The sequence below is a fragment of the Phaseolus vulgaris genome, chromosome 11 (assembly GCF_051622355.1).
Source record: "Phaseolus vulgaris cultivar YP4 chromosome 11, ASM5162235v1, whole genome shotgun sequence".
NCBI lineage: Eukaryota > Viridiplantae > Streptophyta > Magnoliopsida > Fabales > Fabaceae > Phaseolus > Phaseolus vulgaris.
Genome location: NC_143508.1, coordinates 5,415,374 through 5,528,783, shown reverse-complemented (window position 1 = coordinate 5,528,783; position 113,410 = coordinate 5,415,374). Strand labels below are relative to the sequence as shown.

The window sequence follows — 113,410 nt, the reverse complement described above, 5'->3', positions numbered from 1 at the left end:
TAGATCACTTAGTATTTGTCATTTCCTTGGTTTTATCTCCTCAATTTTAATAATGTCTCTCATTCGTTGTTAACTAACATTTATCGGTGAATCATAAATCTCTTCTGTTGTAGAAGTAATCCTAGACATGTAATCTCAAATATTCTAAACTTCTATTGGTGTATAAGACCAAATACCACATTGGTATTCCATACTGGAGGGTTAATAATCTAATGGAACAGATATTCTAAACTTCTCTTGGTGTGTAGGACAAAATACCACATTGGTATTAATGCTACCATAATGGATGGTTTATAATCTAAAAGAACACAAACCCCTCGGATTAAGCATAAGTGATGAACCTATCATAGTTCACTTATGTTAAGAGTATTGAATGTTCACCATTTTCTTGGTTTTGTCTCTTCTATTTATTGTTGTTGTCTTTAGATTGCAATTAAGTTTTCTTAATTAAGGGTCTGCAATCTTTGATTGATTCTTTTAATTATTATATTATATAGTTATACCTAAAAGTAGGAACTACTGTAGTCTTGCTAATAGCTTTGATTCATCCTTAATTAGCTTAATTAGTATAATAATTCTATTTTTCTTGTAGTATATAAGGTGTAGATGTTATATGATTAGTATCATGTTAGTATTAAAATTATTATACAAGTCAAACAATTCAATACTACATAACCTCAAGCTAGAATATACAAACATAAATAGTCTAACAAAAAGTTTGTACTCTCGAGTAAGAAGTGAAATTACTATTATAAAAATTATAAATAACCTAACAATATATAGTTTTTCATTAACCTTGAGTACAAGCGAAATAATAATATTAAAATGTTACGAGGTTGACTTGTTTTTCATGTAACATTTCAAAGGTCATTTTATGTAATTTTAAAAGTTTAAGGTATTTTTATCGTAATTTCAATATTTAATGATATCAACTTGGAGAATAAATATAAATAGTTCAATAAAAAACTTGTATTCTAGAGTAACATTGAACTTTCTCATTCTCATCAACGGCTGAAAATAAGAAATAAGGAATAATGAAAGAAAAGAAAAAAAGAAATTAAAAAAAATGTTGTAGAAGAGTCTCGACTTCAAATGAAAAAAAATTCAAACTTGACAATAATCTTGAGTACAAACGAAAAGACTATCATACAAGTCAATCAATAATCTGACAATAATATTAAAATGTTATGAGATCGACTTGTACTCTTTCAAAGGTCATTTTATGTATTTTTTAAATTTTAAAATATTTTTATCACAACTTTATTATTTAATGACACTCTTATTTTTCTTTTCATTTTTTCAAAAAGTTACTTTACCATGATTCTTATTTTTTAACTTATTAGTTAATTAGTGTGAATAATTTATCTCATACTTTATTGATAAATTATTGTGATTAATTAGTATTAAGAAGTGAGTTTAAGCTTAGTTTATTCTCACAACACCGACTTGTAAGATGAGTGTCCTCACTTATATATTGTAAATTGGGTGACATGATAGATCTATTAAATTTTGTTAGGATAAATTTTGATATCATATTAAGAAGTAAGTTTAAGTCTAACTCATCCTTACAAAATTGGCTTGTAAGATGACGATTATTCTCACTTATATATTATAAATTGATCTTATTTTCATCTCTGAAATGCTCCATTTTATTTATTCAATTCTTTGTTGATAAAAAAAGATAATTGTTTAATGATATTTTTAAAATTTTAATGTTAAATTAATATATGAAAAAAATGTTTGAGATTGAGTGATTATAATGTGTTAGGATGCGAGTTTGCTACCACAACTTCAAATTAAAAAGCTACTAATAGGTGTTATTGTGAAGTAAAACATATAAATAATGAATATTGAATATGAGATCTTCAAAGAGGTAATCCTATCACATTAAAAAAATTCTACTATTAAAGTTAGCAAATGAAGAAACCATTAAGTTAGGAATGATTATCTATGTATTATTCTTGTATCATCTCAAATCTTAATAGACTACAAAATTTCATATTAAAAAGGTGTTAAAGATTCATAAATATTTCTATAACACAGGACATGAATAACGAGAATAATATCTCTTAACAAATTTCAAATGATACTATATAATGATTATACAATGTTATAAAAAAAAATTAAAAAATTTGTAATTATCTACGTACTATATTATCCTTCATAAAAAATATTTTTAGGGAAAAAATGTTAGTTTAATTGTTGTCTTTTAGGAGAAAAATGTTAAAAGGGATTAATTGTTGTGTAACACGCCATCTAGTTGAATATACTTATGGTGATAAATTTTATCTTATTAAGATAAATTTTAATAAAATATTAAATATATAATCTATTATGTTTAACCTAATGGACCAGTTTAACTTTCTCTTCAAATCTTCTCAATTTTGTAGTTTGATGAGAATATTTTTTCATTTTAAGTATATATATTTTCTTTTTCTTAAGTATAATTATTTTTTGTCTTTTGGAGTAAATATTCAATTTAATATAATATAATGGTTTTAACAAAAATCAATTTGATCTTTGGAGTTAAGTTTTCACCAAGAATGTTAAGATTGATGCTCGTGACGCTGATATTGGTTTGCACTCGTGCCATGTGTCTCCATTAATTCTTCACCCAACTTCTTCTTGCTGGGAAGGTCCTCAACCTCCTGATGGGCCTTTTGGCTCTTGGTATGGAAGCTACAAGGAGTCGGTGACGGTGGAGGATCCGGCGACGAAGGAATCGGTCACAGTTGCCACAACTCATTTTCCTCAACAAGTCTCCCTTCTGAAGTCCTTGGTTGTACTGATTTTAAATCGTTTGCCATACTCATTTCAAAGACGGAAGCAATTGACAATTTCCCATCAACATCCCTAACCTTACCTTTATCCTCACCATTTAGCTTTGGAGCCGCTGCACATCCTTTCACCTCATTCTTAACACCAGAAATTGTTGATTCCAAAGAGCTGTTCTCACATGGTTCCATGGATTCCAAAGGAACCAAATGTACACTAAAATGACCATCACCACTAGTCCGAAGATCTACCCATGGCAACGACAACAGAAAGCAGGAAAACTTTTTATGTCAATACAAATTCCTATCCAAACGGACATCACTTTTCACCAACTCAGCGCAAAGATTGGTAATGCATATCCCTTTTGAATGCAAACTCAAAATATTCCAAACCTTCCTCACAACTGACTTAGGAACCGAGCTCAAGGAAGGCCCATAGACCTCCACATTGGGTAACGAAGTAGCCTGCGGAGCTGCAACTGTGACTGGTTCCTTCATCGCCGGATCCTCCACCGTCACCGGCTCGTTGTAGCTTCCATATCAAGAGCCAAAAGACACATCAAGAAGGTGGTTGAGGACCTTTACAGCAAGAAGAGGGTGAAGATCTAATGGAGACCCAAGACTATAGTCACAGCGCCCCTATGTATGCAGACCAATACCGTTCTTGGGTCACCTCATCAACAATTTGGTGAAAACTTAACATAAAGCATTAAATAGAATATTTTTAAATTTTTTTAAACCAAATTAATTTTTTCCAAAAAAAATATTATATTAAATTGAATATTAACCTGTAAGAAAAAAAAATAATTATACTAAATAATACATTCACTCCTTTCTATTTCAGGAAACAAACACAAAGTTTGTGGAAAGAACATATATAATTAGTTATATACATTCTTAAAATGTCATTCTTCATATGGACTTAGAAGAGGGAAAAAATGTTAAAGGGCTTGATTATAATTAACTGGATGATAAATTTTCTTTCTTTATAATATATACACACACACACACACACACACATATATATATATATATGAAATTAAATTAATTCATATATCATTCGTGATAAAATTATATAATAAAAGAAAAGACTACTATTTTGTTTTAAAATTAAGAAAATTATTATTATCTCAATGTTTTAAGAGGTACAAAAAAATAGAACATTTATGTAAAAAACATATTGTCTTCTCAATAATAACAAAGATAAAAAATAATATTATGTATTTTATCAAAAAATAAAATTTAAATACCATTGTTTAATTTTCAAATTCAATTCAAATCTTTAATATTAGTATTTTTTTTATCAGGCTTAATATTAGTATGTTATATAATATTCTATATATGAAAAAATGAAAGAGATTACCCCCAACTCCCACTATAATTTTGTCTGTAAGACATTAGATGATATTTTCTTTATCAGCCATTACACGAGACCGTAACAGATTGCCAACTTCATAGTAGAAAGGTGTTAAGGATTCATATGTATTGTTGTGAAGTGAAACACGTGAATGATGATGATCGATCTTCAACAAAACTCAACCAATGATCATCTCATATTACAATACCTATAAAAACTCCAAAGTAAAAATGTCTGCATTTGATGAAAAAAAATAGAAAATAAGTACTTTTCTATATACTTGAGATGTGAGTCCTTCGTACAAATGCTATTTGAAAGACTTTTGTTGTGAATTTTTTTTTATCAACAATAAAGATTATATACATATGAATCACTTCAGGGTGATTCAATCCTTATACAAAAAGAAGGAATGACCTGACCACTTAACACCTTCCAAAGAATTATTAAAAATACTAATCCTGACAAAAATGAACTCCATCACAAAACTAAAGCGAGTAAAGACATACTAGAGGGTCGAAACACCAATCAGAGAAAGAAAAGCAAGCTGAAAGAAACTTATATGTGATCCAAGACCAAACCTCCAATTGGGTCAGAACAAATATCTCAGAAAAGTCCAAAACTCCTCATTTAAAAATAATCTTATTCTTATGACGCCAAAACTCACTAATCACCGTTATCCAAATATTCTTCAACCCTAAATTTACCAACTCCGAAGCATTGCACAACCTAAACTGCATTGCACTTGTAGGATATCATCTAGTTGAATAGGTTTACATGAATTCCCTTTCTTTTTTTATCAACAATTAATCAATTTCCTCTCTTTATCATATATTGGCTTCTATTTAGTGTAATCAAGTTAATAATCATATATGTTGATGTGAGGAGAAAAGCTAATTGCGTTTAAGTAGTATTTGAGGTGCTTATATAGTAATTAAAAGCTGGAAGTTGAGGTAAAGTTATTTGGGATGTCCCTAAAATAAGAACAAGGTTGATGTCTCTAAAATAATTGTCTCAAGTGATCACTAGGTAAACTATTTCTTTTTGCAGGTCTAAAATAATATTCTCAAACAAAATGTGCTCACTAAGACAGATCCTACTATTACGCAAATCACAAAGAAAAGTGATGACAATTGTTGGCTATATGCAGAGAACGAGAAGTTTAGCACTTCTGGAATCATAAAGATAATGGAGAAACTTGTTAAACTGAATGTTACAAAAGATTACTTATGTTTTACTATGTTAACAAGCTTAAAATGAGTTATTGGAAAAATTGAAACCAATAGAGACTATGGATGAAGAAAAATTAAAATGGTAGATTAACTAAGCATGATTGAAATGTCAATGGAGAGAATTTAAAATATATATATATATATATATATATATATATATAAATAAATATATAAGACACTGTACAGTAGAGCAAGTAAATTGCCTTGTTCTTATCGATTCACTATGTGGTTGATGAGAACAAGGCTAGTTCATCACTTGGTTCTAATCGAGAATAAAATCTTGTATGTAAACAAAATACACATTTAATTTGTTCTGTGGTTAGCGATGATATGCATGTTTTAACTCCTTAATTACCAACATCATATTAATTAGAAAACCATAATTTTCATGCATCAGGCAAAGGCAAAGGGATATCAATTTCTGCTTATCTGTGTGGACTGAGTCGAATATGAATAGAATAGATGTATATAGGGTTTGAGGCAATATTTGGAATGTGGTGCAATGAATTTAGTTCAAGACTCAAAAAATTGTACCCAGAACAAAACTAATCAAAAGCAGTTCACATATATTTTTTTTTTGCAGAGAAAGCAGAAAATGTTGTATAAAACTAGTAAATTTTACAACCATGTATAAATTACAAGAAATGCTCAAAATCAATTCAAAGAGTAAACTTGCGAGAACAAAATCACACAGTTTATGAACTCTTTTCACCAAGAAAAAAAAGGGGTTCGTGGAAATCTACAAACAATAACGTGACGAGGATCGAACTCAAAAAAAATTTCTTGTACCCGTTTCTGCTGATGAATCCTGTGGTTCAGGTCCCAGTCTGAGTTCAAGGTCTAACTCCAATGATGAATCTCGGGTAGATAACAAAGCTCCTTCAGTGGTATTTTGACCTTGTGGGTTTAGTGTTTCACTGCTAGTTGGTGATTCTTCAAAGAGTGGAAGCTGCCTTGTGTGAGTGGCTCCAGAAGAGAGTACATGTTCTTCTTGAGACACATTCCAATTCCATTTTGGTGCGTTGCGTTCTTCACCAGACTTGGTCTGATCCTGTGGAGGGACAACCTTGTCCAAAGATGGTTGAACTTGAGTTTGATTTGAAGATTGTTGTTGCTTGAGCTTGGCTTTGTCTTTCCTGTGGATGTTCATGTGTCCCCCCAGTGCTTGTGCATTGGAGAAGCCCCTCTTGCAGAAGTTGCACTCGTAGGACCTGGATGTCACGTGAGTTGCACCTTGGTCCTCCCCATCAGAGGGATTTTCAGATATTGCTGCTTGGTGATCATGATCAGATTCCATTTGATTATTTTCAACTCTGAAGAAATATGTAAGAATATGAATATGAAGTATAGTGTGTAGATAGGAAAAGAGATGGTCAACAAAAGCAGATGGGTGGTTTTATATATGTTGAAGTTGAATGTGGCACATAGAAAGGCCTGCTTTCATCTTATTATTATTTAATGAAAGTGGCATGTAATGAGAATGTAACTTCCTGAATATGTTTTACAGCTTGAGTTGTTGCAAAGGACAAAATAGCTTAAGGCTTCAAAAACTACTGGGTCAAGTATATATATATTCAACACAACTTGCATTTTGGCTTCTGGCTTTCGGCCTACGTTAGATTCAAATCTTGTCTCACAAACTTGCAATGCATGTTACTATCAAACAACTTCATTATAAATTTATAAACTTGTACCATGTTTTTTCTCCAAGTGAAAAGAAACAATGATTTTAGTCTCAAAACAGAAGTTTTTTTTTTTTTATTGAAATGTAAGAAAAAAAAGTTATTCTGCCAAAGGAACTTCTCAGAATGTAGCTTTTACATGTAGAATTTGGAAACGTCCTTTGTAGTCTAGATAGATTAGTTTCTGACAGTGAAACTGACAGAAAACAATATTTTGTAGCAGTTTTAAATATTCTGAGAGTTTAATTGGTAAGAAAAGTACACAATTAAGGACTCAACTATTATTATTTTAGTTTAAGAATCTCTTTAACAATTCTTAAATAGTTTAGAAGCTACTAATTAATAATTTAAAAACTAATAATTGTTCTAGCTTAGAAAGATCCAAATGAAGAAAGTTAAGAGGAGATGACAAATGTTTTCTGAGAACAGTAGATATTGTGAGCTGTGGAGAAAGACTAAAATAATATTTGTTTCAAGTCAGATTGGTTTCTCTCCAAAAGATGAAAAGGCCACCTTAGAAATCACGCAATTGTCTACAATATATGACCATTTGATTTAGAAAATAGTCAGAAATTTTGATTATTTTATTCACCCGTCCATATTAAAACTAGTTAGTTTCATCAAAACTAGTAATACAATTTAGTTTGCACACATATTTGTCGTAAGCCCTTGAACCACTTAAGTAAACTAGAAATTAAGAATATTGATCGTGTGGATTGTTGACACCAATGAACTAGAAACAGTGATTTTGAATCCCGGTTAAAAATGAAGAATATAATTATTTTGATAATAGTAATAATAGTTAATTAATTTAAAATTTGATACTGGTGTTTCCGAAGTCTTTAGTCAAACAGAGTCTTGTATGTTTTCGTGTTTAGCCGTCCTGAACATTGAATTTGAAGCTGACTTGGTAATTGTTGTTTGTGTTGCCAATATATAAGCAAAAAGAAAAGAAGCAGAGGATTATTATTCATAGCTGGAAAACCATCCATAGCCAGCCATGAACGTCTTCCACTTGGAAATTGCTACCTCATCAATCAGTTTCAAATTTTACTTTTAATAAGAAGTATTAAAAGTGTACTTAACCCTAACTCAATATTATAAAACCGACTAATGAGATGAGGTTTTGTACTCATTTATATATAATGAATTGTCTCAATTTTTAGTCGACGTGGAGTTTCCAATAACTTCATATATATATATATATATTTAGGATTTAGGGTTTATATAGAAATGTGTTAATGTTTTTGAGACCATCAAACTTCAAAATACAAAAGTGTTAATATTTTATAGGTAATTAAGGTTAGAAGGTGAAACAAACATGTGAAACAATCATTTATCTACTTCAGTTATGTCTCTTTCATGTTTTTAAGAGTAAAAATGATTCAAAAAAAGTTGAAGAATGAATATTTATTAAGTTAAAAAAAAAGATAAAAAATTAACTATTTCAATTTCATTTCATAAAAAGTAATGTATGGTATAAATGATATATGAAAATTGTTGAAAATAATGATTATATTGTTTAGTATATATGACGCTCTAAACATTTTGTAATCCATCATGCTTGTTCTAGAGAATGAAATTCAACACTAGACAATGAAATTTAATACAAGTTAGTAAAGTTAAAGAGAAAGTGTGAACAAATATGTTTATATCCTTATTATTTTTACCTTTTTTATCTAAAAAATTAAATGAAAAGAAAAAATACAAATTCTTTTTATATGTCATTTTAACATAATGATATATATATTTTAATAGAGTGATATTGGACTATTGAAATTTATTAATCCTATATATAATAGATAACTATATATAAAGCTTGGAGGATAAAAGTCTAAACTTTATAAAATGATGTTTATATGTTTATGTGATCGTATGATCTATTTATAGTCAAAGGTTTAAGGATGGAGATTCAATTTTGCCATGAATTATAGGATGGCAAGTTGTGAGTATAGTCTCATTTAAATTTAATGATATGCAACAAGACGTGAAGAAAAACAAAATAAAAATAAAAATCTTAATAGGAACTTCTTCCACAACAATTTTGTAATAAGAAATCTAGGTAAAATTTTCATTATGTACACTTCTTCAGTAGTGAGAATGTTCCAAATTTTACACTTATTTAAAATAATATTAATATAGACATTTTGATGTGTGATATGTAAGAAGTCTCAAATATATGATGTTTTTTTAGAAAAAATCAAATTAAGATAAGTTAACAAGTGAACTTTTAAATCTAATTCAATCTTATAAAATTGACTTTATAATAAGGTTAAATTAGGTTTAAAGTCCAGTTCTTAATATAATACCAAAATCATTTAGAATCAATTCTAGTGAAAAAAAAGGTGTCTTGAAAATCCTACATCGACTAAAGATAAAAATATTTCATATAAGTGAGCATAAACTTAACCTTATAAGTCAATTTTATAAGATTGAGTTAAATTTAAAGTCTAATACTTAATAACATAAAAAAATAAATAAAAACTCTAATAAATTTTCAATCACTTTGTATATTGCAATGCAAATACACAATCCTTAGTTTGTTATATTTCAAAAGGATTTAGGGTTTTCATTTAACCAGAAAAGTTTGTAAAAAAATGTCTACAGTTTCATATCCTTGCCATCATATACCTCTTTATTGAAACCTATTTTCCTCACCAAAAACACAATTAATGTAACTAACTATTTGATGGGCTTGATCTACAAGAAGCATTATTTACATTTATATTTTTTTTAAATTTGAAAGAATAAAAGAATAAAATGTGACATAAATATTTGTTTACTCTTGTAACAAATTATTTTATATTTAATTGAGTTAAAATAACAATTAATTTATTTTCATAATTTTCTTCTCCATTTTCTAAGTAAATTGTTGGCTGTCATAGATAGAAACTTTTATAGTAGGATTCACACACAAATTTCTTCTTTTCTCTCCTTGCATCCGAAAAGCATCTGGTCAAGAATTCATTTATGACTTTTTAAGATATTTTTAAATGGATCCAGAGTTTCTTACACTATTGAAAAATAAAATGAAAAAAAGAAGCAAAAGCAACTACAACTATCCCACAATAAGAGGGTGCAAAGGTAGGAAGAAGGAATTTTTTTAGAAAGTCCTATCAATTTTCATTGCAATAATAAAATTCTCAAGAACTTCATGTGAATTCTACTATATATTTTTTATCTTTATATTTGTAAGTTTATTATGACAATGAAAAAAATATTTTAGTTATTTTTATTTTTACTTTTTTAATTTAGAAACTAAATTTTAAAACGGCTTCATTCTACTTAGCAATTAATTTCTCATCTAATAATATTATTAAAATTTGAAATTATTTAGAAAAATTTTAAAAAATAATTTAAGTATGATTAAGATTCAGATCTTATCTTAGTTTCATAGTCAATTTATATGATTAAAACTTAAAGACATTTCAAAATCCCACGAGAAAACATACATCATAACATAATTGTGATTATTAAAGAAACAAATAATGAAGAGATTTTTTTCAATCTTATTCAACCTATCTCTATCTATTTCACACGCTACTTTGAAGCTACTATCTCCACCAACACAAATCTTATTTAATTGCATTTTGAAAAGTAATTTTAAAATAAAATAAATTTCAAATACAACCTTATTTAAAAAAAGCTAACTCTATAAGATTTTATTTTGCACTTAATTTCCACATCAAGAAACTCTAACGACAAAAGTGCTTTTTTACAAAACGACGGAAAATACTTAAAAACAGATTTCATTCTTTAAGAATTCCAATAAAAATCATCGTTAGATACGACCTAAGTATTTTTTTTTTTCGTTTTCCATCAAAAGAAATACTAATATTTAGTGTGTGTTTGAATTGATAATTTCTCTTGAAAACTATATAGAATAATTAATTATTTATGTTAAACAAAGTATTTTTAACCTACGTAAGTGGATAATGTATAATTGATTATACAGGTCATTATACTTTAGTTGTTACACGTTAATTACAGTTTATTTATGAGCCAATTCGTTATTTATGAAGGGTCTTATACAAGTGTAAGAGCTTGTGCAAGAAAAAAAATAAATAAATTGGTATTTAAAAACGAGTAAGTTTTTTTTTATCAAAATTTTATATAAATGACTTCTTAAAAAACTCTATATATATTTGTATATAAGTCTTTTTATAAATATGTAATATTTCATAAATAAGCATAATTCTTTTATATTTGATAAAAAAAATACTTTTATGCAAATAAATGGATTTCTAAAGACTATTTACTTAAATTTTTTTAATCAAAACTTATTATATAACATTCTTATATTTCAAATACCAATTTTGAACTTTGACTAAAAAAATACTTATTGATACAATCCTATTAAATTCATAAAATCATGTCAATTTTTTAGAAGTCAAAATAAAATCATTACTATTTGAATTCCTAAACTTAGAATTTTTTATAATATAGTACCTCAAGAGTCAAAATAATTTTCGAATAAATATTCAAAAGAGTACTTAAAAGATTATTATGCTGACTAATAGTTTCTTAAAATTCTTATGTTTAGATTCTTATTATTAATTCTATTTAGAATTGGCGTCCTATATTATTACGATATTTAGTAAAATTAAAATATAAATATTTATCAATTAAGTTGAATAAGAGATTTAGACAAACTTATTATTTAGTTTGTTGGAGATCCCACGTCGACGAGAGATTAAAGTATTTCATGGTATATAAGTGGGTGCAAACCTCAATCCTATGAGCCGGTATCAGAGCCATTTCGAACTTATCCTAGCGAATATTTGTTGGACCTATCGGGCCGCTATCGAACCACCCATAATATATAGTCCCACGCCTTTCATTGTATATAAGTGGTGCAAACCTCAATCCTATGAACCGGTTTTATGGGGTTGAGTTAGACTTAAAGTCCATTTCGTAATATAGTTTATTGAAAAAAATTCCGATCTTATTGTTTTATGGACAAATTAACAAAACTTGTTTTTGCTTCATTCTTCTTTAACAATTTGATATGAAAGAAGACAAAATAAAAAATGTTAGTTGAACAATCGAAAATTGGGTGTGTTAGAATACTACCGTGCATGTGGCAAAAAATAATAATATTTTAATTGGTTTGCGGGACTTACGATATGTGTTGGAAAATGGAGAAAATTTTGGTGCTTTGGATTTTAGGTTTAAACATTTTGGGGGTGTAAATTTTGTTGCTCCACTTTTGTACCATCGTTTTCTCATCATCATTTGTTCACTCTCCTCCTCAAGCTTCTTTTCAAGGCTCATCAGGTGTTTTGATTGGGAAGTGGATGTGTGAGGAGTTGAGGGAGTGAATGTGTGAGGATGTGAGAAGAAAATGAGATTGTTTGGATTGGGGTATGTTAAAATGTATTTCTGAGGAAAGTTTATGGAAGTTTGTGATTGATGGAATGGTTGTTAGAAAATTTTTATTTTTTTTAAAAGTGTAAAATGTAAGTTTATAAATTTATCCTTGTTTTTAAAAATATTTAAATAATGAAATATGAAATATTTTTATGTGAATTTAAGTTAATTAAAATTTTGTAAATTATTTTCAATACCGATGAATAATTATTTAAAAAAAACATTAGTTTCTTATCATTATTTGAACATGAAATTTTTTTATAAATATAATAAGTTTGTAAATTATGTGACGAGTGTGATTAAAATTTTAATTTTTTTAATTAATAAAATATTAAGATTATAAATTTATTCTTATATTTAAAAAAAATAATTAATTAATTAATATATTTATTTAAAATTAAATAATAATAATATAAATATAAAAAAATATTAAAATAATAATAATATTTAAAAAAATAATTTATAGAAATTATATATTTTTCATAATTGATTATATAATTTTATTTTTATTATAAATATACTTAATATTTTTGTTTTGTAATATGATTTTATCTTTATGTTCCGTTTATTTTTCCTTTGTCTTCAGCATGTCAAAACAAAATCTGAGGTAAATTGAAAAAATTATCAATGCTGACGTGTCTTTCTACAACAATTTTTGCATATAAGAGGAATATGATTGTCACTGTTCATGTGGATATCCTTCTTCACACTTCCGCACACACCACTTGATCCAAATAGGGGATAGCTGTTGATTTTGGCTTAATCCCAAGTCCCACATCGGTGGGTTCATTGTTTGGGAAGGAGGTTTGAGGGTTATAAATTAAACTCTCCTCCTTCACTGTTATATATCCCAATTTGTAATATCTTCTCTCATAATAATAAAAGGGAGTTGTTTTTTGCTGTGCTCGGAGATTAGGCTAAACAGGCCGAACTCCGTTAACAATTTTCGGGTGTGTTTTTTTCCTCTTTATCTCTTTTATTATTCCGCTTTATTTATTCAATATTATTTGTCGGGTAGCTCTGTTAGGGTTTTGTTTTAGTGGGAAAATTACCCGTTTTTCCCAACAAGTGGTATCAAGAGCCGAAGGTTCGCCTTGGGTTGTTTGAAATTATTTGTAATATTGAATATTATATTGTGAGTCTGTAATGGCAAATAAAGATCAAGAAGGGAAGGCTCTGCAAGATGCAAATGTTGCAGAAAGCAAAAGTGATGTGTTGATTGTCTCGCTTTCAGCATCATTGCATCCAGACGAGTGGATATTGGATTCAGGTTGTACCTATCATATGTGTCCCATTCGGGAATGGTTCTTTGATTTTCAAGAACTCGATGGCGGAGTTGTTTACATGGGTAATGATAATCCATGTAAGACAATCGGGATAGGTTCAATCAAGTTGCGGAATCATGATGGATCCACCAGAATTTTGCGGGATGTACGGTACGTGCCAAAGTTGAAGAAGAATCTCATCTCAATGGGGGCTTTAGAATCTAAAGGCCTAGTTGTGACGATGCGAGATGGAATTCTTAAAGCAACTTCAGGAGCACTGGTGATGATGAAAGGTGTGAGGAAGAACAATTTGTATTACTACCAAGGTAGTACAGTGGTGGGGACAGTAGCGGCAACAACTTCTAGCACTAAGAAGGATGCTGAGGCAACGAAGTTGTGGCATATGAGGTTGGGACATGCTGGAGAGAAATCCTTGCAAATTCTTACCAAGCAGGGACTGTTGAAAGGTACGAAGGCTTGCAAACTTGAATTTTGTGAGCATTGTGTTCTGGGAAAACAACGAAGAGTGAAGTTTGGCACTGCAATTCACAATACCAAGGGTATTCTGGATTATGTGCATTCAGATGTGTGGGGACCTGCCAAGACTCCGTCAATCGGAGGTAGGCATTATTTTGTCACTTTTGTTGATGATTTTTCCAGAAGAGTTTGGGTGTTTACTATGAAGAACAAAAATGATGTGCTTGAAATTTTCCTTAAGTGGAAAGCTCAAGTTGAAAACCAGACAGGAAGGAAGATTAAGGTTCTCCGAACAGACAATGGAGGAGAATACAAGAGTGATCCGTTCCTGAAGGTATGCCAAGATTGTGGCATAGTTCGGCACTTCACTGTTAGAAAAACACCACAGCAGAATGGGGTTTCGGAGCGTATGAACAAGACACTTGTGGAGAAAGTTCGTTGTATGTTGTCTAATGCTGAGTTAGGCAGAGAGTTTTGGGCTGAGGCTGTGACATACGCTCAACATCTCGTCAATCGTTTGCCATCATCTGCTATAGATGGCAAAACCCCGTTAGAGGTATGGTCTGGAAAACCTGCAACTGATTATGATTCTTTGCATGTTTTTGGTTCTATTGCATATTATCATGTGATTGAATCAAAGTTGGATCCACGGGCAAAGAAAGCTCTTTTCATGGGCTTTAGTCCTGGAGTGAAGGGATACCGTTTGTGGTGTCTAGAGGCAAAGAAGACGATTATCAGCAGGGATGTTACCTTTGATGAATCTGCCATGTTAAAGAAGGTAAATCCAGAAGGAGCTGATAGTACTCCGCAACAGGTGGAGTGTGCCCGGAAGCAGGTGGAGTTTGAGCCGACAGTGGTGATCCTGATAAGTGTCTAATTTCAGTAATATTTCATATTAAAATATAGGCACTTATGAGGATTTATTGCTAATTTACATATAAAATAATCCCTAATTTATGAATTTATACCTTTTTACATTTTTTATGATCTTTATTTGAATAAGAGTATTTTATTCCCAAATTTGGTGTTAATTGCAGATTTCTAAGGAAGATTGGAGATTTGGATTAAAGATGAATGATTTGAGCTAAAAAGATAAAGATAAAAGGTCCCAGAATGGAAAAGATGCAAAGAAAGATTGGGCCTTTTTTATGTTTTATCATTTAGCCCATTAGCGCGACATAGGAAACAACCTAACCCTAGAAAACTAGGATAAATAGAGGGCTAGAGGCTCAACCTTAGGGTGGCAGATTGAGAGGAAAACACCATAGAGTGAATTGTAACCCAATTGGGAGAATGGAAGGTGATAGAAGTATGCGTGGCTAATTCTACCCTTTGGGATTGGGAGTAATCTGCTCAAACTCTTATGTATTGAGGTGATATTTTATATATTAATATTCAGTTCTTGATTGATTATTGGTATTGTTGTTTTACTTTTAATTTTCCGTGACAAATTGAGAATCTTAAATCTGACCGGGAGGTATTTTTAGGGTTCGGACCTAAACAACAATACTTAACATATTTGAGTGCTAGGAATAGACTTGAAATGTTAATTGCTATTAAACGTCCGAGCTTCGTTCTAAGTTGTTCTTATAATTATGCGAGAGATCGATAGTTAGGGAACATTCTTAAGGATTTTATATGCGAGGAATCGATATAAATGATTTTTATACGGGCATCAATTTCAATTAAAAAACTTAATATTGACATGTTAATCAAAATACATGAGAGTGAGAGAGATGAAACCTAATCCCTATTTTTCCAATTGAAACAATTAATTCTTTGTCTGTTTTCTTATTGATCATCGCCAACACAACCACTCTCAATACACTTTTAATTGTTTTGTTCTATATTTAGCGATTATTGTACTTGATAATTCACTGTTCCTTGTGGGATCGATATCCGTCCTTAGGGACAATTATTACTTCTGACAAACGCGGTGCACTTGCCGTAAAAAGTCATCAGATCCCAACACGAAATACCACAAGTGACTCTCCTATGGTAGAAGAAGAGTCAGATGAGGAAGAGGTTCCTACCCAAGAATCTCAACAGCAATCAGCGCCAATTGCAGTTAGAAGACAAAGACGAGATATTCAGAAGCCTGCTCGTTTCATGGATATGGTTGCCTATGCACTTCCAGTTGTTGATGACATTCCATCCACTTACCCAGAAGCCATTCTGAGTTCAGAGAGTGGTAATTGGGCAGGTGCGATGGAAGAGGAGATGCAGTCTTTGAAGAAGAACAAGACGTGGAAGCTGGCACAATTACCAAAAGGTAAGAAGGCAATTGGGTGCAAATGGGTATTTGCAAAGAAAGAAGGATTTCCTAATAAAGAAGATGTTCGCTACAAGGCAAGGTTGGTTGCTAAAGGCTTTGCTCAGAGGGAGGGAATTGATTATAATGAGGTATTTTCTCCAGTTGTTAAACATTCCTCCATTCGAATTTTGTTGGCCTTGGTAACACAATTGAATTTGGAGCTTGCTCAACTTGATGTAAAGACCGCGTTCCTACACGGTGATTTGGAGGAGGAAATCTATATGACTCAACCAGAAGGATACAAGGTTGATGGTAAAGAAGATTGGGTTTGTAAACTTAGCAAATCGTTGTACGGACTGAAACAATCTCCGAGACAGTGGTACAAACGATTTGATAAGTTCATGAAGGATCAGAAGTACAAGAGAAGCAAATATGATCACTGTGTGTATTTGCGCAGACTTGAAGATGGTTCCTACAGTTACTTACTCCTATATGATATGCTGATTGCAGCAAAGAGCCAAGTTGAGATTGACAGGTTAAAGGCTCAGTTGAGTAAAGAGTTCGAGATGAAGGATTTGGGGGAAGCCAAGAAGATTCTCGGCATGGAGATAAACAGGGACAGAGAGAGGGGAAAACTTTGGCTGTCACAAAAGCAGTATTTGCAGAAGGTACTACAACGTTTTGGTATACACGAAGATACAAAACCTGTAAGTACCCCACTTGCTCCTCATTTGAAATTGAGTAGTCGTTTATCTCCGACGACTGATGAAGAACGAGAATACATGGCGAAAGTCCCATATGCAAATGCAGTTGGAAGCTTGATGTATGCAATGGTGTGTACAAGACCGGATATTTCACAGGCTGTGAGTGTTGTTAGCAGGTACATGCATAATCCGGGCAAGGGTCATTAACAAGCTGTGAGATGGATTCTACGGTACCTCCAAAGTACCTTAGATGTTGGATTGGCATTTGAGCAAGATGAATCACTTGGTCAATGCATAGTTGGATATTGTGATTCTGATTATGCAGGTGATTTGGATAAGCGACGGTCAACAACTGGCTATTTGTTCACTTTAGCAAAAGCGCCAGTCAGTTGGAAGTCTACCTTGCAGTCTACGGTGGCTTTGTCTACGACAGAGGCAGAGTATATGGCGATTACAGAGGCTGTGAAGGAAGCAATTTGGCTTCATGGGTTGCTTAAAGACTTGGGAGTTGGTCAGAAACAACTTGAGTTATATTCTGACAGTCAGAGTGCTATTCATTTAGCAAAGAATCAAGTCTTTCATGCACGGACGAAGCACATTGATGTTCGCTATCACTTTGTGCGTGAGATTCTCGAAGAAGAGGAGATTGTTCTCCAGAAGATTCACACTACGGAGAATCCTGCAGATATGCTCACCAAGGTGGTTACAATGACCAAGTTTGAACACTGTTTAGACTTGGTTAATATCTTGCACATTTGAAGTTGGCGTCCGGAGGCGCAAATTTGAAGCACTGTAAAGTTTGTTTTTGTTATGGTTTGAGAAGATTTGTTTTAGGTGGGACTTGAAATTAAGCCAAGGTGAAGATTTGTTGATTTTGGCTTAATCCCAAGTCCCACATCGGTGGGTTCATTGTTTGGGAAGGAGGTTTGAGGGTTATAAATTAAACTCTCCTCCTTCACTGTTATATATCCCAATTTGTAATATCTTCTCTCATAATAATAAAAGGGAGTTGTTTTTTGCTGTGCTCGGAGATTAGGCTAAACAGGCCGAACTCCGTTATTTATTCAATATTATTTGTCGGGTAGCTCTGTTAGGGTTTTGTTTTAGTGGGAAAATTACCCGTTTTTCCCAACAATATCACTACATTTTCATCCTCGTGAACCGTACTTCCCTTGAAGCAAACATGCCCTTATAGTCTTTCTCTTCCATCCTTTCTCGTTCGTAGTCATCGGGGTTGTGCAAGTAGGAACTATGCATCCCTTTTCATGGTGATTGGATGGTGCTATTAGTGGCCTTACATTGGAAGTGTTATATTTAGTTTCACCAAAGGTAATACATTTTATATTCTTTGGTTTATTAGGTGAAAGATTGATCTTGTTTGATTTTTGTTGGGGGATGAATATGTTTAGTTTCACCAAAGATAATACGTTTTCTTGAAATTTGAAGTTAGTTTTCGTGAAGTGTTTGGAGGGCATAAGGGTATGAGAGTGTCAACTTAGAGAATGACCGTATGTGATGACCCTAATAAAAATATGTGATGATTCACATTTTTTAAAATTTGAAGTTAGTGTTCTTGTTGATTGGGGTGAGACATAAGGTGGAGAGAAATAAGAGGAACATACCCTTTATATTATTCATCACCTAACAAAAATCAAACAAGATGAATCTTTTACTTAATAAACCAATAAATAAAAAATTTATTACCTTTAAATATCACCACCCAACCAATATGAAAAGGGATGTAAAGGTTATCGCTTGCAAACACCAACGAAGACGAGAACGAACGAGAAAGACGGGAAGAGAAGGTGAATGAGAGAAAAACACTGAAACAGATGTTGGAAGTGAGGCACATCCAATTTGAAGTTGTCAGAAATATCGGGACTCAAAAATAGGAAAAAAATGAGAGTTGAGAAACAGAAGTTGAGAGAGATTACCGAATGGAGAATGAGTGTAAGTTTGAGAAAGAAAATTTATATTAATTGCAAACTACATTATTTATTTTATATTAATAACTTTAAAATTTATATTTAAAAGTTATTAATACAAAATTTCTAACAAACTCATGAGTGAAATTGGTTAAACCATGAACCAATTTGTATTTCAAGAATTTTCCACCTGACTTTCCACAAAGAAAAAAAAAAAACTCAGCCATGTAAACCCACGGAATCCTCTGAATCAAGTTGTCCCAGTCGTAGATAATACTGTAATGGAAAACCAAATTACCTTAAAAAGAACAATCCTGGTCGCATTAGTAATTAGAACAAAATGCATCAGCTTTCCCTCATAAATCCAACTTCGTATCTTCCATTGCCGTCAAACCGCACTACCACCACCACCTCTCTCATTTTCAATCATGTAAGAAAAATATCAAAGTCCAATTGCATTCGGAGCCAGTCCACGCAGCAAAGGTGGACTCTTCAGGGCATGACAGCTCTCGTCACTGGTGGAACTCGCGGAATAGGGTATCGACATTCCAACTTTCACACCCATGTTTCATTTTTTGTTCTGACCCTTTTAATCTCGTCATAATTTTACTTGTGAATTCTTGTGGGACATGTAAAAGGCGCGCCATTGTGGAGGAATTGACGGGGTTTGGAGCCAGAGTTCATACCTGTGCCAGGAACGAACACGATCTCACTGAATGCTTGAAGAAATGGAATGATTCGGGCTTTGAGGTCACTGGCTCAGTTTGTGATGTATCAGTTCCAAAGCAGAGGGAGGCGCTCATGGAGTCTGTTTCCTCTCTTTTTCACGGGAAACTCAACATCCTTGTAAGTTTTTGTTAAAAATAACCTATTGGATAATGGTATATGAGTAAAGTGGTGCATAAAAGTGGAGACTAATCTTGTATTATGAACTAACTTTTGGGGATCAAGGCTCGACCAAATCATTAGATAGTATTGGAGTTTGTTCTAGTAACTGTTAGGCCTATCGGTTACACCACACTGATAATTTATTTTACCACCCCTCGATGTTTAGTCCTGTTACAACAGTGGTTCTCGATTACTTTGAGGTCTACTTTGGATTAGTAAGCCTTATTAATGTAGATGTCCCTGGTAACCTGATAAATTTGATGTATAGATAAACAATGTAGGGACAAACATTCGGAAACCGGTGACAGACTTCACAAGTGCAGAGTTTTCCACTCTTATTGATACCAATTTGGGATCTGTCTTTCACATATGTCAACTTGCATATCCACTTTTGAAAGCATCGGGAATGGGAAGTGTTGTGTTTGTCTCTTCTGTTTCTGGTTTTGTCTCACTGAAATCAATGTCTGTTCAAGGAGCAACAAAAGGTAATTTCCCTGCCCGATGGTGTATTGCAGATTGTTTAACAAATGCTGTGATGTTGATGAGTTTATCAAATTTTGAAGGTTAGTTTGTTTTCTGATTTATAGGGGCAATTAATCAACTCACAAGAAATCTAGCTTGTGAGTGGGCAAAAGACAATATAAGGAGTAATGCAGTGGCACCTTGGTACATCAGAACTTCAATGGTAGAGCAGGTTGTTCTTCTGCTTTATTCTGTATCCATTGGTTAGAATAAGCTGCCTATGACACTCATTAGTGTCATTTTAATGATGGTATAGTAATACCATCACTTTTTACTTTCTTTTTCTTTAAAAAATTGGTTGGGTGCATGAAAATATTATTTCCAAACTGAACAGCTTTGAAATTACAAGGTACATACCACTTCTGATTTTTAAGTCTTCCATCCCTTGTAAGTTTTTGTTAGACTATACCATTAGGTAAGTAGTTATACATCGTTAGTCCATAAGTCAGACTACTTGTAATTCATTTACATCTTTTAATCAGTACTAGATATCTCCTGAGAATTATTCCTTTCTATTTGTCTTATGTCTATGATCTCTATTCCCCTCCTTATGATTAACAACATATTTCAAAAGCACAGAATTGGTTCTACATCTTCGTACTTGTAGATATACGTAATCAATCTCTTTCCTCTATCCTATCATAGGTAGATTGTAATGAATTTATTGTCTAGTGAATTGCTATCCTAGCTACTTAACTTGAATCCAGTCGTCTGGAGCAGTAACTCTTTCACAAGCGTGTATGACATGCCAATGATAATGCGAATCTAAATGCACAACCACTGTACCAAACAAATTTAGACAATATGGCAGAAACAGAGACACAATAGATACTTTCAAATATCCAACAAAAGTATTTTTAAGACGTTTTTTCTGGTCCCATAGTTGGGCCGTCCTGGGATTTGACTGAGAGTCTAAATCAGTAAATCTCTCTAAACCCTTCCTTTAAACATACTGCTAGCACTCTTGCACTACAAATTACATTTTCAAGCATAGAGATCAAAGAAAAAATGTGTCTTGGACATTGTCTTTGGCTTTGTTACTGCATGAAGAGAGTGTTTGTGATTGTCCTTACCCATAATTCATGCTGCACATTAGCTTTGTAAAAAATTCTAATAGTGGTCAGTAGTGTTCCATTCCCTATGTAACAACATTGCATTTGGGTCAGGAACTTTCTGGATGCTCTAATACACAGAATTCTAATGTAGTGACCTGATATGAACGATATCTAAGTTTACCCTCTTGTTTTAGGTGCTGAGCAAGAAAGAGTATCTGGAAGAAGTGTACTCTAGAACTCCTCTTAGGCGGCTTGGAGATCCAGCAGATGTCTCTTCTCTTGTTGCGTTTCTTTGCCTACCAGCATCGTCATACATCACTGGCCAGATTATTTGTATTGATGGAGGAATGTCCGTGAATGGTTTCTACCCAACAACGCAGTTCTAAGAGTTGCTGCTTACATCATGCACCCTCCTTACTGATATTCCTCTCAATCGCCATTCATGTGGAGCATTTGGCATGGTTCTCTACTTCTCTGTCAAGCTTGCAAGAGTTAGTCCTATTATGGAAGGTTTTCAATGATTTTGTTTCACTCGTTGAAGCATTTAAAATAATTTGAGTTAAAAGTCAGTTAAAAAAACTTATTAGTATGTACATCAATTTTCTCAAGAGAAAAAGTTATGGTAACAAATTTAAAGAAAATTAACTCAAGAAATATTATAAAGAATTTAAAGAGTTTCTGATAAGAAAAATATATTTAAATTTATAATTAACAAATAGTTACCAATTCATTAACCATGTGCTGATTTTAACTATAACCTATGTAGCACAAATACGGATACGGACACTAACACGATACGGATACGGACATGGAGATACGTATAATTTCTAAAATGTAGGACACGGGGACACAGATCTATATATTATATAATTTTGAATTATATAAACTAGTATGTTGACCCGTCAACGCATGAGAATATTTTAAATATTTAATATTTAAATAATAATATTATAATAATAAATCTATACATCAAAATTAAGAATGATGGTAGAGTCAATTACAATTATAAATCAAAATTATATGAATTATTAGTAAACAATTTAAGAATATATCAAATGGACAAAAGTAAAAATATTATGACTCAAATTAAAAATAAGTGTTTGACCTTAGCTTTTGTTTATTGTCATAGCAAAACACAAAGATATTGTGAATTGTCTTCTTTGAAACTTAAAAGGCAGGAGGTAGGCCTGATTCATAAAAAGTCAAGTTCATTATAGGAATAAATATGTTATCACCAATATTTTTTCCAGTAATAACTTTGACACCAATAACATTCTTCCCCAAGTGAATTACTTGTAATCTTGTTCCATTGCAGAATTCATTGGCTTGATCAATATTCCTTAGAAGCATTATTGGAACTCCAACTTTTAATTTAACACAATGATTAGTAATTCCCGAGCATTTGATATCATTAAAAAATTCAGTTGTAAACCACTCAGCTTGAGCATTTTCTTGTTCATCAGATTGGCAAGGGGTGTTTGAACTTAAATAACTAACTTCTTCTCCGGGATTAAAGATAAAATGAACTCATTCACTTCATCCACACATTCTATAGTAGGACATAAAATTGCACCATCATCAAAAAATCCATCAGAGGTAAGATTCTGCATGTAGCCTGGATAAACAAATTTAACCAAGTGTAATAAAGGTTGTTCAACATGTAGAATTAAAGTGTTTTCTAGTATTTCAATAGTTGCTTATCCCAACTCATTTAAGTCCATATCTCCATCTCCAATATGAAGTATCCAATCAATAAAGTCTTTTATTTCTATTGTAGTTTGCATTGATTTTTCACTGCTTAATTTCATATTCTCTGTAAGTTTCAAGACTTTGTAATGTTTTCATAATTCCACGTAGTTTACTATTGTCTTCACAATGTCATATCTTGATCCATTTTTTTACAACAGGCAATATTGTCTAAAATCTTCTCAACAGTGTAACAAACAATCTTCTTAACTGAATTCCTGAAGTAAGGTTGATGGCCTCTATAATGGCATCAGTAAATTTTGTATCATCTGCCAATAGCCCCATCGCATAGCAAGCCTCTTTATATGTTTTGTAAATTACCCCATTAACAATGTTGATGTTATCATAATTACAACACCCTTTTTATAATTCAACAATATCCTAAGATAATATAATTCTCTTGAACCAGGAGGAATATATGTAAGCCTTCCAATTCTAACATTCATCTTCCTTGGCTTTCATTCTCTTCGTTCTGCCATCCAAACAAATTGGCAAGGATATTCATAATAGGTCAAATGTTGTCCCTCTAGATAAATTTTATTAGTCTCAAACCAAGCTAAAAACATTGTTCGTTTATGTTCATTTGTGTTCAATATTTCATCAATTTCTTTGTTGTCTTTAAATAGAATGGGTTCCTCGTATAACAGATGAAAAGTCAACCTTTGAACTGGAGTCCATCTAGTTGACAATCTAATTGACAAAGCATGCCAAGCAACAAACAATGGGAATTGAATAACATAATTTTCTTACTTTAGCTGACATAAATTGAGTGTTGAGCAATATTGAGTTATAATATCAACACATTTCAATCACCGTTGCAAATAACTTAAATGTAGAACTGATGGAAGGAAATATATGAAAGATAAGAAACTAATTTTCTACGTGTCATACTTACTATTAAGTCTTTGAAAAAAACAGGAAGTAGAAGTATTATTTTGTCCAAATGCAAATATAGGAATAAAATATTTTGATAAGACATTATATTTATTACAATTTTGTAGCAGAAGCATAAGTATGATCAAAACAACAATATTACTCTGCAAATTCAAATAAGAAACTGTTATTAAAAAACAAATGATCTACTGACTGTTGCTTATGTGACCAAGAAAAAAAAGTAGACATTTGGAAAGTGTTTAACCTTGGCTTTTATTTATAGTCATTGCAAAGCACAAAGATGTTGGAAATTATCTTCTTTGAAACTTGAAAGGCAATCCTGAATATGAAGTAATAAAGTCCTTCTAGGAATGAATGTTTTATGACCAATGTTTTTGCATGTAATAATTGTATCACCAATAACATTCTTCCCCAACTCATTAACTTGTAATCTTGTGTCATTACATAGTCCATTAGCTTGATCAATATTTTTAAAAGGATTCTTGGGACACCAGTTTTGAGTTTTAGGCAATGATTAGGAATCCTGAGCATCTAATATCGTTTCAAAAATCCGATGTAAACCACTCAGCTTAAATGTCTTCATGTTCATCGGATTGGCAAGGTATGTCTGAACTTAAGTAAGTAACTTATTCTCTAGGCATTAAACATATGATAAATTCATTGACTTGATCTACACATTCAGTTGTCGGACAAAGTATTGCACCGTCATAAATAAAGTTAGCATTGCTCATATTATCCAAGAATTTAGGATACACAAATTCAACTAAGCTAAGTAAAGGTGAATCGTTGTGTTCGACTAAGAGATGTTTGGGTATTTCAATTATGCGTTCACCCATTTCATTTAAATTCATATTTCCATCACCAATCTTTAAAATCCAATCAACAAATTATTGGATATCTCTAGCACTTTCAACTGATTCCTAACTTATTAATCTCACATTCTCTAGAAGTTCCAAAACTTTGCAGTATTTTCATAATTGATAAAAGTTTATTGTTGTCTTTACAATGTTGTATCTTGAATCTCTCGTGTCAACAGATAGAATTTGCCTAAAAACACCTCATAATACAACAACTTTACCATCAAAAGGCTTGTTATTGTTCTCTTCATCTACAACCTTCATAATAATAATATCATAAAATAATTATAATAAAAATACTATAAAATTGTATATATTAATTTTAATTATCATTTTTTAGAATGATTTGATATAATGTAATGTGTAGATTTTGGAACGTATTAAATAAATTTCACGTGTAAACAAATCATTACATATTAGTTATAATAAATAATTCAATAATTTTCAAATATAAATAAATCAAATTTTCAAATAAGTAAATTCTTAATGTAGTAAGTGAAAGTCATTATTAACAATGTTTACTGCTGCAACCATCTTTATTCTAAAAGTAATGAGTTTTTATGTTTTTTATGTAGAGTTTGTAAAAGTAGCATTGATTTTAATTTGTGGGTTTATTTGTACATTTGTTAACATATTTTAAGAAATACTTTGTTAAATTAGACATAGTTGTAATATTTTGTATTAATGTGAACTTGATTATTGAAATAAATAAAAAGATAATGACAAAATTATTTTGTTCCAAATAATATCAGATACTAAAAATAAGTACCTGAAATTTTCAATTTATTGAAATTGATTATGGTTAAAGAAGAATGATAATTATTTGCAATAGATAGACAAAAGTATTTGCAATATTTATTTGAAGAAATTTTGTTTTAAAAAAATGGATTTAAATGATAAACAGGAAACAATGCCAAATAAAATATTCTATAAGCCACACAGATTTATTTTTTTTCGTTTTTATTACTAATTAACTTTTTAAAAAAATCAGAAAAAATATTTATGGCTATATGCATATCTGTTTGGATTTGTGCAATACACAATATTTGGAATTTTTTTCCCATTTTTACTCTAATAGTTATTGTCTATTGAGTTTCTTCCTATCAAGCTCAGAGACTCATCTTAAATGGCGTGTCGGTGTCCGATACGCTGACACTCATATAACACCTGTAGGACACGTATCCGTGAAATGTCAAATTTAAAAAGTATTTGTTAGATTTCTGACAATTTTAGTACAGTTCTAACACAATTTTAAAAAGGAAAAATACATTAATTTTCTAAAAATTCAAACTTTATTGTATAAATTGTTATTATGATTATAAAAATAAGAAACAAATCCTTGTAAATCAGTCATGAAAAACATCTTTCTGCTTCAAAAAGTAATTGGAACATACTTGTGCACATAAATCTTTATTATCAATTTATATAATTCATAATTATATAATATATAGATTTGTGTCCACGTGTCCTACATTTTAGAGATTTTACGTATCTTCGTGTTCGTGTCTGTGTCGTATCAGTGTCTGTGTAACATAGGTTTCTTCTCTATTTTTATACCATTTTTCTTCGTTATATTTTCCAAGTTGTTTCTCTTAGTGGACTTGAGAGAAGAGAATGAAATTAAATAAAAAAAATAATATTAAATAAGAAAATAACATTAAATTACATTAAATAAAATTGTAGAAAAAAACACACAAAAAGAACATATAAGGCCATAAATCAATGACATGACAATAAGTTTAAATTCAATTTATTTTTTAAAAATTAATAAAAGAGTAGTGATTATAATAATGAAAATGTGACACTTATAATGAAAAAGGACACTTATCAATTTTTTGCTGAAATTTATTAACCCTTCTCAAGTAGTAATGATTTAGTGCAATACAATTACGAAATTTAAAGTTCAGTTATTCATTTATAATTACAATTTTATTCCATTTTATTAAATGTTCATAAATGAAAAAAAATTGTATTTTTGTTCTCATTTAACTCTAATGTTATTCCCCTTTAATATGTAATTTGTATTTTCATTTTTTGAATTTATTAACCCAAATTTATAAAGAAAAATCTATCATAGTACCGGTGGCTGTAACAGAATAGCATAGCTCAAATGAAATGAGAGATGGTCAAATGTGAGAGACAAAGGGCATACAACGTTAGAGTAAATGAAAGAGAGAGAAACGAAAAAAGGTAATGAAATGTAAAATATGAAAACACAGTGTCAGAATAAATGAAAGAGAAAGAAACGAAAACAGTAATAAAAAGAGGGAAAGATGGTGAAGGGTTTTAAAATGAGAGTTTTGCCATGTGTAAGCAATGGAGCGTGCTACTTGTCACTTCCTGAATGCATTAAAGATTCCTATTTTTAGTTAAATTTGCATTGTTTTTATTTTGAACTGTTTTTTCTTGTGTTGCCATGTGTCAAAAGTTTCTACGAGAGTCTCCTCTACTTGATATTTCTGCTGCGCAATTTAGACGGTATATTTTTTCTTTTTCTTCTATCACATTTTGCATCATCAGGATCCAAAACTAAAACAAAAGTAATTAGAGAAAAAATTATAGATAAAACCATTGCTTGTCTCAAATAAAGATGTTGTGTTCGGATTTTGATGTTCTGGAAAAATAACACCCATGAAAAAAAAGTCATTTTATAAAATAACATAAATAATACACGCGAATAAATAAATTATTTTAAGTATAACCAAAATCATTTCATTTCGCTCCAAATTTATTTATTTATTTCTTATTTTATTTAAGTAGGACATTAAATATTTAAAATTTGTATTTATTTAAGATTTTGAATAATTTAATAATTTTATTTACGTATGACATTAAATATTTAGATATTATTTTTTTTAGAAATTTTGAATAATTTAAAATTTTAATTTATTTCGGATTTTTATTTAAGTATGTTAAAAAATTATAGATTTATATTTATTTAGGATTTTGAAAAATGTATAAATTTATTTATTTAATATTTTTATTTAAATAAGAAATAAAATAATTTAAGATTTTGTATTTATTTAGGTTATTTTGAAAAATTTAGAAATTTTATTTATTTGAGATTTTTATTTAAGTAAGATATAAAATAAGTTAGGATTTGTGTTTATTTAGGATTTTAAATAATTTAGAAATTTTATTATGTGCAGATTATGAAAATAACTTTATCTGAATTATACTAATTAAGTAAAATTGGGATTTCACATTTATGTATTGCAGAATTTCAAAATGCATTTAACAATGATGCTTTTCAGATTCAACTTTTCATATGTCTATTGAACTATATAAAATTTACAGAGATACAACATTGCATCAGGGGTGGAAATTGATCACACTATACAAAATGTGTATTTACACAATTACATGTTTGTTTCATCCGGTATCAATCATACAAATATAAAATTTAATATCAATCCTACAAATATAATATTTAATAAGCAGCGGCTACAAAGTGTTCTTCATATGCAACCTACACATAACGAAGTAGTTTTAGTTAGAATAATCTAAAATCCATATGAAATCTAAACACCATGAACATCCATATGAAATACAGTGCAAAATACATGTGACAGAACTATTATCAATTTGAAAACCATATTAAGCACATAATCTAAAGTGCATAATCCAATATAAGCAAAACAATTAGGAAGAAAAAAGATATGAAATGCAGTGCATAGATACAATTGATGAGGTTCTATTGTTTCTATCTTTAAATAGATTCTGCACCGGACATATATTTTGCAAAACTAACAACTATCTCCAGGTTGTGAAAAAATTACAATAAAATTCCTTGTCATTGTGAACTAAAAGATGAAGTTACAATAGATATACAAAGTCACTAACTGCAGTATGTCAAATTTTCCTCTTCCTTCAAAAGAAAGAAAGAACTATAATTATTGTAATGATCAAACCAATTTACACTGCTACAATCTTGTATAGGTTAGTCATACAGACCCTCTTGTTGTCACCCAATAAACTTTCATATGTTGCATTCCAACTACAGCACCATAGAGATTTTCATAATTGGTATTTTCTCCAATTTGTTTTTGGATAAAATTTCCCATAAGAACTTATAAATGAGTGAGATCTTACAAAAGTTAAAGTACATGAGTTGATTTTAACTTGCTCATGAAACCTAATACATTGTATTACATAAATCAATCAAAGAAGAAAGTAGTAGTATAGGAAAATGAACTTGCATCCTACTTCCTCACATTTATCCTCTTAGAAACATGGATTCTCAACAAGGTTGTAACAAACAATGTAGTTTACCTCACTTTTGATTCTTGTGATTGTTCGGTTCGATTCTCAAACAAACATTTTACTTCTGATTCAACCTTACCAGTTCTGATTCCACAGGGTAATACCTGACATAGAAAATCTCATGGTCAACAAATTTTTTTCCCTTCCTTTCTTTGCCAATTTTTGTAAGTACCAACCAAGTAGAACAAAAAATGATTGCACCAGTATGATCTCTTCCAAAATCTCATACACTACACTTTAATATAGGTAGTGATTCACGGTCAATAACATATAAATGGGGAGACAAAATAAAAATCTGACTAAAAATTTCCACAAAGTCTATTCAGTAATAAAACAACTGATAGCCTATCCACATCAGAATAGAACACAAAAGATTGGATAAAAGAATATATCAGAGTAAAAATAAAAAGAGGAAAAAGCATATGAATGTCACATGACCAAAATAATGTACATGAGCTGTGATTTTTTAGTTTTTATATTTGACAAATATGATGAAAAAAACAAAATAGCATAAATGTTTTGCATAAGAAAAATTCTGCACATGACCAAAAGAAACTTTTAAACCGGATGAAAATCCATATGAAATGCAATGTGCAGAATACAATAGAACAAAGATGTTTCAGTTGGAATAATCTCAAACAACAGAGAATTAATACATGGGATAGAAATAGTATCTATAATAAGATGCATATCTGTAATCAAATGCCTTTGAAGAAATGAGGTTCAAATGAATATGAAATAAATCGACGAATGCAATTAGAAGAGGACGAAAAGAGAATGAACATCAATATGAAATGCACCGAATAATGGATGAAAATAGTGCACTTCAAACAATTAAACCGGATGAACATCAATATCAAAGAAATCTAAGAATCGAATGAGAAGCAGAAAAAAAAAGATATTCAATGCAGTGCAAAATCAATCCAGAAGATGAGGTATATGTAGTCCGAAATAGACGTCACAATTCATCCGAAATCAAATTTGAATTTGAAAAAACATTACCTTGTTTGTGATTTATGATTCTTCTACAAATTGTTCTGCAAACACATTTGCAAAAAAGACCCCAATTTAAGCTTTGTTGATAGAAGAACGAAACCCTAATCCTCCTATGAAGACATTGCTTTTGGGTCAAATGTGAATCACTGAGCCCTTTAGAAGTTCTGTAAGAGTGACACAGTTGCCAAAATGGTGAAAATGAGTAAAGGAAAAGGATAGAAGCGAGGGTGGAAGGGCTGCCATTAGGGTTTCAGATAAAAGAGAGTTTCAGAGAGAAAGAGAATAGAGAAAACGGAATGAGAGAGCGAAGGAAAACAAAACGGAATGAGAAAGAGAAAAAAGTGAGTTTTAAAAAGTGCTACGTGTCACGTTTTGATTAGTCCAGGTGTGTTGTTTTCATTGGTGGAATTTTTTCTACTTTTGGTATTAAATGTTATTTATTTATTTTTTTGTGAAAATTTCTGGAGAGGACACGTGTTTAAACTTATCATGAGAGTCCTCTCCATATTTCCATCACCAATCTTTAGAATCCAATCAACAAATTATTTGATATCTCCAGCACTTTCAACTGATTCCTGACTTGTTAATCTCACATTCTCTAGAAGTTCCAAAACTTTGCAGTATTTTCATAATTGAGAAAAGTTTATTATTGCCTTTACAATGTCGTATCTTGAACCCTTCGTGTCAACAAATAGAATTTGCTTAAAAATACCTCATAATACAACAATTTTACCATCAAAAGGCTTGTTACTGTTCTCTTCATCTACAACCTTCATAATAATAATATTATAAAATAATTATAATAAAAATTGTATAAAATTGTATATATTAATTTTAATTAACATTTTTTAGAATGATTTGATATAATGTAATGTGTAGATTTTGAAACGTATTAAATAAATTGTACGTGTGAACAAATCATTACATATTAGTTATTATAAATAATTCAATAATTTTTAAATATAAATAATTCAAATTTTCAAATAAATAAATTCTTAATGTAGTAAGTGGAAGTTATTATTAACAATGTTTACTGCTGCAACCATCTTTATTTTAAAAGTAATGAGTATTCATGTTTTTTTTTTATGTAGAGTTTGTAAAAGTAACATTGATTTTAATTTGTGACTTTATTTGTACATTTGTTAACATATTATAAAAAATATTTTTTTAAATTAGAAAGAATGAACTATTTGTGGAGCTGAAAAAATGACAATACATGAACCACTGCAAGAGCTGAACAAGACAATGAATAAACTATTCGAGGAGTTAAAAAAGTAAAATGAATTGGCAAACTAATGTTGTATTTCATGCTTTCAGAAAAGTTCATCTGTCAAATCAAATTTAATGTGACCATGTTATTATTCTTATTTTATGTTAAATAACATTAAAATATTTTATATTTCAATTCATTTTCAAGAACACTTCTTAGTTCTTATATAAATAGTGATAGTAATATTATTATATTATTATACTTGACATTTTTTCATTTAAAAAAATAACACACATTTTATGTCTTTTTTGAAAGTTACATTTATTTAATGGTATTTGATATTTATAAATTTTGAATTAACTTTTATTAAATTAAAATAAGTATGATAGTCCATACAGTGGAAAAATTATAAAATTAAAAATTAAAATAAAGAATACAAAATAATATTCCATAATAACATTTAACATAAAAATTACATAAGTTTAACATGTATGTAAACGAAACTTCATAACTAAACTAAAATATAGGTAAACAAAACTTCATAAATAAACTAAAGTAAAAAGGATTATATATCTCCACAGAGTTAGATTTATCCACTGAACATTACAACAACTTCAAAATGGGACAATGTTTCCAAAAAATAATTGAATTATATTTATCTCCTAGAGAGCATGTACGTCTAGTACATCACATGAAGATTTAATATATAGTGTAATACTTCCTTAAATATAATTTTATAATATCAATGTAAAATCAATAATATTAACTTAAAAGTAAAATTAAATACATTAAATTGAATAAATAAAAATGCATGTTTCTTTTCAGAAACGTGATTTCGGTGAATGACACATTAAATTAGACCACCACCTTTCTCATCAAAAGTAAACAAAAAAATATAATGTCTAATAATATAAAAATATTATTATGAATTTTTTTTCTAAATTAAAATAAAACTCATAAATATAAAAAAACAATACGAATCAACCGTTCTCAACAAATGTTACATTATAAAAAACAATCAAAACAAATATAAAAAATTACAGTAAATATCAGTTAAAAATAAAACAAATAAAATATAAATTGTTATGATTTATAGAAAGACAAAACATTACCCTCAAGGCTAACCAACATAATTCTTTTATATTTCAATTCATTTTCAAAGCTAACAAACATTTATTTCAATTCTTATATAAATAGTGTTAATAATATTATTAGATTATTATACTTGACCTTTCCTGTTTAAAAAAATAACACACATTTTATGTCTTTTTCAAAGTTCTTACATATTTATTTTATGGTATTTTACATTTATAAATTTTAAATTATTTTTTATTAAATTAAACAAATTATAATAGTTCATACAGTGTAAAAATTATAAAGTAACAAATTGAAATAAAAAAAATACAAAATAACATGTCATAATAACATTTAACATGAAATTACATAACTTTAGGTAAACAAAACTTCAAAACTAAACTAAACATAATTAATTTTCTCCTGTAGAGATTACAACAATTACAACATGTTGCCAAAAAACAATAGATTAAAGATAACCCATCATTTTAAAGATCTACTGTGTATCTTTCTCATTATGTGTTGTATACTCAGGTTAAATATTTATGTTATAATTAAATTAGACCATATGTTACCTGATGTGTAAGTCTAGCTGAGATGTCAAGTAGCATAGTGATGTTTAACATGAAATTTTTTATAAAAAAAATAAAAAAATTAAATTAGACAATATTCCAATGTTAGAGATGAATTTAAATTTCTATATTGTTAATATGCTTAAATTAAATAAACTTCAAAAATAAAATAAAATTAAACACATAACATGTAAGGAAATGAAACAAAACTTGTAATATTAAAATAAGCAGAACATTGTCCTTAACAAATATATTAAAATTTGAATTATTTAAGAATTTTATTGATTTTCGATTTTTATTTAAGAATGATATTATAAATTTTTAGATTTTTTTATTTCAGATTTTGAATAATTTAAAAATTTAATTTATTTTATATTTTCATTTAAGTTGAACATTAAATTATTTAGATTTGGTATTTATTTTAGATTATTATTTAAGTAGGAATGTTAAAAAATTATGGATTTATATTTATTTAATATTTTTTAAATTAAAATAAAAGTAATTTAAGATTTTTATTTATTTAAAATGTTGAAAAACTTATAAATTTTATTTATCTAAAATTTTATTTATTATACAATTATGCCAATATGGATTAACAGATTATTATTTTATTATTACTATTATTAATATATATTTATTATTATTATTATTGTTATTTTTTATTTTACACTGCACTGTAATTAACCTATCCTATACTTATAGCTTTATTTACAATTTTTTTGAATACCAATACACATATATACTCATATACATAAACATTACACATACCAATACACGTCATAACCATAACAATAACAATGGTCATTTCAATCAATTTCAATTCAAATGTCCATTCATACCCTGCTTATTTAATATTTCATATTTAATTTAATATTTAATCTAATTGATTTTAATTATTTAATTTATTTAATTCTTTAATATTTATATTTAAATTTATCTTTATATCTTGATATTTATTTATTTCTTTTATATCTTTATCTTTATATTTAATATTTATTTAATTTAAAATTTATTTGTTTCTTTTATTTATTATTATATGATTGTGCAAAATTCTTTTATTTATTATACGATTGTGTAGGATAGTATGTAGTAAGAGATTATTATTTTTATTATTACTATTATTAATATTTTACTACTATTATTATTATTTTTATATAAAAAGATTTTATGTTAGACATCACTATTCTACTTGACATCTCAGCTAGACTAACACCTCAAGTAAAAATATTACTATAGTTGACATATTAATAATATTACTATTATACTTCATAACTAAACCAAAGTAAACGGAAGTAATTTTCTTTAGTGAAGATTGCAATAATTTTCAAATGTCCCATGTACTATTTAATTAAATGTTCCTAAAAAATAATAAAATTATATTCGTCTTTCAGCAACCAAGTACGTCCAGTACATTTATATGAGGGCTTAATATATCTTGTAGTACTTCCTGCAATATAATCTTATAATGTTAGTGTAAAATAAATAATATTAATTTAAAAGTAATATTAAATACATTAAATTTAATTGAATGAATAAAAATGTAGGTTTCTTTTTTATGAACTTTATTTCAGATTTTTATTTAAGTAAAACATTAAATCATTTAGATTTTATATTTATTTTACATTTTTATTTAAGTAGGGAATAAAATAAATTAGGATTTTTATTTATTTAAAAATTTGAAAAACTTAGAAATTTAATTAATTTAGATTTTTTAATTAATTTAGATTTTTAGTTAATAATGACATTAAATAATTTAGGATATGTATTTAGTTAAAATTAGAATAATTTAGAAATTTTATTGATTTTTGATTTTTATTTAAGAATTACATTATAAATTTTTAGATTTTTTTTATTTCAGATTTTGAATAATTTAGAAATTTTTTTTTTCCATATTCTTATTTAAGTAAAATTTAGATTTTGTATTTATTTTAGATTATTATTTCAGCAGGAATGTTAAAAAATTATGGATTTATATTTATTTAAGATTTTGAAAATTTTATAAATTTTACTCATTTAATATTTTTAAATTAAAAATAAAGTAATTTAAGATTTTGTATTTATTTAAAATTTTGAAAAACTTAAATTTTTTATTTATTTAAAATTTTATTTATTATACATGGTCTAAGATAGTATGTGCTAAGAGATTATTATTTTTATTATGATCATTATTAATATTGTTAATAATTTATTTTTATTTTATTATTACTATTGTTATTTTTTATTTTACACTGCACTGTAATTATTTTATCTATACCTATTGCTATAGCTTTATTTTACAATTTTTTCTAAATACCAATACACACTTATACACATAATACACATAAATATTACCCATACCAAGTCATTTCAATCAATTCTAATTCAAATATCCATTCATACCCTGCTTATTTAATATTTCATATTTAATTTAATATTTAATCTAATTGATTTTAATAATTTAATATTTATATTTAAATTTATTTTTATATCTTGATATTTAATATTTATTTATTTCTTTTAAATATTTATCTTTATATTTAATATTCATTTAATTTAAAATTTATTTGTTTCTTTTATTTATTATTATACGATTGTCCAAAAAATCTTAGAAAATCCTCCGCTATCAAAAATAAAAGGAAGCAAATGTTGACTATTGTAATTAAATTTGTTTCAATGGACAAAATCCTAAACGCATACATAAAAGGTTATACTATCAGTACTTTCAGAAATAGAAGAAAAATGAAGAAGTAATTACCTTAAACAACTATTAGAATCAAAAATTAATTATTACATTATTTTAACGTAAACATTAAATTATAATTTCATATTATTATAAGTATAATTTATGTACATGTATTTTAAAAATATAGATTATTAACATGTGTATTTCTATATTTTTTTATCACTATTTTATATCTCTATTTTTTTTACTACTATCATATATGTGTATTTTTATTTTTATTTTTTAAAGCCTAAATCCTAAACTAAAATAAATAATACACGAATTAATTTTATTATTTTTTTAATTCTATTCAAAAATTGATTTTTTAATGTGTTTATTTAATGAAATAATTACTTAATATTTAATGAAAAATGAATGCGACCCTAATATTTCTATAATTAGAACGAACTTCTATTTTATTATTATTGTATTGTACATATTAAAAATAATTACAATAATTTTTTTTATACATAAGTATAGATATAAATGTTATAAAATTATTATTAAATTATATACTTCGATAAAATTAATATTATGAGTATAAATAGTATAAGAATCAGAAAATAATTATTACATTATATTTTATTGTAAACCTTAAATTATAATTTCATATTATAATTTTATTTCCAAATTAAAACCAAACACACAACTTCAAACCAAAACAGAACGAAACTTAAAATAATAAAAGAAGACATTGTCTTAGCAAAAATATATTGCCAAATTACATTTAAAAAAAAAAAACTAAAATTCTTGAGTATTACAACACTAACAATACCCTAATATTATTAGGGATTACCCCAGCGTCAAAGATCAACTTATCACCTTTGTGAAATGCATGAATTTGACAGAACTCTCTCCATCCATATCTGAATTTTACCGAAGACTTCGGAGGTGCTCTTATGAGAACTTTGTAATTTACTTCACTTTTATGAAGACATGATGTGTGGTTGTAGTTTGACATAGTAGAAGAACACACCAAAATAAGAGAATGGTTAGAATGTAAAAGACCAGAGAAAAAAAATAAAAGAATGGTATTAATAATGATATTGGAATTGCGAATGAAGTCTGCACAGTCAAGTCAAAATCTACTTCAGACAGTCAAATCTACTTCAGACGTCATGAGAATATATGAATTAGAAAGGTAATTAATGATCTTGGAATTGTAAATTTCGAAAATCTGAAAAATTAAATATTTGAAGAGTAATGATAATAATATTGGAATTGGAAATAAGTGTGCGGTAGAAGTAAAAAAAGAATATATGAATCAGAAAGATAATTAATGATCTTGGAATTGTAAATTTTGCAAAAAATGAAAGAATAAATAATAATAAATAATAATAATAATAAAAATAATAATAAAATGAAAGCTAATAATACAAAAACACAATTACCTCTTAAACCTTTTCAAACTTGAATCAAAAGCACAAAACTGGATTGGAAACCTGCAAATGAAATGGTTGAAAAAAGTATGACATGAACAGAAGAACAAATGAGATGAAGAATTTAAAATATCAAAAGCAAGAAATAAATAGAAATAAAAAAATAAAATAAAAGCAAGAAACTTTGATAAAAGAGATGTCTAGAATGAGCAAGAATCTTGAACAAAAATACAAAAACAAAAAAACTGCAATAGAAAACACAAAAAACACTTAAGAAAAAAGAGATGTACAAAATGAAAGAATCTTGATCAGAAAATAAATAAAAAAACAGCATCAGAAAACACTTGAGAAAAAAAAAACAAGAAACTTTGATAAGAAAACCCTAGAAAAAGCGAAAATGTAACAAACAAAGAACAAAAAAATGATAAACACAGAAGAAATAATGGTAAAAGAGATGGAGAAAATCGGAAAAAAGAAGAAGATAAAAGCAAGAAACTTTGATCAGCAAAATCTATAAACTGCATCAGTTACGAAAACATGTAAGAAACCGAGAACAAAAAATGTAAAAAACAAACCATAAAATAGATCAAGAGAATCAGTCGAAAAGATAAAAGCAAGAAACTTTAATAGTACAAAAAAGTATAAAAACATAGTAGAAATGTGAGAATGAGATGAAGAAACGGTATAAAAGATCACCTCGTTCATGGAGTGCAAAATCAATCCATAAGAGGAGCTATATGTAGTCCAAAAAAGGTGTCACAATTCATCTGAAATCAAATTTGAATTTGAAGAAACATTACCCTTTTTGTGATTTATGATTCTTCTGCAAATTGTTCTGCAAACACATTTGCGGAAAAAGACCCCAATTTAAGCTTTGTTGAGAGAAGAACGAAACCCTAATCCTCGATTATGAAGATATTGCTTTTGGGCCAACTGTGAAGCAGTGAACCCTTCAGAAGTTCCGTATGAGTGACATAGTTGTCAAAATGGTGAAAATGAGTAAAGGAAAAGGAGAGAAGCAGAAGGGTTGTCATTAGGGTTTTAGAGAAAAGAGAGTTTCAGAGAGAGAATGGAGAAAACGAAATATGATAGAGAGAAGAGAATTGAATCAGAATGAGAGAGAAAAAAGTTACTTTTAAAAAGTGCTACGTGGCACGTTTTGGTTAGTCCAGGTATATTGTGTTGATAGGTGGAATTTTTTCTACTTTTGGTATTAAATGTTTTTTTTTTCTGAAATTTTGTGGAGAGGACACATGTTTAAACTTACCCTGAGAGTTCTCTCCATTTGTATTATGTATAGATTGAAAATAAATATTTATGTGCTAAAGTATGTTTGAGATTCTTTCGGGAGCATGAAGATATTTTTCATGACGGGTTCAAAAGAATTTGTTCCTTATTTTTATAGTCATAATAAAAATTTATACAATAAATTTGAGTTTTTAGAAAATTATTGTATTTATACCTTTTAAAACTGTGTTAGAATCGTGCTAAAATTTTCAAAAATTCAACAAATATTTTTTGAATTAAACACTTCACTAATAAGTGTCCTACGAGTGTCGACACTGATACGTGTGTCCGACATGGATACGTCATTTAAGAGAAGTGTTTCAGCCTCATAGACTATAACAGTGTTTTCTTTTCTTAAAATTTTGTATTTAGGAAATATATAAGATTCACTAATAAAGAGACTCACTCCTTTAATTAACAAGTTTATTCTTGTTTTGTGTGAAAATATAATTTAAATATTAAATAAAATTATAAGCTGTTTTTATTAGATTGGTATTGTTTTACAATTTTCAACCTAGGTTATTTTTTTTTAGATTTTATAAATTTACAGCACAATAATCAATGTAAGTATTACTATAAGAATTAAGTTTATATTTATGATGATCATAATTTCTGCACATTGATTAAAAAATGTAAGTAAAACTTAACTATTTTTTTTTTTTTACTTTTAGGATAAAAACTTTCAGAATTCAAAGAAAATATGTTTAAACTAAAAGAAGATGGGAAAAAAATAGTAAAAATTAATTAAAATAACTTTATTGAAAGAGACGGGGTTTTGTATGATTTTGGTATCTGCATTTTTAGTTGACATACATACAAGTGGGTTGAATGTTATGAGGCTTTCAACATGTTTGATAACCATTTTGCCATGATTTATTATGCGCGTTAGAAAAATCTGTTTTTCATGTGAGATGGATAAAAAGTGTAACGATTTAATGACAAGAGTTGGAATATTTTAAATGTTTATTTTTAGTTTTATTTTATTTTTTATTAATAAAAAAATTATAAAAGTTGAAACATTCTTTAAATATTTATTTTTAATGTTATTTCATTTTTTGGATATAAAAAATTTGGATGAGAAAGCAACATAGACAGGGTTTTACAAATGGCATGTTTTGGTTTTTTAGGTTTAGTGCTGTCGGTTCATTTCAGTTCTTAAATTGTTGTCACGGACGTGGGTGATCTTTTCTTCACTAATCAAGAATCTTTCTCATAGAAATTAGAATTCATTAATTTCATGTGGAAAATTATTTAGTAAGTAGTAAATTAATTATGACATAATAGGGCATCATTTTAAAAAAATATTTATTAATTAAGTGATAAAACCGGATATCTCTTAAGTGATTAATTTGTGTCCATAATTTTCACAAAATGAAATTATAAAGATTATAACGCGAAAAAATACACTAAAATATAAAATTTCTAAATATGAAAGCTAAAATGTAAAGTATAAACAAGTGTTTGAAGCTAATAATTAATTAAACTGATAAATTTTTATCCTTCCACTGTAAAAACACTAAAGTGATTTCCTCATGTTTTTGTTAAGTAATAACACTATGTTAAACATACACTTAACAATTTGGTTTAGATTAACAACTCTATGAATACTTATACAGATAAAGAAAAGTGAAATAAATTTAAATTAATTTTATACATAAACTAATTTGAATAGATAAACTTCTTTACAAATATTTTTTTAAAGAAACGAAAAAGAAAATGAATGTTATCTATAATTACAATTAACTTGTAAATGAGTTAAAAGTTATCATTTTACAAAAGCCAAGGATTTTTTCTATAAATTTATTTATGCAAAATTAATGTAGTTTATGGAAAAATATATTTAGTTTTTCCTCTTATTTTTTTTATTTTCTAAAAATATCCTCGAAAAATCTCAACCATTGATTATATTTTCTCTATCCTTTAGCTAGTGTGAAAATAATAAATCAAGACCTTTGCTGCTCAAAAAATTAGGCAGGGGAGGGCACATTTTTAGAATAGTTTCATTAGTCATCTTCTCATAAAGAGAAAAATATTTTAGTTTAAAAACTTTTGGAATTGTATATAATTTTTTATATAATGAATTTAAATATATATATATATATAAATAATAAACAATAAATTTATAATTAAATAATATTAAAATATTAAAATAATAATACTGAAAGTTATAATATAATTATATAAAAAATTATAGTTCTCAATGTATCATTATTTTTTATTTTTTTAAAAGAGAGAAAATTTGGGATAAAGACCACATGTTTAGACAGTAGAAAATGTTTGAAAAAGTTTGTGAGTGTGTGAAAGAGACAGAGGAAGAGGAAGAAGAAGGGAATTTTGAGAGTGCAGGTATGAGGAGAATCACATGTTACGCATAGAAGGTGGTTGTGCCACGTCGGTAACAGAGGAAGCACTGTCATTATAAATATTAATATTTTATTATGGGTTTAAGGTGTAGCAGTGTCAAAATATATCACTTTTTTTTTAATAGTTTTTTGACATATTTTGTTTTGTATTTTTGTTTTAATTTTCTTTGTATTCTCGGCTTACATTTTAACTCTTAACTTTCTGCATGGAGAGAATGATAATGACTATAAATACAAGCCCTTTAGAAGGTAGCAATAACAATTATTACATATTTCAAAGCTTCATCCATCGTATCATCTCCTTCATCTAAAAGAAAACAATGGGTGAGACAAACAGTGGTAGCAAAAGTAGCAGGTGGTGTCTGCAGGGGATGACAGCTCTGGTCACTGGTGGATCCAAAGGAATCGGGTTACTATCATATGTTCTTCTTTCTCCACAGTTTTCATTTCACTTTTTGTTTCTGAATATTTGAAACTTGCTACTGAAAAATACCTATTAATTTGTTAACTATCAATGAACAACAAAAGCTAGTGGAAAAAGTGCTTCATTTTTTGTGTTGATCTGTAATAATGTTTGTATCCATAAGCGTTAGTAAGAAGAAGAAGTACAAAATAAGTGGATATTGCATGAGAATTGTTTCTTGTTGTTAATTTCTCTGATGTATATTATCTGTTCTTCATCCTAGATATGCTATCGTGGAGGAGTTGGCTCAGCTGGGTGCAACGGTACACACTTGTGCTCGAAACGAAGCTGAACTCAATGATTCCTTAAACCAATGGACCACAAAAGGATACAGAGTAACTGGTTCGGTCTGTGACGTGGCCTCTCGTGTAAACAGACAAGAGCTCATAGCTAGAATCTCCTCTCAGTTCAATGGAAAACTCAATATCCTTGTAATGCCATCTTTTTTTTCACCATTTCTTACTTGAACTTGGCTAACTATGACAACAATGAGAACTAATTTGGGATCCAACTCGAAGGACTATAACATTCTCTTTCGTTAATTTTTGTGTATGAGTTTAGGTAAACAATGTGGGAACAAACATAAAGAAACAGACCCTGGATTTTACGGAGGAAGATTTCTCATTTCTGATCAACACAAATCTTGAATCTGCTTATCACATAAGCCAACTTGCACATCCTCTCCTAAAGGCTTCAGAGGCTGCAAGCATAGTTTTTATATCCTCCGTTGCTGGTGAGGTATCAGTAAATATAGGATCCATTTATGGTGCAACAAAAGGTAATTAACTGTTTCATCATTACATTTGAAGGGGAAGAGTTATAGAAGGAGTAGATGCTAATTCCATTGATGTAATTGGCATGCAGGAGCAATTAACCAACTGACTAGAAACCTGGCATGCGAGTGGGCCAAAGACAATATAAGGACTAACTGCGTTGGACCAGGACCAATCAAAACCCCTCTCGGAGACACGGTAATTTTCTACATTAGTGACTGGCATTATTCTGTGAAAAGAAGCAGGAACACACTTTTTATCATATCAGAAACTTTGACATGTGATTTTGACTAAATTTCATACGACACAACATATTCAGAAAGGAAAATGAACAACATTGGTTTCGCCAATGTAATTTCAAAATTCTCCATTTTTTTAAGTCATTTTTATAACTCCTTTCCTAGATATCTTATCATTGTTTTCTTGCAGGTCTTCAAAGATGCAAAAGTTCTGAATAGTTTCATTTCAAGAACCGCTCTTGGACGCCTTGGAGAGGCAGAGGAGGTGTCTTCGTTGGTGGCATTTTTGTGCTTGCCTGCAGCTTCTTACATTACAGGACAAACCATTTATGTTGATGGTGGCTTCATTGTGAACGCCCTTGTGTAAACCTTCCTTAGAAGCAAGCACTCGTATTAGTAGTTTTATATTATTGTTACTAAGAATAAATAGAGGGAAGTCCCTTTAGTTTTATTTTATTGTTACTAAGAATAAATAGGGGGAAGTCCCTTGGTTCAATCTATATGTCTTCTGGTTGCGTGAAACTATCAAATAGGAAACGTTGGTACATGAAGTCCACACCGATCCAAAATTCATAAAATTTATGAGACACGAATTTATATATTATATAATTATGAATTATATAAATTGACAATAAAAATTTATGTGATAAATATGTTTCAAATTATTTTTTAAACAGAAAAATGTTTTTCATGATTGGTTCACAATAATTTGTTTCTTATTTTTATAATTAGAATAACAATTAATACAATAAAATTTAATTTTTTTAAAAATTAATATATTTTTTATTTTTAAAATTGTGTTCCAATCGAAGCCAACACCATTTAAAAGAAGTGTTGAGCTTCATAGTTTGATACACTAAGTATTAAAACTAAAATTTTCTTACAATTATAAAATATTGTTATACTTTATAAAAATATCAGTTCAAAATAAAATATATCATCTTAAAATTCAAGATACGGAAGTAAAGCACTTTTTTTTTTCCTAAAACAGATTTTTTTTTATATTATAAGAAACGAGAAATCCAAATTATTGATTAGCTTTAAATTGGTAAATAAATAAAAGTAAATAGCATTTTCTGGGCGAAGCAATTAAATTAAAAACGTAGAAATTATTTTAGAAAATAAAAGAAGTTATCGAATGGTAGTGGTATAGTTTGGTCCTAATTTTGTGCGGGAGGAAATCTACATAAGAAATATGCCTGCTTGGTTTTGCAATTGGTTGTTGCCGGCTATTGCAAACCTAAGCCCTCGATTCCTGAGACCATTCTCAATTTCAAATCAATTTCCTCGGTTCCACCACCGCTTCACTTCTACTGGTAGGTTTTCCCTCCTCTTCTTTTCTGCAAAATCACATTTTCTTAGCTTCCATGTCTCAGAGTGTTGTCTTCTAAGGTAATTCAAGTTTCAGATTAACGCAAATTTTTCAGGTGTCAAAATACTCATTCCTCTCATTATGTAATTGGCGTTTGTGGATTTATGCCATCTGTGTTTATTTTATTTTGGTTGCACACTTGAAATTGAAGTAGTCTAATTCATCGTTGACCCGCAAATATGTCATTTTTATCTTATTGCTTCAGTTTGAAATGGTATAAAAATGTACAATTTATCTAATTGTGGCTGTTTCTACATAGGAATGTAATTTTGAATGCTCCTCCTGATGTTGTTGTTGGCAATCTAACAATAGACTGAGCCTTGGGGATGACTTTTTCTAAATGGTTTTCTTGTTTTGTTTAGGGTTTATAAGTACCCAGATTGCTGGAGCAAATGGAAAACGGGAAAGCCCCTATTGTGGGGGAAGAGAGGATAATGCAGGAAATTGATAGTCCCATTGCCTCTGAAACACTTGATGTTCTTCGTATGAAGGCAGAGTTATCTTGCAGTTCTGGCTGTACTTTTTCTGGACATGAAAATAGTGTTGTGACATCAAACGAGTCTTCAAAGTCGGCAAAGAAGCTTTCTGGACTTATTGTTTTCTATGCTATTGTCATGGTTGTGGAACTTGTTGGTGGAATAAAAGCTCACAGCCTAGCTGTCATCAGTGATGCAGCACACTTGCTTTCTGATATTACAGGATTCTCTATCTCTCTTTTTGCAGTGTGGGCTTCAGGTTGGGAGGCAACACCACATCAATCTTTCGGATACAGTCGTCTCGAGGTTTTGGGGGCTCTTATATCTGTGCAGTTAATTTGGTTGATAGCTGGTTATTTGATATATGAAACAATTGGTAGAATTCTTGTACAAAATACCAGTGTGAATGGAAAGCTCATGCTTGCAATTGCAACACTTGGGTTTGTTCTTAACTTTATCATGGTTGCATGGATTGGTCATGATCATGGTCATGGTCATCATGGTCATGGTCATAGTCATCATGATCATCATAGTCATGGTCATGGTCATCATCAATGCCAGACAGATCATGATGATGGGGATAAGGAGCTATCTATAATAAGTGATGAGGAGAATGTTACCCTGGTTTCAACTAGTCACAGAAATACTAATGTCTTGAACATAAATCTTCAGGGGGCGTATTTGCATGTCATGGCTGATATGATTCAATCTGTTGGAGTGATGATTGCTGGAGCCATAATATGGGCTGAACCTAAGTGGTTTATAGTTGACCTTGTGTGCACTCTTATATTCTCTGTTTTATCTTTAAGTACTACTCTGCCCATGCTTAGGAATATTTATGGCATTCTCATGGAAAGGACACCAAGTGAGATAGATATTAGCAAGTTGGGAAGTGGCATTAGAAATATCAAGGGAGTACGGGATGTTCATGACTTGCACGTTTGGGCTATAACTGTTGGAAAACTTGTTCTTTCTTGCCATGTAGTGGCTGAGCCTGGCATAAGTTCCATTGATTTACTAGGCGCTATTAAACATTACTGTGAAAAAACATATCAAATACAGCATGTAACCATACAAATTGAATAATGCTAAATTGTTTTCCTTTCCTTTACTAATGAATAATTGGCTGATGCATCGTCATAAAAATTCAAAAAATGGGATTTATTCTTTTATATCTTGACTTAAGAGTGAATTTGATATGCTAAAAGATTAAGACAGCACAAAAAATGTTTCATGTTTGATTTAAAATTGCTAAGCATAGGACAAGTTCAAATTTTGTTAATCAAAAGACTATTAAGCTCAACATCATCCAAAATTAAATAATTGTCAATTATTTTTTCCTCTCATTAATATCCCTCTTCTTTATACCAGTTGTGAAGAGTGGATGAACTCATCAATCTGTTCCTCAAATCTCTCATTCTACCCTTTCTTTCCCTATTCTCTTTACAGCAAAAACAAACACCATAACACTGATGTGGATGAATATGAAGAAATCACCATCATGCATTTAAAGCTGCACCACCGAGAGATGAGGATTTGCTTGCCTGATGTCAAGTTGGGGCCAGACTAGCCTTCCTCGGGTGGATTGGTCAACTTAGTGAAAGGTTCAAACACTAGTTGGGTAAGCATGAGAATGGTTTTGAGCATGGAATATCAATAGGAGGGAGATGTACTAGTCATTGGTAATCAAGTATGTTGTGAAAAGTGTAATGGTTACAAGTTTAACATAAACAATGATCAAAACAATCTTACGGAAATGATGAATTTCTTACAATGGAACATGAGCTATTAGGACAATAGCAAGCATAGAGAAATTGAAAAATTGTCATAAAAGGAAATCTGTAACAGAACAATCAAGGGAGAGAATTCAAAATCATTCCATTCATGTCTTCTCTCTTCTTAACCGATAGAATATATATTAGATCCTAGGCCAATCAAAATCCTCTATTGTAGAGTTAGTTATGTGGATTCTCATGTCTTTCCTCACATCCTTATCATTGGGATTAAATGCCATGTGTCCTTCCTTGCCTGCAATTGCTTCTTTATTCCTCTTGTTTCCTCATTCTTTAAATTGTTTAAGTTGCTTTTGTTAAAATTCCTCCTCCATTAATATCAACCTTGTCTTTGAAGTTGAGATTTCGATAAGCCTCTTGTAAATCTAAGTGATCTTCCCAAGTTGCATTATATGCATCTAAACCTTCCATTGAACCACATCTGTTGGAATTTGTTGTTATCCTCTCAATATGACTCGAGATTGCAATATAGAAACATGTTGAGTGATAGGTTGCAAATAAGTTAAAGGTTTTAGTGATAGGTAATGGAACATATGGTTGAGAGTGACCCCTTTACAAGACTTCAAATAAGAACAATGAAATACTTCATGAAATCTACTAGTTTCTGCTAAAACAAATTTATAAGCAACATGTCCAATCCTTTCAATTACGAGAAAGGGACCAAAATAGCTCAAATTAAGTTTTGTATTCTTCCTAAGAGCAACTAACGTTGTTTGTAGGTTTTCAATTTCACCAAAACCATGACATTGGTCTTCAACTCCAATATTTTCCTTTTCTTTTCAACATTTGTTAAGTTTCTTTTCTTTTCATTGCATGCGTAAACGGTGCATGATAGTTGTGGTTTGGCGTTGCATGTGTGAAAAATCAAATGAATAAAATGAATGGTAGCATGGTAACTTCTCATGTATGATGTGTTTTCCCTTCAATACTCTCTCATTTCTCTTCATTCCTCACATGAACCACTAGCCCCTTCACTTTCTTACAATCTCCTCCCTCACCTATATGCAACTATGGAACCAAACAGAGGTAGCACTCAACATCCGTCGTCGACAAGAGTACCACCCCAGATCCAAACACTGTGTAAGTATTCTTGAACTGAAGTAAGATCACTACGATTAAAAGTTTACTTGACCAGAATAGATGGTCTTTGTCCCATAGACAATCTTAATTGGAGTCATCTCAATGCTATGATGATAAGAAGTGTTAACCCAATACTTTGTCCAAGGCAACAACTTTGTCTTTGACCAGAATAGAATGGTCTTTGTCCCATAGACAATCTTAATTGGAGTCATGTCACTGCTATGATGATAAGAAGTGTTAACCCAATACTTTGTCCAAGGCAACAACTTTGTCCAGCCTTTTGGAGAATTATAAGTAAAACATCTTACGTACATTTATAAACACGTATTCAAGGCTTTATATGCGATCTTGGTTGCATGCAGTGCTCATGTTCAAAGAAGTGTCACTTAATTTGAACAGTTAAAATTGGCTAGTATACACCCTATCCCTATCATATATGATAATGTTAAGTATCCCATGTAGTCTCACCACAATTTTCATGAAAACCTTTGCTACTAGTTTGTTGGCATAGTCAATTTTTAAAGCAGAAAAATGAACATACTTTGATAGCTTATCAATAACCACAAGTATCATAATGAAATCATTAGAAGCGAGAAGACTAGTAATGAAATCCATTTCTAAATCTTCTCAAATCCTCAGGAATTGGTAATGGTTGTACTAGCCCAACAAGAAGGATGGTAACATTTGCCTATTGACCAACAAAGTAAGTCTACGCAAACTTCTTAATACCTTTTTGAATATCCTTCTAATGAAATTGAGCAAGATTGTAGCCAATGTTTTTCTAAAACCAGCATAACCTCCTATCAATGAACTATAAACCCCTAAAGAGAGTCAAATAATTTCAACTATAGACAGAGAAAACCATATTTAATCTCTATAAATAATACTATGAAAATGGTGAATTTCTTATATTAAAATGTAAGTTACTAGAATAATAGCAAACACATAAAAATTACATAACTGTGGAAACAAGAAAGCTACGAATAAAAGAAGATTCATAAATATTCCAATCAATCATTCCCCGACATAATTTATATTAGATCTTAACAGTACTGTTAGGACTAAGAGGTATAACCGAAAAAATACATCGAGAGGTTATAACGAAAACTATATATATATAAAGAATAATAAATATATATATATATATATATATATATATATAATCACCGTAGCAAGATCCAAATTAGTAAAAGCCCAAATTAATGGGTGTGTTTAAAATAATAAGTGGTGCAGAAAGAAAGACCCAAATAAGGTATAAGCCCAATAAGAAACCTTATAAATAGAGGATCAATCCAAGAGGTAAGTAAAAGTGAATTTTATCTGATGAATACATAAACTATTTCTGATTTTGGCATTGGACCGCCTTGTAGGTACACACACCCAACCGTGAGAAGAGAAGCCGAAAGCCCAACTTGGAGAGCCCAACCATGAGAAGAGAAGCCGAAAGTCCAACCGTGAGAAGAGAAGCCAAGAGCTCAACCTAGATAGGAGAAGCCGAAAGCCCAGTCTGGATCAACCTGTGAAGATTGTGTTGTTAGCTTGAACAAGAGTCCTCGACCCCTTTGCAAGAACACTAACCAATAAAAATTCTTCGGCCTAAAGTTAATTGTGTGAATTATAACACATTTTCTCATGTTCTTATCATTAAGATCAATTATCATGCCCTTCCTTCATTACACTAGCAATTGTCTCTCTTTTATCCCTCTAATTTTCTTATTTTTTTAATTATCCAAGTTGTATTTGTTACATAAAGTTATACACATCAAATATATATCACAAGGCAACATTTATCGCGAGGGGGACAAACACATTTTTTGAGTGGAGTCATAAAATATTATTATATATAAACTTATTACGAGTTAAAAAAATTAGAGGAGTGTCCATGAAATCTCAGTGTTACTAATATTCCAACTACGTGTTTTGTTCAACTACGTATGCTGATATCTTTTTTGTAAAAACCACTAATATGCTGATCTTTTTTTTGTCCAACTACGTATTTTGCAAGAAATTAGACTGTTACAAGAATTTAAGATTTTTTTTTTTACATGAATGAATTGTCTTATGTAAGTGCATTATTCTTAACCCTTATATTCACTCATCCGCTAACTAATATATTAATATGAAGATTAGAATGTGAAAATTTGAAATAAAATAACAAAACAGTTGTATTAAGGTCAAATTATAGTGTAAACACAAACAATGTACTGAACATAAAATTTTGTAGTAAATTTTGTATTGCTGTACCCAACACTGCAGTTTGTCAAACAGAATACACAACCAAACTGCTCGCGCTGTACACGAACCTCAAGTGTCCCTAAATTTGCAATAATGTAGATGTTTTAAGGTCATACTGCCCATTTAATTATTACAAGATGTTATTCCCTAATCAAAATTAAATTTTTATCTTAGTAATGCATGCCAATTTCCCACACCAACCTTTACAACGTGAGTTACCAATGTGAAACTTTAGTTTTTCATTAGAAAAAAAAAAAAAAAACACTTCAGACTGACGTTATCGAAAGCAATCTGGTGTTGTATTCAGTTTGACAATGACAAAAAAGTTGCTTGTAATGCAAACGAGGTGCTTGATTTTACCTCCGGAATCAGCGAAAGAGCAGGCTTCCGTCCTAAAAGAAGAGATTGCAAGAGAGATTATCATATGCTCTGTCAAGCAGGTCACAATTTAGCCTTGTAACAATGTATCGACAAAAACCAGAAGTTACGTATAATCTTACATGACCCCTATGAAATGTTAGACTACTATTAACCATCACACTATATCATCAATTTCTGTCCGCCGCTCCAATATTACATTAACTCACGAGAAACTATCATATCACAGAATAGATAATCCAAAGAAACTAGCAAGACTATTGTTTTATAAATTTCACAGACTTCGTTTTTGCAACTCAATGGAGTAAATGTACTCTACATGTGTCTCTCTCACCCAGAAAGAAAAAAAATTAAAAAAGATAAAAAAAGAGAAAGGGGCAAAACAGAATTGGAGGGAAAAATACTATCTGCTACCAACGCTTTTCCCTCAAATGTCACACTAAGTGGAGCAGCAGCCTCTCTTTGTATTCCCAGATGCATCCCCAACATTGATGGAGGTACCTTGACCAGGAAGTGTGGTACCAACACCTGCTTCCTGAGCTGCGAGTGCCTTTTTGCTAACAATATGATAAATCTCTGTCAAAATGGTTTGGAATGCCTTCTCAATGTTGGTTGCCTCCAGTGCAGATGTCTCAAGAAACGACAGACCTTCCCTCTCCGCCAAGTTTTGACCATCGTCCTCGTAAACCGCTCTTAGATGGCTCAAATCAGATTTATTTCCAGCCATCATGATAACTATATTAGAATCCGCATGGTCCCTCAGCTCACGCAACCACCTTTGGACATTGTCAAAGGTTTGTCTCTTAGTTATGTCATATACAAGTAAAGCACCTACAGCTCCTCTATAATAAGCACTGGTAATGGCACGGTACCGCTCCTGACCTGCTGTGTCCCAGATCTGTGCTTTCACAGTCTTCCCCTCTACCTGTACACAAAGAAAAAGCCATTAGTAATGCAGCGATACAAACAAGACTTCATAATCAAGGTTTTCAAAAAAAACCTTCAGCAATCGTGATTAAGACAGCAAGATTGAGGTTTCATGAGTTTCCAAATGCAACGGGCATTGCAATAGTATTGCGTTTGTAATTTTCAGCAACATCAAAAGATCATGACAAAAATACAGTCTCGACTGCAATTTAAAACCTTGTTCATCCAATTGACAACCATCCATCCAATTAAGAAAACCTTCAAACATAAATAACCAGAAAAATTTCCACGACATTCACCATATAATAATATTAGTCCTAAGTTCAAAAATAATTTCTTCATCAATTTTTGACCAACAACTCTTTTATTATTATATTACATTAAATACAAATCAAAGTCCTCTTCCACTTGATCATAACACCGCAAGCTAAAATCATTCCTCCAAAACATTATATTCACAAGGGTTTTGAAAACACTCTGCCATTGCAATTTTGATCACAACATCAGGGTTTTTGTCCGCAAATTCATGAAACATCAAGATCACAGCAAAGCCGCGAGCGCAACTTAAAACCTTACTATTTATTTCCTCAGAAAAGGATCTAAGATATAAATAAGCTAATCAATCAATCCTTCAAAGCAAAGGTTAAAAAAACGACTATACTGGAATACATATATATATGCAAATAACTGGCAGAAATCCAAGAAGAAAGTAAAAAATAATAAGAAAAAAATCCAGAAATCCTAAAAGCATACAATCAATCAGGAAAAGCACACGTGTTCATTACGGAAAATCAGCAAAGGAAAAGGAAGCAGAACTACCTGAAGAGTCCTGGTGGCGAACTCGACTCCGATAGTGGATTTGGACTCCAAGCAGAACTCGTTTCGAGTGAACCTTGAAAGGATGTTGGATTTGCCAACACCTGAGTCTCCGATCAAAACGATCTTGAACAGATAGTCATACTCGTGGTCCACTCGATGCGTCATGGCTCCTCTCCCCTCCGATCTCTCAAACCTGCCAGATCCAACACCAAACACCAAAGATTATTCATCCAGATCCAAAACCTAACCGTTAGGAGAGCACAGAGGCGCGTGGCCACACGCGCACAAATACACGTTCTCCAAACGACGAAACGGATCTATCTACGAACTGAATCGGAAAGAAAAAGAACTCACCGCGAAACGGCGACGATTTGGTAAACGAAATGCGTTTAGTGAAGTGTGCTTAGTTGTTAACTAAGCGAAGTAGGAAACTTCAGAGAGGGAGAGAGAGGTGGCAAACCGGAGCGGTTCGGATAACCGGAGGAACCGCAGGGGATTTTGGTGGAGATGGAGAAGGAGAGTGGCCGAATTGGCCAACGCGAGAAAACAGAGATGTCTACAAGTGAGAAAGCAATGCCAACGCAAATAAATAAGTTCATTTTTTAAGGGAAAAAATAATAATAATAATATATGTATATATATATGTAAGGTTTAATTATTATTATTAAATTATAATATAATTTATGGAGTTGAAGAATGAGAGAAAGACAAAGTCCGTGTGATGAAGGTGTAGGGTGTGGCAGGCTGGCTGGTGGAGGGTGGAGTGTTCTGCGTTAAGGACAGGGTGTCCCTCTTTCTTCCTCTCCTCTCCTTCTTCATTCTTCTCTGCTCTTCCTTTCTTCTCCTCTTCTAACCAATCACAACCTTCTTAAATATACATAACTTTAATTTTAAATATAATTTTTAAATTTAATAGCATCATTGTTACTAGTAAAAATGCATGTTGTGTTGCATCTATTTATCTATATATATATATATATATATATATTCACTATATTATTTTACACAAGGTTTAATGATGATTTTCAAACAATTTACATTATCAAAGTATTTAAAGTAGATATACATAAACACGTACATATGTATACACTTGTACAGACATGGTATGTACTTTGTATATACTTGCTCACGCGTACGTACCTAACATATGCTCCTGTGTCAGTGTTTAAGCATTGCAAAAATGATATGTGCCTCTGTATGTTAAGTTTAAGGTCTGTAGACACGATAAAGTAGATAACTAAGTACATTATTTTTACTCCGAATTATATAATTTAAATATATGATTTTTTTTTAAATAAAAAGTAAATTTAATGTGAGGTTGAATAGATTAAAATAATCCTTTATTTCTGCCATAAAATTATTCTAAGTAGTAGTTGTCCACGAAAATTAAACTTCAAATTTTTTCTTATTTTTTAATGTCAACTTACATGGAGATATCTGTCATGACATGAGTGTATATAGTATTATAGTTTGTTGGTAGTATAAAATATTGATAAACTTATTCAATTGTTGAATAAATCAAACACAGTTTGTCAAAATATAAATTTATTGTTATTTACTCTACCACTGGACCAGACCAAATGATTCCAAAGCAGTTGTAGAAGAATGAAGGGATGAAAATGAGAGTTATTAAAGTTTCTATTTATTTATTTTTACGATAAGTGTTAATGCAGTGTTTGACCAGTGTCCAGTACCCGTAACAGAAAACCGGGCCTAGTCCATATCCATATAGTTAGTTGGATCGGTGGGCCCGAGGCTTAACGCACCGAAACGGTGACGCATTGATTTTGAAACGGAATCTAGAGTTTCAATTCGACTAACGTTGAGACTGTAATGCGGCAATGGAAACAGCTGGGAGAGGTGTTGGTGGCGGCTTCTATCACCAACACGCTATCCCACTCTCACGCTGCAACGCTCAATCTCCCACGCGCCGTCGCTCTCGGACTCACCCAACCCCTTATTCTCAAAATCCTTTCAAACCAGTCGATTCACCCTTCGCAAAAGCTTCGTTTCTTCGAATGGTCTCGCTCCCACCACAGCCCTTCCCCGGCCGCCTACTCCCTCGTCCTCCGCTCCCTCACCGGCGCCGGCTTCTTCTCCGACGTCCCCTCCCTCCTCCACTCCATAACGCAAGATGGCGTCGTTCTCGATCCCCACTCCCTCAACCTCCTACTCCACTCCTTCATTTTCTCCTCGAACTTCAATTTAGCTTTTCAATTACTAGATTACGTGCAGCACCTTCAGCTCGATGCCACCACAATCTACAACTGCCTCATCGCTGCTTTACTCACAAAAAACCAACTCTCTCTCGCGTTATCCATCTTCTTCAAGCTCCTCGACACGGTCGATTCGAAGTCCATCGCTTGCAACCAATTGTTGGTTGCTCTGAGAAAAGCAGATATGAGGGTGGAGTTTAAGCAAGTGTTTACAAAATTGAGGGAGAAGAAAGGGTTTTCGTTTGATACGTGGGGTTACAATGTGTGTATTCACGCGTTTGGTTGTTGGGGTGATTTGGCTTCTTGCTTCGCGCTTTTCAAGGAGATGAAAGACGATGGTAAGGGGTTGGTTTCCCCTGATTTGTGCACCTACAACAGTCTCATCACTGCGCTTTGCAGGCTTGGCAAGGTGGATGATGCGCTTGTTGTGTGGGAGGAGCTCAATGCCTCAGTTCACCAACCTGATCGCTTCACCTACACAAACCTAATTCATGCCTGTTGCGGAACTTTTAGGATGGGTGATGCTACAAGGGTTTTTAACCACATGCAGAGCCATGGGTTCCGTCCGGATACGCTTGTTTATAATTCTCTGCTGGATGGACATTTTAAGGCGACCAAGGTTGTTGAAGCCTGCCAGCTGTTTGAGAAAATGGTTCAAGAAGGGGTGAGACCTTCTTGCTGGACTTATAATATTCTCATTCATGGGTTGCTTAGGAATGGCAGGGCGGAAGCTGCTTATACTATGTTTTGTGATCTCAAGAAGAAGGGCCAATTTGTGGATGGGATTACTTACAGCATTGTTGTGTTGCAGCTTTGTAAGGAGGGTCAACTGGAGGAGGCGCTGCAATTGGTGGAAGAAATGGAAAGTAGAGGTTTTACTGTTGACCTTGTCACCATAACATCGCTGCTGATTAGCATTCATAGGCACGGTCGCTGGGATTGGACGGACCGGCTTATGAAGTATATCAGGGAAGGTGATTTGGTAGTTTCCGTTTTAAAGTGGAAAGCTGGAATGGAAGCTTCTATGAAGAACCCTCCTGGCAAGAAAAAGGATTGCTCACCTATGTTCCCTTCCAAAGGAGATTTTAGTGACATCGTGAGCTTCATGACCCGTGCCCAGGATACCACCAACATTAATGACGGCGAGGAAACTTCTTGCGATGGGATTGACGAGTGGTCATCATCGCCGCACATGGATAAATTGGCCAATCAAATGTGCTCCACTGGCTATTCTTCCCAGCTGTTTACTCCTTCTCGTGGTCAAAGAGTCCAAGAAAAAGGACCGGATTCTTTTGATGTTGATATGGTGAATACTTTCTTGTCTATATTTTTGGCCAAGGGAAAGTTGAGCTTGGCTTGCAAATTGTTTGAGATTTTCAGTGATGCAGGTGTGAGTCCTGTGAGTTATTCTTATAATTCTATCATGAGTTCCTTTGTCAAAAAGGGCTATTTCACTGAGGCTTGGGCTGTTCTGACTGAAATGGGAGAAAAAATTTGTCCTGCTGATATAGCCACATACAATATGATAATTCAAGGTTTAGGAAAGATGGGACGAGCTGATCTAGCTAGTGCTGTTCTTGATACGCTACTGAAGCAGGGAGGTTATCTTGACATAGTTATGTATAACACTCTCATCAATGCTCTGGGAAAGGCAGGCCGAATCAAAGAGGTGAATAAGCTCTTTGAGCAAATGAGGAGTAGTGGGATAAATCCTGATGTTGTCACTTACAATACATTGATTGAAGTTCACAGTAAGGCTGGGTTATTGAAGGATGCTTATAAGTTCTTGAAAATGATGCTGGATGCTGGATGCACCCCTAACCATGTTACAGATACTACTTTAGATTATCTAGGGAGGGAAATTGATAAATTGAGATTCCAAAGGGCATCGATTTTGAGTGAAAAAGATGATCCTTCTTGAGAAGGCACAGTTGTAACTTAAGTGCTGGAGATGGGATGAAATTCTGGCAGTATATGAAATTGGAATTTGTAATTTAGTGTTTGCATTATCTAATTGTGCTGTGATCTGTAAATGTTCCTGTGATCACTGGTGGTGTACTTCACGATCAATTTTGCTGTATTGTCTTGGCTCCTTAGCTGGCAAATATCTTATGTTTTAGACCCAAGTAACCAAAATTTGATGTCCTTGTAACAGTTTCGTTCTGATTCAATGTTTTAAAACGCTTTATACTTGAAAGTATTTTCTTTAAGATAGTGCATTGTCATGGTTTAGGCCTGAACTCCATACCTGGTAGGTCACCAGCCGATCTAGAAGAAGAGATTTATATGAGCCTTTTAAGATCATTTAATAGGCAAATCCTTATAATATTTCTAAGGCGTTTAAACCATTTTAATTAACTAAACATACAAATCATGATAAAGCAAACATTAGGTTAAAAAAAGCGGTGACAAAGAAAAGAGGTTAAGACACTAAATATTCTGGCTTAGGGTCTCCATATTCCTTAGCTACAACTTTTAGCGTCTATTATGGGACAGGAAAATCAATTTTGCTCTATATTCATAAATGTGAGCAACAAGAAAGACAATGACACAAGAGAAGGAGGAGTCACAAAGGATGCAGGAAGAGCTCAAAAGGTAAAATGAAGTGGCAAAAAAATGCCAAATGAATCAATTCAAGTGCAAGAATCCAATTTCGAAGAAGGAATGAGGAGTCTCAACATACATAGAGTGTTGGGAGATCGGTAGTTCGATGGATGTTATTTTCTAGAAAGCTTTCGTGGGACTCGATGTTCCAATGGATTCGTTGATACCGTTTGATGAAATTTTTGTGGGTTTTCTAACAAGTAGGTTCAAAAGTTTATCGTTCAATGTTATCTGTATTTTTATTAATGTTATAGTAGATTATGATACTACTCGTCACATAGCGTGAGATATTTGAAGTTTGTGAGACCAAACACTTTAAGTATACAAATATTTGAATATTATGATAAAAGCTTCCCATATAAATATTATTATGAAATCTTACCGTATGAAGATTTAAATAATACCATCAAAGTTTATCATACAAATATTTGAAGATTATGATGAAAGTTTGTTATATAAAAATTATTATGAAAGTTTGTCATATGAATATTTAAAGAATATGATGAAAATTCACCATATAAAATATTTGAATATTTTGATGAAAATTGCCAGACAAATATTTGAATATTATGATAAAAACTTATTATATAAATATTACTAGATTATGATGAAAATTTGTTAGATAACACAAATATTATAATGAAAGTTCATATGTGATGATAGTTCGTCACATGAATATTTTAAAAAATGATGATATGAAAGTTCGTCGTACACTTGAAGTTTATAAACAAAGACTATGATGACAATCCGTCATCTTCTCAGACATTATATCAATAGATTGTGATAAAACTCGTCATAAAAATGAAACATTTGAAGTTTTTAGTGGTATGATGAGGAAAAAGTTAATCATATATGACAATAAAAATTATGGTTCTTACAACATTTTTTAAGAGCTAACATAAGATATTTATATCGAAATGACACACTTAAGTCCATCTAACTGTTGGAACCCTTTAGATAACACAAAAGATATCAAAACAGAGTGTTGCAAAAATCAAACAAAAGTTGTGGAAGTTCCACAATGAACGTGTCATGTTCCAATTCAGATCTAAGGGGAGGGTTTTGCAAACCCGAAAAACAAATGGAAGTTGGACAATTTTTCTTTGCAGTTTCAAGTTATATGTGTATGTTCCATTTTTACTTTAAAACTCATTATATTATTTAGTCAACAAATTGAAAATAACCAACTCATTAATTATTTTAATTTAATAACTATTACATAAAGCTTTTGAAAAAAAATTACAATAAGTAACAATAAATAAGAGAAAAAGGCAATTTAATTGACAAAGCATGTCAAACAACAAAAATAACATAATTTTCTTACTTTATCTAGCATAAATTGAGTGTTGAACAATATTGGATTATAATGTCAACACATTTCAATCACCGCTAAAAATAACTTAAATGTAAACTTGATGGAAGGAAAGATATGAAAGATAAGAGACTAATTTTGTACCTCTCATACTTGTAGTGTTAAGTCTTAGAAAAAACATGAAGTAAAAGTGTTGAAAGTTTGGGTACACAAAGATAAGAATACAAGATTTTGACAAGACATATGTTTATTACAATTTTGCAGCAAAAGCATAAATATGACAAGAACAACTATATTACCCTGCAAATTCAAATAAGAAACAATTATTAAAAAACAAATGATCTAGTGATTGTTGACTTGTAACATTGGCCAAGAAAAAAAGTAGACCTTTGAAAGTGTTTGACCTTGACTTTTATTTATAATCATTGTAAAGCATAAGGATACTAGGAATTGTTTTCTTTGAAACTTGAAAGGCGATCCTAAATCTGAAGGAATCAAATCCATTCTATGAATGAATATTTTATGACCAATGTTTTTGCCTGTAATCACTGTACCACCAATAACATTCTTCCCCAACTCATTAACTTGTAATCTTCTGCCATTACATAGTCCATTAACTTGATCAATATTCTTAAAAGCATTGTTGGGACACCAATTTTGAGTTTTAGGCAATGTTTTGGAAGCCTGAGCATCTAATATCATTTAAAAACTCCGATGTAAACCACTCAGCTTAAATATCTTCATGTTCATCAGATTGGCAAGGTATGTCTAAATTTAAGTAAGTAACTTATTCTCTAGGCATTAAACATATGATAAATTTATTGACTTGATCTGCACATTCATTTGTTGGATAAAATATTGCCCCATCATAAAAAAAGTTAGCATTGCTCATATTATCCAAGAATTTATGATTCACAAATTCAACTAAGCTAAGTAAAAGTGAATCATTATATTGAACTAAGTGATGTTTGGATATTTCAATTATACATTTCACTCATTTCATTTAAATTCATATTTCCATTATAGATTTTTAGAATCCAATAAGCAAATTCTTTTGATATTCGCAACACTTTCAACTAATTTCTGACTTGATAACTAATTCCTGACTTGATAATCTCAGTTTAAAATTTTTGCAGTAAAGAGAAATTTTTAATCCCCTAAAATTGTTCTAATATTTTTCTTTTTATATGTAAAATATGAATTCAAAACTACAAACGTGAAGAATATAGGAGGTTACATTGACCATAAGAAGAATAACACTGCTACGTATGGACTGTGATTTGAGACACTTATCCCTTGCAACTTTGCTTTCAAGACAAAAGTAAAGGTTCATCTCTTTATTTAATTGTTTGAACATTGTTTCTTTTAATACAGTTTTGAGAAGAAAGCAAGTTAACTGGGTTTGGTTCCAAACGTAAGCTTATACGCCACTCTCAACACACACAGTAACGCATTTGTTAAATGGTTGCTTGCAAGCAATACAACACACACAATCCCTGAAACCGCATCAGCGGTTATATGCGAAGAAAAATATAATGTTATCTTTCTTAGGTTTCGTTTCATCACCGGGAATGTCCAACGTGTCTCGCCGGAAAATGACGACCACCAGAATTCACATCATGGCCTTAGACGGCATCGTCAACGTCAATTCTCTCTTCACCTTAGCCCTCTTCCTCGGCATCACCACCACCAGCACCACCAACACCCTCATCGACGCCGACGACACAGACTGCGCCGCCGGAACCTCCATTTCCGAAGGCCTCATCGCGTTCCACGTGTACTCCTTCAGCTCCTTCCTCTTTTCAAGCCTCATCGCCTTGGCTCTCAAAAACGTGATCAACTTCAGCAAGGACGTCGACGATGGTGACGTGTTGGCCGCCGCCAACAACAACAACAGCTGGGTCCACAGCGTTGCGAAAATTAACACGGTGGTTTTGAGGTTGGGGACTCTGGTTTCGGCTTTTGGGTCGGTTTTTGGATGCGGGTTTTTGGTGGTGGCTCTTGTGGATTTGGTGCAGATCAAATTGGGAACCATTGCTTGTGGGAGTCCTCATACTTTCGCTGCGGTGACTCCCTTGCTCGTTCTTGTTCCCTCTGCGCTTCTTATCTATGTTTTTCTCGTCCTCTTTGCCTTCACTCGTTAAACCAATAAAAAAAATATCCATGATTCAACCATGTTCAAGGTGTCAAACTGAATGATCTTATCATTAAGGATTCAAAGATCATTCATGGAAATGCTCATGAAATCAACAGATCGGATTCGAACTAATTGTTTGCTACCAATTGTTTGCATCATTCCATCTTTTTGCATATACCAAATATGATATATATATATATATATATATATATTTTAATATTATCATTTGTGTCTTCCTGTGTTTGCTTGAGAGGGAGGAACAACGAGAACTGATATTAAAATTGCTTTTCAGTAGACAACACGTTACCAGGACTTTTACATTACTACTTCTTTCTCATTCCCATCTTGCCAGAAAAAAAGTACTTTCTCTGACTAATTGTGTTTGGTTTTGCCAACTATTTTTTTTTACCTAAAATTGCATTTTTCAAAGATAAACTATAATAAATACACAAATGTATTATTTAATAACACTGAAACTGGAATGCCTGGGTCAAACCAATTAGGAGGTGTTTTAAAGCATTTATGTATTTTAGATTTTGTTACTTATTTTTATAATCATAATAAAAATTTATACAATAAATTTGAGTTTTAAAAAATTATTGTATTTATACTTTTTTAAAATTGTGTTAGAACCGTGTTAGAATTTTAAGAAATTCAATTAATATTTATTGAATTGAACACTTAACCGACAAGTATTCTATGAATATCGTACGAGTATTGACATCGATACGTGTATCCGACACGGACACGATATTTAAGAAAAGTGTCTGAGCCTTATACCAAAAGAAAACACTAATTTAATAATATAATAATATATTATAATTAAAAATTAAAAAAAATTGTAATTTTGAGTTTTGAAATTAGATATTTTCTTTAGTTACTGTGAAAATATCATCGGCCATTTCCCTTTGGAGTTACAAAACATAGCTTCCTCACCAAAAAGAACACAGCTTTGGTTTTCGTAATAGAGCCCGTAATGAAGGTGAAGTGAGGGTTATGTGTGTTGGTATTTGAGTGGCAGTGCAGTGTGTGATGGCTGGTCGTTCCTTCTCAAAAGTTTGGAAAATCTGTGATTTTGGTTCTTTATTAGTGCCACACTTCACCAGAACCACCAAACTTATCAAACACGCTTCACCTCCATTGTCCTTCCTTCAATCTAATTCATTCAAAACGCCCTCGTTTTGGAGGCTATACCACGACGGAAGGCCCAGAGGCCCCCTTTGGAAGGGAAAGAAGCTCATTGGCAAAGAAGCGCTCTTTGTTGTATTGGGCTTGAAGAGGTTTAAGGATGACCAGGATAAGCTTCAAAAGTTCATCAAATCTCACGTTCTCAGACTCCTCAAGATGGACATGATCGCCGTTCTCACTGAACTTGAGCGTCAAGAACAAGTTTCTCTCGCTCTCATGGTATTCACTCTTCTAATTCTTTTTCATTTTTAATTCTTATGTTATTTACCCACCACCTGTTTGTCATAATGCTTCTTATTTCTGTAATTATGTTGCCACAAATTACTGTTTTTTTTCTATTTCAAATCACCATAAATTAACTAAATTTGTATAATAAAGTACCTAATTGTAAGGACCTCGTTAAAAAATCCCAAAAAAGTTTAGGACATACTGATGTATTAAACCTTCCTATTATATTATAGCTGTGCGCTGCTTATTGTACGGAGGTTACGAGTAATTAACTGAATGAATTTTCAGATGTTTAAGGTTATGCAAAAGCAAGATTGGTACAAACCTGATACATACCTCTATAAGGACTTAATCATTGCATTGGCAAGGTCCAAAAAAATGGAAGAAGTATCGTACTTGTGGGAAAGCATGCGAAAGGAAAATCTGTTCCCTGATTCTCAGACTTTTACTGAAGTCATAAGGGGCTTCTTGAACTATGGATCTCCTGCGGATGCGATGAATGTATATGAGGACATGAAGAATTCTCCGGATCCACCTGACGAGTTGCCATTCAGAATTTTGTTGAAAGGACTCCTGCCACATCCTCTTTTGAGAAACAAAGTGAAACAAGATTTTGAGGAGATTTTTCCTGATTCAAGTATCTATGATCCACCACAAGAGATATTTGGCGCCCGCTGAGGTTTGAACCCCCTTTACTCTGTCATCCCAAGAGTTCGATAATTTTCTTTCAAATAAAAATGGTGTTTCGTTGTGTGTGCTCATGAACTGAGTTATGTGCAAAAAGTACAATGTTAACGAGTTTAATGTGAAAGAATTACTAGTTCTTGAATATACCCGGTATGCACGTGGGACCGTGGATCAATAGGTTCTATGTTGGTATGATCGGATAATAAGCTTTTCCATCAAATAGATGATGAGAAGATTGTCGAGTTTGATAGCACCAATCTGGCTTATTGAATTAAAACTGTACGGAGAAAGTCGACAATGAAGAATGAGTGGATTTTAACTTAGCATGATGTCATTAGAAATTAGAAATATGACAATGCCAACAAATTCCACTTATCGACATGCTATCACGATTGCTACTTTGGTTGTTTAGACTATGTTACTAAGTACCATCTATTCATCTTTAAGGATCAAATTTATTTTGTTTAAGATAAAAAAAAGGCTTCAATCATTAGTCTTTTACTTAGTTTTAAGAGTTACTGAATAATTTTTGCACGCTTTTCATCTTCCCCTAGCATAGTAGTAATTCCCCAAGTCAAATTCCAAGGTAGTATTGCTTATAAAAAATCTTATCACCTCTATTAATATCTCGCAGGCCCCAGGTGTATATTCCTGAAGAGCTGGATCATCAAATTACAGATGTTGTAGGAATTAAGGATTGAGGCTGCTCTCATTTTCAAGATTTGTTCGCATTTTGTGGTTTTGGGATGGTTAGTTGACTGAGAGTTTACACCATTTACAGTCCTTGCTTAATGGAGATAAACTTTTGTTTTTGAAACTTTTACTCAGTTTGAAATATTCCAATGCTCTTTGTTCAGTTTCATCATCCCTGTCGCCAATGTACAAATTGTTACCTATTGTTCAGAAGCAAGTAAAATATGAAACCTATGATCACATTTTTTCCACCTTTGAGCGCAAGAAGATGGTATAAATTGATAATCTAACAACTCACTGGGAAAATTAGGCTTGCTTCAAGCGCAATTATGCTTCACAAAAACAATGCTTGCACTTCCAACTCTGCTTGCATTATCAACTCTGTCTGCACTTGCACTTCCATTGCAAACACAGCAGGAAACAATTTCAGTCTATTATCATAGTATTGAAAAGAACTTTCATATATGTCATATATGCAACATGAATTTTCAATGACACAAACAATTTCCATTGTCAAAGTATCCCAACTCACTTTTATAAATTCAAAGTCACCCACAATTGACTGTTACTTTTTTCAGATTATATTGGATGCAATAAATACTCAGATAACTTGTAGGTTATCGTGAAGTTATTTGAACTTTTTTTTTGTTTTTTCATACATATAATATAATACGTGACTTTCTATTTAAATAATTTAAGAATTTCATAAGCCACATAAAATTATTAATTTTCTTTTCCTTGTTTCATTACATATGCATTTTACATACTTCTACAAATATATAAAAAATAATGCGTTGAAAATATTTGTGTGTGTGAGTGTGAGAATATTTTAAAGTAAATAAATATTTGATTGAGATTAAAGTATTTAACCGGAAGAAAAAAAATACTTTCTAGTAAAAATAAAAATATTAATACTGGAGTGCAAACTTAATTAGATTATACATTCATAAATATCTGGTTTTACTTAGTATAAACTTTAGGAAGAAGCTATTCATAATATAGTACTTAAAAGTATAAAAATGTCAAATAAATTGTGATATTGAAAATCAGGAAAGAATATTACATAAGATTTATCAGGTGAGATTATAAGAAACAATAATTTTAACCGTGAGCATATTTGATTTTGCATACAATTTAATTAGAATGCTGATTAATACAAATATTGTTTTGATCTTGTCATCTACTTGTAGATTATTATGTATGATAATTTTATTTACTTTTCTAATTATTATGATTGTTATTTCTATGATAAATTCTAATTTTTTTATCATATAAAAATGATAAACTAACAATTTGTAACAGATTGAACTCTTTAAAATATTACCTGCGATTATATATACACAAAGAAAAAAAAATGTTTGTTTAATATTCGGATAAAAGTTAATTACAATAATTAATACATACGTTTTTAGAGCAAGACATGTTCACATTATTTTAAATCACTTAAAATAAATACTAAATAAGTTTTAAAATTAATAAATATATATAAAATAAAATTTAGTTTATTTTTTAACCTCTATTCTTGATGTATACTATAAAAAATTATTAATAGTTTTTGTTTGTGGTAGAAATGAAAATAACTTAAAATTGATTCATAACAATGCTTAAATATTATATTATACTTTTCTTGTTATTAAAACATTATGCGAAACATTTATTCCTAATCCAAATAATTAATTATGTTATAATTATTGTTTTGATTGTGACTTGATTTTAGCATCTACTCTAAGAAGACAAACATTGCAGCTATACTTAATAACATGTATGGATAGTACTGAGATTAGACAAAAAAAAATCTCTTTCTCCTAAACTTGCATTAAAGAATTTAGTGTATCTACAGCCCTCTAACAGAACAGGAAGTTTATTTGCTTAAAAGAAATAAGAGAATTTTCCATCAAACATCAGTCATTTGTTAAGGAACAACATTACATTATTTTTTCCTTATTATGTTTCTTGGCAGTTGTTATTTGATCCATGTTTTTTTATATAAAAATCCATCCTTCTGATATCTCAATCAAACTAACACACTTCACCAATCATGTGAAGTGACATGAAAACAAAATATATTAAAATAGGAAAACGTATTGATCCATGTAATGCTTTCAAACCCCTTAGTTCACCCGAAAACAAACAAATGTGGTTGAATTATGTGGTAAGAACAGAATCAATAACTTTTTTTAAATTGATTAACAAAAGTAGGGGTGAATGTGTAGTTAAAGAAAGCCCATAGTAAAAATCACCATAAACACATCATTGTGACGCAACGTAGACAGCAAGAATCAAATAGAATATCAAACATTTCACACCACCACATCCATTTGCACTTGTAAAGTTCAGTACACATCCAACACAAAGCTTATTTATAAGCACAGTTTTGGCCATAACCAAGCACTTAAAAGAGACTGCTAACACTAAACATTATGCCTGACAAATCCTTAATCTTCAAGTGTGTTCACAATCCCAACTACACATGTGGAACGGAGGGAAACACAGTCTGGAGCAACCGATTGCAAGACCAACCAAATTCAGTAGCATATCAGATGGTAGAAGGGGTAGTGTCTTTCACAACCGTTACAGGGCAACTTGCATTTAAGGTGACATAATTTGTCACACTCCCCAGCAATACCCTACGATCAACCAATTTTGAAAAACAGCATCATTAAATTATCACTGTTATGTTCATCAATACAACTTATAAATTTGTTAGTATGTTTGTTTTCTCTTTTATATGTCTGGGAATCCATTCTTTCAATGGAAAGATAAATGAGAATGTTTTATATTTAATTTGAGAAAGTCGTATACTATTTGTAGTTAAAGACAAAAAATAGATCCTCCCTCTTTCTTTTCATCAAATAACTCCCTCTAGAACATTAGGTGTCGACAAATCTAATGAAGCCCCTCATTTTTGGAGTTGACTCAAGACTACCACAAGAGCCAAATCCTGAGTCAAGATGCAGTTCTTTGGGAGCTTTTAGTGTTTATATCCCATTTCATGTCAGAAATTAATGTAATAAAGATTTAAACTATTAAATCATTATTGTAATCATATTTTGATGCATGCAGTTGCAGTTATCTCTAAACTAGAGGGAAAAAGAAAAAGAAAAAGAAAGACCTCTGTATGGCACCCAAGCCTCTGCTACCCATGACCAAAGAGTGAAGCTTCAAATCCCCAACAGCTTCACAAATTTTCTCTCTTGCATCCCCCCAGTACAGCTTTGCCACCACATCCACCTGTTTTCAAGGAAAGTTCAAACAACCTCAACAATCAACATATGACTAAAGCAACCCTAACAAAATCAAATGAAAACCTAAGAACTCAATCGAACAACACACGACTAGGTAGTACACTAGCAGAGTAATTAGTTAGTAAAGTCAAAAAGTAAAAACCTGTTTCTGCTTAGAAGCAGTGTCAAGCAGATCCAACACCTCGGCATCAGAATCCACCTCATAATGATGCATCACCTCCTTCTCACGAAACTCTGACAACGGAATCAGAGCTTCACCCACACCACACCACATCATAATCAGAATTCAAAGATCAAAATTCTACAAAAATATTTGGATTTATGGTAAGGGTAGCATAAAAAAGGAGCTTACGTGATCCAGTGGTGGACCAGAGAAGATTTCGGGATTCACTGCCTTGGGTGTGCTTGATGTGGACGATCAAGAGTGTGTCGCCTTTGCGGAGAAGATTATCAATTGCCCATTTGAGAGCAATCTTGCTTCCTTTGGAGAAATCCAAGGCCACCCCAATTCTCCTTTCACTGCTCATCGTTTCACCAAATTCTGGTGTTTTGATTAATTCACTGTTCACCTTTAAGCTTTGGAAATGTTTGGTCAAGCTTCACAGTTGGAAGAACAGTCCAATTTATGAACGTTTATTCTTGTCGGTCACACGTGGGAAGTCAAAACATGTGTTCCGTCTATGAACATATAAATGTTTTGTTTTTATATAATTAAAATGAAACTTGTAATAAACAAATATTTTACATGAGTAGATTATATAAATAATTTAATTTTAATAAAAACTCTTTTATCATTGATAGATTTTAAAAATATTATCGGTTAAATTTAGAAATAGAAATAAAATTGTAAATTAAAACACATAAACAATTAAAAAGATATAATAAAATGAGATGATCATGAGAGAATTTTTTTGCTCGTTGCAAGATCAATGATGAAAATAAACCAGCAAACAAAATTGAGATGATACAAAATATACTTAATTGAGAAAATTTAAAGTTTTTTTTTCTATGTTTTATATTATAATTTATAGTATAAGTATTTATTGTTTTATGAAATATTAAATCATGATCAGTGTTAACAAGTGGTGGTAATGATTATTTTGTTTTTAAAAAAATATTATATTCTTTCTTGACTGACAATAGTTTTCTTTTGGAACAACTGGAAAAACTCAAATTTACATTATTATTTTTATAAATTAATTGAAAATATTCCTTTCTAAAGGTTTTCGAACACAATAAATAATTATTTTAAGATTTATTCTTAACATTTTTTCATCTTTTACACGAGATTATTTTTTTTTTTAATGTTTAGTTTGCAAATTTCAAACAAATAAAAACTAAAAATTTAAGGAAAAAAGTATTGAATTAGGTTGTACTTTTAGCTACTTAAAAACTAACTTTAATTAATGCGTATAATTATAAGTCTAATTAATGAGAGTGAAAAACTATTTTGTTAATTTTTTTTAAATTTAATTAAATTTTAAAATTCTTTTTAGAAAATCCTTCTCCCTATGAAAATAGCAATGGAAAAAAGGGCTTACGATTTTTTGGGGAAAAATTAGTTCAAAAGCTAATTTTTTTGGGTTTAGTGTTTAGTAGATTAATTGATAAATTAGTTAGCAAATATAAGATAATGTAAAAAAAATATAGTAATAAATAAAATTTTGATGTTTTCTTTTTTTTCCTTTGGGCCGTCTTATTTGATCTTTGGGCTCTGCTCTTTTTCTCTCTTCTTTTTTTTATACATTGTTTTGCATATGAAAGTAGGACTGTTTCTTCCTGCACCTCCATATCTTCTTTTCTCACTTTCATATATTTTCAAATTTCCAAAAATATTACTGTATATTATTTTGAATTACTTTGAATTACGTAATTTAAAAGTTATTTTTTAAATTTGTAATTAGTTTTCAGATTACATAATTCAAAAAACTTTTTTCATATACATGATTACGAAAATAACAGTAAAAGATAGAAAGTGCAGGAAGAAAGCGTAAAGTAGATAAGTATCAAAAACGTGTAAAAGGTTCATTCAATAAAAGTCTGAATATTTAGTTTTTCTCTCTCTTTCTCTTCTTTTTACTGTTCATCCTATTCTACCATTTGCCTTTGCACTCATGCCCAAAATTAATGTAGAACGTTAAAATAAAATTTATTTTTTAAATAAAATATATTATTGTGTATTATAAATTTTAGATTCTTTCTGTAGGTAAAATATTTTTGTGGTGTAATTATATATCAAGATAACCAGTTATTCTAATATGTGTAAAAACAATAAATAACTTTAATAAAATATATATTTTAAAAATTTAAGTTATTTTATTGAAACTAATTTTAATTTTAAATATAAAGTTTGACATATATTATTATAAATATATTTTTATAAAATAATATTATTTTTAATTCTTTTTAGATGTACTTGTTATTTTATAAAATGGGTTAGAGTGTTTCTTCCAGCACCCTACACTTTTAATTCATTGTTTTGGGTAATTTCAAAATAGTGGTGTCTTGTAATCAAAATATATTTTTGGAATAGGAAACGTGGAAGATAAAATATTCATTATGAAATATATTTTTTTAGAACACATTTTTCTACTTCAGAATGATAAATTCGAAAAATTCAAAATTCATAAAATGTGAAGGTTGCAAGAAGAAACACCCATGGGTTAGTTCATAAACTTATGATTTAGCCCAATCCATTTACATTGTTAAATGTTCTAACAATTTAAAAGGTTTTTTTTTTTTCTAAAATAGTGAAATTTGATTTCATATATTTAAAAATGAGTAAATAGTTTTTTTATATTTTAGAATTGGATAAATCATACATGAGAATTACGATTCAATTTTAAAGAAATCGCTAACCTCATTCAGGATTTTTGAAATTTATAAAGAACATGTATATCGCAGATACAAGTTCTAAGTGTTGAGCGGATAACATTTTTGAAGAAATGCATCCGATTTTAATTGGTAGATAATAATAAGATTGAAATCGTATATATTAAAAAGGATCTTTTCAAAATTCTAACTAAACTCGTAATTGTCACGTATAATTTAGTTATATCATATTGTACTGAACTCTTATTTAGTATGGTGATTTTTTTAAAAGAAAACATTTTAATTTTTTTAAATGATGGAATAATTTAAAAAATATTTAGTTGTGTTATTTTGATTGAAAAGAATCTATGAAAAATAATTATGGTGAAAAAATCATAAATATGAGACCTTTTGATAAATTATAAACCTTTTAAGTGGAAACTTAAAACTGATAATGTTGAGTAGTAAACTCTGAAATTGTAGCTTGTAATCTTGAAGGGTAAGCATGTATATATTAATGCTACATTAATTCTTTTTGAAAATAACAATATGACATGTCACCCGACAATCAATCTCAATATTTTTAAGGTTGTCATCATCATGTGGGGTCTTCTTCAAATCTTCTTCAATCTAGAGAATAATCTTTTTTCAATCGGCCACTCATCAATCACAAAAAATATTCAGCTTTATGGAGTAGCACCACATCAAAAATATTCAATTTTATGGACTACCACCACAATATGTCTGCCCAATTTCCTATCAACAAGTGCCATCAACTTATACCAATTTTCCATCGCAGGAAAATATTTTTTCTCTTGGTCAATCACAGATGTTTGGTACTTCAACAACGACACCACCCTCTGCATTTCGTTCAATTCCTAACATACATTGTAATCGACCAACAATGCCTTCATACGGGTATGAAATTCTATGTGTGGACAATGAAAGGGAAAATAATGAGGACGGTAGCTCACCTCCGTCGAGACAACTAAAAAGGCCCTCGTGTGGGACATGATCTTACAGATAGTTCGTTTGTCTTTAGGTTAAAACAATTATAAAAATTTGTTCAAATTAAATTAAGTTGTCATCTTTGTGTGTTTCACTTAATGTCAGACTTCACTTAATATATGCGCACACACATAACACACACACACATGCACCCACAGACCCACGGACACACCCACACATGCATACATGCACACACGCACACACAACACATACATACACATGCCACACACAGACAACGAAGAAGGCACTTGTGTGGGACATGATCTCATATATAGTTCGTTCATCTTTAGATTAAAACTATTATGTAAATTGTTCAAATTAATTTAAGTTGTCATGTTTGTGTGTTTTCACTTAATGTCAGACTTCACTTAATACATGCGCACACACACACACACCAGGAATATTCAACTTTTTGGAGTACCACCACATAAAAAATATTCAAGTTTATGGAGTATCACCACAATATTTCGCTCAATTTCCCTACCAACAAGTGTCATCAACTTACACAAATTTTCCATCATAGGGAAGTATTTTTTCTCCGGGTCAATCATAGATGCTTGGTACTTCAACAACGATACCATCCTCCACATTTCGTCTAGTTTGCAATCGATCCACAATGCCTTCATACGGGTCTGATATTCCATGTGAGGACAACGAAGGGGAAAATAATGAAGACGATAGCTCACCTTTGTCAAGACAACAAAGAAGGCCCTCGCGTGGGACATGATCTCATAGATAATTTGTTCGTCTTTAGGTTAAAACAATTATGTAAATTGTTCAAGTTAAATTAAGTTGTCATGTTTGTGTGCTTCACTTAATGTCAAACTTCACTCAATACATGCGCACACACACACCTACTGCTCCACACACCCACACCCACACATGCACACATACACCCACATGCCACACACCACACAGACAACAAATAAGGCATTTGTGTGGGACATGATCTCATAAATAGTTCATTCATCTCTAAGTTAAAACAATTATGTAAATTATTTAAATTAAATTAAGTTGTCATGTTTGTATGTTCATTTAATGTTAGACTTCACTTAATACACGCGCACACACACACAACACCCCCTCACACCCATGCACCCACACCCCCTACCCCCACCCCTCCCACACACATACACGCACGCGTCACACACACACCATAAACACACAAAAAAAACCTTTATGTGAAATATGATCTCATAAATAGTTCCTTCATCTTTAAATTAAAACAATTATATAAATCGTTCAATTTAAATTAAATTATCTTTAATGTAAAACTTCACTTGATACATACACACAACTCACACACGTGCATCCAGAATAATATACATGCACACACAACCCACACACGCCCTTCACCCACCCCACACACATACACGACCAGTCGACAATAATACACCTGTTGTCAACTAAATGGGAATTTAGATGTTAAATTAAATTAAGGGAGTTTAGCAGCACTAAAATACAAGCTTTTTCTTCTTTGCGATTACTTAGAATTTCGCCGTGCTTTAAGTGGCTAATTTTGTGACCTTAGACTTAAACCTTCTGTTTAGTACCAAATATTCCATTAGGCCTAAGATCAAAATTACACAATAGTACCATATCCCATCCACATAATACCAAGAATAAACGCCGTCTCGTTTACTTCAAATTTCTGCAGTTGGAGGTACGCTTAGTAAAGTTAAGCATTAATTCACGCCGAAACGTTTGAAATAATGTTTCATCATTACTCCTTAATTTCGCTCTTCGTCTTTCAAGTGTAGACGTGGACTCAAATTTTTAACTCTTTCAAAATATATAATATTATTCAATTCCAACTGTTTCAGTATAGAATTAAATTTGATTATAGTCATTTAAGTATTTTTTTTATATAACTGTTTTTTTTATTGAAATTTAAGTTTTTACTTGGCAACGTGCAAAAAAGGCAACAAAAATTCATCTTATTTGTTGAAGTAAAAGTTCGATCATGAAAGGTACACATTTTTTTCCGAAAATTTGCCCTTTAATATATCAACATTTAAATAAACTTTTTTACAGTAAAGATGTTATTCTTAGAAGGTCATAGTCACTCTAACTAAGTCATAGTCTCTTTTCCTAATAATTTTGTAATATTGATTTTGCTTTTGATAGAGGTAAGTGCAAATACACTTCGATGTAATTTATTATATGATATTTATGAGTTATAAATACTATTGGACTTTATTTCTACTTATTTTATCACAATTTATTTATACTATTTTATGATAATAAATTTTTACTCTTATAAAAACTTCATGTTAACCTAAGCTTACAATTTGTTTAGGTTTATGCAGATAGTTAGCTTGACTTAGAGTTCATGTGACATGGATAAAGCAACATCAAAGAATGTAAGTCCCTTAAATTGAGAGTTCATCTTAATTATTCATTAAATTTGTTTTCGAAAATGTTGAAATCTTAAAGAAAAATGTAATCTATAAGTATATTTTATACTCTATTGTCACATTCTCCTTTTAAGTGACAAAAATACATATATTAGGGAGAAAAAAATACAGTGTAGAAGTAGAAGAGTGGTTGCAATTTGAAGTGAAAGGAAGAAAAGACAGATCAGAGTCACAGCTGGCTAAAAGCACATCCCCGACCTTTGAGCCTGAAATGGCTGTACCAGAAGCCTCAACCGCCACTGGGCCACCCTTCACCACCCTGTCCTAATAGTACCATGGATTCTTAACCTTTAACCCAAAACACATCTCAATTTATGTAACACCCCTTTTTAAAACCTTCTTTGTGCCATTATCAAGGGGCATACACACAAAGAGTCTACACTTTCTGTGTCTAAGTGATCACTGAATCTCTTCCCCATGACAACCATAATTGCAACTCATTAAAGTTCCACCTTACCTATCTCATTTTCATTCATCATCCTCACACAAACAACTGTAATCTCTCCCTTTATCATGTCTATTCTCCCACCATCACCTCGTACTAATCAAACCAACGAACCAGATTTGAAGCCCCGTGAATTTCGATCCTTTACAACTTCACTCCCCTGCTCCACCCACCCATACACCCAACACAACACCATGCTTCAAGACCAGCTCAAATTCGATTTCTCAGCCAATCATTCTCATCATTTGGATTCGGTAAATCTGCTAATTCTTCTACTATTCCACCCTGTCAAAAAAAATTAAAATTGCCTTTTTTTCCCTGGTTTCTTGCTATGGCCTTATCATGTACTTTTTCTCTTGCCGAAGCTATGGGACTCAAATACTTCGCCCCAGTCAACGCTCTCTTCAACTTTGAGCTCAATTCAGGGGAGTCCTGAAGGTTCTTCTTCATCTTCTTCTTCTTCTTCTCAGGAACCATCGCCTACCAGCCAGGACTTCTGTTGGGAAAGCACCTATGATACGATGGAGATGTTAGAGAAGATGAAGCTGGACGAAAGGGACAGTTCCGAATACCATTATGGTTATGTGAATCAGAGGTTGGAGGCCTCAAATGTTGGACTCTACTCACTTCTTCAGGAACAAATTCGATCTATTCAAGTGAGATGATAACAGTAACGTTGATTTGACACCCTTTTTTTTTACTTTTTTGGCAAGGCCATAAAGAAATTAAAAGCATTAATCTTTCAGTTAAATTTAAGCCATGCAACCAAGTTCTGTCGCCAAATTTTAGTTCATAATATAATTTAATTCATAAACTCCATTCCAACAACCTAGTTTTAAGTTGTTTGTTTCCTTATTATAGTTGTCTTGGACCAGACAAGAGGAGATTCTGTCTCAGAAGCAAGACCCAACAGCATATGGGGGGGAAAATCAAGGGCAGATATCACAGCAATTTCAGAAGAAAGCTAAAGGAGTTAATGTTGGGTGTGATTACGGAAGAAGGATTAGCCCACCATTGCAGCACGCTCGTTCACACCAGCAGACTGGTTCATATTCTGGGACTGGGGTTTTCTTTCCTCGTGGAGAAACTAGTGCCCCTTTCGGGTCATGTAAGAGACCAGGTATCGTTTCAGTTCACATAACATTTTGGCGGTTCTTTGTTTTTGGGTCACAAGTTGTTTGTTCAGTGGTGGTTGACTTAATATTCCTTTATAACTTTAAATATATATAATTTTTCTTGCCAACTCGAGCTTGATAGGGATTTGATGAGTTTTTAATGGTCATTTTTAGTAATTTAATTTTCGGAAAACGAGGGTTAGTTATGCGATTATATTTCAACGCTCAAGTCATTAAAAACACAAAACAAAGTTATAATGAGTATATGATAGAATATGAGTTAAGAGTACTTTCTCTTTTGTGTATTAGATTATATGAGATGGACCGAATTGTGACTTAGTCCTATAAACTTTCCAAGTGACCTATGATAAGTGTGTAAAAGATAGATCCTTTTGTTGTTTCCTTTGATATATATTGACCATATCTTATGTGACGTAATTCAATTCTATCTTTATTGAGCCATTAAAGGTGATTAAGTCTAATGAATAAATGATGATGCATGTTTCCTGTTAAGGATAGGATTCCGATTCTCATATTATGTGTCGGTCCAGGTCCATTACTGTACAATAATAAAAGATAAATTTGTAATTAAATAATATAAAAAAGTATTAAAATAATAATATTAAAAATTAATATTAAAGGTTGTATAAAAAATATGAGAAATCTCATATACCTGGGTTGTTTCTTTTATAAAAAATATTTTGTTTGATGGTTTGTGATTTGAATAGGTAAAGGATGCTCGAGAGTTGTTATACCGAGCAGAGTAGTAAAGGCTTTGCAATTCCACTTTCACCAAATGGCTGCCACGTCTGACCCTACTAAACCTGCTACCTTCGCTCCCCTCCATGATACCTCCTTCTCATCATTCTCTCCTCCACCTTTTTAAATTTTAAATTTTACTTCAAAATAACAATTAATATTGCTATATAAATTTATGTTTTTTTAATATGAGTATATACATAATTGATTCAACTTCAATTATACCTAATCCATTAGGTTAAGATTAAGACATATTTTTTTTTACTGATGTTAAGAAAAGTTAATTATTATCAATTTTAAACTCCTCACATATTATTTTTATTTTTTATGTTAACATTAATTAATCGAGACTATTTTCAAATATATAAGGCGAGACTTTTATTCACACCAAAAACTATTTTTGCAAGTCTACATAAATTAATGTTTTTTTTCTTTCTAATTTAATTTAATGCTAGTAGATATTATTTTTGTATTGATATTTGATAAGATTATTTATCCAACAATCTAAGTTTAGGATTATTTCTCACTGGGTTAAAACATATGATGTGTTTGTATAAGAGTTAGGACACTCATGAAATATCTTATTTTATTTTATTTATTTTTTACTAATAAAAAAAATAGGATTATTTTTTAACATAATGTTTATAAAAAAAAATTCAATCATTATTAGTGAGATTATTTTTTATAAATGTCAAGATTTCTTATTAAAATTTATAATAATTATTTTTTATTGATGTTTGAATGAATAATTTGGCAAGCTTTGCATTTAATATCTTTGTAGTTTGTGGTAATAGAAATATATTAAATAAAAAAAAATTAAATTTAATAAATTTAAATTCCCATGATCTTAATTAAAATTTTGAAATGAAAGTAATTAAAAAGTAATATATTTAAATTTTCTAAAAATTGTTAAAACTCTATCAAAAACAAAGTTAGACTTCACTTTAATAAACTGTAATTCACCATAGTTATTAGACAACAGTTATAGTTGACTTTAACCAACTTTGCTAGCTATTAAATATGTTACAAACCAACCTATTATATCTATTATTATTATTATTATCATTATTATATATATATATATATATTTATATTACTCCACTGTTCAAGTTTAGTTTGGTTAGAAGTCTTCTAAGGAGTTGTAAAACAATTGGGTTATCAGATTTTGCTTTAGAAAACTGGTACTCATAAAAATTAAAAAGTTGATTAGATGTGAAAGTTATTGCTTATAATTGAGTTTGTATGTTATTGTTATGTTTGCAGATGTTTTGGTGAGTAACAGGGATGGCATGTATTCACTACAAAATCGACAATCACAGAACCAACTGCCATGTATACAGAATGAGATGGTTCTGCCTCAAGAATGGACCTATTGATTATTGAAGGACGTGCCTTCACAGCTACCTCTCTTCCTAGTTTCAACAGATGTTGTAACATTTTGGAAGTTTCTGCAGGAGAAACAGTGAAAGATTGAAGACACTGGATCAATAAATGGCAAAACTCTTTTTACATGTTTTATGCTTTGCTTCTTTCTTTTGGGGATAAGTCTAATAGTCTGCTATATAGTTCTTACTATTGATCAAGAAGGATCATACAGAAATTAAAAAATAAGAATAAAATATTGTATCAGAGAGGGGACCTATATTCTCAATAATGTGGCTTTAATCTCTCTTGTTTAATCACATCATCTTTCTCTCGTTTTGATTAACCCTTGCAGTTCTAATAAACATTGAACAAAATTGTCAACTCGATCTAGACAAACTAATTAACTTCTCCTTAGGTTTCTCTTGCTTTCACTAACTCTGCATAGGACAACAGAAGGGGAAGATTTAAAACTTTCTCTAGCAAGACAACAAATAACAAAAACATGCGAAGAATAATCAAATATGAATCTTATGCTATGCACGGTGAAAGAAAGAAAAATAAAGAAAAAAGATGGTGAACAAAATATATGCAAAAGAAAGTGTAAAATTAGTTAGTTAATCTAATCTCCGATTGAAAAAATGTAATTTATCTACATAATAATCAGTTATAAGACTTGCTAATTACTATAACGAATTTAATAAAACTACCTAAGATTTTAGGTGAAAATTTCGAGTACATTTACTTGTGGTAGTTAAAACAAGTTGAGAAAATAACAAAAATTTAAATATTAAATAATATTAATTAAAATCCAGAGGATAAGATAACAACTAACTACTTATAAAATATATTTCTTATTATAAATAAAAACACTTATGAATACTCTAGTTTGAGATCTAACGCCTAATGTGAAACTCAATAACAATGTGAATAATTTGTGATAACTACTGTGAACAAAAAATTCAATTTGACAAAACTTTGTCAAATTGTTACATTTTGATCTAATCCATTAAAAATTTATTTATTTAAATTTGATTTTTAATTTAATCCATTTTTCCATTTTATTTAAATAATAAATTTAGAAAAATAATGATAATTAATATATAAAGTTTAATTTTAAATTAAAAATATTATATTGACAACTAAAATATGAGGTTCAGACACACTTCTTGAATAGTGTTTCTGACCATTATAACACAGTTTTAACATAATTTTAAAAAGGATAAATACATTAATTTTCTAAAAAGTCAAACTTATTGTATAATTTTTAATTATGATTATAAATATATCTTCCCATATTTGCTAGGTGTATGGATGACCATACATCCTCTCATGAACAGCATGGACCCGACCATACATCCCCTCAGGAACAGTATGGGCCCGACCAAGTGACAGGCTGAGCCCAATGGACCTTATCTTCAAGCCCTGCAACGGTAGTAGTGGTAGGGTCAACGTAACATAGCTCTCACCTACCACCAATGTCCGCTTAATATCTCCGATTACATCTCATTAATGTGAAAATTGTCTGCACGATATTCCTGGTTATGTCACATAAATGCTCTTATTTATTTGCTCAATATTCTTTATTAAAGAATCCAAACTCATGAAGGCTTATAAATAGACAACCACCCACAAGAGAATATCTCAACTTGCATCTTTGCAATAAATTTCACTATATACACTCACTGACTTGAGTATCGGAGTGTAATCGCAGGTGAAACCCCATCGTTCCCAGAAAATTGGTTTGCTAAAGCCTGGAGGCAATTACTAGCACCTCATCCATTTGGCCGACCGAACACCAAAAGGAATCCGAGAAGAACCTATCCATACTTCGAGCTTACGAGAACAATAAAAATAAAGAACAAATCATTTTGAGCCAATCATTTCTGCTAAAAAAAATTGAAACATACTTATATACATAAATCTTTATCATCAATTTATATAATTTATAATTATATAATATATAAATCTTTATTCTCATATCTTATATTTTAGAGATTATATCTATTTCATATGAGTATCTATCTTCATAAAAACTTAACACTAGAAAAGAAAAGCGCAATTTATAACTATGATGTAATGCAATATAATTGTATTTTCGATACATTGGAATGAGTGAAAATGTATCAATTTATAAGTGTTGTGGTACAATATAATCTCAAAATTGCTTATTTTTATAAAAAGTTATTTATTTCTTCGGTTATAATTTCGTGTCACAAAATTTTTACACTTTTTAAAATTCATCCATAAATGGAGTACATAATTCAGAAAAAAAAAACTATATTAAGTTGTAATCTGGTATGTGAACATATAAACCCCACACCGTAAATAAAGTACACTCTAAGAAATTTTAGACAAATATTGAATCTGAAATAAAGTACACTTAGGAGAGAGCACTATTGAGCAGAAACATAAACCCCTAAGCTTAGCAACCAAACATTGTGGAGAATCAGTCCACCGCATATCCAAACACAAAGGCTTGACCAAATCAAACAGAGACGAAGAAGGACCAGAAGATGGCTTTGTCAGTGTAGTTGGTCATCGTTGTCAGCAACAATAAAGTTAGAAGTTAGTCACTCAGTGAAAAATACTCACCAATGGAAATGAATACAAGAGAATCATTCAAAATAAAGGTGTGGTACCACCATGGTTCTCTGTGCTGCACCGTTCTTAATTACATTGCCAGCATCCTTGGTTCTGCCATAGTAGCCACTGAATAATGGGTTTGACGCAAAGTCAATAAACAAACCCAAAATGAACTAATTATCAACAACCAACAACCAAATTATTCGCATAAACACAACCCTATTGTCATCTACATTTCCACACAAAACAGCTTCAATTTCATTACATATGCAAATGTTACAACCAATTAAGAAAAGGGGGAAAAACTTAAAAAACCAGAGAACATAATCTAATTAATTAGCAAGAAACTGGGGGAAGATCAAAACCCTCATCATGGGGCGATTTGTTGAAGGCAAAGCTGGAAATGAGAAACCCCAAAGTCTGACCTAGCACAACAACCAAGAAAACGCCACCGTTAAAAGACATGATTGAAAGCATGACCAGATAAGCGAGACCGACCCTGAAAGCGAACAAGAGGGTCTTGAACAGACCGGCCGCGATATGGTTGGAACCGGGTTTAATGAAACGGGTGTGGGAGAGCAACTGGAGGAAAACCGACATGAGGAAAACGACAACGAGGGCCAAGACGTACATATCCGATTTGCCTCCGGGCCAGTTCTGGAAGAGAATATCAGTGTCTTTGCCCCAGAAGAAGGTCATGTGCATCATCATCTTGCGGTGCATCGTGGTGTCCATGGTGTCGTTTGCGGTTGGCGGCGACGGCGCCATCCCTCCCATGCCGTGCATGTGTCCATCCATGGCTATTTCTTAGGTTTTGAAATTGATTTGTGAGTGTGTGGAGAAGAAGCAGGTGTGACAAGAGTGTGTTGGGTGAATTAAATGAGATTGGTGAAGGAAGTAGTACAACGGTGTGGTACTACGTATTCCTCTACAACCAAACGTATTTTCCAATTGTACTGTAATACGCAATTTAATTGATTTTCAAAAACAATAAATTCATGTTTATTTCCTTTTCTTTGTTATTTATCGAGAAAACAACAAAGAAAAGGAATCCAACGTAGATAGAACGCGAACAAAATATGATCCAATCAGTTTAGAATCCCTAAAATATAGACTTCGTGATCATGGATAATTTTTCTTTCTTACACAACTTATTAAATAAATAATACATATTTTTGCTTTAAATTTTAAATTTCAAATATAAAAAATATTTTTCAACAAATTCATTCTATCACGTCAAAGTTTTAAAAAGTATTAAAAAAGATATTTAATAAAAAAATAGATTTATTTTAATTAAAATGTTACTTAGATATATATCTAGATATTGATGTGGCTATTTTTCTGAAAAACAAATTCTCTATTGATAAGATTTTATCATGATTCGGATTGGGCAATGTTGCGGTGATAGTTGGAGAAATTGGCATGGCTTTAAGTGGATGTGAAGCGACCTACGCCACTAATGAACCCAAAGAGTTCTCAATCTTTCCTTATTTTGCCTATCTGTGTAATTTTTTTATTTACTCACAAAAATATTTACATTTTCCTAATTTTACATTCATGACGCTTTTATTTCTAAAATCTGCGTCTGTTTTTAAATGGGTTTCATCAGATTTTAATTCTTAGCCAACTTTTTTAACAAAAAGGACAAATTTGATTTCATTAGCTTCAACCCTTTAATAGAATTACACTCCCCTTGTTACTAAACAAAAAAAATAATATTTGTGTGCTTTCAAAATTATTCTCGTTTCCACTTCTAATTATGGGTAAAAGACAAAAATTGTTTCAATAACTTCAACTGCTAAAAATAATTACCCATCTGTTCTTAATACGAATATATTTTTCTCCACATTTAAAAGATATTCTTCTTTTTTATATTTCTTTTTTTGGGTAAATGAAAAGTACACACAGAAGGCATGATCCATCCCTTTACGACATTCCCGCAATGATGTTTAAATACTTTAGTGATTCATATTTAACGACAACTTTTATATTTTTCAGTATGTAAATGAAGAGGTGATGTGAGTATGGAGTTGACATTGAAATTGATTTTAATTGATCTAATATACACTGAATTTGTTTAATTTTAAATTAAAAGAGCACATATATGATGAGTAAATACATTTTTTCATAAGCTAATTGGGTTTTTTTTTGGGTGCTTTTACTTACGTTTGTTTACTCCAAAATTTAGAATAATTCTATATTTTGTAACTTGGGTCACATGAGATAATAATGATTGTTCTTAACTTAAAGGGTAAAGGAACTTTGGAATCATTTTAAAAATAGGTTTTTAACAATTGTGAGGGTATATTTCATTTTAGTCTACTTATGTAAAAAAGTTTTTATTGAAAAAGAAAATAAATAAGGAAATTATATGCAAAAGAAAAGAAAGAAAATAAAAGAAAAATGAGAAATGTCTAGAAAAAAAAGAAACAAAATATGCTAAAAATCTAAAAAAGATGAGAAATTAAAATTTAGAATAAAAAAGTATAAAGGAAGGAGTCTAATTGAGATGTACATTACTTTGAAATCTTTACTCAAAGTTCTTCTATTATCTACGGGTCTTAAGTCTTTTATCTCATATTTTTCTACCTTCACCTTGGCCTAATTATACCTTGTATAAGATCTCTTGATCTTGTTGGATATCTCAAGCTATCCAACTAAATATGTTTGATAAAGTCATGAGCCTTGAAGAAAAGTTGATGAAGTCATAAGTCTTAAAGAGAAGTTGATGAAGTCATAAGTCTTGAAAAGAAGACTTGGTACCTCATAAAGAGTCTAGGTAGATTAGACTAGTGTTTGGTATCTTGAATTATCTTCTAACTCAAGCACATGATGAATGATCAAAGCACAACAAAAGAGTTAAACTGTTTTTAAATAACTATAAGGTTTTTCAAAAGTGTTGTTAACTTCTTTAGAAACACTACAACTTTTTCAATTGGTTAAAATTGTTTTCAATTGATTTAATTTTTTCTTTTCCTGAAAAGTACAACTTTTCAATTAGTTATTTGAAGAAACAATCAATTAAAAGTTTTCTGATGTGTTTTCTTCCAAAAGTTATTTTTGAGTTAGTTTTGTTTCCATTTTCAGTTTTAACGATTCAAAAATCTGTTTTAAACTGTCTAAGTGTTTTTCAGAAAACCAACCTGTTATTTCCCTTTTCAACCTCTTATTTTCTTTAAGAGTTTTCAAAATTGTTTTGGATTTAGATTCAGTTTTAAATCTATAAAAGGAAGACTTGTTTTTATTTTTTTGTCTTAGACATCTCTTCAATACATACATGTTTACTGGTTTTAAAAAGTCTTTGTGAGTTCTTTATACTGTCATTTTCATCACTAGCTTGAGATCAAGGATTCATAAAGGTGTTGCAGTTTGGAAGATCCCTGTTGTGTCTGCAAGAAAAGTGTATTCATTTGATTTTTCTTATACTTTGTAAGATTGTATTTATTTGCTTGTAAGATGGTATTTCTTGAAGCATAACATTGATGTAATAGTTTTTAAAAGGTTGTAGTTTTAGTTCTTATAGGGTTAAAAAGTTGTTCTTGATAAACTTTTTGTAAAAGATTCTTTTAATTTAGTGAAATTCATTATAATGTAAGATGGAACTGGATGTAGCTCAGTTTTAAGTAAACCAGTATAAATCTTTGAGAGCTTTAAAACTTTCTTATTGACTCTTTTCATTTTAAGCATAACTATGCAATCTAATGTGAATTTTAATTATTTTTTACAAATCAATCAATTGTTTTTTTCATTGGCTGATTCTGTTATAAATATTTAATCTGTTAAGGATAAAAAATCTGTTAAATTTTCTTGACTGGAAATTGAATCAAAATTTCAATCTGTGCTTTTGAACTTTAATTTGCTAAAACTGGGTAATTAGTCACCATGGTTCTCTCTGCTGCACCGTTCATTATATTTGTCAGCATAATTGGTTCTGGTATATAGGAGCGAATAATAGTGGGTTGGACGCAAAGTGAACAAACAAACACAAATGAACTCATTAACAGCAACATCAACGACTATTCGCATAAACACAACCCTATTGTCATCTACAGTTCAACACAAAAACATATGCATATGTTACAACCAATACGAAAAGGAAAGAAAAGAAAACTTAAAAAGAACAGAGAAATAATCTAATTAACAAGAAATTGGAGGAAGATCAAAACCGTCCTTGTGGGGCGATTTGTTGAAGGCATAGGTGGAAATGAGAAACCCCAAGGTCTGACCTAGCACAGCAACCAAGAACACGCCACCATTAAAAGACATGATTGAAAGCATAACCAGATAAGCGAGACCAACCCTGAAAGCGAACAAGAGGGTCTTGAACAGACCGGCCAAGATATGGTCGGAACCGGGTTTAATGAAACGGGTGTGAGAGAGTAACTGGACGAAAACCGACATGAGGAAAACGACAACGAGGGCCAAGACGTACATATCCGATTTGCCTCCGGGCCAGTTTTGGAAGAGAATTTCAGTGTCTTTGCCCCAGAAGAAGGTCATGTGTATCATCATCTTGCTGTGCATCATGGTGTCGTTTGTGGTTGGCGGCGACGGCGCCATCCCTCCCATGCCGTGCATGTGTTCATCCATGGCTATAGTTTAGGTTTTAGAAATGATTTGTGAGTGTGGAGAAGAAGCAGGTGTGGCTGAGTAATTAAATCAGATTAGAGAAGGGAAGAAAGTAGCACAATGGTGTGGTACTACAACTATCACCACTTCTCTAAAATATATACATGATGATCATGGATAGTTTTTCTCTCTTATACAACGGATTAAATAAATTAAAAATATTTTTGCTTTAAATTTTTAATTTTCAAATATAAATAATATTTTTCAAAAAATTCATCCTCTATTTCGTCAAAGTTTAAAAAAAATAATTTATAAATTTTCCAATTTATTTTAATTCAAATGTTACTTGAATATATATCTAATATTGTGGCCCTTTTTTTGAAAAAAAAAAAAAAACTCTATTGATGATTTGGATTGGGCAATGCTGTGGTGATAGTTGGAGAAATTGGCATGGCTTTACATGGATGTGAAGAGACGAACGCCACTAATGACTCGAAAGAGTTTTCAATCTTTCCTTATTATGCCTATGCAATTTTTTTTATATATTCAACTACAATTTTTTATACCATCACATTAAAATTAACTTCTAATACTATTATTTAATATTTTTCATATTATTTAATTATAATTTTACTTTTTATTATATATATTTATTTCTAAAAGTGATAGGTGTATACAACTCAGTGAAACTATTATTTTTCTTTTTTTATCTACTGACAAACTATTTACATAGTAAAATACATCATACATCAATTTTGTTTGCTGGTTTTGGTTTTGATTTTTTATTAGGAAATAATAATCCGATATAAATTACTTGTTTAATATGAAGAGTAAAGACAAGATATATTTCTATCTGAATATATAATAAAAACAATTAATATGATTTGGAGTATCTTAATATTTCCATTTATATTTATTCTTTTCGTCAGATTTTATTTGTTAGCTAATTTTTTTTACTAAAACGACAAATTTGATTTCAATAGCTTGTAAACCTTTAATAGAACTACACTGCCCTTGTTACTAAACAAAAAAAATATTTGTTTGCTTTCAAAAATATTATTGTTTCCACTTTTATTTCACATCTAATTTTGGGTAAAAGACAAAAATCGTTTCAATAACTTCAACTCTTAAAAAGAATTACCCATCTATTGTTAATAGGAAAATATTTTTCTCTACATTTAAAAGATATTATCTTTTTTTTTTGTTTTTTTTTGTGTGTTAATGAAAAGTACACATAGAAGGCATGATCCATCCCTTTACGACATTTCAGCACTGATGATTAAATATTTTAGGGCATATTTGAAAAGTTTTTGTGATTCATATTCAGCGACAACTTTTATATTTTTTGGTATATAAATGAAGTGATGTGAGTATGGAGTTGACATTGAAATCGATTTTAATTTATCTCATATGCACTCAATTTGTTTAATTCTAAATTAAAGGAACGCATAACGTATTAGTAAATATTTCGTGTACCATTTTTTTTATAAGCTAAATGTGATTTTATTTATTCGTTTGTTTATACTCTTGAACTTATAATGATTGTATGTTTTGTAACTTTGATCACATCCATACTTTCATATGATTGATGCAATTGTTTTTATGAGTCACTAACAATAATATTGGTCTAATTTTATAAATCATTGATTACTTTATTATTTTTCTTGTTTCTAACCACATTATAAACTTTAAAAAAAAACTATAATTGTTCTTACCTTAAAAGATAAAAGATTTTTTGAATCATTATAGAAATAAGTTTCTTGAATAATTTATGAGGGTATATTTCATTTTAGTTTATTCATGTATATAAATTTTTATTAAAAAGAAAATAAAGAAGGAAAAGATATGCAAAATTAAAGAAAAAAAAATGTCTAGAAACCAAAAAAAAAAAATATGCTAAAAATATCAAAAGGAAGAGAAATTGAAATTTTGAATTAAAAAAGTAGAAAAGTTGGAGTCTAATTGAAACATATACTACTTTGAAATCTTTCCTCAATTATCTACAAAACTGAAGCATTTTATCTCATAGTTTCTTACCATTATAACATATACAAAGACATTTTGATCTTTGACATGTTGCTCAAATGTTGTAAATATTAGAATCTTGTTAAGCTTATGGTAGTGTTTGCTTGCATAAAGTTCTTTTAATGCATATACACATCTTTCTTGTTGAGCTACCTTCTTCTTTGATAAATCTTAAGGATTTACATTCACATCTTTCTTGATTCTTTACTTTCTTAAATAATTTTTTCTAATTCTATGCTCTCTAAAGATGGAATATGCAGTGAAGATTTCTTGTTAAAATCCCTTTTTGATTATGCCAAAAAGGGGGTGAAATTGCAATGTCTAGCGTCTAATTGATTATTGATGGTGTTTGAATTGATTACTTTTGGTATGTTTTACTAATTGAATACGTGTTTTTTGTCATCATAAAAATTAAAGAGATTGTTAAGACATTGGACGATCTGTATGATATGTTTAGACAAAAAATCCTTAGACGATCTGTTGATCCATTAGACAGTCTAATTACTAGAAGATCATATGAGGAGTTTGTCCTTTGATAATATAAAAAACAACCTAAATAGTTTATTTGGTTCTAATAATTATTTGTATAACCGTAGTATAATGTTTATAATGTTACAACAACATATATAGTAAAAAAAATCATACAAAAAGAAAAAGGGGAATACGAAATCTATATAGTAGAAACATTATGGGCATGAAGTGATTGATATTATACCTCTAGGACTAGAACTTCTTGTTCCAAAAGGTATCAAACTTGATCAACCATTAACAAGTAATCCTAATGTTGGTGGATTTCATCAGGGGATGCGAAAATAGTACTTCAAGATCCATTACATGTACAAGGTCTATTGTTCTTCTTGTCATATATTATTTTAGGACAAAAAAATTCAATTCTTAAGAAGAAACAATTTAAAAAGGTTGAATTGTTCGAAATAAACTTTTAATTCCACTTATTTACCAATTAATATTAAATTTAGTATATGCAGTTTTTTTCATGCTACATGGTCTTATGAACATATTCAAAGAATAAGAAATTTTTTATTATAACATATAAACAAAATCTTTTGAATACATAAATCTAAAAAAAATGTTCAATCAAAGTGATATTATGGCAAAAATGAGAGGATTTCAATATACATATTTGTGGAACGAGTATGTTCGATCCTGTTTTTCGTATAAATATAGAATTCATCTTTCCTAAAAAAAATCAAATAAATCTTGCGAATAATTTTTTTTAATATATTTCAAATATCTTTCAATTTTCTTAAAACAAAAAATGTTTTGAAAAAAATTAAAAATCCCAAATACTCTATTTAGTATCACGTGTTATCTAGAATGAAACAATTTTCTAATTACATTTTGATTTGATTTTACTAACCCATATTGCAAATACTTTTTAATTAATTTGTTAAATAAGTTTGAAGTAATTTTTTTTAAAGATTACAAATCAAAACTTTTTTTTTAACATCTAAAACAGAAAAAATGAAAATATGAAGATAACTAATTCAAGTATCAAATGACATATTAAAAAAATTATATAAAAAAATAAGTTGAAAAAATTAGACAAGTAAAAATCAATTATGTTCAACACCATTATAATTCTTCACTTTCTACATCTTAACGAGAGATTCAAAAATATTGTCTTACAATTAGTTACTAAAAATATAGTATTTAGCTATATTATAAAAAAATTAATTAGAAATTATTTTAAGTATTAATAAATTTAATATATAAAATAAATTTTAATTTATTCAATAGAATAATTAATTGTTTTTTATTTTTAAATTAGTCTATATTTAATCAATTTTTTGTAATGATAAATTTGAAGTTATTAATTAATAAAATTTAACGTGGATTTTTTATTGTGCTAAATATCTATTTTTTATTATTAACTTAAAGAATTTCACACAGTGACAATGTTTTCATATTGAACTATTTAATTTATTTATTTGATCTTTAAAAACGAATCATTTGCAGAAAATTATCACTGTAACTTTGTACGAACAGAGTATTAGATGCCGATAAAATACTTTCTAATTTATTAATAAATTTTAGAACAAAAATAAGCATAAATAGAACACGTAAAAGTAAGAGAAAACTTTTTTTTCTCTTTTGACTGTGAGTAAAAGTCACACAGTACTCAATGTGAGTAAAAAATATTTGTGTGCTCTTAAAAATACTCTCGTTTCCACTTATATTTCACTTCTAATTTTGTGTAAAAGACAAAAAATCGTTTCAATATACTTCAACTCTTAAAAGAATTACCCATTGTTCTTAATACGAAAATATTTTTTAAAAGATTTTTTTTTATATTTCATTTTTTTAATGAAAAGTATACACAGAAGGCATGATCCATCCCTTTACGACAATGATGATTAAAATTTTTATTTTCAGTATATAAAAATGAAGAGGTGATGTGAATATGGAGTTGACATTGAAATCGATTTTAATTTATCTAATATACACTGAATTTGTTTAAATTAAAATTAAAATAACACATAACTCATCAGTCAATATTTCGTGTACCATTTTTTTATAAGCTAACTTATACAATAAGTTTTAAAATTCAATAAGCTATTTGTGTTTCCATATGTACGATGAAAGTGTTTATACATTTTTTTTATGTGTTTGGATACATCAACACTAATAAGACCTGGTCTCATTTCAAAATTTTGAGAAAGTAACTCTCAGATAATGATTAAAAATAAAATAAAAGTTTAAGTAATTATGTTTTTAAAGCAATAGTACATATATATTACACGAATATTTAAAAACTAAAAGTATTCACTATCATGTATCCATTTTTAATTCATACAAAAATTTAAGTATAATAAAGTTTGAATTTTTTAAAATCAATTTCATATGTAACACCAAGCCTTAATTGTTGATACAAATTAAGATAAAAATTTAAGAAAGATTAAGAAAAACCAGTTATGGCAACAATAATTTACTTTTATATTCCTACCTCCACATCATAAATTTAACTCAATAATTCATTATATTCTAACAAAGAAAGATTAAATTTGAAGTTTTGATGCTATTAAATGAAACCTATGATAGAAATCCTTGTCATCATTTATAACAATATATAATAACGGAGATTGGTATGTTTACTTTACATAAATAATTTATTTATTTTTACTTTAACTACATTTTAAAATTACAATATATAAGAATATGTAATTCATGTAGTATCTCTATTTTTAAATAAAAATATTATTTATTTTATCTTTATTTTAAATATAAAAGTTAAAAAATTTACTCTTTAACTTTTATAATTCAATTCATCTTTTAAATGTGTTCTGTATTATTCTCAGATAAAGTCTGAATATAAGAAAACAACTTAAATAGTTTTTAAGAAGCATTATGATTAAGTAATATAAAAATTACAATAAAAATAAATAATGAGAAAAAGGAAATAATTAAAATAATTAAAAAATAAATTACTAAATATTATTTAAAAGAATATTCTAATCTCATCTTAATGTAAGAAGATATGATAGGAATATATAAGAATTATCTCTTAAATGTAAGAAGATAAGATAGGAAGAGATAAGAATTGTGTCTTCATTTAATGCATCTAATAATGACTTTAAAATAATTAAAATAAAATAAAATTTGACTTATAAGTAATGGAAGAGAAGGTAATAATAGGAAGGATGAGAGAATTTGAAACCATATATGTAAAAAATGATAACTTTTACAAGCATTTATAACTTTATAATAGCATGGTCTAATAAGGCAACGGAGAGTCCGATTAAATTTTTTATATTAATCTTAATAAATATATATTTTGTTAATTTTTATTTATTTTAAATTATTTATAATTTTACTTTTTTATATATTTTTGTTATTTAATTTATATAGTTACATATTATTCTTTATATTTAAGTTATTTAATTTATCTTCATTTAAAAGTCTTCCCTATTTATTTATATTTATGTCACACAATTTATTTTCAATTAAATACTGATTTTATTTATTAATTTATAATTATATTATTTAATTTTCAAACACTAATCATGTTTATTAATTTTTAATGATATTTAATTTATTTTTAATTTTAGATATCAATTATTCTAGAGTTGATAGCTAAAATTTTAGTAGTTAATTAGATATCAATTAGAAATTAGTTTATAAATTTTATTAATAATAAAAACTACTTTAAGTATTAATCGTTTTTTCTCTAAAATAATATATAATTTTATCTAGTAACTAATTATTTTTTTATTTTAAATTAATTTTTATTTAATGATTTTTTGGTAGTGTCTTACAATTTTTTTTATAATAAAATGAATTAGATTTTATAAATATTTTAACAACTCTTAATATATATATATATATATATATATATATATATATATATATTTGTCTGTAAATACTTCATCTTACACATTGTCACAAAATTGTATTAGTAACAAAACTTCTTAATATAAAATGTTTATTTCTAAAATTATATGTTATAAATGTCATCATAAAATGTATAAAGAGAATTAGTGATAATTTATATGATGTTATAGTCAAACATTACTAGTGCTTCGTAAAAGTTGTCACTGAAAGCAATTATCAAACTTTCATTTTAAACAATTAAAAAATTATTGTTTGCCTAATAAAGTTATTGTTACTTTAAAATTGAAAATTATAATTAAGTGAGTGATTGGATAATATTGATTATGTATAATGAGAATGTATATACAATTAGTGAGTGATGAGAGGATATTGGTTTATGTATAATTAGCTAATGAGATTTTATATAGAAACAACAATTTTTTTTCAATTCTAGATTGCATGGGCTTAGCGAGGGCCAAGCCCACTCCAAGCTCAAGAAATTGGTCCTCCTTGATACTATATATCAACTATTAAACTTGACCCTTGCAATTTGCTTCTATGATTAGGTTAGTCAAAACTTAATCCTCTTTAGGTTTGGTTCAATTAGGATTTGACCTTAATACTACCTTTCATATCTTACCTTGTTGATGTTTGACTCAACTAGGGCTTGACCCCCAATCTATTAGCTTTTACATCTCACTTAATTAGGCTTGACCCTTGCTTTTAACTTTCACCTTCTATTAAACTAAAGTTTTGCCTTGACTTTTAGCTTCCACTTAAGGGCTCAACTCACTCTATTAGTTAATTTACATGATTTGCTTTTACCTACAGAGGATTTAGTCTACACTCATAACTACATATCGATGCAAAAAAATTACCTTCATTGAAAAACATCCATTGTGCAAAGACGCTATGCCCATGCTATTTATGATGTAGCGTTCATTTTTTTTAATTTTTTGTCAATGTTTGGTCCACGTTATATCACACTTTTCTTATAGTGAAATACATTACACTTCTCTTATAGTGAAATACATTATGTGAAGAATAATATTGAATTGCATATGATGAGGAATACATCATATAATTTGAAAAACATATTTTAAGTTTTTAGAGAGTTTTATATTATAATGTAGTGAGATATCAACTCATACAAATTTCATTTTTATATAGGTTTGTAATTAGATGATTTTAAAAGAACATATATTCAGAATTATTTCTCATATTTGATAATATTTTATTTAAATTTTTAAGTTTAGAGTTTAGGGTTTATAGAATTTTTTTATATAAAAAATAAACTAATTATATTTGATTAAAAAATTAATAATTAATTAATAAAAATAGTGAGATGTTACATTATTAATTATCTTTAACAAGCTATGCAATATTTTTCACCTTTTTTTGTCTTCGGTGTCAATGTTGACTGATTATCAGTTTCATATGTATGTTCTTATGTCAAGGTTCATCCTTAGTAAGAGAAGATCAATGAAGAGAGCTTCAGTAAAGGGAAGTTTTGTGGAGAAATGGAAGCTAAAGGGAAAGGTTAGTGATGACCTTTTCTAATTATGATATGTAAAGGATAGAAGAGACACTAAAGAAAGTGAAAAGAAGAAACATTTCCACAGCAAAACAAAAGTTAGGGGAAAAGAAATATATTTTTTTAATCTCCTTTATAAAATAAATTTACATCTACATGCTATCACAAATAATTATTTATAATAAATTTATTGCTTTTAAAATAAAAAATATGTTAATATTGTAATTTGTAGCTAAATGAGAGTGTAATATATTTTAATTATTACTTATTTCGTAATATCATTAATTAATAAGGTGACCATATTTTATAGCTAATACTTAGAAGAAATTATTATATGTTCCAAAATCCCACAAAAGGTGGAGAATGAAAATTAAAAACATGTTGTTTTTTAGGAAAATGATGTTGAACTATAAAGGGAATCTTAAATCAATTTAATCACAATCTAATTCTAATGAAATAGTTTGTGCAGATTATTATTTTAAAGTTATTTAAAATTTAAAACGTGAAGATTAATTAATCTATAATGAGTGCTTTTATTATAAATTTTTTGTATATCTTTTATCAACATAATTATTGTTGTTAGTGTCATCTATACCAAAATAAAATCATGATAATACTTGTTGAATCATCACATCAAAGTATTGTATGCTTTAAAAATAAATATGGAAGATTCTTTTTATTTCTAACTTCAAAGGAAAGTGGAAATATAAAGTTAGATATACATAAATTATTTGAATCATCCCTGTTCAATTTAAATAAAACTAATTTTTATTACAGATCTATATTTTAAAAATTTAAAAATAATTGCAAATTATAATTATCATGATTGTCCTTGCATCTATTGTTATTTACATCATCATTATGATTATATTCACTCATTTCAATCATCATTGTAGTTACTATTATTTTTATTGTTGTTATTATTGTAATCTATATATTATTATAGTATAATACATAATTTAATTATGAATAAGAAAAAAATGTATTATTTTTTTATATTGATATTTTTTTCTAAAGATAATGCTTGATAAAAATTATAAATTTACAACACAGTGTAAATTCTTTTGAAAACTAATAAAATAGGTAGATTTTGAAATGTAATATAAAGTTTTACCATTTGACCTGAAGGTGATTGTGAAATTAACAAAGTAAGGAAACATTATTTAATGCTTTGTTTGATGTGAGATTTTTTGAATATAAATTCAGATATTGCTTAAATAAAAAAATATAATATATATTTAATATAATAATTATAAACAAATAAAACATATAATATATTTCATGAATTTTTAAAAACATAAATTAGAGTTAAAATAAATTTAAAATTAAAAAAAAAAATTATTATAAAAATTTAATTAATAAAAAGTAATATTTTAAAATAAAATTATATTCAAATTTAATTAGTTTTATTTTATTTATTATTTTTAATATTTTTATTCTATTATAAATTTAATTATTATATATTTTCAATTTTTATTATTTTAAAATAAAAGATAATACTAGTTATATTTTATTTAATAGAAATAAATTAATCACCTTTGAACGAAAATTTTGAAAATAGATATTTTCTTGTTTTGTGACTAAAAGCTTATTGGAACAACACCTTAATGAAGGTAATTATGAAGGATAAGTAGAAGTCGGTGAAAAGAGGATGAAAGCAAATGGAAAAGAGCCAACTGGAATAGCAGAAGGGCAAGTTCACATGATTGGCAGTAGAAAATCTCTTGTGTTGTTTGTGTGGGGAGGAGGAGGAGTCGTCTAGTCACTTGTTCTTTGTTTGCAGGTTTGCTTGACGTGTCTGGTGTCTGGTGTCTGTGCTTTAAGTGGCTTGGTGTGTCGTCTGTAATTCACAAGGAACCTAAGTCAAATTTTTCACAATTCAGGATGAGTCAGGCTTCTGTTTCGGTTAACGAAGTTTGGAGTACAATTTGGGTTGGCATTGTGAGCGAAATCTGGAAACATAGGAACTTGGTAATCTTCAATAGAGGTGTGACAGATGTGTCTGAAGTGTTCGCTTCGGTGCAAGTAAAGGTATGGTCTTGGATTTATGCAAAGTCTCATTCTGCTTATTTCCCTTATTCTAGTTGGGTTTTAAATCCTCTGACTTGTATGAGGTTGATTCATTAATATTGGTTAGTGTTGGTATGGTTATCCCTTTGCTAATTTGGTAGGCGTTTTAATAGGAGATTGGTGTCAAATATTTCTGTATAAGGGTTGAACCACTCCTGAAGTGGTTTCTATTTATTTTATTTTTTATTGCTGATAAAAAAAAATTCACATGCATGTAAATTATATTAAGATTAGAGGCAATAATTAATTATAGGTTTATTAATTAATTAAACATGTGTGTAAGTACTTAAATACCCATGTAAACAACTTGGTTTTCGAACATATCTGATGAGACAGAGGGTCAAACATGGGGTAAATTCGGGACACTAAAAGTATAGATGTGACCAGAACTTGAATGTCAATGTCAGATACAGGGTCTTGAATAAATGAGTGATGATGCTACTCGTACCAGTCTAGATAGAAACAACTCATGACTAAGTTTGGTCAAATAATTTTAATGATAAAGAACACGAGTTTTCAGAGTCGTGCACCTTCGTAGCACAGGCTCGTTGAAATCAAGGTAATATAGGTAGGTGTTGCGTGTGAAAGCCATACTGTGGAATTACTAATTAAAGCTTTAAAGCTTCAAAGTCGTTGATTACAAGTCAATACAGACATAAGAGACAGTGGTTTCACCATGTGAAAGATTCATGCACCTCTCAAATTATTTATAAGGATGTGTAGTGCCCATATGTTTTTTCACGCCAATTTCATAGACATAGTACCAGACAACACTCTTGTCTGAGTTAGGAAAATGATGGGAACTCAAAGGCACCGTTTGGTTCTTATACCACCACCATTTCAAGGCCACTTAACTCCAATGCTTCAGCTAGCCACCATCCTTCATTCAAGAGGGTTTTCCATAACCGTGGCACATGCCCATTTCAATTCCCCCGATCCTTCTAATCACCCTAACTTTTGCTTTCTGCCCTTGTCCTATGGTTTATCTGATACTCACGTCTCCTCCAAGAATATTGTGGATATTACTGCAACCTTAAATGAAAAGTGTGTGTCTCCAATCAAAGAGGTATTAGTTGATCAGATTGAGAAAGCAAATATAAACCATGAAAAGATCGCTTGCGTCATCTACGATGGGTTAATTTATTCCATTGATTCTGTGGCCAGAGAACTGAAACTACCCAGCATAGTCCTCAGAACCACCAGTGCTACTAATTTTCTCACTTATCATGCATCTTTTCAGAGACAAACCAGTGGCTGCCATCCCTTGCAAGGTATTAATTATTATAAACTCGTATGCCTCTGCCAAATGATATTAATGTAATCGAGTAATCCTTTATATTTTTTGCGGCTAATGTGGAAATAATGTTTTACATAAACATAGATTGAAAAGAATTGGTTTAGAGAACTATGAGTACTACTAAAATTTAAATCTAATATTTCAGTGTCTATAATTCTACATAGAAAAGTCTAAAATTTGACTTTTTCCAAAATGATTCCAAAGCCAATCAAAAGAAACTATGTAACGAAACTTTTCAGCTTTGTCGATCAGCACGATGGTTTTAGTGGTAACGAAACTTCCACGTTGCATGCAGATTCTTCGTTGGACTTGGTGCCAGAACTTGAACCACTCCGATTCAAAGACCTGCCAATGTTCAATTCGGGTGATATGCTGAAAGAAATTGCGAAAACAGTTGCAGTAAGACCTTCTTTGGGTGTTATCTGCAACACAGTGGACTGTCTTGAAGAGGAGTCCTTGTATCGACTACACCAAGTTTACAAAATGAGTTTCTTCCCCATAGGCCCTTTACACATGATTGCTGGAGAAGATTCTCCTAGTAGTAGCTTTGTGGAAGAAGATTATAGCTGCATAGATTGGCTGAAAAACCAACCAAGAAAATCTGTGTTGTATGTGAGCTTGGGAAGTATAGCTAGTTGGGAAGAGAAAGAACTGACTGAAGTGGCTTGGGGCTTAGCAAATAGCAAGCAAAGGTTCCTTTGGGTTATTAGACCAGGGACAATCAGTGATGTTTCAGAATGGCTACAATCACTGCCTAAAGATGTTAGAGTGGCAATAGCAGAAAGGGGTTGCATTGTGAAATGGGCACCTCAGGGTGAGGTTTTGGCACACCAAGGTGTGGGAGGGTTTTGGAGCCATTGTGGTTGGAATTCTACGTTGGAGAGTTTGTCTGAAGGGGTGCCAATAATGTGCCAACCTCATTTTGGGGATCAGAGGGTAAATGCCAGGTTGTTGAGCCATGTATGGAAGGTAGGCATAGAGTGGTCCAATGTGATGGAAAGGGATGAAATAGAAGGGGCAGTGAGAAGATTGATGGTGAATCCTGAAAGAAAGGAGATGAGGCAGAAAGCATTGAAATTGAAGAATGAAATTAAGATAGCTGTCAAAGATGGTTCTTCCTATGATGCTTTGAATAGGTTGGTAAAGAGCATCTTATCAGTGACTGTCTAACTTCATATAGCCCAAAACAAAGATTACGATATAGCTTTAGTGTATGTAAAATCACCTTGAGCAAATAAAAAAGTTTGAGTTCTTCTGCCATGAAGGAGTACAATTCATCATGTTTGTATGGATAAATTCATATTTATTATTTTATTATATTTGTTATTTAATTAATATGACAAGGTTCTTATAAATTAAAATCAGAGAACTGTTATTGTAGTACACATTATATATAGTAATGACAACTATTTTTTTTATCATAAAATTATTAAAAAAATCATTTACTTACATAAATTAATATATATGATAATGATCTTTATTAGATAAAGATTAATAAATATATAAACGATGTATATGAGAATGCGATCATTGATTTTATTTAAGAATTATTAATAGTAAACCTTACTTTTAAATTATCAAAATAAAATTACAATGAAGACATTTGATATTTTCTTACACGACATTAGCAGTAAACAAGTTATTTACTATATTTTGATTTTAGAAATCTAATAAGCGCTAGGTGAATAGTATGAACTATTATTAAATTCTTGTAGAATTAATTATGAATTAAGAAAGAATCTATCAACTCTTCTTACTCAATTTGATTCTTTATAAAATGAAGAACTTGACCAAGGTAATTGAATTAAAGAAGAAAAGAGTTTCTGAGTTATTCACTATAGCCATCAACTTGTTACACTTTGATAATATTACTACAGGACAGTTTATTTGGAGTTACATATATGAGGGAAATATTACACTAATTCTTGAAAATAAAACATATTGCTTTATGTTTCATGTTATCTTGACGATGAAAAGTGTTGCTAGAAGTAACGTTTAATCATTAAATCAATGTTATTAATTTATTAGCAGCCTAATATTGGATCTACTAGTTCACATACTAACCAATGTTCTAGATTTTTTTTTAAATAATAATTTTATTATTTTATTATAACGTTCTAGAATTTTATACAGGTTGGGAAGGAATCGTTTCCTCAAATGATTGTTGGTGGTTCCAATTTTCGATTGTGGTTCTCGATCTCGGTCAGAAGTAGGATACCTATAAAAGGTACTCTGACACTCAAGTTATGATTATGTATTTGAAGGTTGAAGTATTAATTGTTGTAATAAATGCGTACCTTTATCTTAGACAAATTGCATATTTATAACAATGGACCTTCAATTTTAGGTCTGAATCAAGATAAGTTATCCAATTAATCTCGATTTTAAGATAACATCTTGTATCATAATTATGTTAATCATGTTATATTGAAGGGTGTTCGTTATGTCTTGATATCTCATTGGCTATATTAGCCAAATGGTATTTGAGTGACTGATCTATGTTCAGCCTTTAAATTGTGTCGCTGAAAACCTCTAAACTTAGTCAAACATATTGGAAAATTTAATATGAGATAATTTTTTGTAAGTGAAATATTTATATTATTTGGTAATACAAAAGAAAGTTTGTTCCCCTTAGAATATATTTGGCCAGTTCAGTGTCCTGTTGATAAGAAGTAGAAAAAAACAAACAAACTTGCTGTTACATTTTAGTCATAGCATAAAGCAAACAACAGATGTGAGTGTCTGTTTTTGGCTAAATTTGTGGTAAAAGCTTACCTTTTGAAGGGTTCTTTTTTGTTTTCACAATTTTGTCATGCAGAATGTATGAGTTAAAAATAAATAGATCTATTTATTTCCACTGCGTGTGTTTGGAATACCTTTGGAGGTGTTTTATCAAAGTTTAAAGCCTTAAATCCATATATTAACAAAAAAAAATGATGAATTTGCAAACATGGCTTATGGAAATTACACACAACTCAAAATTTACATGCACTGTATTCTTAATTATTATATATAAAGTGAAAAGGACTATCTACATATACAATTTCCTAGAAGGAAACATGAAAATGAAGTTTGCCTAAAAACCCTATTATGAAAAGAAAAATGTGAAATGTTAGGGTCCCTTTCTTCTTCAAACCTAATTAACATGTGTTGTGTTATTATTGGAGCTAGGAGTCGTAAGCATGAAGCAACAATAATAGAATTAGTGCAACCCAGCCAAATGGAATCTTGGATATCAATTAACATTAAATTTGGATTAGATTTGTCCTTATCATTAATGCATGATTATCAAAGTCAAAACTAATACTCCTTCCAATTCATATATAAGAATACGTAATCTTACTATCATTAAAGATGTTAGTTTTTTAATTATATATATATAATTATATTTGTTAATCACGTTTAAAATATTTTTTAGAATGATAACATCGAATTGAACTAATTAAAATTTATTTGTATTTTAACCCATCAAAAGTGTGTTTTTATTTTATATTTTGTTAAGAAATAATATCTGAACAAGATGAATATAATAGAAGTAAAGTGACGAAAATAAAAGATTATTTAATAAAAATATGAAAGCTAAACTCTTATTTGATTATTCTGTTTCTACTTTTATTTGAATAAAAAATGAAAGTTTTGCAAAACACATTTCGTTTGATGTTTGAAAATATCTTTAAAGAAAACGTTTCTAAAAATACTGCTAAGTTTGAAATGATTGAATTAGCTGACTTTTCAAAAGTAACCAATAAATGAAAAAAAAAATGATATAATAAATCACTTCAATTGTTCATGAAAACAGGAACCCGTGCCTATCGATAATAAATAATCATAAATTCATTGAAATATTAATTATTAATTTCCTCATCAACAAATAAGAATATTTTATCCTACACTTAGGTTGTGTTTGGATTAGGAAGAGGATGTGTGAGGATATAAGAGTGGATGTTTGAGGATTTGAGAGGAAAGTGTGAAAAAAATTAGTGTCTTTGGATTGAGGTATTTTAGACTAGATTTTTTAAGAAAGTTTATTGGAGTTTGTGAGTGATGTGATGGTTGCGAGATTTTTTTAATTTTTTTAAAAAGTGTAAAATATAAGTTTACAAATTTATCATTGTATTTAAAAATATTTAAATAATGAAATATGATGTATTTTTTGTGTAGATTTTAATTAATTAAAATATTTTAAATTATATTTTGGTACAATTGAATAATTTATTTCGATACCGTTAAATAATTACTTTTGGAAAAAATATGAGTTACTTAATATTACCGAAACATGAAAAGAATCATAAAAACAATATTATCTAAGCATAAGCAAATTTATTGTTATATTTATTTATACATTTGGAAAACTTTTTATATTCATTGATTTAGATTGTATGTAGATACATAACCATGTAGCTATTTTAGAGGACATTTTATAATAAAAAAATATTATATATAGAGTAAATTGTACAACAAATTTATAAAAAAAGAAAACATATATGGAATAAAGTATGAAATATCATAATATGATGATTATGATGGAAAAATAATAAAAATAAAAGATATTATTATATATATTATTGCATGAATGACAAAGCAAAAAGGAAAAACACCACCATCGTAGGTGGTTTTCCCCTCATATCTTTGCATATGAGAAGGATGGGAGAAATCATTATTTATGCAGATCCACTGTTCCTCTTCCTTTTCCTTGTACATCCCTTTTAATACAAATCATGAATATCCATTCACATAATTCCTCTTGAATACAAATCATGAATATCCATTCACATAATTTCTCTTCAAGCCAAGAATTCTTGAATCAAACATAGCCTTAGAGAAATGAAATCCATTGAAGAGATGTTGATTTTTTTTCTCTTTCTGAAAATGGAAAAAACTAAAAGTGAGGTCTAAATTTGTAATGTTGGAAATATGTCGATTGATGTTTTCCCTTTTATTACAGTCAACTGCGGTATTAATCTATTTTTGTACAAGTTCAATAGAGAAGAAAAACATGACCAATTGATACACAAAGTTGAATACACATCAACAACCTTCAATCTCCTCCTCCAATTACCTTTTCACGCAGGCTTATCCTAAAGTCTACCCGTTTATTAATGGCGTCTTTTATGCAATATCAACATCAATATCATGCTCCTTAATTTGGAGACATTATAGGGCACACGATGTTGAGTGAACAAGACACAAGTGCAATTTTCTATTCAGGCGAAATCAGACTATAAAAAAATATATATTGACCACTTGTACAGTTTACAATTCCATCAATTTCATTTTTTTATCTAAAATTTCAGTTTCATTTTTTTTTATGAAATTCCATTTCTTTATCTAAAATTTCAGTTTTTTGGATGAAATTCAATTTCAGTGATTTCTTTATCTAAAATTTCAGTTTTTGTTTCTTTATCTAAAATTTCAGTTTTTGGATGACAAACTTTTCTTCATATTATCTATCTCAAGTTGATAAATTAAGTAGATTGTTAATGTATCATTACTGATAAAAAAAATTAAGGGAAAAATGAGAAAATAATGTTAGTTAAATGGTGATTCATCGTCCAAAAAGTTGATCAGATAAAGATAACTGAAATTCTGATAAATAAAAAAACCAACTTATGACACCAGAAGTGATTCACCAAGCTAAACACCAAAACCAACCGGCCAAGAAAGCAACTTTGAGATGAATCGACAGTAATTTCGCCACAACTCCAACAATGTTTCCAAGAACCATGATTCCCAATACATTAAAAAGGGTATTGATTTATTAGAGTTAGAGTTGCTGAAGAAGTTCATGGTAGCGTTTGCATGAAAAGCAGGTAAAAATGACTTAGTTATCAAAAAAACATTTGCAAATGAGTCGCACTAGCCTGAGTGGAAAAAGCTAACAAACTATTTGGGTACGTAGAACATCCATTTCCAAACATGATATATATATAATATTTACATTGGTTTAACTTAACAGAGCAGGGTATCGCACACACATCTTACAAAACAGAGCTGGATCGGACAGAGACTCACACGACATGGTTAAAGACAACAAGAACGACAGCGTTTTTATGTCTTTGTTTGGACTTTAGAGTGAACAAATTGAAGAGACAGAGTTTGCTCACTGAGGTTATTGTCTTGTGAAGGGTTCAGTCGGTGCCGTCAATTTGAACGACCCTGAGATTCCTACTAGGAGGTGGAGGAAGGGGTTGGTGAACCTTGGGAACAGTGACAACAAGAACCTCGTGACGCATGTTGGCTTTGAGTTGTTCGAGGTTAGCGTTGTCGGGGATCTTGAACCTGGTCATGAAGTTCCCACTCTCCACGCTCACTTGGAGCACCCTCTCGTCTTGGAGCTCCACCAGCACGTCTTCGTTGGTGAAGCCGGGAAGCGCCACCTTCCACACGTGAGCTCTGGACGTCTCCCTCCAGTCCACACGGGTGTTCACCGACGACCCGGATCCGAATTCGAAACCGGGGAAGAAATTGGAGATGGAAGGAGGGAGAGGAAAATCGAGGAACGGATCCCACATAGCGAAGAGATTGGAGGCGTTGCCCTCCTCCTGGTTCATTGGAACGATTGACATCTTTCGACACTCTCTCTGCTCAAACCACAACAATCTAGAACCTGCTTCTAATTAACGCCTTTAACCTTTCTCAACCTTCTCCAACCTCAAACACTACAAATTCTTTCTCCTTTTTTTAATCAAACAGATAACTATAATGTTCTTGGGCCGGGCTACGTAAAACAATTGGGCCAACCAAATGTGTTTCTAATTTTCCGTTCAATTTTATTTTGATTATTCTATTTTTCATATCATTTTACAGTGAAAAATCACTGCTAAATATTAAATTTAAATAAATACGAGCCTAATTCTACATATTTAAAAGGAATAAAAAAGTTTATTTATTTATTTTCTGGATAAAGAAAATGTGAAAGGGGAAAAAAAATTGCCGACATATTATTGGGTTGAAGACATTTGCGACCAGCACTTGTTTTGTCATATCTGAAGGATGGAAAGTAAAGCATAATAGCAGCTGTTACGGTCCTTGTTGTTATTATAAACTGTGGTTCAGATCGGTGCGTATCAACATGTTCCTTTTCTTTTGTCTGGAGAATGTCGTTTTGTGGTTCAATTAACTGTTTTCTTCTTTAAGTATACTAACGTTTTACGTGTTTTGCATGTGTTAAAAGACTTATAAATTAGTCATTATATTACATATAAAGACATTCTTAATTTTTTTTAAATGACATTGTTGATACTGTCGTGCATTGCGTCCACGACATTAACAATTACGTTTCGACAAACAATTCAATAGTTTATTTAAGCAGAGAGCACACATGGCAATTAAAGTTTTAAAATTTGGTCACGATGTGATCTTAATAGCAGTGTGAATATTTCGGGTATCTGTGTTTTTTTTGGTTTGGCTTGAGTTGTGGCCTTGTCTTAGGTGAGAAAAAAACTACACAAATTGGATAAAACCCTAAGAATAGCAAGAAAAACTCGAATTGTCAATGAAGATCCATCCCATTAGGATCGTATAAACAATAAGCAGAAAAGATGGTTGGATCCAATTCACAGAGTTTTCTTAGATACCTTTTTTAATAATAATAAAAAGGTACTTTTAAAGCGTTTTCTGAACAATATTTATTTTTCGAACGTTTAAAGCTAATTTATCATTTAAAAAATAGCATTTCCAGAAAAGCATGTTTTTTAAAATCTGATTTTTATTAAGTTATCTACAAAACATTCTCATCAAAAAGTGGTTATAAAGTTTTACTCAAACCATTTTCTAGAAAACATATTTTACTTTTTTTTAATTATTTAATGATAGTGGTTTAATAAGATCTGTAAACACTTGTTATAATAGGTTTAGTGCATATAGATCTTCTCAATAATTATTTTATTTTAAGAAATTATTAGTCCAGATATCAAATGTTTTCTACAACGTCAACTTCAATACTAAACTTCCTTCAAATTAAAAATTAACCCATTTTAATATTCGATAATAAAAATTGATGTTAGATCACACACGTGTATAGTATACTCTGTCTATTGTATTTTATTTTCTAAAAAGATTTATGAATAGGAGAAAAAAAGGTTTTGGCTTACATTATCGAAATGGATGATGATGGTTTAACACCATCACTTTTTATCTTATATAAATTACAATTCTGTAAATTAATATTTTTTTATAATATTTATTTACTATGTGGACACATTAACATCTTACGTATAAAATTAGCTATTTCTAAGAAGATAATGCACCCAATAAAATTCGTTAAGATCCGGATATAAAGAAATGAGTTAAAATAAGTTATCCTTATCTCTATTTCTATTTCATATAGGATCCACATGTTTGTTTATTAATTGAAAAGAGTGTAAAAATAGATCTATCTTAGTTGATATGCAACATTTATTCCTTATTTCACCACCATGATCCCTGCTACTTCCATTTTCCGAAATGAGCAGTTTCCATTTAAATTATCTTGGTGGTGTAGGAAAAGGGAGAGGGGATTAAGCAAAGTGGAAGCATAGATGATGCAAGGTTTGTTACATCACATGCCTTTCTTGATTTATCCTTTGCCATGAAAAGCCACTGCTGTTCTTACCATTTCTATTAATCTGCATTAATAACATGGCATGTCCTATGTCCTTCCCTTTCAATGACAAAGACTCAAATTACACCAGAGTGGCGTCAAACCAAGACATCATTAGTGTTACACATGCGTCTGTCCTTTTTTATCCACACTCTCATTGCTCAAAATCCAAACCTACCTCACTATTCTTGCTGCATCCACCCAGCCTCAGCTTTCACACAACCACCCACGTTTTCCTAGGTTTTACTCATAAACATGTTATATGGATCAAATCAAACTATTCTGGTGTAAACCTATTAGATATTTTGATTTTACACAGCTTTATATAAAATGATAAAAGTGTTTAATATATGTATGTATCTAAGATGCCAGCATATAAACATTGTAAAAAATTCTATCTATCTACTTGATGATGATGATATTTATATGAATAACATGAGTTGATGTTGTTGGTTGTTTTTATGATGAGAACACGTGGGTTTGGATTTGTGAAAAAAGAACAGAGATTCCTTTTTCCTAGACTCATCCGAAAGGTGCAGAGTTTTGTTCAGAGGCATGTTGGAGATTTGTGTGGCAAATCCGAGAGGGTATCCTGAGTGTCTGTGGTGAAATGTGGGGAAGTTTTATAAAAATGGTTGAAAGGTAGTTTTGTTTATTGTGAGAATGATAGTGAGGGAGTGAGAGATGAAGAAAAGAGGGTTTGATGGAAGATGATTTATTGGTTAACCATGCAGGGGTGTGTCTCCCCAAAGAGGTGCATTATTAGTGGAGGTGTTAAAAGAAAATATGGGACCATTGGTGTCAAATGTTCCTCCACTTATCAACAATATTGAAAATATTATAGCTGGATCAGGATGTCATGTCGCAATGCCTTTTCTTCACCAATTAATAATGCTCACTAATTATTATTTCTATTTCCAGATAAATAACTATTCATTTTATTCTTGCAAATACCTATTTTACTAATTTAAATAAAGCAGTTCAAGAAAATTCAATTCAACTTCTTTTTTATTTAGTTTATAAAAACTTAAATAAAACTTTATAAACTAACCTATATATAGTGTTTGAAATTGAAAACATGTTTTAAAATGAATTCACTTATAACTGAACCGCTTTCAAAATTAAATTGATTTTATTTAAATTTAATTTGACCATTTTGCGTACCTTAATTACTTATTTGTAATAGTTACAGACAGAACAAAACAAAAAATATATTTTTATAACTTAGGTCAAATCAAATTTGTTCCATTTTCCTACTTTGCTAGTAAATCAACAAAGTCTTGAAAACCAAAATGTTCTCGAGTACCTAATAATATATATTTTAATTAAACAAACATACTACATTATTTAATAAGTTTAATATATTTCAAATATTAATTTCATTGAACGGGATAACGATCGAATAATTGATAAGAGTATAAAATTGTCTTATACCAATAATGTTGTAAATAATAATAATTAATATTATTATTGTAATATCTACAAAATTCTCCACATCATTAAAGAGTTTAAAGATATATCACTAAAAAAATCATGAAATAAAAACTATTTTAGAGACAAAAAATAATTAGTTGTTATAGTGATTAAAATAGAAATTATTTTAGAGATTAAAAAAATTGTTGCTTTCTAAATTAGTTTATATTATTGTTAAATGGTTTCTAAATTGGTATCTAATTAACAACCAAAGTTTCTACTACTAAATTTAGAATCTAAATAATTGGTAGTTAAAATCTTGGTTGCTACTTAGATACCAATTTAAAAATCATTTAACAATAATAAAAACTAACTTAGAAACAACACAATTTTGAGTCTCGAAAATAGTTTTTAATTTAGTCACTATAACAACTAATTATTTATTGTTTCTAAAATTAGTTTCTATTTCATGATTTTCTTGTAGTGGAATAATTTTTTTTTCTTGATTTAATTATATGTATACCATAATCCGAAACTCATTCGATCATATATATATATATATTTAATCACTTTAATAACATCTTAAAGGAAAATTATATATATTAAATCATAAAAATCATATTAATAGAGATTTACATGAACAAAATTTAAATTCATTCTTATATTTATGAATATTTATCCCATTTAACAATTCAAAATCAAACACTAATTTGAATGTTAAAAAACTTTTTTGCAAATATCTCAATATTTAAATTGAAAATCAAAACCTAAAGACAAAAAATTGTAAGATAACTAACTTTAAAATAAATAAAATTGATTATCACAATATTATTTTAAAAATTTAAAATTAAAACATTAATATTGTCATGAAAAAAAATAAATTCAAGGTCGCTTCTATCACTAGTATGATTTGTACTACACTCAAAATTTATTTTTAAAATGTAAATACCAATTATAGTTTATATATATTTTATCTCAACCTAGTAAAAAAAAAAGCTAATGGTGTGTTTGCTTATGGAGGTGACCCTGTAGTCGCAGATGAATTAGAGAGTATCATCCCTGTTTGTTTTTGTGAGAGGGGGAAGTTGAGGGTGAGAGTGAATGAAAATATGAGAGTATTGAGGATGCTCTCATAATTGAAGAGAAAAGAAAGTGAACTTATTGAGGTCGCTTCTATCACTAGATGAAAGTTACGTAGGATGTATGCAAAGATGAGAGTGCCCTTATTTTCTCACCTTTTTTACTTACAAACTATCATTAAGAGCTTTGCATGGAAAAGCAGCGCACAACACTCTTCAATTTGCGCATGAAGGTTTAATAAAATGGAAAATAATAAAACTATACTTAAATTTAAAATTATATGTAATTATTTCTTTGAATTTTAAATTTGTTTCTTTTATTTAAAAATGAAACTTTAAATTATTTTAATTAACTAAAATATACCCAAAATTAATCGTTATTTTTTTTATATACAAAGATAAATTTGTAATCTTACAATTTACACTATTCAAAATAATTTAAAATACCTTATAATCACCACATCACGTATTTTAATAAACTTTTATCACAATTCACTCTAACCTACCATAATCCAAACAACTTCACATTTTCCTTCCTTCACCCTCAACTTTCTATTCTAACACTTTCTAATCAAACATAAAGTAAAATTATGACGAAAGAGAATTGAAACTTAAAACACAATACTTAAATGTATTAATTGACCTAACTTTTTATTTGAAGGATTCAAAATATAAATTATAATAATTATAATAATAATAATAATAATAATAAAGTCTCCCTGTTATAAAAAAAATAATTTTTATTATATTATTCTCATCTCAGAAAGCTTATGCGTATTTATCCGAAAAACAATGAAAAGTTATTTTGATTGCACGTGAGTGAGGCGGCTTAACAAATCGAGGAGAAGCTCAGGTCATTAATTAAAATAAGTAAATTATTAATATATGTAATCAAATTTTAAATATGAATTTATTACAGTTTATGATAATTTTTAATTTAGCATGTTGCAAGATTTTTAAATGCGCATTGAGAAAGCATTTAATCCGTAATTCCATTATTAATTACTATTATAGCTTTACAGACTTCATTGATATTTGTGCAGTCGAATATTAATTTATTTGCACTCTTTTATTGAAAATAGAGATGTGTTAATTAGGCATGTTTAATTAAATAATTAAAATTGAGGAGGATAAAATGGCAATAGTTTTAAACATAACTCTAAAAGCATAATATAAATTAATAACTAATATAAGGTAGGTGAATAATGAAATTAATGAAGGTTGTGAATCCTTGTGATACTGTATATGAGACAGGAGAATGTCGAAAGGGACTGCATAATTATTAGGGCAATATCCAAGTTTAAAACTTCATTGATTAGAAACAGTTAGTTTCGGAAAAAAATTGATTATTAAAACACAAACAATTTGTGTTTGTAGTTATATAAGGTTGAAATTTCAGTGATGTCTTTTTAACTGTTAAATAAACAAGGCTGGAAAGAAAATAATTTATTTATAAATATTGAAAGTCCTCAATAAAATGAGTTTTTATTATTCTTTAATATGAAAAAAACACCTTATTTTTGAAGTTAAAAAACTCATCCTCTATATATAAGAGGTTTTATGTATGGTTGTGTCTCCATCGAAAACAAAGAATTCTTAAAAAGTAAAAGTGTTAGACACTAATAATAATAATAATGAAAATAATAATTGAAAAGGGTAAAGGCAAGGAAGTGCAAAGGTGTGAGAAGAAAAGAAGAATGATGAAGAGAAGAGGTGACTGATATCATTCATTCACTGCAGCAGCAGCAGCATCACCACGGCAGCAAACACACATCAAAGAAGAAAAAAGAAAACCTTTGGATCCCAAAAAAGCCATCTTTTTTCCCACCCCACTTTCTCTCTTCCCAAACACCGCCGTATTTCGCTTTCTCCTTTCATTTATCCTTCCCATGCCATACTCCTCTTCAATTCCCCTTTTTTAATCTTATCTTGCTTCTCTCTAACCCTTTCTTCTTCCATAAAAGTGACACATCAAGTGTTGTTACTATTGGAGAGGAAAAGGGTCTCATTCTCTCTCTCTCTGACTCTCTCTTTTGCTCTCACAACACACCCTTACTCTTTTTTTCTCTTGTGTGATTGCACTCTCTCCGATGGGAGCTCGTTGCTCTAAATTCTCTCTCTGCTGGTGGCCTTCCCACGTCAAATCAAACCTCCATGATTTGTCTGATAATGGTGACTTTCCTTTCCTACTTCACTTGGAACACACTAAAACAAAGGCAAGAAGGTATTTTTAATTTGAATGCTAACTTCATTTCTGCTTTTGATTTGTGGGTGCAGATGATGATGGGAAGAGGAATGAGAAGGATCCTTGGGGAGGGTTCAGTGAGTACAGTTTGGATCAGCTGAGAGTTGCCACCTCAGGATTCTCACCAGACAACATTGTCTCGGAACACGGTGAGAAGGCTCCAAATGTTGTCTACAAAGGGATGCTTGAGGATGATAGGTTGGTTGCTGTGAAGCGCTTCAATAAGTCTGCTTGGCCTGATTCTCGACAATTCCTAGTTCGTGCTACTGCTTCTGCTTCTGCTTTTTGTTTTTTCTTGCTGTGTGTGGTGTGAGTGGAATTTATGTCTGATTTTGGTGTCTTGTTTGGTTGGACTTTTCAGGAGGAGGCACGTGCTGTGGGACAGCTGAGGAATGAGAGATTGGCTAACTTGGTTGGGTGTTGCTGTGAGGGAGAAGAGAGATTGCTTGTTGCAGAGTTCATGCCCAATGAAACTCTCTCTAAACACCTTTTTCATTGTGAGTTTTCCATTTATTTTATTTTTATGTGTTTTATTTTTATTCAGCAATCAACAGAAGAGAAGATCTAATTTGATGTCATTTAGTTAAACCCCTTTGGCATTTTCAATATTTTGCTTTAGAAGCTACATCAGGAGTCAAATTTGAGTGATGTGCTCTCTCAAATTTGTCCCCTGATTGTTGACGCGGTTTATGAAATATCGTTCCCATTTTAATCCCTTGATTTTGTGACTCGAATGATCTGCTCTGGCAGGGGAAGCCCAGCCTATGAAATGGGCAATGAGGCTGAGGGTGGCCTTATATTTAGCTCAAGCTTTGGAATACTGCAGCAGTAAAGGAAGGGCATTGTACCATGATCTTAATGCTTATAGAATTTTATTTGATCAGGTACTTCAGCTTTTAACCTCTTTTGTGCCTCTTTCCTTGTATTTTGACAACTTATGTGGTACCATTGGTGGACAGGAAGGCAACCCTAGACTCTCTTGTTTTGGACTCATGAAAAACAGTAGGGATGGCAGAAGCTATAGTACAAATTTAGCCTTCACGCCTCCAGAGTACTTGAGGACAGGTAATATAGCCTTTTCTTTAATATTGTATTACGTGGGGGGCTAAAGGGCCCTTTTGTTAATTTCGTGCCTTCTGATTTTTTAAATTCCCTAATTGAGCTAATGTGTGATTGAAATTTGGCAGGAAGAATCACAGCGGAAAGTGTGGTTTACAGTTTTGGCACCCTATTACTTGATCTTCTGAGTGGAAAGCATATCCCACCAAGTCATGTACATTCCATCTTTCCCATTTCATGTTCATTTTAATTTAAGGTGGCATTGTGTTTAGTAAATCTTTGACCTTTAGAATTTCAGCTCTTTATGGTTGGATTTGACTAGATTTGTAGTAACATGTGATGGTTTGGTTTAAAATGATTATATTGTATATAGTGTTTCATAAATAAGGAGGTATATAGTGTTTCATAAATAAAGAGGTACTATAATGCATACAGTGTTTCATAAATAAAGAGGTACTATAATGCAGGCACTTGACCTTATCCGAGGCAAAAATTTTCTGTTGCTGATGGACTCGTGTTTGGAAGGTCATTTTTCAAATGATGATGGAACTGAGTTAGTGAGGTTAGCGTCGCGTTGTTTACAATATGAACCTCGTGAGAGACCAAATGTTAAGTCGCTTGTGACTGCTCTGACCCCTCTTCAGAAAGAAACTTCGGTATGCCCTTCTTTTTGTCTCAAGTTATTCTATTACAATTCAATCAAGGATCAAAGTTTACTTGGCTGATTGTATATGCCAATGAAGCCTGTTGGAATCAGAGAAACGTATTTGGTTTGAAACTTGTGGTATTTAGCAGGTACTGTCATATGTTTTAATGGGCATACCAGATCAAAGTCTGTCATCAAAGGAAACAGTTTCATTAACACCTTTTGGTGACGCTTGTTCCAGAAGAGATCTCACTGCAGTACATGAGATTTTGGATAAAGTGGGCTATAAGGATGATGAAGATGTTGCAAATGAGGTAATTCTTAGGTTCTATTTCTTCCTCTACTTAGACTTTTATTCAGAGGGTATTTTATTTTTGTCCACACAGTTTTGAAACCTGTTTGATGTCAGATCTAGTTGTTTGAAAACTTTGTTTTACCATGCGCACACACACGCACACATTGAGTAAACCCTATGTTCCGGTTTTTAGAGCGTAAGTTAACTGTCTAAGTTTCTTCCAATTGGTTCTGTTGCTTTTAGATCAATGTTTAATGAAGTGGCAAAGGCTTTTTCACTGTGTTGAAAATGGTCACACACTATATGTCTTTGGTCTTATATATATGGCGTGACATTTTGCTAGAAAGACACTGGTCATGGGTAACTAAAGACATTTGTGAATCTTTCATATCCATGACAGTTTACCTTTGCATTTCTTCATTCTAATGCATCTTCTGGTTTTGGTCTGCTTTTTCTATGCCACCATTTTAGAGAAACAAATTCTGTGTAGTATGATATGACAAACAAAGTGTATTTTGCTAATTCTTTTGTAGTTCATAGCACAGTTAGACACTCCTTGTAGAATGATATTTATGGATTTGTATTTTGCCTCCTTTCGTGTTGTCACAGCTTTCCTTCCAAATGTGGACAAATCAAATACAAGACACTCTAAATTCGAAGAAGCAAGGCGATTCTGCTTTCCATGCTAGAGACTTCTCTACAGCCATTGACTGCTATACACAAGTAAGTCAGTTAGAGATTTGTGAATTTGTTATCCAGAAAAAAAAATTCAAAACATCCAAACTTCAACTCTTTATAACTTCAGAGTATCTATCCTTTATCACTGCAAAATTAATGATTACTTTGTTAATGAAGTATTTACTGGGATGTCCACCAACATTTCTTTTTCTAGATTGAATGTTTTGGCTATAGTAATTTTGGTAGAATAAAGGAGGGTAATTTGGATTCACCAAAAACCTTGGAAAATTAATGCTTGGGGCAGTTTAAATTAATACTATATATCTTCGAAGTTGAAAAAAGAGGGAGGAATGTCTAAAGTAGACATTACCCAAGCTGGTTAAACCTTACGAATACCATGGATCATATGTTCCACACCATTACGTTGAAAAAAGAGGGAGGAATGTCTAAAGTAGACATTACCCAAGCTGGTTAAACCTTACGAATACCATAGATCATATGTTCCACAAAGTAGACATTACCCAAGCTGGTTAAACCTTACGAATACCATAGATCATATGTTCCACACCATTACTCATAGATCATATGTTCCACACCATTACTCGCAAAGCATTGTAAATGAAGATTCATCAACAGTTAATGGATATTCATGCCAACTTTCTTTTGCTAGACAGTTTCACGATTCTTGTTTTTGTTTTGTGTGTAGTTCATTGACGGTGGAACCATGGTATCACCTACAGTGTATGCCAGACGCTGCTTATGCTATCTGATGAATGACATGGCACAAGAAGCACTTGGAGATGCCATGCAAGCTCAATCTATATCTTCTACCTGGCCCACTGCATACTATCTTCAAGCAGCTGCTCTCTTCAGCCTTGGCATGGACAATGATGCACAGGAAAGTCTTAAAGATGGAACAACACTGGAAACCAGGAAGTATAGAAACTGAAACTGTATAGTCTTTTCTCTCTTCTACTTCCCCTCATCTATCAACCGAAATTTTTATATATCACTGTTAGTTGTATGTAATTTATATATGCTTTTTAGACTCTTACGATGACTCTATGGCCTCCCTTGCATTCTCTTGTATTTTTGGCCCAATGATGTGAATCTCATTGCTCAGATTCTCATAAAAGATGTCCTATTTCCCACCTAAATTCTTAACAAGTTAACGAACAAGTAAATATCAGTATTTTTCAAGTAAATATCAGTATTTCAGTATTTTTCGCTTCTTCAACCACTATGTGTAATTTGTCAGTAACAAGCACTCATATTTTTATTTGATAGATGTTTCATGATGAATAACTGTATAACCAGGACTAGATTCCATAATTCTCAGAAGTTTCAAACAAGGTGATGGCTCATTCTAGTTTCACACTTTCACGCAAGATCACTCTATTCACACTGTAATTTGATTTTGTAGAAAATTTATGCATCAGAACTTAAAATACTTAAAATGTTTCGATTATGAATTAGTAACATTCTAACAAACATAGTTCAACATTTAAATGTTTGCTGGTAAATTAGTAGTTTAGTACCGTTCAGAACAAATTTATAAGCAATAGAGAATCATAGCATGAAGAAAGCAGCTATTATAAGCAATAGAGAATCATAGCATGAAGAAAGCAGCTATGAATAATAGACACGTCATATATATATATATATATATATTATAGTATAATATATTATATTTATTTAAGGTTATTTTTTTTTCATTTTAATATGATTATTATAAAAGAATATTATCTTTAATATTTTATTTTATTTTCTCAAGTAAAAGTTTAATATTATCTTAAAATATTAATCTTTAATAAAACTTTAATTTACTATTTAAAAATAGATTTAAATTATAAAAAATAATTTTATGTTTGTAATTTAAAAATTAAGTAAAATAAAATAAAATATTTAAATTATAAAAAAATACATAATATTATATAATAAATTGTATTTAAATTTAAAAATATAAATTAAATAATAATTTTAAATTCAAAAAAGAAAGTTTCTATTTGTCTAATCCCTCATCCTCTTTTTTGATTACCTCTTTACCTCTTGTGACCATTACCACTCCGCTCTCATCATCTTCATGTTGAAAATGTTGTCTAACGAAATTCTACATTTCCTATCGTTCAACGTCATCAATCTCTTGTATCCAAAGTTAGAAGTTTGCGTCGTTGTTGTACTGTATTTTAGTAAGAGAATAGGAAAATCGCGAATTTGTGCAACGTCGTCTTCTCTTTTCTTACTAGTTTATTGTGTGATAAACGTGTTCAAGAAAGTTGATCAGCTTCAACATATCCCTTTTCTTACTAGTTTATTGTGTGATAAACGTGTTCAAGAAAGTGGATCATATCATCTTTAACATACTAAAAAATTATATTGTGCTTGTATCCATTGTATGTCCATGTATAACATGCTTTCAAAGCATAAAAGCTATATCCATTGTATGTCCATGTCTAACATGTTTTCAAAGCATAAAAGCCATATTTGTAAATCATGTAATAGCTTCATAGAAAAGTAGTACAATATCATATTAATATATATATATATATATATATATATATATATATATATATATATATATATGAAACCTTGTCCACTCCTCTCAACAAGAAGTTATGATTTGAAAATTGAAGACGTTGATAAGTATTCAATTAATCCTACTCTCAACCATATACAATGTAGCTAAAAGAAGCATGTAAAAATCAAGTTAAGGTTTCAAAGTTTTTCTACTATGTTGGACACAGTATCATTTATGTGAGAAACAAGTCTTGAATTTCATGATTTCAAGAAGAAAGAAAAGAACAAGATAGTGTGGGCAAGGAAGAAGAAATACTATTCTGGAAGGAAAAAAAAACTGTATTCTCATTCTTTTTCTAACTATGTAACTCTTACATAGATAATGTTTTATACATTCTAAAGGAAAAAAAAACTTAGGTTTTGGAACAGAGCCCACAAGAAAGATACAAGTCCAATAACATAAAACTTAAAACCCTCCCTCAAGCTGGAGCATGTATGCAAAGAACTTCAAGCTTGCTGTAAGTTTATGGAAACTGTTTTGCTCGAGGGCTTTTGCTAAAAAATCTGCAGGTTGTTCTGCAGATCAAATGGGCAGGAGATGGAATAAATTCTGTTGTAGCCTTTCTCGAACAACATGACAATTAATGTCAATGTGTTTTGTATGTTCATAAAAGTTACTATTAAGAGAAATATGTCTGGCTGCTTCTGAGTCACACTAAAGACATGCAGTTTTGAAGGTGGTGACATGGAGATCTCTTAGAAGAAAGATCAACCATTGTAGCTCACATGAGGTTGAAGCCAAGGCACGATATTCTGTCTCTGAGGATGATAGAAACCGTGCTTTGCTTCTTGCTTTTCCAT

At 30.3% G+C, this 113,410-nt stretch overlaps 15 protein-coding genes across 20 annotated transcripts; 9 read left to right on the top strand and 6 right to left on the bottom strand.

Annotated features, from left to right (window-relative positions):
• Nucleotides 1–5,995: 5,995 nt before the first annotated feature.
• On the bottom strand, nucleotides 5,996–6,755 carry LOC137826747 (uncharacterized). The gene has a single exon (XM_068632884.2). The coding sequence runs from the start codon at nucleotides 6,655–6,657 to the stop codon at nucleotides 6,130–6,132; it is 528 nt and encodes a 175-aa protein (XP_068488985.1). The 5' UTR covers nucleotides 6,658–6,755; the 3' UTR covers nucleotides 5,996–6,129.
• A 12,431-nt stretch (nucleotides 6,756–19,186) lies between these two features.
• LOC137807286 (tropinone reductase homolog At5g06060) lies at nucleotides 19,187–22,143 on the top strand. 2 transcript variants are annotated; one of them, XM_068607891.2, is made up of 5 exons: nucleotides 19,187–19,574; nucleotides 19,676–19,883; nucleotides 20,194–20,410; nucleotides 20,513–20,619; nucleotides 21,697–22,143. In XM_068607891.2, the coding sequence occupies exons 1-5, from the start codon at nucleotides 19,378–19,380 to the stop codon at nucleotides 21,886–21,888; spliced, it is 921 nt and encodes a 306-aa protein (XP_068463992.1). In that variant the 5' UTR covers nucleotides 19,187–19,377; the 3' UTR covers nucleotides 21,889–22,143. The 2 variants fall into 2 exon arrangements, 1 of the variants encoding a protein (XP_068463992.1); XR_016517363.1 differs by having other exon boundaries at nucleotides 19,246–19,574; nucleotides 20,494–20,619.
• Nucleotides 22,144–41,059: 18,916 nt separating this feature from the next.
• LOC137807357 (tropinone reductase homolog At5g06060) lies at nucleotides 41,060–42,815 on the top strand. Its single transcript, XM_068608004.2, has 5 exons — nucleotides 41,060–41,253; nucleotides 41,531–41,738; nucleotides 41,869–42,085; nucleotides 42,172–42,278; nucleotides 42,510–42,815. Exons 1-5 carry the CDS (start codon nucleotides 41,165–41,167, stop codon nucleotides 42,684–42,686), a joined length of 798 nt encoding a protein of 265 aa, XP_068464105.2. The 5' UTR covers nucleotides 41,060–41,164; the 3' UTR covers nucleotides 42,687–42,815.
• A 679-nt stretch (nucleotides 42,816–43,494) lies between these two features.
• Nucleotides 43,495–45,282, top strand: LOC137807169 (metal tolerance protein B). 2 transcript variants are annotated; one of them, XM_068607685.2, is made up of 2 exons: nucleotides 43,495–43,635; nucleotides 44,054–45,282. In XM_068607685.2, exon 2 carries the CDS (start codon nucleotides 44,084–44,086, stop codon nucleotides 45,251–45,253), a length of 1,170 nt encoding a protein of 389 aa, XP_068463786.2. In that variant the 5' UTR covers nucleotides 43,495–43,635; nucleotides 44,054–44,083; the 3' UTR covers nucleotides 45,254–45,282. The 2 variants fall into 2 exon arrangements, with proteins under 2 accessions (XP_068463786.2, XP_068463863.2); XM_068607762.2 differs by having other exon boundaries at nucleotides 43,537–43,711.
• A 4,606-nt stretch (nucleotides 45,283–49,888) lies between these two features.
• Nucleotides 49,889–52,244, bottom strand: LOC137831253 (ras-related protein Rab11C). Its single transcript, XM_068638853.2, has 3 exons — nucleotides 51,754–52,244; nucleotides 51,400–51,592; nucleotides 49,889–50,578 (listed from the first exon to the last, which is right to left on the bottom strand). The coding sequence occupies exons 2-3, from the start codon at nucleotides 51,562–51,564 to the stop codon at nucleotides 50,093–50,095; spliced, it is 651 nt and encodes a 216-aa protein (XP_068494954.2). The 5' UTR covers nucleotides 51,565–51,592; nucleotides 51,754–52,244; the 3' UTR covers nucleotides 49,889–50,092.
• Nucleotides 52,245–52,993: 749 nt separating this feature from the next.
• On the top strand, nucleotides 52,994–55,812 carry LOC137823938 (Tetratricopeptide repeat (TPR)-like superfamily protein). 2 transcript variants are annotated; one of them, XM_068629305.2, is made up of 2 exons: nucleotides 53,145–54,279; nucleotides 54,427–55,812. In XM_068629305.2, exons 1-2 carry the CDS (start codon nucleotides 53,233–53,235, stop codon nucleotides 55,534–55,536), a joined length of 2,157 nt encoding a protein of 718 aa, XP_068485406.2. In that variant the 5' UTR covers nucleotides 53,145–53,232; the 3' UTR covers nucleotides 55,537–55,812. The 2 variants fall into 2 exon arrangements, with proteins under 2 accessions (XP_068485399.2, XP_068485406.2); XM_068629298.2 differs by having other exon boundaries at nucleotides 52,994–55,812.
• A 3,105-nt stretch (nucleotides 55,813–58,917) lies between these two features.
• Nucleotides 58,918–59,829, top strand: LOC137831724 (uncharacterized). The gene has a single exon (XM_068639517.2). The coding sequence runs from the start codon at nucleotides 59,067–59,069 to the stop codon at nucleotides 59,673–59,675; it is 609 nt and encodes a 202-aa protein (XP_068495618.2). The 5' UTR covers nucleotides 58,918–59,066; the 3' UTR covers nucleotides 59,676–59,829.
• A 723-nt stretch (nucleotides 59,830–60,552) lies between these two features.
• LOC137831715 (Pentatricopeptide repeat (PPR) superfamily protein) lies at nucleotides 60,553–62,715 on the top strand. The gene is made up of 3 exons (XM_068639505.2): nucleotides 60,553–61,075; nucleotides 61,373–61,763; nucleotides 62,406–62,715. Exons 1-2 carry the CDS (start codon nucleotides 60,701–60,703, stop codon nucleotides 61,760–61,762), a joined length of 765 nt encoding a protein of 254 aa, XP_068495606.2. The 5' UTR covers nucleotides 60,553–60,700; the 3' UTR covers nucleotide 61,763; nucleotides 62,406–62,715.
• A 2,033-nt stretch (nucleotides 62,716–64,748) lies between these two features.
• On the bottom strand, nucleotides 64,749–66,303 carry LOC137831706 (universal stress protein PHOS34). The gene is made up of 4 exons (XM_068639493.2): nucleotides 66,062–66,303; nucleotides 65,852–65,961; nucleotides 65,577–65,695; nucleotides 64,749–65,091 (listed from the first exon to the last, which is right to left on the bottom strand). Exons 1-4 carry the CDS (start codon nucleotides 66,234–66,236, stop codon nucleotides 65,001–65,003), a joined length of 495 nt encoding a protein of 164 aa, XP_068495594.2. The 5' UTR covers nucleotides 66,237–66,303; the 3' UTR covers nucleotides 64,749–65,000.
• Nucleotides 66,304–72,086: 5,783 nt separating this feature from the next.
• LOC137831690 (uncharacterized) lies at nucleotides 72,087–75,893 on the top strand. Of its 2 annotated transcripts, XM_068639474.2 has the most exons (5): nucleotides 72,087–72,644; nucleotides 72,756–73,046; nucleotides 73,252–73,510; nucleotides 74,234–74,352; nucleotides 75,527–75,893. In XM_068639474.2, exons 1-5 carry the CDS (start codon nucleotides 72,459–72,461, stop codon nucleotides 75,638–75,640), a joined length of 969 nt encoding a protein of 322 aa, XP_068495575.2. In that variant the 5' UTR covers nucleotides 72,087–72,458; the 3' UTR covers nucleotides 75,641–75,893. The 2 variants fall into 2 exon arrangements, with proteins under 2 accessions (XP_068495575.2, XP_068495583.2); XM_068639482.2 differs by lacking the exon at nucleotides 74,234–74,352 and having other exon boundaries at nucleotides 72,091–72,644; nucleotides 75,528–75,893.
• A 2,354-nt stretch (nucleotides 75,894–78,247) lies between these two features.
• On the bottom strand, nucleotides 78,248–79,158 carry LOC150023010 (copper transporter 6-like). Its single transcript, XM_090297874.1, has one exon. The coding sequence runs from the start codon at nucleotides 79,008–79,010 to the stop codon at nucleotides 78,549–78,551; it is 462 nt and encodes a 153-aa protein (XP_090154000.1). The 5' UTR covers nucleotides 79,011–79,158; the 3' UTR covers nucleotides 78,248–78,548.
• A 3,025-nt stretch (nucleotides 79,159–82,183) lies between these two features.
• LOC137831681 (copper transporter 6) lies at nucleotides 82,184–82,933 on the bottom strand. Its single transcript, XM_068639462.2, has one exon. The coding sequence runs from the start codon at nucleotides 82,800–82,802 to the stop codon at nucleotides 82,350–82,352; it is 453 nt and encodes a 150-aa protein (XP_068495563.1). The 5' UTR covers nucleotides 82,803–82,933; the 3' UTR covers nucleotides 82,184–82,349.
• A 10,452-nt stretch (nucleotides 82,934–93,385) lies between these two features.
• Nucleotides 93,386–95,309, top strand: LOC137831675 (UDP-glucose iridoid glucosyltransferase). Its single transcript, XM_068639449.2, has 2 exons — nucleotides 93,386–94,010; nucleotides 94,332–95,309. Exons 1-2 carry the CDS (start codon nucleotides 93,533–93,535, stop codon nucleotides 95,204–95,206), a joined length of 1,353 nt encoding a protein of 450 aa, XP_068495550.2. The 5' UTR covers nucleotides 93,386–93,532; the 3' UTR covers nucleotides 95,207–95,309.
• A 4,613-nt stretch (nucleotides 95,310–99,922) lies between these two features.
• On the bottom strand, nucleotides 99,923–100,699 carry LOC137831667 (18.5 kDa class I heat shock protein). The gene has a single exon (XM_068639438.2). It carries the CDS (start codon nucleotides 100,600–100,602, stop codon nucleotides 100,165–100,167), a length of 438 nt encoding a protein of 145 aa, XP_068495539.1. The 5' UTR covers nucleotides 100,603–100,699; the 3' UTR covers nucleotides 99,923–100,164.
• A 6,035-nt stretch (nucleotides 100,700–106,734) lies between these two features.
• Nucleotides 106,735–111,167, top strand: LOC137831652 (serine/threonine-protein kinase BSK5). Of its 2 annotated transcripts, none has more exons than XM_068639426.2 (10): nucleotides 106,735–107,281; nucleotides 107,387–107,610; nucleotides 107,716–107,851; nucleotides 108,105–108,238; nucleotides 108,314–108,419; nucleotides 108,542–108,627; nucleotides 108,881–109,069; nucleotides 109,209–109,373; nucleotides 109,964–110,077; nucleotides 110,739–111,167. In XM_068639426.2, exons 1-10 carry the CDS (start codon nucleotides 107,200–107,202, stop codon nucleotides 110,979–110,981), a joined length of 1,479 nt encoding a protein of 492 aa, XP_068495527.2. In that variant the 5' UTR covers nucleotides 106,735–107,199; the 3' UTR covers nucleotides 110,982–111,167. The 2 variants fall into 2 exon arrangements, with proteins under 2 accessions (XP_068495527.2, XP_068495519.2); XM_068639418.2 differs by having other exon boundaries at nucleotides 106,768–107,281; nucleotides 109,206–109,373.
• The last annotated feature ends 2,243 nt before the right edge of the window (nucleotides 111,168–113,410 follow it).

Excerpts from the sequence above, each read along its gene's own strand:
- LOC137831675 (XM_068639449.2), top strand. The coding sequence starts at position 93,533 with ATGATGGGAACTCAAAGGCACCGTTTGGTTCTTATACCACCACCATTT. Across the intron at positions 94,011-94,331 it reads TGGCTGCCATCCCTTGCAAG|ATTCTTCGTTGGACTTGGTG; the intron begins GTATTAATTATT and ends CGTTGCATGCAG.
- LOC137807286 (XM_068607891.2), top strand. The coding sequence starts at position 19,378 with ATGCATCAGCTTTCCCTCATAAATCCAACTTCGTATCTTCCATTGCCG. Across the intron at positions 19,884-20,193 it reads ACGGGAAACTCAACATCCTT|ATAAACAATGTAGGGACAAA; the intron begins GTAAGTTTTTGT and ends TTTGATGTATAG. Across the intron at positions 20,411-20,512 it reads TGTTCAAGGAGCAACAAAAG|GGGCAATTAATCAACTCACA; the intron begins GTAATTTCCCTG and ends TCTGATTTATAG.
- LOC137831681 (XM_068639462.2), bottom strand. The coding sequence starts at position 82,802 with ATGGATGAACACATGCACGGCATGGGAGGGATGGCGCCGTCGCCGCCA.
- LOC137831715 (XM_068639505.2), top strand. The coding sequence starts at position 60,701 with ATGGCTGGTCGTTCCTTCTCAAAAGTTTGGAAAATCTGTGATTTTGGT. Across the intron at positions 61,076-61,372 it reads AAGTTTCTCTCGCTCTCATG|ATGTTTAAGGTTATGCAAAA; the intron begins GTATTCACTCTT and ends ATGAATTTTCAG.
- LOC137807357 (XM_068608004.2), top strand. The coding sequence starts at position 41,165 with ATGGGTGAGACAAACAGTGGTAGCAAAAGTAGCAGGTGGTGTCTGCAG. Across the intron at positions 41,739-41,868 it reads ATGGAAAACTCAATATCCTT|GTAAACAATGTGGGAACAAA; the intron begins GTAATGCCATCT and ends GTATGAGTTTAG. Across the intron at positions 42,086-42,171 it reads CATTTATGGTGCAACAAAAG|GAGCAATTAACCAACTGACT; the intron begins GTAATTAACTGT and ends ATTGGCATGCAG.
- LOC137823938 (XM_068629298.2), top strand. The coding sequence starts at position 53,233 with ATGCGGCAATGGAAACAGCTGGGAGAGGTGTTGGTGGCGGCTTCTATC.
- LOC137831652 (XM_068639418.2), top strand. The coding sequence starts at position 107,200 with ATGGGAGCTCGTTGCTCTAAATTCTCTCTCTGCTGGTGGCCTTCCCAC. Across the intron at positions 107,852-108,104 it reads CTCTAAACACCTTTTTCATT|GGGAAGCCCAGCCTATGAAA; the intron begins GTGAGTTTTCCA and ends CTGCTCTGGCAG. Across the intron at positions 108,628-108,880 it reads AGCATATCCCACCAAGTCAT|GCACTTGACCTTATCCGAGG; the intron begins GTACATTCCATC and ends ACTATAATGCAG.
- LOC137831667 (XM_068639438.2), bottom strand. The coding sequence starts at position 100,602 with ATGTCAATCGTTCCAATGAACCAGGAGGAGGGCAACGCCTCCAATCTC.
- LOC137831724 (XM_068639517.2), top strand. The coding sequence starts at position 59,067 with ATGTTATCTTTCTTAGGTTTCGTTTCATCACCGGGAATGTCCAACGTG.
- LOC137826747 (XM_068632884.2), bottom strand. The coding sequence starts at position 6,657 with ATGGAATCTGATCATGATCACCAAGCAGCAATATCTGAAAATCCCTCT.
- LOC137831253 (XM_068638853.2), bottom strand. The coding sequence starts at position 51,564 with ATGACGCATCGAGTGGACCACGAGTATGACTATCTGTTCAAGATCGTT. Across the intron at positions 50,579-51,399 it reads TCGCCACCAGGACTCTTCAG|GTAGAGGGGAAGACTGTGAA; the intron begins GTAGTTCTGCTT and ends CTTTGTGTACAG.
- LOC150023010 (XM_090297874.1), bottom strand. The coding sequence starts at position 79,010 with ATGGATGGACACATGCACGGCATGGGAGGGATGGCGCCGTCGCCGCCA.
- LOC137831706 (XM_068639493.2), bottom strand. The coding sequence starts at position 66,236 with ATGAGCAGTGAAAGGAGAATTGGGGTGGCCTTGGATTTCTCCAAAGGA. Across the intron at positions 65,696-65,851 it reads CTGCTTCTAAGCAGAAACAG|GTGGATGTGGTGGCAAAGCT; the intron begins GTTTTTACTTTT and ends CCTTGAAAACAG. Across the intron at positions 65,092-65,576 it reads GGCTTGGGTGCCATACAGAG|GGTATTGCTGGGGAGTGTGA; the intron begins GTCTTTCTTTTT and ends GGTTGATCGTAG.
- LOC137831690 (XM_068639474.2), top strand. The coding sequence starts at position 72,459 with ATGTCTATTCTCCCACCATCACCTCGTACTAATCAAACCAACGAACCA. Across the intron at positions 73,511-74,233 it reads CGGGTCATGTAAGAGACCAG|GTAAAGGATGCTCGAGAGTT; the intron begins GTATCGTTTCAG and ends TGATTTGAATAG. Across the intron at positions 74,353-75,526 it reads CTACCTTCGCTCCCCTCCAT|GATGTTTTGGTGAGTAACAG; the intron begins GATACCTCCTTC and ends GTTATGTTTGCA.
- LOC137807169 (XM_068607685.2), top strand. The coding sequence starts at position 44,084 with ATGGAAAACGGGAAAGCCCCTATTGTGGGGGAAGAGAGGATAATGCAG.